Below are 144179 nucleotides of genomic sequence, written 5' to 3' on the forward strand. Positions count from 1 at the left end.
AATCCAAACAGGTAGTTGTTACCAATATTCATAGCAGCATTATTACAATAGCCAAAAGGTGGGAACAACTCAAATGCAAATGTCCATCAACAGATGAATAAATAAACAAAATGTGATATATATTATTTGATCATAACAAAGAATGAAATTCTGATACATTACATATGACATGGATGAACCTTAAAAATATTATGCTAAGTGAAAGAGGCCAGAAAAAAGAGTACTGTGTGACTCCATTTATATGAAGTACCTAGAATACTGGTTACCAGGGGCTGGGGAAAGGCAGAAATGAGGAGTTGATGTCTAATGAGTACAGAATTTCTGTTTAGAATGATGAGATTATTCTGAAAATGGATAATGGTGATGGTTGCACAATATTGAAAATATACTTAATGCTACTGAACTGTACTCTTAAAATGGTTAATATGGTAAATTTTATGATATATATAGTTTACTATGATTATTTTTAAAAGTCAGGAAGTGGAGGAGAAGAGCAAATGAGACGGAGAGGGAGCAGCCAGGGAGGTAGGACAAAATCCAGAAAAGTGTGTAGGGCCCTTGAAGCAATTGGGAAACAGAATTACCACAGTTTCCAATGCTGCTGAAATGGTGGGTAAGATGAGGGCTGAGAACTGATCATTGGGTTCAGCAATGTGGAGGTGAAGTGATCCTCTATAAGAGCAGTTCCAGTGGCACAGTGGGGACTACAGACTTAACCCTGATTCAAATGGGTTAAAGAGAGAATATGAGCTGAGGAAGTGGGGACAAATAGTATAAACTAACCTTTAGGGAAGTTTTGCTGTAAAGAGTAAAGTCCAGAGAAGTGAAGTAAAAGGCTGACCACAGGTCTAAGGACAGCTTTTGATAATAAGCCTGTTTGTCACTAAGAAGTAAATGTCAACTGAATCAGAAGTAATCTTATGTCAGATAAAGACCTAGTTTTCATAGTGAATAAAACACTGAGCACTATACACTAAAAAGCAAGCAAAACACTGAAATTATAACTAGTAAGAACTGTGAACTAATCTTTGCAGTTAGTCACAAAATTCAACTCCTTCCCAAAAGATGGGGTCCATTTCCACATTCCATACTTAAACAAACATGTAGAAAATTTAGAAGTGATCCAGGGAAAATCACAAATATGAGAAGTTTTTATAAGAAGTAGAGAAGTGAAAGGAAAAAGAAAGGAGAGAAAAATTTAATAATTTTTTTCATGTGACTACTGTATAGGGCTTCTTTACAGAGAATTTGTGAATATACTCAGAGGAATAATAAAAAATGTTATTAAAATGATATAAACAACATGATTGGCCTTGAGAAAGGCAAAACAGTACATACTACATATTACATACCAATTACAGCATAAAATTTGAAACATTGGAACAAGTTTCTGGTTACAAAACCTCTTTCCTATTGCTCGCAAAATCAGACAAGCTCTATTTAATATTGTTCTGTAACTTCTGGCTAATATAATAAGATATTAAACCAAAAAAAAGAGGTATGACTATTAGCAGACAGAAGAATCTTTATTATTTGCATACATTAGCACTGCACACCTAGTTAAGGCAAGAGAATCAATAGACAAACTATTAGAATTAATAAGCACATTCCAAAAAGTGATTGGATGCAGGGTAATTATCAAGAAATCAATAGTTTAGGTAATAAGCAACTAGAAATATAATGAAATGCACTAACACAGCCTAAAAATTACCCTAGAAGTAACATATAATAAGAAATACTTGGGATATATATACATATATACACATTTATACATATATATATATATATCTTTTATTAAGAGAAATAGAAGGAGACTTGGATACTATGCTCCTAGTTGGGCAGACTTAATCTTGTAAAGATGTCCATTCTTCCCAAATGAGGGATAATGTAGTCCCAATCATAATCTCATGAAGACTGATTTTAATTTGATAACATATTTTGAGAAACTAAAATTAATATCCATAATATATAATGAGTCCTTAAAAATTGGTAAGATAATCCTAATACATAATACAAAAATGGCCAAAGGGCAATCTAAAAAAGAAAGAATGCAAATGGCTAGAAAATAACCTCATTCGTAATTGAAAATAATCAAATTAATTAAGTATTGTAGAGCGTAATAACAATGGCTCCCAATGAATCACACCTCTCTGGGTCCATGTCCCATTGCAATGTGACTTTGATACTCCTTTCAAGAAGAAAAGCAATGTATTGTCCTACCACCTAAACCTAGGCTAGCCTTGTGACTTGCTTTGATCAATGCAATGTGGTAAAAATTAATCTGTGCTAATTCCAGAGTTTAGGCCTTATGAAGCCTTGCATTTTTCAATCTTGCTATTACATTGGAACCCTGAAACTGTGAAGAAGCTCAATCTAACATATATTTCAGGATGAGAGATCATGATGGGGAGAAAATATGTGATTCAGCCAATAGCCAGAAGTAACTTCCAGACATTTAATAGACCATCTGAACCCCTTCAGCCCCAGTTGAGCTGTCAAAAGACTACAGGTGCATAAATTATCAAGACCAGGGGAAGAACCAGATTCAAAAGTTCACTTCTGAATAGTATTTATATTGGGAGAAAGGAGAAGATGCTAAGAAAGTAGTTCTGTCCACAACCAACTAAAATATCATGTCTGGTATTTTTTGGATGCAAGTATAACTTTTCAATGAGGAATGTCCCTGACCAGGAGGACCTGCCTGGCATGTAGTAGGTATTTAATAAGTGTGTATTTGTTAAAAGTACAATACATCTTTCAATTTAATCCCTGATTCTGTAACTGAGAAAATAACCCCTACTTTAGGCTTAGTATTCCCCATGCATTCTTCAGATTTAGGCTCAAGCAATACTGAACACATTATACACTAGGCAATGTGCTAGATGTTTCCATACAACTTTATCTCATTTAGTCCTTACCCAAACCCTATGAGATGGGCACCTACTATTTGGTAGGTGAGAAAAGTAGAGGTCATAGAAGTTGAGTCTTTCAACCAAGGTCACGTAGCTAGGAAATACACAGACAAGTTTCCAAATTCAGGAAGTGGGCATTTGTTTGTTGGTTTAAAGGCCTCGAATTCTTTGACACTCCTATCAAGAAGGGGCTGCTTTAAGATTACTGGCCTTGACTCTAGTCAGGCTTATAACTGCTTGGACCACAAAGAAAGGCAAAAATGATGCCATGTGATTTCTGAGGCTATGTCATGAAAGACCATGCAGCTTACCCTGGCTCTCTTGGAGTAGCAGTCTTTTCATCCAGAGGCTCTTCTCAGAACCCAGCCATCGCCCTGTGAGAAGCCCAAGCCACATGGAGAGGCCATGTGTAGGTCCTCTGTCAATAGTTCTGCTGAACTCAGTCACTGAATCATCCCAGGCATGTGCAGGAAGAAGCCTCCAGATGATGCTACCCTCAGCCACTCTAGACACCCCAAATCAGTTGAGAACCCACACGTTGTGCACCAGAGACAAGCCATCTACACTGTGCCTTCTCTGAACTCCTGACCCCTGAAAGCTCTGAGCATAATAATATGATGGTTGTTATTTACGCCACCAATTTGGGATAGTTTGTTAAACAGCGATACTAACTTTAACGGGACCTTTCCCCAGACTTGAAATATTCAGTGCACTTGCAGTGACATAAAATCCCATGAAGTCCCACAGACTCTTGGAGACTCCATGATGCCACCGTGATCCCTCAAAGTTACAGGGCAGCAGAAAGCAGGGACTCTGGTCCAAATCTGAGCTTTGTTTCTAAAATCCTGCCCTCAGCAATTTATCACTCTTTCCTGATAGACCTTTTCAGTATCTTTTTTTACATGGTACCTTGTCTTAGTCATACAAAGCATCCTTTGCCCCTCTGACCCTACCTTGCCCTTCTGATCCTTCTTAGCACTGCGATTTCTATGTTTGTTCATAGTTCTCCCTCTGGTCCATAAAATCAGAAAAAAAGGGTAATTTTTCTTGCTGACAGTCTCAAGACCTGATCACCAAACCTATTTAAGTTGAAGTCACTATTTTCCAGAAATATCCAAGCCTCTGCACCTAGAAACCTGCCTCCCACTCTCTCAACCTAAGCATGAGGCTAGGATGGCATCTGCCCTTTTCTCATCCAGGTTCTTCTCCCCCAGAAAGAACTTAGGTGCCAGATCAAGGGCCCATAAAGACAGAAAGGGCAGAGCATCCTTAATAATCATTGAGATTTAGTAAGAATTTATTTTTAATTTAATCTTTATTGTATATTTTTCCATTACCGTTTAGTCCCCTTACACCTCCCCCGCCAGTCACCACACTGTTGTCCATGCCCATGAGTCCTTTTTCCTTTTTGCTCAATCCCTCCACCCCTGACCCCCACCCCACCCCACTTTAATGTATTAGCTCTTTAAATATATGACATTATTTTCAATTACAGTTTACATTCAATATTATTTTGTATTGGTTTCAGGTGTGCAGCATAGTGGTAAGACAGTCAGATACTTCACAAAGTGTTCCCCTCGATATTTCCAGTACCCACCTGGCAGCATACATAGTTATTATACTATTAATGACTATATTTCCTTGTGATTGTTTTGCAACTACCAATATGTACTTCTCAATCCCTTCACCTTTTCCATCAGTCCTTCAACCGCCCTCCCGTGTGGTACCCATCAGATTGTTCTCAAATATACAGCATTTTAAAAAATGAAGCAGGTATGGTATTGCGTTAGAATTTCAATCAGATAAAAACAATTAACTGACCATAGAAAACACAATTCAAAATAATAATCCTAACACCTTCTCAAAATAAAAGCAGGGATTTGGAGGATCTTTCTGTTTTAGACAGTTCAATTAGGAACAACACTTCCCTGAGCAGAGCGGGGCACACCTGAGGCTGAACCAAAGGGGACCTAAGTTTCACAGTCTGTGGTTTCTTATCTTAGCAGACTCTAACCTACACCCTGACACAGCAGGCATGTATCCTGCAGAGAGAGAGCTGAAAGGCAACAGAAATTCCTCATCTCTAGACACAAAGACTAAGTACACAGTAGCTAACATCTGAAGTTCTATTCTATTTGGCTTAAGGCTTTGTCCTCCTTTAAAATACAAATGTCTTATGAGTTACTTAAACTGAGTGTTAGTGGCAAGTCTTGCTAACTGCTTACCTAATATCAATTTTTCCTCTTATTTTTCTGATTACAGAAATCCAATTTGGGGGTCAGGGGTAGCAATGTGACCCAGCTTTGTCTTCTGAAATGTAAGTGGAAATTATTAGGAGGGGCTGCCCAGAAAGTTTATTTAAAAGGATAGACTCCTGGAAACAATAGTCCTTTCCCCTTTGCATTCTTTCTTCACAAAATATGGATACAATTCATGGAGGCTCAGCAGCCATCTTGCAAACCCAAGGACAAAAGCTACATGTTACAAATGGCATAGCGGGAAGATAAAAGAAGCCTAATTTCTTGATGGCCTCACATAGCCACTGTACTGGCACCATAATAAGCCTATCCCCTCTCAGGTTTGGGGCACCCTACTGGGTTTCCACCCCTAACAGATGCAGTGTTGCAAAGGTTTGGGAAATTATCCAACAGTGAGTTTTGAAACAAGCAAGAAGGCACAAAGAAGTTATGGGCTTTAAGAACTGTATAGAAAAGAAAGGTGTCCCTGAGGAGAAAAGAAAACTGGAATTGAAAGGTATGAGGCCCTGAAGATCAGTTTATCATGAAAAACTTTACTTAGGTTTTACCCTGCATCTAAACTAAATAAATGGAGAAATAATTGCATGACCTTCTGTACGTGGGAGAAAGAGAATTTCTTTATAGTATCTTTATGAAACAATAATTTGAATGCTCAACATGCTAACACTAAAGGATAAATTTTCTGGGACAAATCTAGGTGAATAACAATTCTAGTCAAAAGGTTTTCATAAGCAACATAGCCAAAGATTTCCCTAAATGATGGCTCCAGAGGAGCTGGTGGGGGGTATGAGGTCATTGATTAAAATGAATGTTGAATTGCTGTTGTTGTTCTCCTGAAGTGCAGTTATTATTGGCTGGACATTGGCAGTGCATAAGCTGGCGCGAACATAACCTAGGGCCACTTGAATTTTTTACTAAGAGCTTTGTTATTTAAGAGCTGAGAGGTTAAATTATCCTGAAGAGAACAATATGATCCAATCTTAACCATTAATCTAAAATATTAATGCAAATCTCGATTTCTTTCATGATTTCATGCATAAAATTAAAGACAGGCCAAGGCTCAAAATGCTGGAGTTTACTTTAATTTGGAATTAACTGCACTGTCTATTATCACCTCTCTTTCAGGAAAATGCTGCCATAAGTTGTAGGTATGTTTTGTGAAATCCCACCAACAGATCAATAGGCAGAAATCAAGTAAGTTACAGTATTTTAGTTTAACCTCACAAAGAATTTTCCAATTTTATGGCACTGGAGTAGAGCAGTGCTTCTCAAACTTTAATGTGCAATATGAATCATCTAGGCCTTTTGTTTAAAATACAGGCTCTGATTCTACAGTAAGGCCTGAGATTCTGCATTTCTAACAAGCTCCCAGGTGGTGATGATGCTGCTGATGCTGGCCAATGGACCACACTTTGACTAGCCAGGGAGTAGAGCATGGGCTAACCTGGCTGCTCATGAGGATCATTTAGGGACCTTGTTAAAACAAAAACAAAAACAAACCAAAAAACCTCACAAAGTCTTGGGTCACATCCCAGCTGTACAGAATCAGAATCTCCTGGAATGAGGTGCAGGGGGTTTGTATTATTAACCATGTCCCCAGGTGATTCCTATTCAGCCATAAGCTGCACCTGGTCTGCAATGAGTAGCTGTGCACCCCCTAAATCAGAACTGCCTGAGGAGCTTGACAATCATGCAGATAGTGCTCTGTAGATACCTCCCTTCTGCTGCCCAGGAAGGAGGCAAAGGGTGGAGGGACTAGAAAAAATAAGAAGACAGTATAAAAATGGAGATTGACGTCACTTCAACTCCCACCTGGCAGAAGTAAAGAGGGCCAATTCTCCTGGAAGTGACAGCATGGAACGTGCCTCCCGCTGCCTGACCACCTGCACTTCCTTCCTTCTCTTCCTTCCCCTGGCAAGTGTAGCAGCCAAGACGGCCCCCTCAAGGCTGCTGAGGGGCCTGATTAGAGAGGAGGGAGAGGAGTGAAGAGAAAGAAATGGGGGTGTAGCTAGAAAAATGAGAGGAGGGAGAGGAGCTGAAAGAAATGGGGGTGTAGCTAGAAAACTTAGGTGCAGGTATAGGAATTATAAACAGCCTTAGGCTTTTCTGTTCATATTGCAATTCAATTCAATGCAAATAAACTAATACCCGTTTCAATATCTGTGCTTGCTGAAGTGTTAACAATATATTATTTGGCCAAAGGAGTGTATTCCAATTGCATAAAGTTGTGTGTCTGTATGGAAAAGGGTCGGGAAGATTTTGAACAGGATTGATCTCCAAGTGGTGAAATTTAAGGTACTTATTTCCTTACTTCAGTATACTAATCTGTACTGTTTGGACATTTTTAACTGAGTGTGGATTGTTTTTATAATGAGAAATAAATAATAAAGCCATTTTAATTTGGGGAACAAAAACAAGTCACTGGGGCTGATGTACTACAGTGGACAGATAAGAAGTAGGATACAGACCCTTTCTTCAAGAAGGTCACATACTCAGTAGTCAGAATCATGGATGCTTTCTGAGTTGCAGAGATGTGAGGCTAGATGGCCCCCCATTCACCTACAAGGAATGGCATTTGGTCCAAAAGTCCAAGATGGATTCCAAATGTATGTTATTGAGTGTAGATCTGGCAAGGAGTTTAGTATATTAAAGGAGGAAAACTTATCAAGATTAATTAGTATGAATAAAGTAGCTCTGGAGGGAAATGTGTCAGAGGGATCTAGAAAAAGCGACTGTAATGCTACAGAAAGATAGCATTGTTGAGGCCATAACAATGAAATGAGCCAAGAGCTCAGCTGGAGACTAAGCAAGTAAACCTGAGACCTCATCAAAGATGGACCCACTCCTGGTTGCCCTGAGACCTACTCATGGTACTAATATAATAGAATTGCCACATGCAAATGATTAAATAGCAATTAGGCATGGAACAGTGATCTCAGTAGAAGCTTTGGGAGGCTTTGTATCTCAGAGGAAAAATGAATTCATAAGAGTAAGAATCTGGGTTAAACAGGGTGTTTCCTTGGGAATTACTTGGGTAGTGCCCACCTGTGGTATCTCCCACTGACTTTAGCTGTAGTCATGGAAAATAATAAACTAAATGTTTGTGGGTCCATATTGCCTCCATTTTCTGCTTAAAGCATGGGGAGAAAAACAGATAAAGCAGCCTGGAGGGACGGGAGGAGGTCAACGAATTAAATCACCCCATACAAATTTGAAAGGTCAGAAAATTCCCTGAAACTCCAAGTTTCTGACTTGCACTTCTGCTATGCATAACCTAAAGAGATTTTTCTCATTTAATTCCATTATGAGGCACCTTTGTAACAGTGATGAATGAGGTAGGAAAAAGGGAAGAGGTTCCACTTTGGGACTGTATGATATAATTTTGCCTCATAGAGACAACTGATTATAAGGCAATGTCATGACAAGTGGTCACAGTGGGCACCTCTGGGTCATATCCTGTCTTCTGATGTGTCCATTGCTTATATTACCTAGATATGCAGCAGGTAGGGAGTTACAAAGATAGTTACCATGCCTAAGGCTAATTTTACTGCTAGAATAAGGTAGGATTTACTAGGTTCTCTGCAGTGACTTTGAAAATATCTGTGATAAAACATCAATAACTGAAATCAAAAGAAGTATCTCAAGGAGGGAAATGAATGGTCAAAAATAGGAGATAAATTTTTATTTAAGAGTTTTAATCTCTTTGGTTAAGTATTCCTCCTGTTAATTAATTTTATTTTTGAGCTCATTGAATTGCCTTTCTGAATTTTCTTGAGTTTTTTCGTAACAGCTATTGTGCATTCTTTATACAAAGCAAAATCAGTCAAATGAAGAAAGACCGATACCATGTGATTTCACTCATAAATAAAATATAAAACAAAACAAAAGAATGAACAAAACAAAAACAAACCCATAGAGGTAGATAATGGGTTGGTGGATACCAGGCAGAAGGGAGATAGAGGGAAGGCAAAATGGGTGAAGGTCAATTGTACGGTGACAGATGGAAACTAGACTTTTGGTGGTGAGCACAATGTAGTATATACAGATGTTGAATTACAATGTTGCACACCTGAAACTTATATAATGTTAAAAACCAACGTTATCTCAATAAAAGAGGAGATGAGAAATGGTCACTGACTTGTTTGCCACCAATTCTAATTATATATGAATGCACTTGCACTTTGAAAGAATGCTGCATTTAGGAACCTTTCACTGTTGCTGATTACTTCGTTGTCTCTTGAGGTCCCAGACCTAAAACACCTGGACAAATGCCCTGAGGAAGTTACTAGTTCAGCTCTAACTCTCCAGGCAACATCAACCTGAAATATTCCTGCAGACAGAAATGTTTTCGGATCAAGTCTGAACTTCCTTCCTCTTTTTCAGAACCATCAGAAGAGTTCTCTGAGAAGATGCATAAGGAAATTTTCCAGTTGGCCATTATCAGCCTGTGCTCCAGAGTTCCACCAGATACTTTCCAAAATGAGGTACATGTAGTATAAATGCTTGTGGAAAAATCTTGGTCTTAAACCCAACCTCCCTTAGCTTCATTATTGTTCATTAAGCATGGCCTCTGACATCTACTTAAATTGTGGTTCCTAGACCAGCAGCAGCAGCATCTGGAGGCTTGTTGGAAATACAGAATCTCAGGTGCCACCCCAGGCCTACAGAATCAGAATCTGTATTTTAATGAGACCCCCGGGTAATCTGTGTAGGTTTCCAAGTTTAAGAAGTACTTCCCGAGATCTTCTCTCTTAAGGAGGTAATTTTCATCAGGTTCTTAATGGGAAACAGATTGAGAAGTAAAAAACTCAACAGGGCTACAAATACTAAGCTGGAAAATGACATTTTTAGTGAACAGGGAAAACAAGTCCGGCAACAGCAGTTTATAAAAGCTAATATACCCTGTACTGAGGTCAAAAGGCAGGTACTATAAGGAAAGTGGCTCTAATTATGAAGATGGTTATTTCAACCAACCATGGAACACCACACCCTTTCTTTTCATGCTTCCAGTCTTTCACTGAAATGTCACATGGCTCTTTTGACATAATTAACTCCCAGATTTACAGTAGGAATTAGACAGGAATATATTTTCCTTCCTTTCCTTCAAGATGCAGGGATGGGGGCTAGAGCATGCAACAGGGAGCACTTCTGAGGCTAAGAGTAAGCAAAACTGAAACTGGAAACAGGGTGCCAAAATACAAATGTCAGAGGAAACACAGGGCACAAAACTGCAACAGAGGAGAGGAGAATGATGCCTTACCAGGTACCTGGGACCAGAGGTGGTGAGATCTCAATAAGTAACTAATTAGGGAATTGTCTTGGGATGGGGTGGGTGGGTAGTCATTCTAGATTAAAAGAACTGCTTTGATTTTTATTATCCAGTGCCTGATTGGTAGGCTCAGCTAAAGAACCAGGGGGAAATCAGATAGATTTAACATGGGAGTGAAATGATAAAGAGGTTGAAAGAAGTATGGAGATAAATTAATCTAACATCTCTGGACAGGTTGGTGCATTTGAAAGGATAGAGAAATGTGATCTTGAAGAGCACAAGCAAAGGTGGATAGTACTCAGAACCCGGCCTTATCAAAACAGCGAAATAGATATTTTGCTGCCAACATCCTATCTCTGTTCCTGCCTTTTTTTCCCTTCTTCCTGTTCCTTCCTCCAACCCACATTCAAATCTCTGGTTTAATATCTGTCCAACCAATAGGTTTCTAACCCTTTTGTAAGGAAGTTGAAGTTGACTGTGTACTCTTTAAAGATCAAACCATCTTCCAGACCCACCACAAGGATGTCCCCCTAAATCCCCTCAAATCCATGTCAATACACACCAGCTAAGATGCCAAAAGAGATAGATGACCTCAAAGTTTCAACCCTGAATTCTTGGGGATAAGGGAGACGATTGATTTTTACAAAAGGTAGGATTATTTTTTAATTATTTAAAGTGCTGTAATTTAGGTATAACCTTAGATTTCTCCTTTCATATGTTTTAGTCTTTTCTTGTTAGGATACTTATAATTTTCTCTTAGATAATTACCATACCTCCTTTTGTTATCCTCAAATTTCACTCCACTCAACTACCACTTACACCCTGTGGGTTCAAATGCCTTGAATTCCAAGAAGACAGATTGGCAAGAAAAAAAAAAAAAAAAATCCCAGTGTTTGAGAGCAGAGGGTGAATGGTTTCTTAACAATGGTAATTAGAAATTGGTTTCCCTCATGAATCTTGTAACTTAACCAATTGCATTCAACTATTAATTTGAGAGGGGAGGAGGAAAAATACTACTCTGTCATTAGTTTCCTAATATCCATCATCTTCATAAGGTTTTGTTTGACACACACAGATAGTCCTAATAGCGATGCAAAAGTGAACTTCACAGCATATATTGGCCAAATGGTATACTTCCCATTTCATGTTTACTCCCAGCATTACTTGTCAGATTAGTTATGCTAGTACAATAATAATCCATAATTACATGTTGTGAGCAGTCAAGTCAAGGTGCAGTTTGAAGTACTTTAGATGCTAATCAGACTTCAGGGAAATCCCCATGAACAATGCATTCAAGGCTAGTCTCACCTCTGGTTTAGAGGCCAAGCAAATGTTCTTTTATAATGCCAACATTTTACACATAATTTCTAATTGTCCTTGATAATTTAGAATACTTCTTGAAAGAAAAAATAGCAGAAATTGAATCCCCAGGGATCTTGGAGAACCATTTTTCAGTTTTGCCAAGTTTATTTTGTGTTAATGCTATCTTTGAGGCCACACCAAACATTGGGGGTGGGGAAAAACTTTAACACCAAGGTGTTGTTACTCAAATATTTATGTGCCTTAACTTCCCATCTAGCCTTTCTGAGACTCTGCTCCACCCATGTTCCTTCCCCAACTCCAACCCTATCATTGTCCCCTCCCTTGTTCTTTTAATCTATATATATGTATTGGATGCCTGTCATGTGCATGGCACTGTACTGCAAAAATAAATGATTCATATATTCAAGGTGGTCACAGTAAAATGAAGGACATTTATACATCCAGTAATGATTTAAAACATGGAGTAACTGAAATGATGATGATATAGCCTGTATATTATAGAAGTACTGAGGAGGGGAGCCCAAACCTGCCTGAGGGATGTATGTGTGTGTGTATCCCCATGTACATACATGTGTGTTTTGGAGAGCAGGGGATATGACAAGTGCTGGTCAGTATCTGCTAGGATCCCTGTGCCATTTTTGTGCACATTAGCTTCAGGCCTTCAGGCTACTTTCATTCCCAGGAGCCAGCACTATGCCTCTTCATTGGAGGACAGCTCTCAGGCTGTAGGAGCCCACTTTGTCTGCATACATGCGCAGAGAGCTGAAGTGTCTGGGAAGTTACTTCCTCAGAGGGAGCTTTATGACTGACAGGTGTGAGGATGTAAGTACACCAGCCCCTTTGCCCCTCAACAAGATAATGTTTATGTATGTCTCCAAAAGCCCTCACGGGACGGGGCCAAAGGTACTCTCCATGGCGATATCACATCCTTGCTTGTCCTTCTTTCCCTCTCAGTCCCTCTTCCCCACTCCCGTATTAGTTTTTCCCTGGTAACTACTAATACATGATATGAATCCTCATCTCAGGGTCTATTTCTGGGGTACCCCAATTAAGACAGGGAGAGTACATCACAAGAAAAAAATTGTAACTTTGTATGGTTATGGATACTAAGTAGACTAGTGGTGATCACTTCACAACGTATACAAATACCGAATCATTATGTTGCACATTTGAAACTAATATAATGCTGTATGTAAATTATACTTCAATTACAAATTGACAGAGAAAGGACAGAATCTTTTTGGAAGGTTCAACTAAGCCAGGCCCTGAAGGGATGGAAGAATTTAGCAAAATGAAAAGGGTAATAGATTTACCCTAAGAGAGGGTGAAAAGGGAGTGCTATAGAAAGAATTTCAGACAGCATGAACAGAAGGATGCAGGTAAAAAATAGTCTGGAATATGCAGGTTGCTACAACTGCACCCTAGAGCATAAAGCCTGAGGAAAGGACTGGCCAGTGACAAGTGCACAGGCACCACATGTTCAAGGGCTTGATGCGCATGGTGTACTGGAGCCAGTGAGAAGCCACTTGTTAAATATTCAGAATTTTTATGACCTGGCTGTTAAAATGCAGTAGCTTGAAATTGGTCTTTGTGGGAGTATTTAAACTATGAAAATTTGCAAACACTACACATTAGGGCCTTCTTAAAAATAGAACTGGTTTACCAGCACACTACTTTGTCATGCAAAGGAGCATGCTCTATACCCCAAAAGAAGTAATGGGAAGGCCACTGACTTTTTAACAGTGGAGTGATATAGCCAAATTTGTAATTTTTATCCAACAATTTGATCACTGTGTAGAGTTTAGAGAAAGAAAAGGGCCTGAACCAAGGCTGCGATAGCAGGCATGAATATGTGGGATGGAAAGATTAAGGAGTTTGTCTGATTGGATGTGAGGATTGACCGACAGGCTAATTGAGCAGATAGCTGAGCCAGCCACCAACCGAGCTGGAGAGTAAAGAATGAAAAGTTAATTTGGGCAACATGTTCATTTCTGGAAACATTGAATTTCAGAATTCTGAGGGATTGGGCAGTTGTATATGTGGATGTGAAGCATAGGTATGCAGCCAAGAATAATCTGGAGAGTCTCCACAGCTCCAATCACTTAAATGAGTCTTGACCAGGCACTGCTGGCCAAATCTACTCTCTCCTCCTTGGAGTGACAGTCCCTTTTGCTGACTACCTATTCTTTCATTTTCTTCCTGCTCTCCTAACTCTTTATGCCTCAAGTAGAAGAACTCCTCCTCTGAAAGCAGGGCTACTCTGGCCAGCAAGCCCTAGGTAATTCCACCTCTTTTGAATTTATAGTTCTCTCTCTCAGGCATTTAAGCCAAGAGTCCCAAGATGTCACCTAGAATATTCTTCATGTGGCCCCACCTTGTATCCTTAGTTAATGGCCCTCCTTCCTCAAACATGCCCTAGGTCACAGAGTCACACATTTATCCTTCAACTCTTCCCTATCTCAGACAACTTCCCAGCTGCCCAGAACAGCTGGCCCAATAGATGAAAGGCAGCCTTAGCTACCCTCCCTTGAGGGAAGGAGATAATAATCCCAATGTCTGGAGAATTAACCTCAGGCTCCCAAGTACCCATTCTATTTTCTTTATAGAATCTAGGAAGTCTAAGATAAATGGTATTCTTGGAGGCAGGAATAGTTTTCTGAGGAAGTTTTGACACAGTACATTCCTTCATTTCACAACATGATTTTCACTTGCAGATGTAGATTTTAACCAAATTCCATAGGCATTTCTAAGTAATTTTTAAATTAAGTGATGAAATATACATGTTTAATTCCTGTCAGCTCTATCACTTCCAGGCCCCTACCTCAACAAAGTTAGAAATGACAAACCAGATACAGACATTTTGAGAACTGATTTTTAAGGCAAACTTTACTTCCTGCTTACTGTAAATATATTCATTAGAGGAACTCTGGAATCTCCCATAAATATATGCCTTTATACTTCATTATAAAATAGATCAATTTTCCTAAACTAATAGAGCCCATGCATATTATCATTTGTTAGGTATAACAAAAATGTGACTTTGCAAAAGTATGTAGTTGAACAGATAACTTCAGTGCTGGCTTCATTATAAAGCTTGAATTTTATCCTTAGTGCTCCTTTTCAATGTAACCCTAGTACTTAGTCACCCTACAAAAAGCATAGAGAGGAAAACACTCCAAGAAATGCTTTGTAATCTAGAAGGCTTTCATTAAGAAATCCAAAATCCCTACACTAAGAATATTTATATAGAGAATTTTTTCATTTGAATTTCCACGTTGTTTTTAAATAACTTTGGGAAATGTTTAGAAAAAATTCGACACCTAGGTAGCTTTCAAAATGGAGAGACTATTTACTTTTATCTCCATATTTAGCTCAAAAATAACTGGATTATTCTTTTGCCAACATTTCTCAATATCCTCACATGGGAGCAAGGATAACTCATGGCAGATTTAATCTCAAATGGTTCTTCTGGTGTTTAGGAGTAGAGAGGAAATTTATTTATGAGCCATTAACAACATAAATGGATATTGCTCTTGGGACATAATCATGTATTATATAAATAGGATATGGCTAAATGGCAATAAAAACACAGGATTTACTTAGATAAACAAAGAAAACTGACACATTTGGAGTTTTCTATTTAAATATTCATTATATTTCTAGATTCTTTTAAATATAAAAAGGTAACTTGGATTGGAATGATTCTCACAAACATAATAGTTGAATATTTGAACTTGAATTAAGGAAACTTATTGATCCACAAATTGGTTTTGGCTTTAGCTTAGTATTGTTTATATTAAATAAAAAATAAATTGTCATTTTTTATTTAATATAGCACTTATCTATATATACCAGCTTAATGAAGAAAAAAGCTTTCCCTTATTTAAAAATAAAATGAAAAATCACAAATCCTAAGATGAATCATTTCACAGTGAACAAATTGTATCTTATTTCTTCATATGTGGAGAATATTTGAAGAAAAGAGGTAGTTATGGTATAGTGAAAAGACCATTTGCTTCAGACCAAAAACAGCTAGGCTTGAGGGCTGGCACATTCACTTTTTAAATAAATGGAAAAATTAATATTAGTATTTAATTTTGAGCAAGTTTCTTAAACTGTCTTAAATTGTTTCTTATATGTAAAATCATGAAAATCATACTATGAAGATTAATACTTAAATTAATACATATATTTAAAGTTCCTAGCATGATGCCTAATACATAGTAGGTGCTCAATAAATAGTAGCTACCCTACTTTATTGTTTTTATTTTCAACTACAGTTAACATACAATATAATAGTTACCCTACTTTTAAAAACCAATGGTTCCCCATTGCATTCAAATTATTTAACATGGCTTCAAAAACCTTTCATTATCTGGTGCCCCTTACCTCTTATGACTTCATCTTATAACTTATGCCTCTTGTACTATGCACTGGTGGTCTCTAAATTGAGGTATGTGGACACCAGGGGAGGTATAGCAGACTCTTTTTGTGCCCTACCTATATATTTCAGGCCTTAGCACTGTAGTGTGCAGCAGCCAATTCTAAATGGCAACATCTACATCTCTTTGTCTGGGGCTTTCTCCAAAGTTGCAGAAGGTCACTCAATTTGTTTATACGGAAAGCTGGACATGTTGGAGATTTGATGCCTCCTGAGAGCAACCTTCAACCAATGACCGAGGATTGTTATATACCCCAACTTTATCATCCCTCAGGAGAGATAAGTCTGAGACATCTGTCAACGACTGTGAAGAGTCAGATTTTACCCCAGCTGCACACTAGCAGGTTAACCTGCTACAGTTCCATGGATGCTAGCAGAAGACAAGAGTCTTCTGAGTCAGAGACAAAAAACTTCATTACTGCACAACAGGCAGCATAAGCTTCATGTTCTCATTGGTTTCCCTTGACATGCAAATCCTTGGAGGTGATGTAAAGTGGTCCAAGTGGCTCTGTGTCATAGCTGAAAGACCCCAAGCTTAGAAACCACCAATCTTATAAGGGGCTGTTAGGCAAATCTACCCAACCTTTGTCCCAGAGAAAGACATTATTTTGTTATCCTGGTCAGGAAACACATTTGCCCTCTGCCCCTGCACGGAGACACTGTTTCTGTATCCCAAGGCTATTTGTTATGTGAACATCCTGGAAAACATAAAGCAGGACAAAAGCTGTCGGAAGATGTGTACAAACAGCATGGAGGATTGTCTCCCAACAGCATGCCCTCTATCACCATCACACTGAGCTCCACAGTGCTAACTCACTTGATAATGTTCCCTTGATTGGCTTTCTCCCCTTCTCTGTCTCATTTCTCTACTCTCTAACACAGTTTCTTTAGATCACCTCCCAAGTAAATGACTTGCAGATACCTGAACAAAATTAGAATGCCATTGGTAAGAAAGAAATGAGAAAATGAATGGGGATCAGTGACTGAAAAGTCTACTACCTTGCTTACATTTTTCCTGCAAGAGTTAGAAGCATTTACTTTAGGTATTGTTGTTGAGCTAACCTAGGAGAGTAAACAGAGCTTTCTATTTTGCATTAATTCAAAATACACAGCTTTAAAAATATTTTATTTACTTTTTGGGGAGAGGGGAAGGGAAGGAGAAAGAGAGAAAGAAACATCAGTGTGTGAGAAATGCATCTGGGGAACCTGTGCCACAATGCAGGCATATGACCTGATTGGGAATCGGACCCACAGTCTTTTGGTTTGCAGGCTGGGGCTCAATCCACTGAGCCACACCAGCTAGGGACAAAATGTACAGTTTTAATTGAAATACATTTTGCAGTGTTTCCTGAGCAACTGATTACATTACCTCATTGACATTGTTAAACTGCTAAGAAATTCATTGGTCCCAGTCATTACCCAATAAGATGACTCTGTCAAGGAAGAGAATAGACTTCTTGACATATTCTGATGTATATGTTCAGAACAGAATTTGGTGACCCTGTTATCACACATGAGAAAACAAGATTTATTTTCTTATTCTAAACAGTAGGATGTTCCTTACTTTTAAGCCACGATTATAGGATTCACTTTAACTGCACATACACAAAATCCAGAAACACCATATTTTCAGTGGATAGCTATAGTTTTAGGCACAAACAAAAATAAGGATGCTTTCAGTATGTTTCCCCAGGTAGCATCTAGCTTTCTCAACTTTCAACTTTCATCCCTTTTATATCCTTCTAATTTAGTTGTGATCTAAATGGCAAGGTCTGCTCTAGAAAGTGCTGCATTACTGTGTCCATAAAACTGCTCAAAGACAATGCTCTTCTAGTGCATTCTTCCTCAATGTGTGGTGTCTGGACCCGCAGTGTAAGCATCAGTGGAGTGGAGATTCTCCAGCCCCAAATCAAACCTACTGTATCAGAATCTCTGGTGGGGTAAAGCTCAAACTCTCTTTAACAAGTCTCCCAGATGATTTGGATACACACTGAAATGTTAGAACCACTGCTCTAGAGTTTACCCCAAAGTCCTAATTCCAGTAGGAAATTCCTGATGGCTTCTAAGTCAAGGAAACCAACTACCAGCAGCCTAATCATAGAAATGGAAGTAGCTTCAAAACCAGGCTTTGATTGTGCTGAGGGTGGATTGCCTCAGAGATTATATTCTTATATCTGTAAACTAGAACATGGACATTGAATTATTCCGTTTTTATCTCCTTCCTTTAATGAGTACTTTGAGTTGTTTTGTTTTTAGTTTTAGTGTTTGGCTCTTGTTTTAGAAATGTGACATTATCCTCATTTCATAAAGTGACATTCACAACTTCAAAAAGGTCTTTCCCAATTAACCCCATCCTCCTTTGATGTGGCATTTTACTTTGTGACTTGGTGTCCTGTTAACATTTGCATATTCATTTTGTATGGCATTAATCTGCATTCAAGCCATGTACTTTGAAAATACTCTGAGTAGGTTATATTCATCTGTCAGGCTGGGGCTCATGGGAACAGACCATAATTTTTTCTCATCTCCTCAGAATCTGTTTGGCCTCCATGCCTATGTACATCAATGTTGTACCAACCAAAGAGTGATATGTGTGTGTTGGCAGCACAAGTCTTTTTTAAAAAATAAATTTAAAAATGAAAAGCAACTATTCAATTGTCCTTAAGTGTGCATCCAGGATCAGGCTTCTTCAAATTCCCCACCATCTTCACAATGCCTGGCCCTCGTTATCAACAATGAACAAAAAACACTTAACTCAAGGAGGCCAGTTTTTTTCCAACTAACTAGACAGAAGGAAACACCCACTTCTCTGTGGGGACCAGACTTTAAAACCTGGGTCTCAGCTGCAAAGGTGAGGCTAGGGTGACTGACTGTTTCAGTTTGCTCAGCAATGAGGAGTTTCTTGGGATATAATACCTGCAGTGCTAAATCCAGGACAGTTCTGAGTAAACTGGGATCATTGGTCACCCTTACTGAAGCATCTAATCCAGAGAACAGTTTTAAAAAGTTGGTAGGTTCACCTTTTACATCGTATCCTGCCCACTACTTAGACCAACTAGCGAACAAGACAGTACCAAATCATCCAATGGCAACACCCTCCATGGTAATGCTGGGCAAAGTTGTATGGTGTGCAAAGTGCTCAGGTCCCCACCTTTCCCAGTTTACAGCTTTCTTCACATCCCTGCCCTTCATATGTGGCTCCAGTTTTATGAACCTTCTACCTCTTGCCTCCCCCACCCCCAACCCAAATCTTGCCTACGGGAGATTTTACCTACATGAAGTTACAAAGACTGATTAACAGAGCATTGGTTCTCAAACTTCACCACACATTAAAATCATTCAGGCTGCTTTTTAAAAGCACTAATACCTGAGATTCAGATTTAATTGATCTCAGGCAGATTCAGGCATTGATATTTTTTTAAAAGCTCCCTTGATAATTCTAATCAGCAGTTAGGGTTGAGAACCTGTGGTTTGAAGCATTTGTTCTCAAATGTGGCTACATGTTGGAAATGCCTGGGAAGCCTTAAAAAATATGTATGGCTAGGTCCCACCCCCAGAGAGTGTCATTTAATTGCTCTGGGGCACAGTCTGGACTTCTGGATTGGTAAAAACTTTCCAGGAAATTCTGACGTGCAGCCAAGTTTGAGAACCATTGATCCCGCCTTGCCACTCAAAAGTGTTGTCCACCCACCAGCAACTTTGGCTCCACCTGGAAGCTTGTTAAGATATAGACTCATGGGCCCCACCCTCTACCTACTGGAAACCAAATCTAAAGTTTAGCAAGATGTCCCAGTTGAGTCATATGCCTGTTAAAGTTTGAGAAGGTCTGGTTTAGATGCTTCCCCCTCCCAGAGCACTTAACAAGAACTAGAACCTTGACCAAAAGGAGATGGCTGTCTTGCAAGAATTTTAGGCATCAGACAGAAGGTAGGAAATTATTTTGGTAAAAGGAGGGTTTCCCCAGTCCTCTGAGTCATGTCCCCAGAAGCAGTCACCTACTCCTCCCACTCATAAGAACATTCTGGTGTTATTAAATGTCAACTGAAGATATACATCTGGCTATGAATCAGCCAAGGGGAAAATAGATACTGTGGAGGGCTGTTGCTGGTGTGTATGCTTCCTGGAAATGGTTGGCAGAGTTCAGGAATGGGAACTAGTATTAAAGTTATCCAGGGGCACTGTTATCTTTTAAAAATAAATATTTGAGAAAACTGGACCCTGTCCCACATGGAAAGCAGAGTATGATGGTGTGGGGGAATGATACAAAAAAGTAGTGTTATAGAGCTTCTTGAAATTAACCCAAATAGAAATTGTATGTTTACTGGTGGGCAAGTTAGTAAATCTATGCCTAACATATTCAGTACTACAAAAGAAGGCTTAAGCAAGAAATGGTAATGACCTTTACTTAGTTTAACGGTGATTAAACGTTATTTAGTTTAACATCTTTTTTCATTCTGAGCAGTTAGAGTTGAGGGGCTCCTGAATGTCTGAGCTGCACCTCCATTATATTGCAATCTCATTCATTCCTTCTCTTTTTAGACTTATTCGGATTTACACCCCTTTACCCAAGTGGAGCTGAGCGGTGAAAATGAAAAGCACTGCTCTGAATCACACCCCCAATGGCTTTAGTCTAAAAGACCACGTAAAGGAGTAAGTGACAGTCAGTTCTCTATGGAACCAGGAACAGGAAAAAAGATGTTTACAGAACTGAACATGCCACCCAATTTTGTCTTTGGAAGGGGTATCCTTCTAGGTCAAGAACACAAATTCTTGTATCCTAAATTCCAGTTATAAGATAGTTAAAGCATTAATTCCAGGATCTTGAGTATCTCAGTGGTACCCAAGAGGAAAAGGCCAACCCTGAAACAATCAAACAGGAAGCCAGCCTGCTGAATCCCAGCAGTGTATGCAATTCCACATGGATTCCAGGAGCAGAGGCAGAATCAACTCTACATACATAAGAATCCAAGGAACAGTGGACACCACATTGGAGCTACCAGCGATAACTTGAAGGCAGAATATTTTTTAAATTCAGGTTAGGGAGCACAAAGGATGGACGCATAACTTTAAATATATCTGAGAAAGCAATGCTCCTGACTAGATCCATCACCTAGGCACTTGGCAATGAGTATGAATTCAAGCTATATATCACCACAATAATGCAATCATTTCATATTAGCAAGCTCATTTCTTGGGAGCTTGTTAGCCCCGTCCCAGACATGCTAAAGCAAAATCTGCATCTTACAAAAATCCCTAGGTGATTTATATGCTCATGAATGTTTAAGAAACACTGATATAGAAAAATGATTTTCAATTCTGGCTGTTTATTTGAATTACCTGGAAGGTTCTCAACCTTGCAGCTATCCAGGCCTCACTCCAAACTAATTAAAGCAGTCTTTGGGAATGGGATGTATGCACCTCTGTGTTTAAAGTCTCCCTGGGTGCAATTTTGAAAGCTATTGACAGAATATGTAGGATAAAGAACAGGGCTGTTTTTCAGACAACCTCTCTCTCTCTCTCTCTCTCCCTCCCTCCCCCCCCATCTCTCTCCATCTCTCTTTCCCTCTCCATGAAATATTGACATCATAAGTAGGTTAATTAAATTTACAATAAAAATGAAAGTGCTTTTCCTTAAGCAGGCCCATGGGTATGGTATGGACCTGTGTCCCTGAATATCATGTTTTCATGCTTTCTCAATAGATAGAGCCAAAAATTATGTCCTATTTGCTCTACCCAGAATGCTGTGTGTGACATTAAATAAGTCACACTGTCTGACCCTTGATTTGATTTTCTCTCAAATAAATATTACCTCGTATACCTTTTTACCTCTCAAAGTGATTATATGATAAAAGGGAATAGGGTGACCAACTGTCCCACTTTTAGCACTGAAACTCCCCTATCCCATGACACTTCACAGTCATTGACAAAACAGAGTGGTTGGTTACCCTAGGAGAAACCTATGTGAATCACTAAGACATATCTAGAGGGCTTTACTAATCTAAGTGTATACCTGGCTCCCAAGGCAGACCTTGCTAAGGAAAGATTAAAATTGCTGAGCCAATCTGAGATGCAAAGAGTGCAAATGGGGAATCTACCAATTGCTCCTGAACCAGGCAGGAGAGCCCCTCGGAAAGAGGAAACTGTTTGGGAGTGTTGTGGAAATCTGATTAGCCATAACAGTTGTTACTAGAAGGCAAAGACTGGCTTTTAAAGGATATAAGATCCTGACAGGTAGGGATGTTATTATAAAGCATTTCCTGCGGCCTGGAGAACCATTAATAGGAAATTATAAAGTATTTTTTAAAAGCTATAGAAATTTTCCAGTTTTGCAGAAAAAGAAGTCGTAAGTTTCAAGTCTGTTTCAATCACGCCTCCAAGGTGGAGTGAAGATAATTATCTGAAAAGCATAGGTTAGCCCCTCAGCTCTCACGGGTGGTGGCAGTGGTGGTGGTGGAGGTGGGGTGGGGGTGGATGTGGGCATGAGCGTTTGTGTATAGGAGGCTGTAGATCACTGCAGCTCCAAAGAAAAGGTGTCTTTAGGTAAATTATTATTATTACAACAAACCACCCTATAGATTTCCAGTAAGACCTGTGGAAGAAATCTCTCCAAGCCAGAACTCTCATGATCCAATGGCACTGCTAAGAGCATAGTTTCTCAATGCAGCCCTAAAGCCAAACCTAGCTTTGATTTGTAAGACAAAAATCCTGGCCTTGCTTGGACAGTAGCCTCCAAACTCATATCCTGTGTTCACGCCTGCCTCCATTTTATCTATTGTCTGATCTGTAGGTCCAACTGACACATCACCACACTCTTACTTAAAACATTTCACTGGCCACCTATTGCCCTCAAGATAAAGACTCAAACTCAACAGGCTTTATCTCTTACCTCACTCCCACATACTCACAGTGCCCAGACAGACATAATAATCAGTCAGATTCATCTTCAATTGTTTAGGTAAGCTTTCCCTGCCTTTACCACCACCTCAACTTCGCAAAGGTGGATCTTTCATACATATTATTAAAACACCCTGTTCCTTCCCTTCTGGGAAATTCTTAGTCCATAATTACACATTTGTATGTATTTTATTAATATTTCTCTCCCTATGGACCACAAGTCTACATTAGCACAGAAGGGCTATATTCTCTCCCCTTTGTATCCCATATTTCTATCAGCATATTGGCACACAGTAGGCATTCCATAAATGTTTGTTGTAGGAATGAAGGAAGGAAGAAAAGAAAGGAGAGAAGGAGGAACAGAAGAAAAAAGTTAGAGACAATAGTATTTTTATATTTTGTAGAGGGAAATGTGCTTTAATGGAAAACCATTCATTGTCTAGAGAAGGAACGGAGAACATTTTTTGTAAGAGCCAAATAGTAAATATTTTCAGCTTTGCTGAGCATAAGTTTTCTGGGGCAACTACTCAACTCTGCCATTGTAGTGTGAAAGCAGCCACAGACAATACATAAATGAATGGGTTATATTCTAATAAAGCTTTGTTTATAGTTACTGAAATTTGAATTTTATACAATTTTCACATACCACAAACTATTATTCTTCGTTTGTTTTTTTTTCAACCATTTTAAGCTCACAGCCATGCAAAAATAGGTTGCAGCTTTATTTGATTCTGGGACTAAACTGCCAACCCCTGTTCTATAGTGCACTCTTCCAGGTTACCTGATTCTGATTCTATGGAGCTAGTCTACAAGTCCCCAAGTTGTGGATAACCGATAGAAACACCAACTAATTCTTGTCTATAGGCATCTATAGACATGCCACTGAATTTCATCTGGTTAGTGAGACAAGTCCCACCCCACCAAAAAAAGCCAACTTTGCAATCTTTCACAATTTGTTTCAACATTCCTGTACTCCATATAAATTTGTACTTTTATTACTTCTCCCTGGATTTCATTGTCTTCTCTCAGTTAATTAATGAATTAAAGTTAATACCTTGATTTTATTTTAACACTTTTATTTTATATATGTATTATATGAGAGTGATGTCTTCAGGTTTTTTTAAATCTCTCATAATACATTTTACTCAACTGTTCTTCCCTGACACAGTAAGACCTGTGATAGAGCATAGTAAATTCTGTGGACTCCTTTTAAATACACATTCATGCTTAGGTGAAAGCCCATGGTCTCTCTTTATAAATGCCTTGATGTGCCTATTTATTTATACTCCCTCATGTCAGAAATCAAGGGATTTCAAGAAAAAGTATATATATATATATATATATATATATATATATATATATATATATATATATATGGAAAATGAACTTAGGAAAGATAGATTGAACTCAAGAATGAGGATAGTATACAAAAATACTATGGTGAGAGGCAGGCTATAACTTAGACTCTCAATTATCTAGAAGTGGACACAGAAAAGAAATATAATCAGTTAAGCTTCCTGCCCAGTGTCCAGAAGACAAAAATAGACCCAGAGGCTCAAGGGGAAAAAGAGTTGTTCTGGATCACAGAAATGAGAAGTTTCTCCCTTGGATTCTCATGAAGCAGCAGCTTCCACAACCTGCCAGTTATTATTCGTTGAGCTCTTATGAGGTCCAGGCCCAGTTTTATTTTTAATTTATTTTTTAATTATAGTTGACATACAATATTATATTAGTTTCAGATGTTCATCACAGTGATTAGACATTGATATACCTTACGAAGTTTTAAGCAGTTAAGAAATTTGTAGGCCTATCACTCATGCTATTGTTCTAGGGAATTTCTTAGCCAAAACTGAGACCTAAATTGATTAATTGCTTCTTTGTATGAGACAGTGAAAGAAAGATTCAGAACACCAAAGAACAAATATAACAGGGTTTTTCAATCAAGTCCATATTTTCTGGTCAAAATAAAAGTAAGGGAAAATCAGATATTAACCACACTGGATTCACAGCCAACTGGTCTTTCCCTCAAATAAACTATTTGAAAAATACTAATGCTGAGGAAAAATGCTGCCTTAGGAGAAGTGGAAAAGGTGGCTTGTCCATGGGCAAACTCCCAGGGGAGTCACTAGAATTATGGGGTTAATCTTCAAAAACAGGCTTACTCTTTCTGTTCTGTACACATCTATACATGATAATCTCATCTGCCCTTGTTGTAATTTGCATAAATTCACTTGAAAATAGACCTAAATTTTGCAGTCATGGTCTCCTGGGGGAAGTTAATGAAGACTATATTTTATCAAATAAATGAAGAATTATCATTTACTAAATGGTCAAAAAACTTACCACTCCCACCTCCTGCCCTTCAACATATAATGCAGGACTTTCCAACTCACAAATATTTTCATTAAATCTTGCTTGCTTCTCTCCATAAGTATTTAAATTTGGTTTTAAAAATAGATAATACAGTCATATCATCTGAAAAGCAAGCCATGGGAGGAGATACAAATATAGAGGGTCTGTACAAAAGGGTTCCCTGGTGGTGATAAAACAATTCTGTACCTTGCAATGGCCATCAATCTATACATGGGATAAAATTGCACAGAACTACACACATACAAATGAGTTTATGTAAAAATTGATGAAAACTGAATGAGGCCCATAGTCTAGTTAACAGTAACATATCAATGTCAATTTCCTGGGTTTGATATTGTGCTACAGTTATGAATGATGTCACCACTGGGGAAGCTAGTCAAAGAGTTCATGAGACTCTGTACACATTTTTGCAACACTGTAAGTCTTGAATTACTTCAAAAAAACTTTGAAAACATTTTTATTTGCACTGTTACGGATGTCCCCCATTTGATCCCCAGCTTTCCCACTTTCACCCAGACCCCATCACCCCCAGTCTTCACCACATTGTTGTCTGTGTCCATAGGTTGTGCATATATGCATATAAGTTCTTTGGCTAATCTCCTCCAGTTCTCCCCACTCTCCTCCCCTCTGAGATCTGTCAGTCTGTTCCATAAAAGGTTTTATGGTGAAAGTCTCCATTCCATTCCCCTACCATCCCAGTTTTCAACCCACACATATCTATCCAGGAAACCAATGCTCCCACTTCCTTGCAGATCCAAACAGAATTTCTTTATATCACCAAATATGAATAGATATTTTTATTCCCCTCTTTTACACAAAATGTACACATTCTACACTGTTGTGTACCTAGCATTTTTACCTAACACTATATCTTGGTGTACTTTCTCTATGGTATCTAAAGAGTTTTCTTCATTCTTTGTACAGCCATGAAATATTCCACTGTATTAATGTTCCATAATTTATGTAACCAGTCCCCTACCAATATATCATTGCATTGTTTCCAATATTTTTGTTTTGTTTTGGTTTTGCAGCTTTATTGAGATATGATTATATTGTACCTATAAAAAATAACAACAGACTACACATATTTAAAATGTGCAATTTGATAACTTTTAACATGTGTACACACTCACAAAATTATGACCACAATCAAGTTTATGAACATATGTATCACCTCCAAGAGTTCTATTGTACCCCTTTGTAACCCCTCCTACCCATTCTTCCCTTGGCCCTCTATACTTCATATGCCCAGGCAACCACTGATCTGCTTTCTGTCGACTGTGTACTAGTTTGAATTTCTAGATACTTTATATAAATGGAGTCACACAGTAAATATTCTTTTTTGTATGGCTTCTTTCACACAGAATACAAATTTAAGATTTATTCATGCTGTTATATATATCAAAGGTTTATTCCTTTTTATTACTGAACAGTACTCTATTATATACCTTATTATAAAGCCAAAGTAATCAAGACAGTGTGGTATTTCTGCCAGGGTACACAAATGGATTATTAGAAGAAATATAGGTTGAAATAGCCCCCAAGATGTATAGACAACTGATTTTTAAATTTATTTTTAATTATAGTTGACATACAATATTATTAGTTTCAGATGTACAAGATAGTGATTCAATACTTATATACCTTACAAAGTGATCACCATAATAAGTATAGTATCCACCTGTCATTGTACAGTTATTATGATATTATGTGACTTTGTTTTCTATGCTGTACATTACATCCCTATAACTTATTTTATAAATGGAAGTCTATACTTCTTAATCCTCTTACCATTTTCTACCCACCTCCTCACCCCCCACCCCTTTGCAACCATCAGTTTGTTCTCTATATCTATGAGTTTGTTTTGTGTATTTTGTTTCTTAGATTATACAAATAAGTGAAATCATGAGGTATTTGTTTTTTCTGTCTGATTTCTTTCACCTAACATAACTCACTAGGTCCATCCATGTTGCCACTAATGGCAAAATTTCATTCTGTCTTATGGCTGAGTAATATTTCATTATATGTGCATATATATGAGGTCTGTCAAGTAGGTATCCAGCCATGTAATATAAAAAATAGGGACATTTATTGAACAAAACACAAGATACAAGAAACATTGTACATAGGAAACGAGCGCCGGGGGTCTCCTCTGACGGTGGGAGAGGTCATCGCACCTCACTGGACAGCTACCGGCTCGCCATGGCTCGCCTGCCCCACTGGGTGCGTGGGGATCAGAGAGGCGCCTCTCGAAAAGTGGGCCACAAAACACCCGCACCAGTTAATTCCAAGCAAACAACAAGAAAGAAGCCTCTGGCTCTTCGCCTCGCTAGCTGGAACATCAGGACCATGTGCCCCGGACTTACTGCAGACCTTCTGTGGATCAAGGGTGCCAGGAAAACCGCTGTTATCGATAGGGAACTGGCACGACTAAACATCGACATTGCGGCTCTACAGGAGACCCGGTTGGCCGACAACGGAACTATCAGAGAAACCAACTACACCTTCTACTGGCAAGGGAAGTCTCCGGACCAACCAAGACAGCACGGTGTTGGGTTCGCTGTGAAGAACACGCTTGTTAACTCCATAGAGCCACCCACAGGAGGCACAGAGAGATTACTTACCCTCCGATTGTCAACAACTTTCGGCCCAGTCAGCATTCTTAGCGCGTATGCCCCAACCCTCTGCGCCACCACCGAAGAGAAAGAACAGTTCTACCATGCACTGGACGAAGCGTTATCCAAAATTCCCAGAAGTAACGCTCTCTATCTCCTTGGAGACTTCAACGCAAGAGTAGGAGCCGACCACATGGCCTGGCCCACCTGCCTTGGAAACTTTGGGAGAGGAAAGATCAATGAGAATGGTCAGCGACTGCTTGAGCTTTTGTGTCACCACGGCCTGTGCGTGACAAACACATTCTTCAAGTGCAAAGAGATCCACCAGGTGTCATGGAGGCACCCCCGCTCCCGTCATTGGCACCAGCTTGACCTCGTCATCACCAGAAGAACGGATATTGGCAGCACCCTCCTCACCCGCAGCTACCACAGTGCAGACTGCGACACGGACCATGCCCTCGTGGTAAGCAAGGTGCGCATAATGCCGAAGAGGTTGCACCACTCCAAGATGAAGGGTCGCCCACGCATCAACACCAGTTGTGCCAGCAACCCAGTTAAGACCCAGCAATTCATCAACAAGATGGAAGATGCACTCGGCGAGGGAGTGGCGGCAGATGACATTATCGAATCCAATTGGCCACGTCTCCGCGACGCCATATACAACTCCGCCATTATTGCTTACGGGAAGAAAGAGCGGAAGAACGCTGACTGGTACGAGGCTCACTGGGAAGAAATGGAACCCGTGATCGAGGCTAAGAGGAAGGCCCTACTGGCTTACAAGGTCACGCCCACTCCCAGTACACTTCAAGCTCTACGGGCTGCCAGGAACAAAGTCCAGAAGACCGCCCGCCACTGTGCCAACACCTATTGGCTAAACCTGTGCAGAAGCATTCAGGAAGCCGCCGATATAGGCAACGCACGAGGAATGTATGAGGGTATCAAGAAGGCAACAGGCCCAATCCCCTCCAAGATCGCCCCCCCTTAAGTCCAAGACAGGTGAGGTCATCACTGACCAGGAACAGCAAATGCGGCGGTGGACCGAGCACTACCTCGAGCTGTACGCAACGAAGAACACCGTAACAGACACTGCTCTTAAAGCCATCCCAGACCTACCAGTCATGGAGGAGCTAGACACCCCACCTACTGCGGCAGAGCTCGGCAAAGCCATCGACCGCCTTGCTTGCGGGAAAGCACCAGGAAGCGACGGAATCCCTCCAGAAATCCTAAAGAGTGGGAAACCAGTCCTGCTACAGCCGCTCCACCATCTACTCTGTCTCTGCTGGAAGGAGGGTTACATCCCCCAGGATATGAGAGACGCCAACATTATCACCATGTACAAGAACAAAGGAGACCGCAGCGACTGCAACAACTACCGGGGCATCTCTCTCCTCAGCGTCGTCAGCAAAGTATTCGCCCGGGTCGCTCTTGCCCGCCTGCAGACCCTTGCTTCCCACGTCTACCCAGAGTCCCAGTGTGGCTTCAGAGCTGGCCGATCAACAGTGGACATGATCTTCTCCCTACGCCAGCTGCAGGAGAAGTGTCACGAGCAGCATAAACCACTCTACCTCGCCTTTATTGACCTCACGAAGGCGTTTGATCTGGTCAGTCGAAGCGGACTCTTCAGCTTGCTACGGAAGATTGGCTGTCCACCACATCTGCTTGCTGTGGTCATGTCCTTTCACAACAACATGCACAGCACGGTGTCCTACAACGGCGCAACCTCTGAGGCCTTCCCAGTCAGCAGCGGAGTAAAGCAGGGCTGCGTCCTCGCGCCTACGCTGTTCAGAATCTTCTTCTCCATGCTCCTCCAATACGCCTTTAAGGACTGCAGCAAGGGTGTCTTCATTCACACCAGATCCGATGGCAAGCTTTACAACCTGGCCCGTCTACGAGCCAAGACCAAAGTCAAAGAGGTGCTCATCCGTGAGATGCTCTTCGCCGACGACGCAGCTTTGACATCACACTCCGAAGAGGGACTCCAGCAGCTAGTCACTTGCCTTTCCCACGCATGCAAGGAGTTCGGACTAGCCATCAGCCTGACGAAGACGAATATTATGGCTCAAGGCACGGGGACTCCCCCATGCATCACCATCGACGGATACACCCTGGAGGTTGTCAACGACTTCACTTACCTCGGGTCCACCATCTCGAGCTCTCTGTCAGTTGACTTGGAGGTCAACCGGAGAATCGCCAGGGCAGCCACAGTTATGGCCAGACTGAACCGGCGAGCGTGGAACAATTCCAGCCTCACTGAGAAAACCAGACTGCGCATCTACCAAGCCTGCGTACTCAGCACTCTCCTCTATGGCAGCGAGACGTGGACCACCTACGCAAGGCACGAAAGGAAACTCAACAGCTTCCACATGAGGTGCCTGCGACGCGTCCTGCATGTCGCCTGGCAGGATAAGGTCCCCAACACCGAGGTGCTGAAGCGAGCCAATATGAGCAGTTTGCATGCAGTTCTTAGCGAGAGACGCCTCAGGTGGCTCGGCCATGTCAAAAGAATGGATGCAGGCCGTATCCCCAAAGACCTCCTCTACGGCGAGCTAGCAGAAGGCAAGAGGATGACAGGGCGCCCAAAACTGCGGTTCAAAGACATCTGCAAAAAGGACATGACACAATGCTCCATCAATCTCAACACATGGGAAGTTCAAGCAGACGACCGCCTAGCCTGGAGGCTCGCGGTCAGGCAAGGCACGTCACGTGCAGAGGCTGCGCGCAACGAGGAGGCGGTCCAGAAAAGATCGAGGCGGAAGCAGCGTCAGCAGCAGCAACAACAGCCATCTGCCTTCACCTGTACCAAGTGCGGCAGGGATTGTCACTCCCGAATCGGACTGCACAGCCATTCTCGGCGGTGCAGATAGACTCTCAGGAAGCTACGCCATCGTCTCTCGAGACGGACGGCTGCCGACGACGATGACGACGACGACGATATATGAGGTCTGTCAAGTAGGTATCCAGCCATGTAATATAAAAAATAGGGACATTTATTGAACAAAACACAAGATACAAGAAACATTGTACATAGGACAATGACGTCTCAGTCCCGTGCAAAGCAGGCACCTTGGGACCTCACACAGTTCTCCCAATCTCCATTAGCTGCCCCATCATATTTTCCTGAATCTCACTGATGGTCTGAAATCTCTCCCTTTTCAAGGGTGATTTTAGGACTTCTGGCCAAAACGGAGGCCTAGACAGACACGCTGGGTCTCCCTCCACAACTAAGAAGGAATACAAATTACCTCAAAAGTAGAGACAACCAGAAGTTCCAGAAAATCAAGCTGCAAAGAAGTCCAACTAGCAAAGATATAAAGAAGAAATACTCATCCAGACAGGTAGAAGGGGCTGAATCAGGGTGGAGAGGACATGGTGTGGCGGTGGCAGCAGTGGCAGGCTGGCGGAAAGCACAGTCACACCATTTAGAAAGTGGGGACAGACACCTGGGGAGTGTTCCCAGCTCCTGACCAGACGGTTAAGCTCAAGGTCACAGCGCCAGGGAAAATCAAGCCTCATTGCTTCTGACTGTGCAAACCAGTGGGGGTTGGGGCAGAGGAACAAACTGCTGGTCTCTCTGCAGAGTCCGCTTGTTTAAAGGGCCCCCATGGTCCAAGAATGTCTGCAGACCCACCCACTCTGGGAACGACGGACAGGGCAGCAGCTAGAGAGGCACCAGTCCCACATACAAAAGTGGGAGAATTGCCTGAAAGAGGGGCAAGTACTGAGCAAGCGGCATTGTTCCCTCTCAGACCCCTTCTCCCTGAAACAGCACCACAATGTGGTGAAACAGGTCACGCCATATTGATGAATACCTAAGGCTACACCCCTTACAATGTAACAGGAGCAACAGGTCTACCTAAGACAGAGAGGCAAACAAACACAGGAGTCTGTCAAGATGAGGAGACAGAGAAGTATGGCCCAAAAGGGGGAATGGATCAAGGTTCCAGTGGGAGAACTAAGTGAAGAGGAGGTAACCAACTGCACAGACAAGGAGATAACCAACCTAACAGATGCAGAGTTTAAAACACTGGTGATAAAGCTGCTAACAGGCCTGACAGGTATGCCTGAGTACTGCAAATGATAAAGGAATAAAGGAAGGCTATGCTAAGTAAAATGAAGAAAAACCCACGCAAAACCCATGGTGAAGGTAAGGAACCCAGGGTTCAAATAAATGATTTGGAACATAAGGAAGAAATAAACAGTCAACCAGTACAGAATGAGGAAACAATAATTGAAAAAAATGAGGAGAGGCTTAGGGACGTCTGGGACAACTTTAAACGTGCCAAAGTCCAAATCATAAGGGTGCCAGAAGGGGAAGAGGAAGAGCAAGAAACTGAAAGCTTATGTGAGAAAATAAGGAAAGAAAACTTCCCAAATTTGGCAAAGGAAATAGACATACAAGTCCAGAAAGCACAGAGAGTCCCAAAGAAGCTAGACCTAAAGAGGACCACACCAAGACACATCATCATTAAAATGCCAAAGGTTCAAGATAAAGAGAGAATCTTAAAAGCAGCAAGAGAAAAGCAGAGAGTTACCTACAAAGGGGTGCCTATAAGTCTATCAGCTGATTTCTCAAAAGAAAATTTGCAGGCAAGAAGGGGCTGGCAATAAGTATTCAAGGTGATGAAAAGCAAGGACCTACAACCAAGATTACTCTATCCAGCAAAGCTATCATTCAGAATGGAAGGGCAGATCAAGTGATTCCCAGACAAGGTAAAGCTAAAGAGTTCATCATCACCAAGCCATTATTATATAAAACGTTAAAGGGACTTATTTAAGAAAAAGAAGATCAACACTATGGATATTAAAATGACAAAAACTCACAACTATCAACAACTGAATCTAAAAAATAAAAACCAGAACAAACTAAGCAAACAATCAGAACAGGAACAGAATCATAGGTGTGGGGATCATTTGCAGGGTTATCAGCTGGGAAAGGGGAAGGGGAGAAATGGGGAAATGGTGCAAGGATTAAGAAGTGTAATTGGTTGGTACAAAATAGACATGGGGAAGTTAAGACTAATATAGGAAATGGTGAAGCCAAAGAACTTATATGCATGACTCATGGACATGAACTAAGGGGGGTGGGATTGCTGGGGGAAGGGGTGTACTGGGCAGAGGGGAACAGAGGGGGAAACAATTGGGACTACTGAAACAACATAATCAGTAAAATGTACTTTAGAAAAAAGGAAAAAAGAAACCAAAGGTGATTTTAGCTTTGAGCCAGAAGTTGCACGGCACCGAATTTGGGATGTAGGGGGGCTAAGTCACCTGAGTGATTTGATGTTTTTCAAAAAAAAACTCTGCACAAGACATGATGCATAAGCAGGCATGTTGTGACAAAGCTGCCAATCACCAGTTGCCCATAGTTGTAGCCTTCTGAATCATCTGAATAGTTTCAGTGGATGAATGTTCCAGCTTAACGCAAAATTTGATGCAGATTCCTTTCTCTACTTGCTCAATCATTTTGAATGCAACAGCCACACAGTGCACATGCTAACCCAATGGTGTCTACTGCCCCCACTGACTAGCACACTGAAGTCATCATTGTTCACACATGCACATCCTAATCCACTATCCTTGGCTGACTGGTTACATCAATGTAGCACAAGCCATTCTCATTATATTAATTGTGGCTGGACTTTTTCTTGACAGACTATATATATATATCACATTTTCTTTATCCAGTCATCTGTCAGTGGACACCTAGGTTGCTTCCATATATCGGCACTTGTAAATAACACTGCAATGAATATATAGTGCATTGCAAGATGTCGATTCAACACGGGAGGAGACAGATACCGTGTCACTCCCGAGTCGGACTGCACAGCCATTCTCGGCGGTGCAGATAGACTCTTAAGAAGCTACACCATCGTCTCTCGAGACGGACGGCTGCCGACGATATCTTTTTTAATTATTGTTTTTGTTTTTTCAGATAAATGCCCACAGTGGAATTGCCTGATCACATAGTATCTCTATTTTTAATTTTTTTGAGGAGCCTCCATACTGTTTTCCATAGTGGCTGCACTAGTTTATAATCCCAACGGTATACTAAGGTTTTCTTTTCTTATGGACAACTGATTTTAACAAAGGGGTAGAGGCTTTGTCTTCCTGGAACAACTGTATATCCAGATGCAAAAACGATGAACTTCAATCAATAATATGTTCCACATAGGAAAATTAACTCAAAATAGAGAAGAGTCCTATATGTAAAACCTAGAATTCTAAAACTTGTAAAAGAAAACACAGAAGAAAATCTTTGTGATCTTAGGATAGCCATATTTCTTTGATATAACACCAGAAATACAGTCCACAAAAGAAAAAATGATAAATTAATTTCCAATCTTTTGTATTACCAAAAAAAATGCTACAATGCATAACCTTGAACATATACCATTCCACATGTGTGCAATTATATCTAAAGAATGAATTGCTAAAATTCCAACCAAGTGTTAGATAAGTATTGAATGACAACAAGCTTGAGATTCTTCATCCAGATGGGTTCTTGGTGTTAGTATATCTTATGTTGCCAGTTGAGTATAGAACAATATGCTTTAATGATCAGCGGAGTGGATAGTAGTGATTAACCTCTTGTGAAATTTGAAGGGTTGAATAGGCCAAGGAGCTACCTATGGGCAGGGTAAGTATTCTTCTTTAAAAATAATATTGGGTTGCCACTAACTCACAGAGAGTAGACAAAAAAGATAATAAATTCTGCATAATAAATTAATCCTGAACTGGTTTCAAAATGTATGCCTAGATATCTGAGCTCATTTGCAACATGGTTTGTTACCTATAAGTTAGTTATATGAACTGCTATCATGAATGATGATTTTGTTTTGAAAAGAATCACCTACAGTTCTTTGATAGTAATTAGACAGTAAGGCCAAGATTTCAGCAGGATCCCTTTATGACACTAAATCCAGAAGAAATGCTTATATGTATGTATGTTCATGATATAAGGTTGGTGCAAAAATGATGTCCGATTTTGAGGTCCATTTTAAAAATGAAAAAGCCCATGATTATGAAAATATTCATTAACATAACCTCCTTTGCTGTCTAGAACCTCATTCCATCTGTCAACTAGCTTATAAATGCCACACTTGTAAAATTCTTTAGGTTTTGAAGCAAAATATGAAACCAACTTATTTTCAACCTCTTCCCTGATGTCAACCTAAGACCATCAAAACGGTTCTGTAGTCCCCGAAACAAGTGATAATCAGAAGGAGCAAGGTCAGGAGAATATGGAAGATGAAGCAATATTTCCCAACCAAGCTCTTTCAAGACATTTTTGGTGAGTCGAGCTGTGTGAGGACGAGCATTATCGTGATGGAAGATGACACCCTTCTGTTGACTAAGGAGGGTCCCTTTTGGTTCAAAGCTGTTTTCAAACAATGAAGTTGTCCACAGTAAAGATTAGCAGTAATTGTTCAATTGTTGTCTAACAGTTCATAATGGACGATTCTTTCCATATCCCACCATACACTCAACGTAATCTTCTTTGGTTTGAAGTCCTCCTCTTGGTTGTTGAACTCTTCTTCCTCCTCAACTGATCCACAATCAGCGGCGTTTAACGTTATGGTAAAGGATCCACGTCTCAGCACCTGTAACAAGCCTACCTAAAAATGGTACCTGAAGGTGTTCCAAAAGCAATGATTCACAACAAGCAACACACTGTTGCAGGTTCCCTGGAGACAGTTCGTGTGCAACCCATTTTCCAACTACTGAAGCCTTTCCGATCCTTTTCAGTTGGCGTAGCGTGGTTTTATGGGCTACATTAAATTGTTCTGCAAGTTCCGTTGAGGTAATGGTCGGGTTTTCTGTGACAACAGCTTCCAACACTTCAGAATCAAGTTTTTTTGGACGACCCTCTTTTGGCTCATTTTTCAAACTGAAATCCCCACTTCAGAAACAGGAAAACCACCTCCTACAACTTCTTTCAGTCACTACATCATGCCCATAAGTGCTCTGAATAGACTTTGCTGCTGTACTTGTATTGGCACCTTTATGAAACTCATAGAGTAAAACATTTCTAATGTGGTATTTAGATGGGACAAACATGGGTGCAAATATTGCAGATGATTATGAACAATACTTCAATAATATGAAAAAATAATGTATAACTTAGTCACTGTGACATCAAAAAATTAAGAGGCACAAATTTAATAAGTACTATCTAAAATTTTCTTTAAAAAAAGGTGGACATATCTTTTGCACCAACCTTAATCAGAAAAGGGGATATGCTTTTTATTTTGAAAAAGGTTTATTGATTGGTGGGGTTTTGTACAAGAATTCCATGTTAATTGTAGAAAAAATTAAAAAGGAAAAAAATCACTTGCAATCCCAGTTTTCTAAAAACTTTTCTACTGATTCTAAAATTAATCTTACTGCTACTAACACGAGGAGAAATTTTTGACTGTGTTATTATAATTTTATTTTCTTAACATTTTATCTGTGGAATTGGGTGAATTTCTGTTGTTCTTAGTGAGGGGTGCTCAAATAGAGTGGTTCTTCACACTGACTACACATTGAAATCACCTAGAGAGCTTTAAAAATTGCTGATGCCTGAATCCCATACATACTCTGATGTGTTTGGTCTGGGGTGCAATGTAGTCATCAGAATTTTTTAAGCTTCTCAATAGGTCCTAATGTACAATCAATAATGAGAACCACTTGTCTGAATATAAAGGAATGGAGTCTGTTAAAGGTTGAATTATGTCCCTCTAAAATTCATGTCATCCCTGCCTGGTGTAACTCAGTGGATTGAGTGCCAGCCTGTGAACCAAAGGGTCACTGGTTCGATTCCCAGTCAGGGCATATGCTGGGGTTGCGGGCCAGATCCCCAATTGGGAACGTGCGAGAGGCAGCCACACATTGATATTTTTCTCCCTCTCTTTCTCCCTCCCTTCCCCTCTCTCTAAAAATAACATAAAATATTTTTAAAAATTAAATTAAATTAATGTCAATGTCCTAAATCCTGTACCACAAGATGTGAACTTATTTGGAAATAAGATTGTTACAGATGTAATTAGTTAAAATGAAGTCATACTGAAGTAGGGTGGGTCTCTAATACAATATGAATAATGTCCTTATAAAAGGGAGAAACTTGGACACAGACACACACACAGGGAGAATACCATGTAAAGACTGGAGGTATACTGCCACAAGGCAAGCAACAACCAGAAGTTGGGAGAGAGGCCCTAAAACAGATCCTTTCATAGTGCCTACAAAGGGAGCATAGCCGTGCTAACATCCTTGATCTCAGATTTCTAGCCTCCAGAACTGTGAGGCAATCAATTTCTGTCACTCAATTTGTGGCAGTTTGTTATGGCAGCCCTAGCAAGCTAATACATATTTATAATCATTTTCAGTGGCCTCACTCCTGACAGGCATGTAACATTAGCTTCATAGTGTGACTAAGTAAATGGCAAGAATAGTCATGGGAGGCACCCTAACTGGAAACATTTTATCACATGTCTACACAGGAATTAAAGGATTCTATTTTTGTTAAATCATCACCTTCAAAAGGTTTATATTTCCTGGTTTGGTCACTATCTGCACACAGTATTGACTCTCTGTAAGTTTTTTTTTTTTTTAAGATTTTATTTTTTTGTTTTTAGAGAGAGGGGAACAGAGAAAGAAAAAGAGGAAGAGAAACATCAATATGAGAGCGAAACTGGTTGCCTTTCACACAATCAGGCCTACAATGCAGGCATGTGCTCTCACTGGGAATTGAACCAGTGACCTTTCGGTTCACAGACAGAGCTCAATCCACTGAGCCATGATGCCAGCCAGGGCTCTCCTGTAAGTTTTTCATAAGTTATTACTGGCTATTTGCCATGGCCATGCGCACAGCAAGTGTGAAAACCTGAAGACTCTCCCAAGTCAGGACAAGAGACCATCTGAGAATAATTCAAGACACAAGTTGCTAACAAGTAGAAATCTGAGTAAGGCCACAACAAATAATGTCCACACATTCCCCACCTTTTTGCTTTATCACATAATCATAGAATTTTAGACAATACTCCTAAGATAGTTTTATAATCGTACAAAAGCTTCAATGAATGCAGGTGCAAGGAATTTAACTGCAAATATTTTATGGTAAATTTAGTTCCCTGAAGATTTGTTTGTGGCATGTCAAAATAATATAATTTTATAGCCATTTATACCTACCTGCCAGAATCCATTCTTTCATGTGATTTAATAATAAATTTAAATTATTTTAAAAGCTATTTAAGTCACATATTTAAATGACATCTGGCTAACAATCCGGTCTAAAGACAGCACCCTTCAGATTCCCATGAAAATGTCTATGAAGATGCAAGAACACACACACCATAAAAAAATAAAATTGGCAGAACCCTTATTGTTGCAGCTAAGTACAAAACAGATGGATCGTGGGGAGAAAAATAAGAAAAAAGCAACTGGTCCCTATCCATGCTTTCCTTATAAAATAAAACAGTCCCACCTTCCAGAAAGATTTTTTAAAAGGACTCATATTCTTTTCCCCATAGTTAGATCCATTCCACCCAAGATGCAATATTGTCTGTGATTGGCTGTCTTAGCTGGGGAGTGGAAGTGGAAGTGAGGTATAGTTTCAGGGCTTCTCCACAGGTCAAGGATCCAATGTAAAGTTTGCCAAATGCTATGTATGTCCATACTGATTATACTTTCAGGTGGGTTTGTGGGCCCAGGTGGACCTGCTGTGAGCCAGGACTCCTTTTATTACCTGGCATTATACAGCTCTACACTAAATGTAGAGGCCATGATGATACTTGGGGTCCTGGAGTATTAGTGTCAACTAAGATTCTGAATCAAACAACCCTGGAAAGATCTAAGTATTCCCCTTTCCTCCGTACATGACTACTCAAGGAAATGTCTGTAAGTTTTTAGGGAAGAACTGGGAGAATTACAACTGTATAATGCCATGATGTGGTAGAATCCTTCCTCATGAAGACCCAATCTTCAGTCAATCCATTCTGGATCTAAGAACTGGCTTGGGTCTAGAAACTGGTCATAGGATTGTGACTTTCCAATATGTTGGTTGCCTGTAAAGGATGCCTCTAAAAATACCGTGTTCTATTAGCCATCTCTATAGATGCCTGCAAATCAGGGTCCCCTGGCTACCACTCTGAACTTGCTACTTATTGTGATTATTATGCCCACTTTGCCTCTTTCGGTTAAGCATTGCCATCTCGCCTCTGCTCTTCTGGGACCCTATTGGGACCCTATCATCCCCATTGCTGGAGCCAGGTCTGCAACAGTATTTCCTATCAGTTCTGGCCTACAGAGAAAAGCCAATATTAAGCTATTTGATGATGTTGGTACCTTTTTCACCTTGGAAAATAGGTCCCTTCTAAGGAACATAGTCAGCTGGTTGGGTTTTTGTGTGTTATATAATAGAGCTGGTTTAGCATGCCCCCTTCTGAAAGCCTTTTGACCCCTTCCTAAACAGTCTGTCTTGACAACCCTGACATATCTACTACTTTTAATATAGGCCATTATCTTTTTTCCAAGTTTGCGAGAGCTATCCCAGGAACATCGGGATTACATCAGGGTGGTAAAAGCTGTATCACAAGAAAGTGCTCTAATATTGATGAGGTGGGTAAAACTCTAAGATGGCCCCCAAGATTCCCATTCTCTGACTTATCAATTACACAGCTCCAGCATGCCAGGGCCTGTCAATGCTCCACCTTGCACAGTGATGAGGTCCTCATTGCCATGCAGCAAGTGAGTGATCCAACTCCAGAATCCCATCTTTAGAGTCTGCTTTCTAGGACCGTTCCTGTTACCAACTGTCTTAGATTGGGATTCCTAGAAGCAGAAGCTGTGACAAGGTTTGTTATTCACAGGGTTTATTAAGGAAGAGCCCTTAGGAGAAAGGAAGTGATAGGAGCAGGCTAGGAAAAAGGAAAAACAGTTAAGCAAGGATGTAGTCCCAGTTGGAAACTTGCTTTGGCCTGATCCCACAGGGCGCTCTGCAGCATAAATGGTACCACAGAATTAGACCCACCTTGAGGAAAGGGAATCAGCTTTTTATACCCCTGTGTTAGTTAGTCCTTGGCTGTGAGATGCCCTCATTAGGGGATGAGGAGAAGAACCTCACTAGAAAGGTGCTTAATGCTAAGAAAATTTTCTGCAAAAAGAACTGTGAATAGCTATTAGCAGGCAGCACTTGAAGCAGCTAGGAAATAGATACACCAGCTGAGAGAGGAAATCTGGGTGGAGCACTCACAGCATCTACTATATATCCCTTCCATCATCTCAGTTTTGAGTATCCTATTCTGACAACCACCTGCAAGATCTGCTCCCCTAAATCCCTTACTTCTGACACCATCTCCTATTATCCTCTTCACCTTCACCTACAACTGAAGTCTGTGCTGTTCTTCAAACTAGTCAGTGTGGTCCCACCTCCGAGCTTTTCCACTTACTGTTCCCTTTGCTTGGAATGTTATTTCCTCCACATCTTGGCACAATTAGGTCTCTCACATCACCTTCTCAGTAAAACCTAGCCTAACCATCCACTTAAATTGTAAACCACCCCCAGAATTCCCTATTCCTTTTTCTTGTTTTGTTTCTCTATTGTACTTCTTATCGCTATGATATTCTGTATATGTTTATTCTCCGACACCCACCCAACTAGGGTATCAGATCTATAAAGGCAGAGGCTATTTCTGTTTGCTACTATATATCTTAGAACAATGCCTGTTGTTACAGACAGTAAATGTTTGATTAATTAATTGATTGGTTAATTAATATTTTTAATGAAATTATAAAAGAGAGCTTCTTTTTATGAATTACTCTAAAGTTTAAAGCAGTGGTTCTCAGACTTGAGCGTGCATCAGAATTACCTGGAGGGCTTGTTAAATCATAGATCCCGAAATCCTTCCTCCAGAGTCTGATTCTAATAGATCTGGGATTGTGCCCCAAAATTTGCACCTCTAGCAAGTTCATAGGTGGTGATTCTTCTAGTTGAGGGACCAAGATGAGAACCACTTGAGTAAAGACATGTGGATGAACTACATGATGTAAAAAGGCTTTAAAATCAGTATGGACTTCTCACAACTTATAAAATTCCAACATGGGAGTAATAACTACATGCACTTTTCCATAATTTTTCTTTGGGTGATTATAATCACATTTTAAATTTTCTTTAAATTTTTAATACATGGATCATAGTAATGGGGTCAACCAATAAACTATTTACAAAGTTTTAATAATATTTTTAAATGCTTATGTTTTACTCTTGGTCTGGAAACTTCCATCCAAGATGGAGGCTTAGACTGACACACCCGGTCTCCCTCTACAACTAGAAATAAATACAACTACCTCAAAACAAAAGATAACCAGAAATTCCAGAAAATAAAACTACACGGAAGCCCAGCGTACAAAGTTATAAACCAGCAGTGCTTGTCGGACGGGTAGGAGGGGAGAGAAACCGGGCGGCACTGTTTGCAGCAGCACCAGGGATGGCGGCAGGGGGAACAATCCTGACTGTAGTCGAGCCCCGGCAGCTCGCGACCCCAACGCTGGGAAAGGCAGCCCCTGCATTGCCTCGGATGGTGAGGCCCAGAGGGCAGGAGGATGGATCCCAATCTCCCAGTGAAGAATAATGGCAGGAATCCATCTTGGACCCCTGCCCCAACACAAAGCACCACAGCACTGTGAAAAAGGTTGTAGATCACTGCCAGTTACTGGGTAGTGATGACAACGCGCCACAGTGTGGTGAAAAAGATAGTGGATCACCCCAGGTCGCCGGGTTGTGATGAGTACACAGGCTCTGCCCCCTATAGCCTGCTCAAGAAGCAAAGCAAAACACAAATCTGTCAAAATGAGGCAGACAACTAGAAATCCAGGTGACACAGCTCACAAGGCAGCAGATGAAGAATCCGACAGATGAACAAATAAGAAACTTTTCAGAGGCTCAATTCAGAGCTATAGTCATTAGGTGGCTTACAGAGTTAGCAAAAGATTTGGAACAAGACGAGAAAGGAATGAAAGCCACTCATACTGAAAAGAACGAAAACACATACGAGACCAGTGGTGAGGAAATAAAATTCAGAGATCAAATCAACAAACCAGAACATAGGGAAGGAACAAACAATTAACCAGTGCAGAAAGAGGAAACAGAAAGCAAGGAAACTGATGAGAAGATCAGAAACCTCTGGGACAGCTATAAGAGATCGAACATACAGATTATAGGATTGCCAGAGGGCAAAGAAGAAGAACTAGAAATTGAAAAATTATGTGAAAAAGTAATGAAGCAGAACTTCCCGAACTTGGAGAAGGAAATAGACTTACAGGTCCAGGAAGCACAGAGAGTTCCAGAAAAACTGGACCCAGGGACAACCACTCCAAGACACATTATAATCAAATTGTCAAAAATTACAGATAAAGAGAGAATCTTAAAAGCAGCAAGAGAGAAGAAAAGACTCATTTACAAAGTGGTCCCAACTAGACTATCAGCTGACTTCTCAAGGGAGACCCTACAGTCAAGAAGGGACTGGCAAGAAATATTCAAAGTAATGAAAATCCAAAACCTACAGCCACAAATACTCTATCCAGCAAAATTGTCATTCATAATAGAAGGGCAGAGAAAGTGCTTCCAGGACAAAGTAAAACTGAAGGAGTTCATTAGATTCAAACAACTGTTATATGAGATGTTAAAGGGACTGGTTTAGAAAAAGGAGGATCAAGACAATGAAATCTAAAATGAAAACTGCATCACAAGAACCAACAACAGAAGCTAGGGAATCGAAACAAAGGCAAACTAAATAGGCAATGAGAGTGGAAAAAGAACTATAGGTATGGGGAACATACTGGAGGGAGGTCAGCAGGGAGGGGGAAGGGGGAGAGGGACGGAGATAGTACAGGACTAAGAAAGCATAGTAGGAAGGAATGGAATAGACAGGAAGAGGTTGAGAAGAACTATATGCACAACCAATGGACATGGACTAAAAGGAGGGGGACAACTGGAGGGAGGGGGGGCACCGGGTGGAGGGGAGCAAAGGGAAGGGAAATTGGGACAACTGTAACAGTATAATCAATAAAACATTTTTAAAAAATGCTTATGTTTTAATGTTAAACAGAAAAAGAAAGTAAAGTTGAATACATGCAAATTTAATCTCATCTATGTAAAGTAAGCATAAAAAGAATTTCATAAATGAGAACTGTGATCTTCTTTGGGTAATAGAATTATTATTAGAAATTTTGTTTTTCTTTTTTATGACTTTCCATTTTTCTACAACAAGCATATAGTAATTTAATAATCATAAAAGTAAAAATGTACTTTTATTTCAAAAGTTAATTTTTCAGAAAGGATAACGAGTCAAAGATGAAAGCCAAGAAGGTAGACACAAAAATGTCTTAAAATGACAATAACAAGTATTGGTAACACCTAAACTGTCATGTTTCTCTTGTTAAAATATTCATAAATATCAAAAGACTTATACCAATGTCGTTTCATTTTTCATTGAATTATCATTGAATAACAATTTATTCCCATGCCCCCAAATAGTTTTTTTAAGAAATATTAATTCATTGCTTGTTCTCACAATTGCAAAACATAAAAGCTACATATATATTTGGTAAAAATAACAAAAACACATTAGGGCATCTTCTAGAATCTGCTCCTCAGTTCCACCTGGGTGGCTTTTCTAGCCTGTGCTGAAGTCACCATGAAGATTCTAGTGTCAATTCAGGAGCAGCCAAGGCCTTATAAGACTTTAATTGTGAAATAACTGTATGGAAGATATTAAAATAAAATCTAAATGCCTTAATTAGGATCACATTTGCAAAACTCCCTGGTTTTTCCATTTAAGAACATTGTGACAATATTTTTAGTCATGTACAAAATAAAAGGAACTAAGAGGCTAATTAGCATGAAATTCTAGTTTCTCTCTAAGTTGAATAGAAGGTGACTTATTTTAAAGCAACAAAAAAGAAAGTCCTCCAATGTTAAACAGGCTACCTTCATCTAATAATTCTATTTCATGAACATATTTTATAAAATAATCATAAAAATCTGATACCTAGGAAAATGATATTGCATCTGTTTTTAAAAACATGAAAATGAGAAAACTAATTTCAGTTAATTTAGAAAACAAATACATTGAAATTGTATTCATGTAAATATGACTTTCCAAATATGTAAATTTATACAAAACAAAATTGAATTTAAAAGCAATTCCTAAAATGTTCAAAAGTAAAATGACACAAACGAACATAACTATGTATCCAGTTGGTGTTATAACCTGGACAAAGAACAACCATGAGTATTCCATATGACTTTAAAACACAATAATTTTAATATACATCCCTTGCAAGCTATAGTCTATTTTTTAAAGTATATTTTGTTGATTATGTTGTTACAGTAGTCCCAATTTCTTTTCCATTTGCTCCCCTCTTCCCAATACCCCTGTTCCCTCTAGCAATCCCACTTCCCTTAGTTCATGTCCATTGGTCATGCATATAAGTTCTTTGGCTTCACCATTTCCTATATTAGTCTTAACTTCTCCCTGTCTATTTTGTACCAACCAATTACACTTCTTAATCCCTGCACCATTTCCCCATTTCTCCCCTTCCCCCTTCCCAGCTGATAAACCTGCAAATTATCCCCACACCTATGATTCTGTTCCTGTTCTGATTGTTTGCTTAGTTTGTTTTGGTTTTTATTTTTTAGATTCAGTTGTTGATAGTTGTGAGTTTTTGTCATTTTAATATCCATAGTGTTGATCTTCTTTTTCTTAAATAAGTCCCTTTAACGTTTTATATAATAATGGCTTGGTGATGATGAACTCCTTTAGCTTTACCTTGTCTGGGAGTCACTTGATCTGCCCTTCCATTCTAAATGATAGCTTTGCTGGATAGAGTAATCTTGGTTGTAGGTCCTTGCTTTTCATCACCTTGAATACTTATTGCCAGCCCCTTCTTGCCTGCAAATTTTCTTTTGAGAAATCAGCTGATAGACTCATAGGCACCCCTTTGTAGGTAACTCTCTGCTTTTCTCTTGCTGCTTTTAAGATTCTCTCTTTATCTTGAACCTTTGGCATTTTAATGATGATGTGTCTTGGTGTGGTCCTCTTTGGGTCTAGCTTCTTTGGGACTCTCTGTGTTTTCTGGACTTGTATGTCTATTTCCTTTACCAAATTTGGGAAGTTTTCCTTCATTATTTTTTCACATAAGCTTTCAATTTATTGCTCTTCATCTTCCCCCTCTGGTACCCCTATGATTGGGATGTTGGCATGTTTAAAGTTGTCTCAGAGGTTCCTAAGCCTCTCCTCATTTTGTTCAATTTTTGCTTCCTTATTCTGTTTTTTTCTTCCTTATATTCCAAGTCATTGATTTCAACACTGGTTTTCTTCGCTTTACCATTGGTTTTGTGTGGGTTTTCCTTTGTTTCACTTAGCATACCCTTCACTTCTTCCCTTATGTGTTTGCCATACTTAAGCATATCTGTCAAGTCTGTGAGCATCTTTATCACTAGCTAGTTGTGTTCCTTCTTAGTTGTGGAGGGAGATGCAGTGTGTCTGTCTAGGCCTCCATCTTGGCCAGAAGTCTATAGCCTATTTTTTGAAAGCCCAGTTAAATTTGAATTTCAGATAAACACCTAATTTTTTAGTAAAAAAATATACCAAATATTCAATGGAAAAAAAATATTTTTACTGGAAAAATATTCATTTTTCTCTGAGTTTCCAGTTTAACTGAGCATTCTGTTTTGTTTTTAATCTTACAGCCCTACACTGGAAACTGTGTAACGGATATGCAGGACTTCTCTGTGCATTTTTGCAACTTCCTGTGAATCTATAATAATTTCAAAATACATTTTTTTAAAAATTAGAGAATAGAGTTTGAAAAGCAGTTGTTTCATGAAATGGGAATCTAATTTATCTCAAACTACTTATAGCTGAAAAAAAAAGGTGATACCTAGAATATTTTAAAAGTAGCAAATACAAAGAGGCAGTATTTATGGGGTAAGACCTGACATGAAGTTATTTAGTATAAGGGCAGGGTAAACTGAGGACTTAACAAACTGTTTTTTACAAGTAAATGTGTTACTGCAAGCTAACCCAGAAGATGAGGAGAGAAATGAAAAGGCGTTTCTCTGTCCATGGTGCTTGACTGACAACAAATACTTTCTTTCAATTCAATACAAATACATCTTAATTTAAGTCACACCTAGCGTTATTGTAAAGAGCATGACTTGATAATTTTTTCCTTTAGAAAATTCTTCTTCAGACCTGAAATTGCATGAAAGGCAGTAACAGCAGGAAGAATTTAAAAGTGAAAGTTGTATCAAAGGAAAACTGTAATTAAAAATAAAAATTAAAAACACCTTTAAAATAAATAAATAAAAATAAAAGAGAAATTTGCGAATATAAGAAAATCTTTTCCAGATAAACATTGTTTCTTACCATTGATATAATTTTTCATCAATTTAAGGATTGTTTTTTACAGAATATCAAGCTGTTTATTCTGAATCATTTCAACATCAACCTGAAGTGGGGAAGAAAAATAGCACTGCCCTCCTTCCTAATCTCAGTCACATTTCAATTTGGGGAAAAAATTGAAGAACCAACTTTCTTTTTTCCTGGGTTTGGGGGAGGGAAGAAAGTAAGAAGGAGAGAGTACTATGAGAGTGGACAAAAATATCACAGCACTAGAACACATGGTGAGTGGGCAGAGTGGGAGAACACTACAAAAATGGATATGTATGACCTCACCATGAGCATCCCTAAAATATCCTGTAAAGATGGAAAGATTAACAGCTTATTCAACACTGTAAAGATGCAGAGAGCAGACCAAGAGCTCAATAATCATTCCTTGCCTGTCTGATTCTTCATTGAATATTCTTGCTTAAAACTCATGATAGTTTTGCTCAGAGAATTAAGAATTTGTTTTAAAAGTATATTTCCACTTAGTAACACCATGCCTTAAACAGATTTCTCCTCTTGAAACCAATATAAGCAAATTCCCCACCCAGTATATGGGTACTACTTTGCAGAAAATCACCAGAAAAGGAGAGTCAAAGGTTTTCATTGTGCAAAAATTTAGATCATAAAATTTTTCAAGGGCTTTTCTTTTTACTGAGCACTGAGATAAATACCAGGGATTTACAAAAATGAAATAAGGCGTATCTACCCCACAAAAAGCTTCTATTCAATTTAAAGAGAAGACGAAATCATACAAAGTTAGAAACTTCATTTAAGAACTTTAATGATTTGAAAATTGACATCTTCATAAACATTTTCTTCACATTTTTAAATTTACAGAGCGCTCCCACATATTCTACCATTTGACCTGTGCAGTAGCCCTGTGAGGTAAGGGACTTTGTTATGCCCTGAAACCTGCAGGATTTCAGCTTTGGAGAAGAAATAATAACATTCCTAAGTAATTTTTCAAATTATATTAATTGATTTGATCTGCTGACTTATGGGGACATGGAAAGTAATTGATCTCCTTGGGAACATATTCATACCCTCAATAATACATTGCCTGAGGCTTTCCAGCCTCCAATGCCCCGGCTCGATTAGAAACTCCCTGTCCAGCAGAGGTTTCAGGACCATGGCAGAGAAACAAATTTATCCAGGACACTGTATTCTGTCTGGAAGGATGGGAGGCGGCTAATCTCTCTAGTGGAGAAGAGCACAGAACTTCCATCTCCTATGCCTTTTATTGAGGAGGGGATTCAGGAGATACAAGGTCAAGACTTATGAATCACCAATAAGCTTTTAGACGCTTGGTTTACAGTTGACAGTTACTGATTACAGATATCAATATAGAGAACACAGTGACCAGTCTGTGTCAGGGTCTGCTAAACATCCTGACGCCATGCTGACATCAGGTGCAAGGCTTCAGACATTTTTTGCTACAGATTGTTTATAGTTAACTAAGAGATAAGAAAAGCAGAGCAAGCTCTAAAGCATAATATGCATTCTTTAAATCCAATTCCCATGGGCACCCTCTGAGTGGCATTCAGTCCTGTCTGCCTTACAGCCTTTGGTTTTCCACTGAGACTTAAAGGCCTCCCTGGGGGGGGGGGGGGGGGGGCACCTGGCTCACAGCTTCGGCTACAGTTCCCAAAACCACAAGGAGCAGTCCCCTACAATTACCCATTCTTTGGTACACAGTAGATGCTCAATAAATGCCATTGAAGACAAGCTCCATTAATGTATTAATAAATGTTAAAGCATAACCCTTAATGTAATATCCACTGTGCTAGCCCAATGTTTGACATAACTAAGAATACAGTATATAGAATTAAACTAAACTGATAAGAGACTGACTCTAGTAATATAGTGCTTACTACATGCCACATACTATTCTAAGCCCTCTGCATTTATCACCTCATCTAAACCCCATGACAATTTTATAAGGTATGGGCTGTTATCATGCCTGTTTTTCAGAAAAAGAAAAGTATCCTCAGGCAGGTTAAGTAACATATCCAAAGTAACGCAGGTATTAAGATCTTGTGGTCTTTTCATTATTCACCCAGTGAACAATAAAGCTAATGGTCACATTAGAAATTTGAAGGGAAACCTTTTAGGTTGGGCCCTCCAGAGAGATGGCTATGGTGGCAGGGGCCTGAGGTGAATGTGAATGGCAGTGAGCCAAACTGAGCAAAAATGAGCTAAAGAGACACCTGAGAGCTGAGAATAAAGCAGAGAAGAAGGCCAAGCAAGAGGAACTCAGTGAGAATCAAATAAGCCAGGCCAGTGCTGCTGCTACCAATCACATCACTAACAATGATTTGAGTGCCAGGGAGGAGAGCCTTGGCCCAAACCACTACTACAAGATCTGCAACCATGCAGCCCACCAACTAAAGTTTAACGTGGAAGACCCGTACACAAACAAGCTCCATGTAGATGTCTCACTCACTTACTTAATCCAAGAATACAGTCACTTGCAGCCTGGGGACCATCTGAATGAAATCACCTTAAAGGTGGCAAGTAGGATCCATGCCAAAAGAGCTTTTATGGGGAAAGCTCATCTTTTATGACCTTCAAGAAGAGGGGTTCAGGTTTCAAGTCATGACCAAATCCAGGAATTATAAATCAGAAAGAAGAACTTATTCATATCAATAACAAACTGTGCCAGAGAGACATAGTTGGAGTTCTGGGGAATCCTGGGAAAACCATGAAGGGTGAGCTGAGTATTATTCCCTGTGAGATGAAACTGCTGTCTCCTTGCTTGCATATGTTACCTAATTTTCACTTTGGCCCCAAAGACAAGGAAACACAATATTGTCAGAGATACTTGGACTTGATCCTGAATGACTTCATAATGCAAAAATTTATCATCTGCTCTAAGATCATCACACATATAAGAAGTTTCTTGGATGAGTTGGGATTCCTAGAGATTGAAACTATCATGAACATCATCCCAGGAGGAGCTGTGCCCAAGCCTTTTATCACCTGCCACAATGAGCTGGATATGAATTTGTATATAAAAATTGCTCCAGAACTTGACCATAAGATGCTAATGATTGATGGCATTGACCATGTTCATGAAATTGCCAGTTCTGGAATGAAGGAATTGATTTGACTCACAATCCTGAGTTCACCACCTGTGTGTTCTTCATGGCCTGTATAGACTATCACAATCTCATGGAAATCACAGAGAAGATGATTTCAGTGATGATAAAGCACATTACAGGATGTTACAAAGTTACTCAGCAGCCAGATGGCCTGGAGGGCCAAGCCTAAGAGACTGACTCCAGCCCACCCTTCCAGAGAATCAGCATGGTAGAAGAGAAAGCCCTGGGGTGAAGCTGCCAGAAACTAATATCTTCAAAACTGAAGAAACTCATAAAATTCTTGTTGTCATCTGTGTGGAAAAAGCTGTTGAATGCCTTCCACCTCAGACCACAGCCAGGCTCCTTGATAAGCTTGTTGGGGAATTCCTGGAAGTGATATACACCAATCCTACATCTGTGATCACCAGCAAATTTTGAGCCCTTTGGCAAAATTGCACTGCTCTAAAGAGGGTCTGACTAAGTGCTTTGAGCTTTTTGTCATGAAGACGAAAATATACAATGCCTACATCAAGTTGATTGACTCCATGAGGCAGTGGCAGCTTTTTGAAGAAAAGGCCAAGGCCACTGGCAATGATGAGACCATGTTCATAGATGAAAATTGCACAGCACTGGACTATGGACTGCTTCCCACAGGTGGCTGTCGGGCAGACATCAACTGAGTCACCACATTTCTCACAGACTACAATAATATCAAGGAAATACTTCTGTTCCCTGCCATGAAACCCAAAGACAAGAAGGAAAATGTAGCAACTGCTGATGTATTGGAAAAGCACAACTGTTGGCACTTCTGTCCACAAAATAATCATTGTAACTGGTATAACTCAAGCATGTTTGCATTTCTGCAAAAGATCAAGGACTGCAAGGGAAGTTCTGTATGTTGCTATCCATTTGACTATCACAGTTCAGTCACCAGACAAGAGAAAAGGAATTAAAAATTCCTTTCTTACTCCTTGTTACTGAATAAACCATTCGTATCTACTCTTGCCCATCAAAAAATTTTTTTGAAGGAGAGGTTGCCTCAGGCTGAAATGGTCCAAAAATATTTCATGCTAGAAACAAAATAGAAAACAGGTCATCAAAGTAGCTATCAAATTTGATAAATTGAGAAGAGGGACTCCAGGAGAATGAGGAGGAATGACCAAATTTATAGAGAGAAAAATCACACAAGGAATGTGTAACAGTTAAAGTTAGTAATATCAGCAACTGTAACAGACTTCCAAATCTTAATGGCTTAGTAAGTTAATTTTTTTGTTCACATAAGTCCAAAGAGTATGTTACTAGGTATAAGTATAATATAATATTGCCTTCCACATGGTCTTCAGACACTTAAACTCATTCCATCTTGTGGCTTTACCAACTCCAAAATCTTGGTATGTACTGCAGGATCCATCAGAGAAGGAAAACTCTGACTCCAAAAAACCTCCGCTGCCTTGCGGCATACCTCTTCAGGGGAAGGGCTAAGGGAGTAAACCCCGACAGAAAATCCGGAGCCAGAGTCCCTAAGGCGGTTCGACGTTGTAGTCAACACCGGCAACTCCTGCGGCGCACCTGAAGCCAAGCTGTATTGACTCCGTCTTTCCCTTGGACCCTTCAGCTGCGAAGAGAGGGGGGGTCTGCTGCATGGGCAACAGCAGACCCTCCGTATTACCCTGCCCAGGCTCTGTAGCTTCAGCTCCACTGGAGAGGACACTCCAGCGTCATCGCAAGATGTCGATTCAACACGGGAGGAGACAGATACCGTGTCACTCCCGAGTCGGACTGCACAGCCATTCTCGGCGGTGCAGATAGACTCTTAAGAAGCTACGCCATCGTCTCTCGAGACGGACGGCTGCCGACGACGACTGCAGTATCCTCTCTCTGTGCCTGGTGAAGCAAGGGAAGAAATAGCATGGAGAATCATTCTAGAAGTTTTTATAGGTCAAGCCTGGAAGATTATCGCATTACTTGTACCTTTATTACACTGGCCTAAACTCAATGCCATGGCCACATAAGCCTCCCGTGGTAAAGGAGGCTGAGAAATATAATATAGCTGTGTGCCTGGGAAGAAGACAAAGGTGTGGCAATCTCTACTACAGTATGCAAACTGGACTTTCTTCTATGTCACATAGAAAGCTCTTATTCTCCTTTTACACTTCTAGTCTAGTCTTAGGAATCATTTATCACTGACCATGACGGTAAGAATTGACTGAAGGGGTAGTAATTAAACATAATACTCTCTGTAGAGTCAGCAGCCTCCTACAATCTGTTCACGAATATCTACCTTACACTAGCATTGTGTTCTCATTTTGGAACATGTGACAGTAATCTAATGGGCATACAAAAATTACTTAACCAAAGGAACTCTGTACAAAGACCAGGAGGAAAAAGGCAGAAAAAGGAAAAGTAATGGACACATACATGGAAAATAACTACAAGAAAGAGAATTTCATTTAAGTTTACAAAAGGAGAAGAAAATGGAAGAACTAAAAGATAATCAGGAGTATTTATAATACATGCCAAATGTGTGTAGAGCACATATAGAGTGAACACACCAAAAATATTTTGTTCAAAGGATAAGTGGGAAAAATTAGAGAAGAAGAGAGGAAAAAGGGTTTAAGACAAGATTCACGTATCACCTAAAAATAAGGTAATGAGAGCTTCTAATACAAATATGATTAACAAAGATACTTGAATTCATATTATATGACAAACACTGCTCAAATAGGGGATAGAAATTCTTCCTTTCCACTATACCATTATCCATCACTCAGGTTCTCCAAGGCATCCCAACAAGCTTCAAAAAGATAACAACTCTAATGCTGTGAAAGCCAAAACTGGTGTCTATATTTGTTTACCTCATTTCTTCCTCTCCCGTTTACTCTGCCACAGTATTGTTTCTCTCCCCACCACATCACTGAAACCACTCCAATCATGTTCACCAGCAAGCTCTATCTTGCCATATGCAGGGGTCACCTCTCTGTCCTCAAACTTAATGTCCTCTCAGCTACACTCAACACAGTTGATCACTTCCTCCTTGAAATAATTTCCTTTTGTGGTTTCAGTGACATCACACTTTTTCTAGCTGGTTCCTCTTTCACCAACTGACCTCTAAATGTTTATAAGCCTCAGAGTCCTCTTCCCTGTCTTAACCTGGTGGATTTATAGTCCTATAGCTTTAGTGCTGCCAAACTGTATTTTTGCTGACATAACATCTCCTCTTGGAATTCAGGTAGGCTGTTCTAAAAGATTCTCTAAATTACTGACTTAGACCCAAAACTCATAATATCCTTCCTCTACAAAATCCATTTATCTATCTATCTTTACCTGTTTGGTAGATGACACCATCAGTCACCCAGTTGGTCAAGCCAAATCTTGGATCACCCAAGCTTCCTTTCTCTTCTTCAACTCCCACAACCAATCTGACAGATAGTCCTTCCAACTCAACCTCTAAAACATCCCAAATCTATCCATTGGTATTGTCTCCCCTGGTCCATTCTACCAGCACCTCTCACCATAAACATCTCCTAGCAGATTTCCTTGCATCCATTCTTGCCCCTTTCTCAACTGTTTCTACTTAGAAGTCAGAATGGTCTTTAAACTATAAACCAGATAATGTTATTACCCCCATTTACAACCCTCTTATAATGTCCCATTGTTCTTAAAATAAAATCCAAACTCCTAAGCATAACTGAAAAGACAGGGTCTACCTTCCTGAACTCATCTCATAAAACCCTGCCCCACCTTATCGTGTTTCAGACACACTAGCCTTCTTTCTATTCTTCAGACAAAGTCCCCACCTCTTCTAAACTACATCCTATTGCATTATACCTTGTTATCCTGGTAATTTCATTCTTAGTACTTATAATAACCTCAATTATCTAATTACTTTCATTATTTATTATTTGTCTCTTTCACAAGACTTTAAGATTCATCAGGGCAGAAGCCATATCTAGGTTGTTCACTGCTGTATATTTAGCATCTAGCACCAATAGCTTATTGAAATAGTCATCAATAAAAATGTGTTAAATGATTTAAAGGGGGTAGTGATTTGAACACAATAAAAATGGATGAAATGTGTCTCCTTTGCCACCTGACTCTTCTACCAGTACTGTCTTCTGACCAAGGTTTGAAATCTGCTGAGATCTCATGAGAAAGAACAGCACAGTAAAACTCTGAACAGTGGTAGTCCAAATAAGTTTAAATGGAGGTATATTGGTGTGGGGAAGCAGCATCAGGAAAAGTAGAAAGAAGTGGGAAAGTTGATTATGTGCCACTAGGGCTCGAAGAAGCCATACAGAGTGAAACGTAGAATCACAAAATAAAAGTTTTAGAACCACCACTCTTGGCTTTCCCTTCCCAGCCCACAATAGCCATCAACGTGTAGTCATTCTATTTCCAGGGTTCTATTTCTAGGCTGTAAGAATGGAGCAAATTTTAGATTATTGCAGACTTTCACAGGATAAAGAAAAGATTACCTAAAAATATTCTCACCTTTGCTGAGAACTGCTTCCAAACACAAACTTTAGCTTGTCACACCTGCCCCATTTCCCCCTTTTATCTTCTTTGTTGCTACCTATTCTCTCATTGCACCAGATACATCTGCTACCATAAAGTTAGCTAGCATGTCTCAAGTAATTTGAGCTCTTCCAACAGAAAAAGTTCCAGAAATAAAAATAAGGTGCTAAATAGTTACAAGCCATTTCTACCAGAATTACTGTTGAGATTTTCTATTTTTTATTTTTTCAGTCTCACCCTTATGTTTTATGGAAGGTAATGCCAACAAATTTGATATTTCACCATATGATTAGTTCTCAAATAAGGGACACAAAGCTAGTATTATCTTGGAGCCACATTTTCTGTTTTCTCTTGAAAATATGCACCAACCTAAAAGAAGAATAAAATCTTTTTCTCTGTCCAAAGAGTCTGACAAGTTGGATTTAAACTCTTGGAGATATACAGCTTTTACGTATTAGATTTAAATTTTCATTCGGGTAACACTACCTACTATGTGCCATGTATAGTGGTAAATTTTTTCATACTTACTTTAATCTTCATAGCCATCCTCTGAATGGGATGTTATTGCCTCATTTTAGAGATGGAAAATTTGAAAACTAGACTTTAAGTAACTTGACCATATTTATAAAGGCCATGGCCAGTAGATAGATACATAGATAGATACATAGATATAGAGATAAATGAATATAAAGACCATGAAAATTGTTGTGTGCTTCCACTATATGGTAGGCAGAATAATGGCCCCCCACAAAATGCCCACAATCTTGAACCCTAGAACCTACGAATGTATTGCCTGAATGGTAAAAGGGAATTCACAAATGTGACTGAAGAATATCCTGGATTATCCAGGTGAGGTGAATGTAATCATAAGGGACCTTACATAAGAGGGAGGCAGATGAATCTGTCAAAGAAGGACACATGATGATGGAGGCAGAGATCTCAGTAACACAATTGCTGGAAGGAGGCCAAAAGCCAAGCAATGCAGGCAGCCTCTAGAAGCTGGAAAGGGCAAAGAAACAGATTCTCCCCTAGAGCCTCCAGAAGGAACACAGCCCTCACAATACCTTAATTTTACTCATGGAGACCCATTTTAGACTTCTGACATCCATAACTTACTAAATATGTGTTTGAAGCCACCAGGTTTGTGGTAAGTTGTTATAGAACCAATAAGAAACAGATACATTGTACATCCTTTTAACATCTATATATGTTCTTATGTTTAACTATGGGAATTGCAGGTTCCACGTTTTCAGTATCTGTCACAGCACAACTTGCCCATTGTTCATGCTGGTGGTGGTTATTAATGATAATCCAAATCCTACAGAAAACACAACAGCAATGCAAACCATATCTGACGTCATTCATTTTCATGGTAAGAGAAGGAAATTAATTATTGTGATGTAAAACAAATTAGATGCTTTTTAGTCACCCATGTGTGTATATATATATTAGTTTTTACCAAAATCGGAGATTTGTAAGACTTTTTTTTTTTTTTTTTTTTTATGCTCACCTGAGGACATTTTTTATTGCTTTTAACAAGAGAGGAACTGGGGAGAGAGAAACATTGTCAGCTGCCTCTTGTATGTGTCCCAACTGGAAACCAAACCCACAACCTAGGCATGTGCCCTGACTGGGAGTCAAACCCGTGACCTTTCGGTTTATGGTTGATGCTCCATCCAACTAAGCCACACCACCCAGTGCAAGATTTGTAACACCTTTAATTTTTAAAGTCAGGTGATTTAGCTGTGATTAGAAACTGATATACTGTGGGGATATTAGCAGGCATTCTCCAAAGCTCCTCCCGTTCCATTCTTGGGTTAAACTAAATCATCAGAAACATACATGTTTGGCATACCTTTCCATCACTCTAGAAGTGTGTTTACAGAACAATATTTTAACACTAAACATTGGCTTCCACTGAAGCCAAGGAAAAGATAAATCAAGAAATCCTACTATTTTTGGTAAAACATTTAAACAAAAATTTCTGACGTTACTGAAAACCCCTTAACACAAAGAACCCAGTGATAAATTTCTCTCGGGTGTCCTCTTAAAGATATTAGTTTCTCTTGAAATACAGAATTGGTTCTAACTAGAGAAAATATGAGTTATAAAACCTATTGAGTTTCTCTCCTTTTTTCCCCTAGCCACCAGGAGGCAAGAGCTAAATTTGGTATGTGAAATCTATAGCTTCTTATAGCAAGGAGTTCTTGCTAGAGTTTTTCTCATTTTCTTTTTTTGAAAATTTATTTATTTTTATCTTGTGGCCATTGTTTTATATTACCTAGCCTGTTTCAAACAATTTTTGAAGGTTAGAAGAATATATATGACTTAATAAATAATATATTGAACCACATCCTAACTTTAATATTTATTACTGTCTTGATGAAAATCCAAGTTTTTCAAGAGCCATGCTGCTCATGTGCCATGAAATGATGAAGTAGCGAATCACCAGATACTTACTGGCTGAAAGAATGCAGAGGGGACAAATTTAACAACAAGATCTTGGGAATAAGCACAGAGAAAATGACTTCTACACAGTAAGAAAGAGTTTTTTAGGTAACACTCAACCTAGAAGATGTCTATCTTCTGCTGAAAAATATTTGTAAAGAACCATGGAGATCTAATGAGAACAAATTGGTTGAAACAGAAATAAAATTAATGACTTCGTACTTTAAAGTTTGGACTTTGAACAATTCAGACAGAGGCTGAAAGGTATGTTGAGTTAATATCAGGCCTGGTATAAGGCGTTGGCCTGCCTGCAATGTCCTTAGCCACAATAGACAGTGAGGAATAGTAATTAACCACTTGTATAAAAGAAGGCAATCAAGCAGACAGGAAGAAGTGAGACATTTCAATTGGCCATTCCTACACAAGGCCCTCACTAACTCCTGAGACAAGACAGTTTGGGAGGATAACGTCAGAGCCAAACCATATTTAGTACATGTTCTGTAGCCCAACTTATTCAGTCCAAAAAACATTTATGTGCTATGTCTTTGGTGCTAAATACTACACTAGGCACCAAGAAATAAAAAAGATGGATAATATATGGTCTGGGTCAAAAAAGAAATCACATTCTAGTGAGGAATACAGACATATGAACTAATAATTATAAGGTCGCATGAGAACTACAATTAGAATAGAATGTATGAAATAAGAAGCCAAACACAAAAGGAAATCTGAAGGAGATAAAATAAACATGGTCTAAAGAAGAAAAAGTCTGGTTTTGAGGTAGTAAAGGCACAGAAGAGAACTCCAAGCAGAGGACAAAATATAGGAAAAGTCATTGAAGCATAAAATAGTATGTCTGATTCAGAAAAATATGCAAAAATAAAGGCAGGAGTGGGTAGTGGGTAGAAGTTAGGATAGAAGTGGGGACCCCCCAAATTGGAACTATCTTCTAGAGGGCAGGCCCCTTGTAGTACAGGCTACCCGTTAGGTGAGTGTTCTAGGAACCCATCTGGGTCAGTGTATTAGCTACCATTGCTGTAAGAGGCTGTGTTCGGCTTCAGTGAAATTTTTTGAAGACTCAGCATGTTTGCCCACTTCATGATGGGTGATTTACAAGTACACCTGCCCACACCATGCTGAGTGTTCACCAGTTTTTAACCAAAAACAGCATGACCCTATGCCCCACCCTCCCTATTCACCTGATTTTGCCCTGAGTGACATTTTTGTTGTTGTTTCCCTGGATTAAAAAAAAAAAAAGTCCTCAAAGGGAAACACTTTGCTAATGTGGAAGAGGTGAAACAAAAACCAGCAGAAACACTACAAGGTTTCAAAATCAAGAAGTTGGAAAACTGTTTTGAGCAGTGGGAAAAGAAATATCTCAATAGGTGTATTGCATCAAATGGAAGCTGAAATTTAAATGTGTAAGAATAAATACATAATTTTTTATAAATAAATTCCATTTGGGGGATGTTCCCCCTTGTATATTTAAGGTTTCTGAGAAGGAAAGTAGCATGACACAATTTTTACTTTCAAAAGTTTCCTCTGGAGCAATAGCTGACTAGGTTGTTTCAGACCAACAATCCTGCTGAGAACAATTAGAAAAGCTGGGGAATAGAAAAGATAAAACAAAAAAACAACAAAAAACTTAGCTTGAATGAATCAAAGAACTACCAAGGCAGTGAGAATTCGCAGAGTCAAGTTCCAGAACAAAATGTAAGTTAGAAGATTTGAGACAGGCATTTGGGAATACTTTTACCAGTTAGGCAATTGCCAATTTAAAAAGTGAAAGCATCTTCTTTTTCTTAAATGAGTTCCTTTAACATTTCATGTAATAATGGCTTGGTGATGATGAATTCCTTTAGCTTTACCTTGTCTGGGAAGCACTTTATCTGCCCTTTGATTCTAAATGATAGCTTTGCTGAATAGAGTAACCCAGGTTGTAGGTCCTTGCTTTTCATCACCTTGAATACTTCTTGCCAGTCCCTTCTAGCCTGCAAAGGTTCTTTCGAGAAATCAGCGGATGGTCTTATGGGAACTCCTTTGCAGCTAACTCTCTGCTTTTCTCTTGCTACTTTTAAGATTCTCTCTTTATCTTCAAACTTTGGCATTTTAATAATGATGTGTCTTGGTGTGGTCCTCTTCGGATCCAGCTTGTTCAGGACTCTCTGCTTCCTGGACTTGTATTTCTATTTCCTTTGCCAAATTAGGGAAGTTTTTTTCATTATTTTTTCAAAACTATGAACATTAAAATGACAACAAACTCACAACTACCAACTAAATCTAAAAAAAAACAAAAACAAAACAAACTAAGTAAACATCCAGAATAGGTACAGAATCATAGGTATGGAGATCATTTGGAGGGTAATCAGCTGGGAGGGGGAAGGGGGAGAATGGGGGGGGAATACAGGGATTAAGAAGCATAATGGGAGGGTACAAACTAGACAGGGGGATGTTAAGAATAGTGTAGGAAATGGAGAAGCCAAAGAGCTTACATGCATGAACCATGGACATGAAGTAAGGGGGGGAATTGCTGGAGGGAAGGGGGGTACCTGGTGGGGGGGCCAAGGGGCAAAAATTGAGACAACTTTAATAACATAATCAATAAAATATACTTTAAAAAAAGCCAGACCAAAAATAAAAAATCACAGACTAACATACCCTACTATAACCCCTACCCTTAAGACAATATGTGACATATGATAGGTCCATGAAAAATATTTGTTGGAAAAAATGAATAAAGGAATCTGACTCAACTCATGGATATGGTTGAAAATTTACACTGTATGATAAAATAAACTATGGACTTACAGTAACAAAAAAATAAAAAATAAATATAAATAAATAAAAACGAAAGCAGTAGCTGAGAGGCCGAAAAGCTAAGCATAGCAGAGCATAAGGGGATGTAACCTGGAGTTCAGACTGCCCAGGAAAAGGGTCTCTGGTAAATATTGCAGGCTGTCAGTCACGACCACAAAGGGCTGCACTCTAGTAGGAAGGGTAAACTGGAAATAAAGCAGCCCTCGAAAAGATTAAAGCATAGCTTTAAGTCATCGCCATTCCTGAATGGGAAACAGGGATTGTTCCCAAACCTAGTTACCTGAAAAATGCAAAAATAAATCCTCCCTGAAGAAAGTTTGCATCATACAGAGCATCAAAACATCTGTAACATTTTATATCTGGCACTCAATAAAAAGTAATCAGACATTTAAGGAGATTAAAAGGTAAGTAAAAAACATTTTTAAAGGAAAATAGAAAAAGACCACAAAAAAATCAAGAAAATAGAGTTATAAGACACAGGCTTTAAAATGGCCCTGATAATGTGTTCAAGAAATTAACTTACAATCAGAAAATTTTGGCAGAGATCTGAAAACGAGAAAAAAACCTATACTACGCTACCTATTAATTGGACTATATTACAATTCTGAGCTTCTATATCATTAAAAAGGTGAAAATAAATCCACACACCAGGAGAAAATACTTTTATACATATACATGGTAAAGGATTCAAACCCAGAGTGTATTTTTAAAAGAAGGAGAAATAGAAGGGGGGAAGGGGTCAGAGGGAAAAGAAAGAGAGAAAGAAAGAAGATTTCTACAAATTCAAAGGCAAAAAATAATACAATGTAAAATGTGCCAAAAAGGCTTGAATAAGTATGTCCAAAAGGTGAATACCTAAATAAGCAACAAACATAAAAATATCCTCAATTGTATTAGTCACCAGGAAAATATCAAAACCGTCATGAGATATAACTACATACCTAATAAAAGGGCTAATTTAAAAGACTAACAATATCAAGTATTGGCAGGGATGTGAATAATCGAAATACTCATACACTGCTGGTGGGAATATAAATTGGTACAATCACTTTGGGGAGCTGTTTGAACTCTCACTCTTACATACATGTATAACCAACAGAAGTGAGCATATATGTGCACCAAAAAGCATCTCAAGAATATTTATAGAAAATTGTTTTTAATAACCCCAAACTGGAAATAACTCAAGTGTTCCTCAGTGTTAGAAGGGTAAATAAATTGTGATACACTCATACAGTAGAATTCTGTACAGCAATAAAAAATTAATGAACTATATCTATACACAGTGACATGGATGAATCAAATGTTGAATGGAAGAAACCAGACACAAAATATATATATATATGGCTTGGTTCCATTTATTTAAAGTCTAAAAACTGAAAAAAGGAAACCTATGGTTTAAAAATTTAGGATATTGGCTACCTTGACAAAGAGGAGAGAGTGACTGGAAGTTCACATGAGGGGCCCTTGAAAGGTGTCAGTAAAGCATATTTCTCCATCTAGTCGATGATTACACATGTGCTGTTTACTCTGTAAATGTATCAAGCTGTGTAGTTATAATTTCTTCACTTTTCTTTAATGTTGTATTTTAATTTAAAAAGTTAGTTTTAAAACTACATTTATTATAGAAGCACAGTAGCAATAAGACTAAAATAATCAGTAATTTTAAAATTTTTTTTAATTTAAAAAAGTATAAGATGTGTCAATATTAGCATTTAATGCATAAATAAATCACTGCTTTTATGCAATTTTTCTTTCTTTATTGATTTATGGACTTAATTTCATTTCCAGTATTAAAGCAATTTAAAGATAGCTTAGTGTTCTCAAATTTTCACCCAGGATGTTGAGCATGAGGGCATATTAAAAACCCACAAATAGTAGATCTGTCTAAACTTGTTGGAGTTCTGAGTTTAGAGCAATTTTCTCAAAAGCCAAGCTTACAATATTTAAGAAGCTATTTCAACAACTCTGGGTTTGAAATTTAGATTAGGAATGTTGAGGCACAAAATTAAAAAGTAAATAATAAATGTTTCAGACTTCAGATTCAAGATAATTGAGTGAACACAGACATTTACTTCTTACAAAAACCATTGAAGAAGAAATACAAAAATAATCATCTCACAGTCTATCAGGAGTCTGTGATGGGTGTAAGCAACAGACCAGAAAAGAAAGAAATATCTAGTATCTAAAAACTCAGTTGGATCAGTCAGACTAACATTGACGCCCATAAGAGCTTCCAAGTGCAGGAAATCCTAGTCTTTTACAGTACAGGCAAAAGCAAAGAGCTTTCAAGGAGACTTTTACCAGTAAAAACTTCACATAACCACAAAGTCAGAGACAGTGGGGCTGAGAGAAGTAGGCAGTGGGCAGTCATTTGGCTAAGGACATTGGTTGTGGGGAGGACTCAGTTGATTATATTTCTTTTTGTGGCATGCTGTCATCATTGTTCTGTGCACATTCCAGCCCTTGTATTTTATTTTATTTATTCCTGTAGTTTCGTTCCTCACTTCATTTTCATGTCCTCAATTTTTTTCCCCACTCAGCCCTATGTTTTTTAAGATATCTGTGTGACTATGTACAACTGGTCAGATGTTTCAATTGCTCTACAGTATTCCTTGAGTTACATCCTTGACATTTTATTAACCCACTTCTCCAGTGGTACACATCTGGATTACCCCCTACTCCCCATACAAATAACACTGTGATGAGCATCTTTGAATGTGGCCACCTTACAAGCTCTAAGAGATTTCTCTGGGATATATAACCAAAAGTGGAATTCCTGGGTTATAATATATACAGATTTTTAATTTGGGTAAGAGCTGTCATATTGCTCTAGAATGGCTGCAACAGTTTACAGCCCACACTCCTATTTCCCCACAGGCTTAGTGTTATCCATCTTTCTAATGTTTGCACACCTGATAGGTGCAAAATGATATCCCTTGTTTTAATTTGCATTTCTCTAATTACAAATTACTAGTGATTTAGAACATATCTTCATATACCTGATGTAGTCATTTGCTTTCCTCTTTTCCTTTTTTTCCTCTGAAAATTGCTACCTCTTCCTTTTGCTTAGTTTGCTACTATGCTATCATTTTCTTATTTCTTTGCAGGAGTTTCTTATTAATTTGACAAGCAAATATTTTCTCCCAATCTATCACATATCTGACTGTTTAATTGTCCATATTTTCTTCATTGGACAGAAATCTTTAATTTCTATATAATTAAATTCAACTTTATAGCTTTATCTTTTGCATTTAGTTATTTCATATATTTAGATTTCACTTTTGAACATGGTATTAAATACAGTCTCAGTTCTCTTTTTCTCCGTAAAATTTTGAGCTGTTTTTCCCAATATCATCTGCTAAACATTCCATCTGTTTCCCATTGATTTCCAATGACACTTTCATCATGTATTAAATTCCTGTTGTCTATACAATGTCTCTCTGAGTTCTCTGCTGCATTCTGTTGACCTATTTGTTCTTACACCAATACCACATATATTTTTCTTGCTATGGCTTTGTAGTATGTCTTAATATCTGAATAAGTAACTCTCTTCTTTATTCTTTTTCAAAATTGATTTAGGTATTTGCAGAACTTTATTCTTCTATATTAATTTTAGAGTAATTATTGAATATCTCAAAATTTCAGACTTATTCTGGATTTGGGCTATATTACATAATTAAGGAATATAAACAATTATTTCACATCCATTACATAATTGAATTTTAATTATTTAAAGGTAACAGATATTTTAGTAAAATTTGGTCATTCAACATAAGAGCAAGAAATGTCTTTTCTTTTATTCTGATATTCTTTTCTGTCCTTTAATAAACCTTAAAATTTTTCCCATAGAGGTGTTGTATATTTTTGGTTATGTTAATTCTTGGATACATTAAAGTAGAGGTCAGCAGAATTTTTCTGCAAAGGGCCAGATAAATATTTTAGACTTTGTGGGCCATATACATAGTCTCTGTTAAAACTACTTAACTCTGCTATTGCTGCATGAAAGCAGCCATATACGATATTTAACATGTGTGTCTAGTACACCAACAAATTTTTTTTTACAAAAACAGGTGGTTGGCTCAATTAGCCCATGGGCCATAGTTTGTCAACCACAACTTTATGGGGATTTTTGGCTTGTTAATTGGTTTGTTGTGTGTAGTTGGTATTGTTTTTGAGGGTTTTTTTCTGTTGTTGTTGTTGTTATTATTATAAGTGGTATCTTTTTAAAAAATCATTTCTGCACAGTTATTGCTAGTATAGAGAAATGCTATTGATTTCATGAGTTGATCCTGTGTTTGGCCAGCTTGTTTCCTGATTCTATTGGTTTTTCTAAGTAAATATTTATATAATCTATAGATAATGATAGCTTTATTGCTTACCTTCCAATTTTTATTAACTTGTTTTGCTTTACTTATAACTTAGCAGGTTCCAGTAGTATGTTCAACAGTAGCTATGATGCAGGCATCTTTTCTCTGTTCCTGATCTTAACAGTTTCTCTAATATTTTTCAATTAAATATAATATTTTCTTTAGGGATTTGGTATATAAACTCTACCACAATAAATAAAGTTATATTTTATTCCTATTTTGTGAAGACATATATTATAAAAAAGATTTTGAATTATCAAATGCATTTTCTGCATCAACTTCCTCCATTAGGATTTTGGCCTCGACAATCGTAAGTGAGATAGGCCCGTAAGTAATTTTGTTTTCTGTATTGTCCATCTTCTCACTTTTAGAAACCAGAGTTCATTAGCCTCATAATATAAAATGGATATATTTTCTATCTTCCAAAACAACACATATAAGATAAAAATTAACTAGTCCTTTAGGATTTAGTAGAAAATACCTATAAAAATATGTGATTCTTCAAAGGGAATGGAAGTTTTTAATTGCCATTTTTTAATGCTTCTTGCTCTGTTTCACCAACTCCTTAGGTGAGTTTTAGCATTTAAAACATTTTTTTCCAGAAAATAACCAATTCTTCTAGTTTTCAAATTTAATTGCTTAGAGTTATTCATTATGCCCTTTTATTATATTTAGTCCCTATTTTAGCGTTTTAAAAATCCTCTTGACTTAAAAGTGTAGTTCATTTTATTTCAACATTTCTAGTTTCTTGATAAATGCATTAAAAGCTATAAATTTCCCTGTGGTGAGGACATTTCTCTGCATCCCACAAAATTTGACACGTAGTGTTTTCATTGTAATTCACTTGAATTTCATTTTAATGTTTTACTTATTAACCAAAATGGGTTTTAGAGTGTTATTCAGTTTCTAGTCCCACAGGAATTTGTAGCAATTCTTTTATTTTATGTTCTCATTTTATTATATTATTGTAGGGAAACATAGACTTTTAATACTGATACTTCGGAGTTTGTTGAGACTTCCCTTGTGACCTATTACATTGTCAAGTTTTGAGAATGTGCTAAAAAATGTATTAAGTTGAATTTAATTAATATTTAATGGTTGAAGATTATTAATTTGTATATTCAAACCTCCCATGTCTCGGCTTGTTTTTGATGGCTTTATCTATCAATTTTAGAAAGAAGCGTATTCAAGCATCTAGAATTATTGCTGAATAACTTATTAATATTATGAGTAGTTGCTTTATACATTTTGAGGTTATACAAGTATTGTTAGATAGTATATGTTCATAATTCCTATTTCCTTCTGATTCCATTGTAACTTCTGCATGCATACAAAGGCCTTTTTGTCTTTTACAAGACTTTTTGCTTTAATTCTGTTTTATCAGCTATCAAGACTGCTGCCCCAGATTCTGTTGGCTCATATTCATTCGGTATATCTTTTAATCCCTTTTATTTTCAGTGTTTCTGTGCCCTTTTGTTTTAAGTAGGTAATATATTATTAATTTATTTTTAAATTCATCTTAATGTTCTCTGGCTTTTAATAGTGAGTTTAGAATGCTTACATTTATTACAGTTACTCTAGTATTAAGGATTTCTGCTCTCGTATTTTATGTTATTCGTCTATTGCCTTTCTTTTCTTTTTTCCTGTTTTATCTTTCCCTACTTACCAATGATAAGTCAAGTTTTCTGTAGGAGGAGGAATTAATGTAACTGTTACACATCCCTTAATTAATTATTTGGCCAAACACGTCTTGAAGAGTATATAAAAGAGAGCTTCAGATAGTTTTTGATTATTGGCAAAGTGGAGAACTAAAACAGGCTGCTATCTCCTCTCCCCCAAAAATTAACCATGGAGAAACTTCACAAGTGAAATGAAGGGATGGAACTAATGAATTAACAGAAAAAAAAAACTATTTGGACTGCCTTGGGAGGCCATAGGCAATCGTGAATTTGTACCTCTGTGAATGATTGCAGCCTGGGGAAGTGGATAGGCAAACATAGCAGGAATTAGATTAGGTAAAGACTTTAATTCTCTTTATACTCTCTCTCCACATTCTCTCAATACGATCATGTCCCTTCACACAGAAAGGTGAAAATAGGACTTCCGGCCAAGATGGAGGCATAGGCAGACATGCTGCATCTCCCTCCACAACTAAGAAGGAATACAACTACCTCAAAACTAGAAACAACCAGAAGTTCCAGAAAATCAAACTGCATGGAAGTCCAGCAAACAAAGATATAAAGAAGAAATACAGACAGGTAGGAGGGGCAGAGCTGGGCAGCAGACTGGCAGAAAGCCCAGTCACATGTTTTAAAGTCAGGAGGGACACCTGGGGAGGGTTCCCAGCTCCTCACTGGACTTAGCAGGTCATGGTCCCAGCACCAGGGAAATTCAAGCGTCATTGCTTCTGACTGTGCACACCAGTGGGGGTTGAGGTGGAAGCATAAACTGCTGGTCTCCAACAGAGTCTGCTTGTTTAAAGGACCCCCATGGTCCTAGAACATCCGCAGACCCACCCACTCTGGGAACAACGGCCAGGGCAGCAGCTAGAGGGGAGCCAGTTTGGTGCGGAAGTGGGCGAGTGCTGAGCAGGTGGCATTGTTCCCTCTCAGACCCCTCCCCCACATACAGCGCCACAACGTGGTAAAACAGCACTGTACAGACGACTTCGTAAGGCTCCACCCCTTGCAATGTAACAGAAGCAATAGCTCTACCTGGGACACAGAAGCAAACAAACACAGGAGCCTGTCAGAATGAGGAGACAGAGAAGTATGCCCCAAAAGGAGGAACAGATCAAGGTTCCAGTGGGAGAACTAAGTGACGAGGAGATAGAGAACTTAACAGATGAGGAGATAGACAACCTAACAGACACAAAATTCAAAACACTGGTGATAAAGATGCTCACAGGCTTGACAGATATGCTTGAATATGGCAAACGTATAAGAGAAGAAGTGAAGGCTATGCTAAGTGAAAGGAAGGAAAAGCCACACCAAACCAATGGTGAAGGGAAGGAAACCGGGGTTCAAATCAATGATTTGGAACATAAGGAAGAAAAAAATAGTCAACCAGTGCAGAATGAAGAAGCAAGAATTGAAAAAAATGAGGAAAACTTCCCAAATTTTGTGAAAGAGATGAACATACAGATCTGGGAAGCACGGAGGGTCCCAGGCGAGCTGGACCCAGAGGGGACCACACCAGAACACATCATTACTGAGATGCCAAAGGTGAAAGATAAAGAGAGAGTCCTGGGGGCAGCAAGAGAGAGGGGGAGAGTTGCCTACAGGGGGGGTGCCTATAGGACTATCAGCTGATTTCTCAGAAACACTTTGCAGGCAGGAAGGGACTGGCAAGCAGTATTCAGTGTGATGAAAGGCAACCTGCAACCAGGATTACTCTATCCAGCAAAGCTGTCATTTGGAAAAAAAGAGCAGAGGACATGCTTCCCAGACAAGGTAAAGCTAAAGGAGTTCATCATCACCAAGCCATTATTATATGAAATGTCAAAGGGACTTACTTAAGAAAAAGATCAAAACTATGAACACTAAAATGACAACAAACTCACAACTATCAACAACTGAATCTAAAAAATAACAACAAACTCCAACTAAGCAAACCAGAATAGGAACACAATCATAGGTATGGGGATCATTTGGTGGGTTATCAGCTGGGAGGTGGGACAGGGAGAAATGGGGAAATGGTGCAGGGACTAAGAAGCATAATCAGTTGGTACAAAATAGAAGAGAAATTAAGAATAATATAGGAATGGGTGAAGCCAAAGAACTTATATGCATGACCCATGGACATGAACTAAGGGGGTGAGTTTGCTGGCGGGAAGGGGGGTACTGGGCAGAGGGGATCAAAGGGGAAAAATGGGAACTACTGTAACAACATAATAAAACATACTTTAAAAAAGTCATATAGCCTAAAAGCCTAAAATATTTACTATCTGGGCCTTTACTGAAAAGTTTGCTGATCCCTGCTCTAACATACTGAGGAATGAGAAGAATGTGACAGGATAGCCATAGTAGACATTACTATTCAGAAAGAGGAAGAATGACAAACACATGGTATTCCCTGGTTCATAGCAATTCCGAAATCCCTTGGACTATGAGGGTCACCTGTTTTAGACATCTTAATGGCAGGAAATGGGTGTCAACCTCATCTAAATCTTAAGATAGCATGGAAAAGCCATCTAACCTAGTAGATAGTTATTTTAGGAAGCGTTTCTTTGGCATCTGATTTTATAATCAAGAAAACTAGATGGTAAAGCTATCTAAATGACTGAAGCTACTGTCTGCTTGAATACTCTATCAGGATAATGTGGGTGAAGTAGGTAAGTTTGAGAAGAAATACAGACTGGGAAGAAAGAAGATGGGACTATGGAAGAGAAGGATGGTAGAAGTGAAAAAAGAGAGCACACAAGGGAACCTGGGTTGGATAGGTCCCTTCTCATGGTATGGCATAGGGAGTTGAAGACAGACATGGCACTGGGAGACTGTTCCATATAGGCCTCTGTAGAACAGAGTTCCCTCCCTTGATAATTATAGGAACCTTCTGTCCCAACATCCCAACTCAAAATCCCCTGAACATAAAGAAAAATCTGCCACCACCTCCACCCTAAAATGTCTTAGTTGTTTCCCCTACTAAGAAACCAACAAAACCAGTTCATTATTAACTGCTGCACATTCAGAGTCCTAAGCTGTGTAAACTGGCGAATTTGTATGTTTTTGCTTTATATACACAATGCTTTTTAAATAACTATTCATCAGAATACATGTCTGACCTGTTCATTATCATTTGGGACTACAGAGGTGACAATAGTCTTGAAAGATGACTTTCAAAATTAACTATATGGTTCTAACAATAAAATCCAAAGCTATACATTAAGGCACAAGTCTGGTAAGCTCTGGAAGTTTCAAGAAAGTCAAGAATCAATTAAAATATCTCCTACTTGACCAAAAGAAAGAAAGAACGAAAGAACGAAAGAACGAAAGAAAGAAAGAAAGAAAATTTGACTTCATAAGTGTTTTCAAATCAGCTGAAGTTTCCCTTTTTCTGAAGGGAGAAGCAGTTAGTCATTTTCACTCAGTATGGAGACTTTGGCCTAGCAACTGTCAAACTCACATTTTCAGGATGTGAAAGAATAAGCAACGAGAAGGCAATGTCAACCAATGCACAGTTACTCATTAACTCTTGTTGCATTTTCAGGGCCCCTCTGCCTTCTCTAATGGCTTCCAGAATTTTCCAGACTCCTAGAAATTTGTTCAGGATTTTGGCACTCTAGGAATTCTCCCCAGATCCCAGATAAAGGCAGCGAAAGTTCAACTGAATTTTTGCCAAGACTAATTCTGCCTTGAGGGGGAGGGAGGGAGGGAGGGAGAGAGAGAGAGAGAGAGAGAGAGAGAGAGAGAGAGTTCAAGAAAGGGACAAGGAATAGTAAATTGTGAAGAAAGCTCCATGCCCTCCAAAAGTAATGTTCATAAAACTAAGAAATCCGTGCAGCATTCCAGAAAATCACTCAGGACACCATTCTTTTTCCTTCTGCTGCTCCTACAAGCTGACTACAAAAGCCGACAGAGTTAGCTCTGAGTTTCCAAGTGGAAAAATATACTAGAGAATTGCAATAGCATCTTATATTTGAATCAGTTAAAGCATTACAGATTTCAGAAAAATCTGTGTTTGTCTACATTTTTTTCAGCATAAATATTTATTCTGAAATATGAAAAGATTCTTTTACTTATCGCTTTAGAAAGAATCAACCAGCCCTGACTGGGTAGCTCAGTTGGTTAGAGCATTGTCCTGATATGCCAACATTGCGTGTTCAACCACCTGTCACAGCAAATACAGGAATCAACCAATGAATACATAAATAGGTGGAACAACAAACCGATATCTCTCTCTGTCTCTTTCTCTCTCTCCCCTCTCCCTCTTGTTCTTCCTTCTTTCTAAAATCAATACATTTTTAAAGTAAAAATAAAAAAAATAAATAAACCATTTTGGTTATAGTCAAAAAATAGATTTAAAAAAGTGTTCTACCTGTAGGTCCTCACAGTTTTACAAGTATAAATAACTTCATGTGTATTATTTTGGGGATATAATTTTCCCACCAAGGGCTATTTTTACTTTAAGGGGAAGAATAAGTGCTTGCTCTCAATTTAATGTCAATTTTCTCTCCTATTACAGCTCACTGATGGAGATCTTGTCTTACGGGTGAGCTGACATGCTGACTCATTTCACCAACAGGGTCATAAGGCAGCACCATTTCCTGCTGTGACTATGCCCTGGAGTGGCTCCTCAACCTGCCTTCTCTCTCTCTCTCTCTCTCTCTCTCTCTCTCTCTCTCTCTCTCTCTCCCTCCCTCTCCCTCTCCATCCCCTCCTGCTCCTCCCTCTCCCTTTTCTTCTCTCCCACCTCTCTCCCTCCCTCCCTCTATCTCTCCCTCTCCCACACTTCTCCCTCTCTAAGCCCTGGGGAATCACAGAGAATTAATCCATGGCACAGTAACTTCATGAGGTTGTCAACCAAAGTTCAGAGCAAGTTTTCCCACCCCCAGCTGGCAGTCAGCCACTCCATTCTGCCAACATTCAAAGTTGGCTTCACAGAAAGTCTATTCCAAAGCTGGCACTTTACCTCAGGAGAATTTAGTCAAAGCATTTGGCACATCAGATTGTCTAAAACACAAGGTTAAGAGCTCAAAATAGCCACTCTATTCCAAGGCTGTCTTAAATTAAAGAACACAATTATTAAAAAGATTCTGCTACAATCGGACATGAAAACCATACAAGGTAGCTAGGCAAGACTGCTTTTCCTCCTGACAAATTAACAAATATTTAATGAGCATGCACACTGTTCCTTCACTGTAGGAACACAAAGAAAAACAAGACACAGTTATCCCTACAAAGAGCTTAAAATTTAATTAGAAAAAACAAGATATAAACACATAAAAACAAAATCATTTACAAAATTAGAATACAAGGTGTAGATTGTAGCAGCATTAATAACTCCAGATGCTCAATGTCCACTTTGCAGAATGTGAAAAAATTATCTGTGTTCCCTCCTTAAAATATTTGTTGAAATCTAATATACATACAGAAAAGTGTGCATAGCATAGGTATAAAGCTCTGGGAATTTTCATAAACTGAACATACCCAGGTAACCAACACCCAGAGCAAAAATAAGAACATTGCCAGCATCCTGGAAGCCCCTCCTTTCACACCTTCCAGCCCTTCATCTGATGTTAACACTTACACTTTATGTAAGTGGAAACATACAATGTGTATTGTTTTATGTCTGGCTTCTTTTGCTCAACATAATGTTTGAGAAAGTTACACGTGTTGTTGAGCAGAGTTAGAGTTCATTCTCATTTCTGTGTAGTATTATATTGTGTAAATATTACAAAATGCATTTATCTATTTCCTGATTGATGAACATCTTGATATAGTAAGTGATATTGTTATGAACATTCAAGTTCATGACCTTTGGTGAACACGTGTATATTTCTGTTGGGGATATAGCCATGGGTAGAGTTATTGGGTTATAGGGTAGGCATATACTCAATTTTAGAAAATACTGCCAAACAGATTTCCAAAGCAGTTGTGCCATTTGACCCTCCCATCAGCAGTATAGGAATACTCAACCACCCCACATCCTTACCAATGCTCAGTATCTTCCACAGGATGAGCTTTTGACAACACACTGACAGAGCATATCTTTGAGCAGAGGCTAATCAGGATTTAAGGCTAAGAGATCTATCTCTTCCTTCAAAGAGAGCATCCCATATATGGGGGGGGGCTCAAGTCTGACCGCAGAAGAACAATTCCCCTCCTTATACCGCATACTCCATCTTGCATTGTTATCATCCACAAAAGTAGTTACTTTAGTTCTCCTAAAGCAAGCAAGCAAGCAAAGAAACAAACAAACATATATATCTTTTAATACAGAGACTAGGTAGCAGAACTACAATTTCTTCCTGGGTAAGGCCAACTATATCAAGGAAAGATACAGGTTTAGCTATCTCCATCTAATACATAAGTTTTTACTATGAAATAGGCCCTGTTCTAAGCCCCTTAAAATATTAATTCATTCAATTCTTACAACAACAGGTGAGTTAAACATTATTTTTATTCTTATTTTATAGATGAGGAAACTGGGACATGGAGAAGCTGAGTAATTTACTCAATTTCATAGAGCTGGTAATGACACATTATGTTGTCTTTATTTTTCTGGAATACTCAGACCCTGAGTAACTCCTCATCTTAACTAGCCTAATGTGTTCCTCTCTGTTGTCCCCATAGTTTATCAAGAAATTTGCTTATTTCATATGGCCAACTCTAAAGCTACACCTATGTTTTCCAAAGAGAAAATTCTGCCCCCCAAAAATCAGAGTTAATTAAAATAATAAACTTGTAGAGTCACATATTAAGTAGTCAAATGTCTTCTTATAATATCATACTTTTTAAATTTTACACACATATATAATATTACAGATTAAATAAAATGATGTATTGTTAAAATATTGCTTTTTTCCAAACTCATGTGTCAGGAAATAAGTTATTCATCTTGGACAGGTTTATATAGTTATGCCTCAGTGTTGTCATTGTCACTACAGTTATTTTTGATCACATCAGCTTCAACTCATTCTGAGCAATTGACATACAGCATCTTTTGATTTCATATATTGGGAATTTTATCTCAAAGTACCCATTTACACATCTTTTAAAAAACGTATTTTTTCCTGTGGTATTACAATCACAATCTCTTCCGTGGAGCATCTGAATATATTGCTCTATAAAGGGATAATAAAAAGATTTGTTTACTCTAATATGAAATGATTGTGTTAGAGTCATGACCCCAGATATAATTACTAAATCTATTATATTTCTTTTCTTTCATTTTACCTAATCTGTAAAGAGATCTGTATAAACCTCCCAAATTAATATTGGTTTAGGTTGTTTTAATGTTCCTCCTCCAAACAGTGCTTTAGCATCTAAACTAAATTAATTCAGACTTTATAAAGACTCAAATAGAGGGTGGCAATTTCTACTTTCTAAGGAACAATCTTGAAGGAAGGGAGGGAACTTCACCTGTGGATTCCCTCTCCCTGATTAAAGCAGAATCCACAGTATTACTGAACCACAGCTTTTTTTTTTTAATTAACCTTTCTATTAAATATTTTTCATCCTTTTTCACTTAAACTTACCCTGACCCTGTCCTTTATCGCCAGACCTGACACCGGATATTTGGCTCTTTGCACAGAGAACATTTCAACCTTAAAGTCATTGACCAGAAGCCAAAGAAATAACAAACATAGTAGTAAAGAGTAATTCTAAAACCAACAAGGACAACCATTTATTGAGTTCATACTGTGTGTTAGGCACAATGCCATGCCCTTTAATCCACACAACTATACTTCACTAGGTTATCTTCATTTGTCAGATAAAATGGCTAGACCTCAGAAAAGTTAAATAATTTTCCCAAAACCATAAAACTATTAAGTTGTACATATTAACCAGACCTGCCTAATTCCAAAGCCCACATTCTGAACCCTGTACTGTCACATTTTCAGATGAGATAATTCTAATGATAACATATTAGTTTCACTTTATAAACATTAGTGTGCAAAATATGCAGATGATGGACAAGCTTCCACAAGGGAAGTCCTCTGTACCCAGTTAAATACAGCAGATTTCCAAAGCTCAGTCACAGTGAGAAAACAGCAAACTAACAGGTTTCTCTTGAGCAGTGAGCCATACACTGGGCCAAAGATATGTCTGAAAATTCACATCCAAATTATGAGCTATGTGTGCATAATGGCGAAGCACCATACAAAGCTTCTGGGGGCTCCTGTCCAAAGAGCCAGGGTCCCTATTGAAATAGCATTTGGAGAACTTACAAATCAGATAAAGCAGAAAAATTAGAGTAACAGTGACTTTCTAAACCTGTTGGGTTGTCTTCATCAGAACTCCTAAGATATAGAAAAGAAAATCTAAGAGGCCATTGGTGTTGCAGTAAAGAGGAAAGTCTTCTAAGTTAGAAAGATCCGGGTTGCCCTGGCTGGTGTAGCTCAGTTGGTTGGAGTGTTGTCCTGTAACCAAAGGGCTGTGGGTTTGATTCCAAGTCAGGGCACATGCCTAGGTTGCAGATTTGATCCTTATTGTAGGCATGTGCAGTCCCCAGTCTGGGCATGGAAGGCAGCCAATTGATGCTTCTTTCTTGCATCGATGCTTCTCTCTCCTTTCTTCTCTCCCTGCCTCTCTCTCTAAAGGTAATACAAAAGAATATCCTCAGGTAAGGATAAAAAAATTAAAAAGAAAAAGAAAGAAAGGTCCAGGTTAAATCTTAACTTTGCTTCTAGCTGTATGGCCCTGCAGAGAACACTTATCTCCTTCAAGTCTGTAAGACATAAATAATAATAACTGTAATAATAGTCAATTCATAGAGTTCTTGTGAGGCATGAACTAGGGTATGCTTGTTAAAGATTTAGCACATTCTAGCATGTGGGAATCACTTAATAAATGATCATCATTACTATTATTGATATTTTATTCTATATTATAAACATCTTCAACCCAAGATTAAGTGACCGGAATGTTCCTTCTCAGTGTATTGAAAAGCTCTAAAGGTCTTCTGGAAAAATGAAGGGGAAAGAAATCTGAGTAATGTGAGGGCAGAGTATCCCCCTCTTTTCTTCATACTCCGTGTTTATGAGTTTGTTTTGCCACATAGTAACACTGCTCTCGACCCACTCGATGCCAAAATTCACATCTCCATCTGAAGTAACATCTTCAAGATGAAGAGAAAAACAGAGGAAAGGATGCCAGTGATGTCTCAATCCAAGACATGGAGAACGTAGCTATATGCGTCATTCTTCCCAACCCATGTGAACAAAAGTGCCTTGTACCTGCCACATAGTAGCTCTATAACTAGTACACTAATTGGGGAAAATAGCTAAATTTAATCATTTTCAATGACACTAGACCTCTTTGCCAATTAAAAAATTATTATGGAAATTTTTAAACAAAAGTTGAAAGAAGGACCCCTATGTACCCATCACCCAATTAAAAAAGTTATCATCTCATGGCCAAATATGTTTCTTAGGTACGCCTACCTACTCCCCCCTCTTTTTAGATTATTTTTAAGCAAATCCAGACATCATATTATTTTATCCTTATGTATTTCAGCAAATGACTCAAAATGATAATTTTTAAAAAACATAACCATAATGTTATTATTCCCACTAAAAAATAACTATTCTTCCTTAATGTCACTTTTAAAATATTTTATTTATTTATTTTTAGCCAGAGGGGAAAGGAGGGAGAAAGAGAAGGAGAGAAACATCAATGTGTGGTTGCCTCTTGTGTACCCCCAACTGGGGACCTGGCCTGCAACCCAGGCTTATGCCCTGGCTGGAATCAAACCCACAACCTTTGGTTCACAGGCCAGCGCTCAATCCACTGACCCACACCAGAGAGGGCTATATCTTAATATTATTAAATACCCAGTGAATATTCAAATTGCCTCTAATCTTGTATTTATTGCGATTTATTTGAGTTAGAATCAAAATAAGGTTCATACTATGCAATTAGTAAATATGTCTTTTAAGACTTTCTCGGTCTCTAGCTTCTAATTTATTCTCTCTCTCTCTATCTATCTCTATCTGTTTCTCTCTGTCTCTATCTCTGTCTCTGTCTCTGCCCCTGTCTTATTTTTTCAATACAAGTTTGTTGTTGAAGAAATCATGTTGTTTGTCCTTAGTGTTTTGATAGTCTCTATTTTGCTAATTGCATCACTTAGAATTGTTTAACGCATTCCACTATTTCCTATAAATTGATAGTTAAATCTAAAGGCTTGGTCAGATTCTGGTTGGACATTTTGACAAGAAAATTTTATAGATGATATTTTGTACTCCCATTAGGAAGCTTTTAATATCTGGTTGGCTCCTCTTTTTGATATGGTAGCTATTGATGATCATTGTAGAGATTTGATTTGTTAAGACAAGATGTTAGTATAGTTTATCCCAATACTTTTTAAGAAACTAGATTTGACTTGATTAGGAGCTAGACAATAGGGCAGGGATCTCAACACTTTAGGGAAGAAATCGTACTTCATTTTTATTTGTGTCCCCAATGCAAAGAGAATATGGTGCCAGTGACATCACAGGCACTCCAAAATCATTGGTCAAATTAAATTGGAAAATCCATATTTTCTATAAAAGTAATTTATCCAAAGAAGTGTATGTATTTCTACTCTCATAATTAGCTCTTATAAAGTCAAGGATTTCACCGCTACCCCAACACCTAGGCTGCCTATTTGTTTTAACTTAGTCATCAAACTCTCCTTATATTCATAAAAGAAGAAATTGCTATGCCTGGAATTGAGTGGCTGCAAAGGCTAACATTAGTTTTAATTCTTCCATCACATCTGTTTACATTTCCTCATTAAGACTTCAGGCCCAATTTTCCCAATAGCATTTATCTGTGCTGCTGTGTGTGAAAATTATATTTCTGCTTACACAATTGAGAATTTAGGGCATGATTATATTTTCCTCCCCTCTGTGTTGAGGAACAAAAGGAAATTTGGTTCACACAACATAGCAGATACCTTTGAATTCTCTTGTTCTACTTTTTCAACAATTTATTGTAACAGTACCTGGGAGGACTCATTGCCCTAGGAGTTCTTAATCCTGTTTTGCCACACTCCATCCTTTCTCTTGATCTTGACAGACTTACATAATAGGACCAAATGAGCATTTAGCAGAGGTCAATATAGAAGCTGGTTCTGCACATAGAAACGACCCAAATTTGTCATTTCTAGCTTTCGTTTAGCTTTGACCCTTCACTGTTAAAGTCCCCTGAGAAGTTATTTAGCTCCATTCTCTCTCCTCTGATCTCATACCCTCTTCAGCCTCCTGTAATCTGATATCTATGCCTACCTCTACCTAGCGACTTGTGTTAGTCACCAACATATTTAATCAACTAAGCTTTCCTCCATTCTCATCTCATATGATGGTTTTGCACTTTTCATGCTGTTCATCAGCCCCTTCCTTTTGAAACCTCTCTCTCAACACCTGAGGCCACACACTCCTGATTCTCCTTTTGCTTCTCAGACTACTTGTCATTCCCATTTGCTGTTTTCTCTTCCCTCATCAGCCTTTTAAATATGGCATTTTCCTATTGCTTTTGCCAAAGACCGCTTCTTTTCTCACTCACTCTTTTCCTCAATAATTTCATTACCAAGTTTTGGGAGAACATTACCAAGTCAACATCGCTTCTTCTGTCCTTACCTGGGATTTCAGACTCACATCTCTGGTTGCACACTGAGTAGCTACAAATGAGTGGCCAAGCAGTATGCATACAAATAAAATTCTTACCTCTTCCACCTTCACTCCTTGTCTTCTATCACTTCCCTACACAAATCTGTGGAAATCTGAAGTCCCATCTACAGTAACCCTTCCCCTCTCTCATCTTCCCATTCCTCACATCCAATTGGTCACCAAGTTCTTTCAAATTTGTAATCTAGAGGTCTCTCAAAGGCATCCCTTCCACCTCTTCAGTCCTACACTTTGCCTAGCTTATGTCCTGACTTCCTTGCACTTGAGCCATCACAGTAGCCTCCTGACTTTGTGCCAGTGTCTTCCTCTCTAAATCCGTTGTTCACACTGTCACAGTTATTACTATCTGCCCAGGATACACAGTGGGTAATGTAACAGCTAAATATGACAGCATCCAAAGCCCTTCATGTCATGGACCCAAATTCTCTTTATGGCATTGTAAGTCAAAGTAAAGAGTCTCCGTGGCTGCAAGTAGTAGAAGAAATTTAAAGGTAGAATTTCTATGGGAAGAAAATAAGCAGAAATGCATGCTTAAGTAGGAAAGCAACAAGAACGAAAGCACTAAAGTTGAAAATATTATATTTTTTAGGAAAGACAAAGAAGAGATAAGCTAAAAGGCAATGAAGGCTGCTATTGTCATGTGAGGACAGGTATGGTTCAATGCATAGGATGAAGAAAAATCATTAGGAAGAGTCTTAAAACAAAATCAAACATGAATTAAGTAAGAGCTCTAAGTTAATTTTATTGTATATTACTTATCTCTGCATACAGCTTCTCCAAACCTAATATTCTACAGCATACCCCCCAAAATACTCCCAAGTTGGCTAAATGTTCTTATATTTGAGGCTTTAAATCCCGATTGTTAATAACTTCATTAAATATAAAACTTCCTTTCAGAGCTACTTGAAAATGTGTTACATAAATGCTGAATCTTTCCACTCTTCTTCCCCAGCATTTCTCAAGCTTCTAAAAATAACACCTCAGATGCTGGCTTTGTTCACTGTTCTAGCTCCCGCTTGCACACCTATCATGTTCAGAGCCCAACTGGGACAGATCACTTTCACTGACATTTCTTTTTTGTGTCTCCATTTCTTCCTGCTCATATAGCAATTTTTTAAAATGAAGCTTAATGCTCCTGCGGAAATTATGTTCTGCCACAGGAATGAAAAGGCTACAAATCATCATTTTTCTCCTCTGATTTACACAGTAGCCCAGGAGACATCTTTTAGAGCCAATATAAGAGCTCTCCTATCTACATTAGGAGAGGGAATAAGAACAGTAATAGACAGTGATTGCCAATATTTATCTGAAAGCTGACTAATATGAGCAGAGACTCCTAGGCACTTCACATTCAGAATCATATTCAATCATCACATTAATCTGACCACTAGATATTATTACTCTTCTCATTTTTTCAAACAAGCAAATCGAAACTTGGAGGGGTTAAAGAACTTGGTCCAAGGTCTCAAAACTAATAAGTAGCAGTACCTACTTTCAGACCTAGATCTGCATAGCATCATAACTCATATTCTGTATGCAGAAAATCATATAAAATTTTTGAAATGGAAGAAGCCTATACCTGGTATCCTAGGTCAGATCCCCCCAGAAGCAGACCCAGAAATAAGGATTAGAGTTCCAGCGCTCTACATACATCAAGAATGGAGGGAAAATATGGTACAGGGAAGGGAAGGAAGCCCCAAAGGTGTGCAACCCCCTGAGGAACTCTCAGGGCAGCCTAGAGCACACCTCAGAGTTAACTCAACCAGTTGGCAAGGAAACTGACATATATCTCCAACAACTCCCATGTCCAGCATTGGTTGAGAGTTGGAGGCACTTGTAACTGGCTTTGATGATGTGACTGAGCGTACTCCCTGGTCACAAAAAAATGACCTCAGAGAGTCACAGATGTTCAACAGAAAGCAACTGCATCAAGTAGATGTGAGTACTGAGGGATGTGAGCAGGGCACCAAGAACAGCTCATATACATGCATATGGCCCTGGGAACTAAAAAAATAGAGAGAGAGAAACCCCAATGCCCTGGAAACACACATTCAATTACACTGCTTCACACGCCATCCTCAAATTCAGCTTAACCATTTGGGATTTCTCAGTACTAGCTTTCACCGTTTTTGTTTTGTTTTGTTTTGTTTGTTTTCTGTTTTTTTGTTTTTCATTAATTCCCTCTTTTCTGTCTCCATCTGAGCCATGCGAACTTTCAAGGAGACACAGGAATGATGGTGGGGCTGCTACCACCAGAGAGGGTGTTGGACCCCCATCCACCCTCCCACCATTGTACACCAGAACTTTCTAGCAACAGCACTACCTTATACTGTGGAAATTTGTACCCTCCCCATAATATAATATTTCTCACACTGTCTCCTTAGGCTGCAAAGGCTAGACACTTTAACAGTCCCTAAGTTTCACCTTCTGCAGACCAAGATGAGGTCATTTTCAAAGACAGGATACTATTGCTGAAAAAAGCTCCTTAACTTTCTTTAGATTTTGCAATTCTGAAGGTCCTAAGTTAGTCAGTATAACTGAGAGAGCTAGATATTGCATGGTCTTTGGGGTTCAATAACTCTAAATAATTTATAGGTTGGACATTGTAGTAGTAATGATAAATATTAATAATACGAAAGAGTTCCCTAATGTTGATGGCTCACAGTGTGCCCAGCCATCCAGTTTGCTCATTATTTCTCCCTATAACCTTAAGAGATTCAAGCAGTTTAAAAATCAAAAGCCTATGGACAGAGGCAGATGAAGTGAGGCCCCAGGTGCAGAAGAAAATATTGGACCCCTTAAAAAAGAGAGAGACAGGGAAAATAAAAATACATGTTAACCATATTTTAAATAAATAAAATATATGTACTATTAATGTTTTATTTTCAATAAAATTTGAATATTATATATAATATATGTATAACTAATAATAGCATAATAATAATCACAAAGTTTTGATGCCGTTTCATTTTTCTAGCTACCAGTGAAAAGAGAAATACAAACTTTAATAGTCTGAATGATTAGAATACTAGAGATTTTTCATTATAGTGCAAAAAATTCAAAAATTATTCATAAACTTATGAAAATCCAGGCACTGATGTAACAACAGGAATTAATTTTATGTTAATATAATTAATATAATTTCAACTTACCTGAATATTTATTTATATGTGTAGAAAACTATTTTTAAAACCGTAACTGAAACAAGGACATACCCACAAACTAATTTACATCCATGCATATTTGCGTATATGGTAAGTCTGCGCTGCAGGAGAACCTTTGTAAGTACAAAGTAGCAAATATGATTCTATTGCTCTGATGAGCGGCAGCGCAGCCGCGCAGAGCCTATGCAGCGCAGTATGTGTATAGTATGCAGCGCAGTAATGAAATGATGAAAATAAGTGAATATAAACATACTATCAGGTTTTACCGCCGATTGTAAACTTGTACATAATTAAAATTGCACGTATGAAACCAAACTTGGTGTCATTAGAAAAAAGTGTAAAGCTGGGGTTTTGCGGGGCCCTTCAGAAGTTGGGGCCCACGGCGCGCGGCGCACCTGGTGCGCCTGCCCTTAAATCCGCCTCTGTCCGTGGATATGTCCAGGGCCCTTCCAAAGCTCCTATTTCTATCTACCCCAAGTTTTGTAACCTGCAGACACCAGTCAGAGAGATGCAATGGAAAGTATCTTGGAGTTAAATTGATAATAGCCAGGTTTGCAAGAGAGTTCTAGGCTGGCCCAGACAGTTGGAGAGATTAAAATTAGTCTTCTCTTTTCTGTGATTGCCACGTTTTTGTCACATCTCCTTTCATGACTTTCCTCACACTTTACTCTCATCATTTTTCCTCCTTCCATTACTTTTCACCAAAGAAGAAATAAATCAAAAGCATGGATACTTAAGTAATTTGTCCAAGGTCATACAGAAAATAAAAGTCAGATCCAGGATCCAAACCCAAGCATGTTTTTTTTTCCTACCATACCACAGTTACTTTGTAGCATTCTGTGAAGTAAAATGCCACGGGGCCCATTGCCATTAAAATAGTAAAGAAATTATTGCTAAATAATTGGCTGTATTCTTAAATATGAAACATACCGTACTTCAGAAAGTTTGAGATAATATCCTGCAAAGTGGTTGATTTTATTAATGGGTGTTGCTGTGTCCTCCACAAGAAGTCAAATTAATAAGGTCATCTGCATTTGTTCTTGGATGAAGGATAACTTGCTAGAATGAAGAAATTCTGAGATCACTAATTGCCAGCTTGCAGAACTGAAGCCGGAGAAGTTAAGTAACTAACTTCAGGACACTCAGCTAGCTAGTTAGCAGTCAGCTAGGATTAGATCTGGCTTTCCCAGACTTCAGGTCTGTGGCTTTTCCATTCACCCCACCAGATTGTGTCTTCTCATTCAAACTGCACCCCCTGGGCAATTGCAGATGATCACAGTTTTTTAACACTTATGAAAATTTTGATCAGTTCCACGGCCTTACGTTTCTAACAATTCTAAGAAATATTTTTTTTTATAGGCATTTAGGTTAGTGCTATAATAACAGTTTTTAATGTCTTTTCTCCGAAAGAAATAACAAGGCAAAGCTCCAGGCTTCTGCTTCATCGTTACATAACACTTGTCTGGGATTGCAAATCACTTGCAAAAGGACAAGGCCTGGGGGAGGCGAGGGTGGGTGTGAATCTTTTGTGGTTTTTTGTGTAACGTGAGGTAATTTGTCATTTTAGAGAAGCTGCAGCCTGAGTTCTCAGATTCATACTAGATCAGGCTCATTTTGATTACCTTTGAAAACTGAAAACTGTTTGAGGCCATCCCGGAATTGGTATGGAACATAATGGTTGCAGACAGACCTGTTTTTCTTGCTTCCCTTCCACCCAAGTAAGAGAACAGTCTAATAATAAACCAAAGTTCTAGAACTTGAATTTGAACTGAAAATATCTCCGAATAAAACCTGTTTCTTCCATCGTGCCAATGGGAGGGGAAGCTATCAGCCAGAGCAGGGAACTGGTACATTTTCTGTGAAAGTGCGCCCTCTGCTGGTGAATATCAGTAACGATTGACCCTCGGGAGGCGTAAACAAAATTATACCGAAAAGAAATTTGGAGAGGGGTGGGAAGGGAGGAAAGATCTATAGAGAACTCATTAATGTTCAACTTTATAGTCATAAGTTACCGGTTGTGGAAGACCTGCTGGAAGTTGTGTCAGTTCTCATGGAGATTTGCACAAGAGAAATTCAAAATATTTCCGTTACTTGGGGAGCTCTCGCAATACTTTATTGCTGGGCACATTCACTGAGATGTGAAAATAAAGCAACGCCAAAGGGGCGGCAGTGATAAGATTTGGGCAATTTATGTTAAACTCTTGCCAAAACAGTCAAAACCAGTGTGAAGTCTCTTCAATTTGGGAAGATAGACAAGAATTGGGGAGCAAATAGATACTTCTTAAAACTATTTTGACTAAAAATTAATGAGGATCTTTTAAAATACAATACAATAAGCTATGGCTTCAGTTGCAAATCTTTCGTTGTCGAGTCTCAACTATGGGTTTGTTGTTGTTTTGTTTTTGTTTTGTTTTGTTTTGACTCCTTGTAAAGTCCTGCAATCTGCTGCATATGTTTACTTAAGTATTTAGATTAAAAGGGCAGTGAGAGAAAAACAACTCCTTTACTGGGCATTCCACTCAACCATTTTCTGGTCCCTGGTTATATTTGATAAGGAAAGAATTTCCATAAGCTATGGTTTGCTGTTTTCCCTCACAATTCCCTTCCCTGCTTATCCGGTTTCGGTCTCCCCACCCACCCACTCCTAATTAAGACCACCTAAACTGCTTCCATTATTCATCCAAGTCATTCCTCGCCACCCTGTGCACGAGCACCCACATTGATTTCCTTAGCAATGCTCAGTTTAACCTCTTGGTGCAGAAGAAATACAAAATCAAAGCTGCCTGAGTCTGGCACTCACAGGGACCGCGCGCACGTTTTGCAGTTCCCACCCTCGAGCCAATCAAGCAGGAGCCCATCAGCAAACAGAGCACATTACATAAGGCAGCAGGGATGCCAGCAATGAGACCCGCAAGGAAGATCACACCGCCACAGCCTCGCCCACGTGCTTGGAGAATCTCCAGCAGCCCGTCGTGAGAGGCAACCCGACGTCTGTAGCTGTGCATACATTTTGTGCCAGGCAGCGAGCACACGGTATAGGAACAGACACTCTGTCTCTCTCTCCATTTGTGTATTCCGAATTCGAAATACTTAGCAGAATTCACGTTGCCCCAGGGGCATACAGAAATATGCTTTCCTTCTTTGAAATTCCTTCAAGCCCTTATTAAGGATAACACTGCACTGGGGTTGGCTTTAGCTCATTTGTTTTACTACCCAGTCAGCACGTGTTAGGTGACTAGGGCAAGCATGAGCAGCTGTGATCACAGGAGGGTAACCCAAATTCGTCCTTCCTGCTCCTTGCCTGAGCCTTCTCAGCTGGCCTCTGTGCGGGAAGGAAAGAGGGCATGGCGAGAAATTGAATTCCTCTGCCATCACCTGAATCACAGATTCTGAGGGTCCGGACTACATTTAAAGAAATCTAAATCTCAGATGGAGATTTGGTTTGAGAAATGAGCAGACGAGTAAAACCTCTCTCTGCTTGGGAAGAGATTGTGATAAGGAGGGGAAAAAGAGAGAGAGAGAGAGAAACTGGAATCGAAGTCATTTTTCATGCGCGTGATTTGAGTTATCCTAAGTAGGTCGCTGCACTTTGTCTCGCTGTGCATCCAGTCGAGGCTCATTCGGTTTGGGGAGGCTGACAGCAGTTACTGACCTTTGCTTTTTGGTGCAAATGTTTCTCTACTAAGGTATCATACACATACTTAGTATGCAAGAAAACTCCCTTCACTTTTGAAACCAAATTTACATTATGTGGATGTTCTTTTGTTGTTGTGCTTGAGATAACATTACATTGTAGAAAGGAGACCATTAGAATGCTAAAGTGGATGTGAAAAGAGGGAGATGGAGACGGCGGGGGTGGGTTGAGAGAAAAGAGAGAGGGGAAAAGGAAAAGGAAAAAAGTGGAAGTCCAAGAATACTGTATTCCAATTCTGTCCAGCCCCCTCCCCATTGAGAATTTGCTGGTAATAATGTAATAATAATAATGACCATGATGTAGTGGGAGATGTCACCGATGTAAGGATCTCATACATGAGAACATTTGGGGAAAGGAAAGGCTGGGGACCCATGAAAATAAGGGAGAGAGAAATGAATCCCTTCACTGCAAATGAAAGACACCAAATACATATTTGAAAATGAGATATAGAAACTCTCAGAGAGGAAAATAAACAAATTAATCAGTCATCAAATACCTATAATACCTCTATCTCAAACAATATAGGAAAACAACAATTCTTTGTTAATAAGAAAAGGGGTGTGTCATTCTCAGGGACAACTGGTCATTATGTGTCAGTCACTCAGTATAGAGCTGGGGGTCTATATATTTCCCCTAACAAGCCTTCAGAGATTCTTGTTATGTAAATATGAGTGGGTAGCAGCTGGCTTCTGGTTCAGTGATTATATTTTCAGCATTTATTCACTAATAATTTCTAAATTCTGCAGCAAAGGTTGTCCGAAACTTTATCCTATATTAATATTCTATATTTGTTTAATATACAAAGTTCTGGACCTCTTTATGAGCTGTCTTTGTTGTAGCTGTTGTTGTTGTTCTTGATGATGATGATAATGTTATTTTGTTATTGACAACAATGAGGTGGTACAAATACAGGAGACAAAAGGGATAAATCTTTGTACATTGTATGTAGTACTTTCTGGTAGGAATTGATTTTATAAAGGGTTTTGCTTCCATCTAGTGGCTATCGTGTAGAACTGTTGTAGTCTGACAAGTGACATTCATTGAACTAGATTTTGAATGCCCATATACTGTGCATAGAGCTAGTAATTAAAGTACTAATGCTGCCATTTAAAAATGCTGTTAACAATGATATTAACCTGTCATTGATAAGTTCTCAGTATATTGGAGGATTCAGCCACTTACATAGCTGTAAACAAAACCAATCGTAATAATAGTTAATATTTATGTAATGCCCACTACGTGCCACACATTGATCTAAGTGCTTCCCATGTTTTAACTCACGTAATGTTCTCAATAACTCTATGAGGTACTATTTTAGCCTTATTTTACAGATGAAGGAGTTGAGGCTCAGAGAGGTTATATAAACTCCCAGAGTCACACAGAGTAAGTGCTGAAGCTAAGTTTGAACCAAACTGACTGGCTTGAGCTTGCTTGTTCTCTTACCACCATATATTCATGTGACAAGTATAATACAATAGAAGGAATGGGGAGTATAATAACTATAGGAATTGAGCCATGGCATGAGGACGGGAGCAATAATTTAGAATAGGGGAGACATCTAAAATATATTTAGGGATAGAATTAATAGGAATTGGTGGACAATTGGATGGAGAAGGAAGGAGGAAGGTACCTGGTACAGTTTCTGGCTAAGCAAAATGGGAGACGGTCATTAATCAAGACAGTGAGTTTTGAGGTAGACATTAGCAGGAGCAGAATGGATGAAGGTAAGACTATAGTTTAGAGGGTTAGAAGTGATGAGAAGTAAACATATTTCAATGAAAATATGGTCCTGGCTGGTGTGGCTCAGTGGATTGAGTGCTGATCTGCAAACCAAGAGGTCACCAGTTCAATTCCCAGTCAGGGCACATGTCTAGGTTGCAGGCCAGGTCCCCAGTTGGGGGCACATGAGAGGCAACCACACATGGATGTTTCTCTCCCTCTGTTTCTCCCTCCCTTCCCCTCTCTCTAAAAAATAAATATTTTTAAAAGAAAATGTGAATATTAGAAAAATATCTATGCATGATTAGAAAAACTATTCCTTCATATTGTGAAGCATTGACTCAAAGATATATGAGAATATATTCATCCAATATAACTTTGTAAAACTTTTGGTATTTCTGAAATGGAATCTGTCTATGGTGAACTATACCTACATGTAATGTGCAAATGTTTTTCTATAGAGTATACAAAAAGTGCTTGATGTGGGGCCCCATCAAACATCATGGAGGAATCTTAGAGTCCAAGTATTCTAAACCCCTCATTTCACAAATAAAGAAAGTTCTATTAGAGGAAATTAATATTTCTGAGCACGTACACTGACGTGGTCAGTGTGTGAGATAAGTGTAATACAGAGCTGTCGTTGTTAAGAAGTTTACACTTCAGCTACAGAGATAACAATACAATGTATAAAATAGTTACTCTTCTGGTCTGCTCAGAATCTATTCCCCTTCTTTTGGTCACAGAACCCTGAATTTCTTTGGGGAAACCAGTCCTCCTCCACTCTTAGTGATTTCTGTGGAGCTGACCCCACCCCTGGCCCCAGCTGATACAGCCTAGCCACTAAGAGTAGTTGCCTGTTTCCATGACGATGATAATTTGAGCCCGGGGTGGATTCATTGTATAGCCCAGCCAATAAAAGCAAATGAGCATCAGACCAAGAGGCTCTCTGAAATACTTTTAAGAAAAAGTGCCCTTTTTCCACAGCCATAGCCAAGCTGGTAGAGGTCAGTCTAGAGCTGCTAGGGGCCACCATGTGAAGAAGGTGTCCTGAGAATGATGCTACCAGTGGAAGGTAACCAAGAGAGGACAAGGCTTGGAAAACTGATGTGTGAGCCTCTGCATCAAACTTCCCTAAAGCTTGCTAGATTCAGTACCCTTTCTGCCAAGGTTTCTCTGTTCCTGAGCTCTTTATTTAACTCACCCACATGGTTAACAGAACTTCCTCACTGAGAAGTTATACTCCTTATTTCTCTCATGTCTGCCTGTGGCATTTTTAATCGAAAGATCAGTTAGCTGAGTACAATATTTGAGTTCCAGTTACTTTTGCACAGAACTTTGTGGACTTGTTCTACGGCTGTTTGACATTAAATGTGGCAAGGACTGCCAGATAAAACACAGGATGCCCAGTTCAATTTGAATTTCAGATGAACCAATGAATTCTTTAATAAGTCTGTTCCAAATGTTGCATCTAAATTTTAAAATTTAACTGGGCATCCTGTATTTTAATTTGCTGCATTGGGCAACCCTTATGAAGCTGTGAAAAAGTTGAAAAAAAGTCTTGAGTATCTACCCCCTCCTCACCTTGTAGATGACTTGCTTTTAAAAAATCACCTCTATACATCAATTTTTATTTTATTTTTATTTTTAAGAGAGAGGGGGAGGGCGAGAGAAAGAAAGGGAGAGGAACATCAATTGGCTGCCTTCTGCATGAACCCCTACTGGGAACAGAATCTGCAACCCAGGCATGTGTCCTGATTAGGGATCAAACCAATGACCTCTGGTTTGTGGGACAATGACCAACCAACTCAGCCACACTGGCCAGGCTGAATTTTATTTTTAATTTGAACTTCGATATTGGATGTCAGTTTTTCTGTATCTTTTTTCCCCTGATAAAAAGGGTACCTTTTTAATATTAATATTTCCTTTTACCTTCATTTCAAGGAAATTTTCCTGTATTCTAACTCTATCCTTCTGCATTTCAGGAACATAATTGTCTAGTGTGTTGGATTGCCTTGTCTGTCTTCCATATCTATCATTTGCTCTCCTATTCATCTTTTCACTTCTGCATATACTAAAACTATCTGAAATACTTTTCATGCCTATTTTCAACCCTAAATATTATTCTCCTTGCTGTATTGAATCAATTTTTAAAGTGTAATTGTAAGCAAATTTTTTAACATCTGCAATTTCTCTTTTCTTCTCATTCTGTTGTATTATTATCTAATCTACTACTTCTTGTTTTATTGAATGGCTATTATTATAGTCTTCTATAATTTGTAGTACACATAAGGAATATCTTCCTTTTTCTTCCAGATTTAGGGGGTCTTCTGCCTTTTATTCATTCATCCATTCATTCATTATTGTTTTCCTGTCTTTCTAACTACTTTCTATTATTGATTTCTCTATTATCTACCCTTTTATTTATCTGTTGTTGTGTGGTTTCCCTGCCATTTTATTTTATCTTGCTAATGCTGAATGTTAGCAGCTTTGTGCCAATCTGTCTGCGCAGAAATTGTTTGGGTAAATTTAAATTGACATCCTTCCCAGTTTGTCCAGAGTGAGTCTGCCCTCCTTCCTGTTGGAGTGCTGGGTGTTACGTTCTTTTGTACAGGCGAAAACCATGAGAATAAGGCAAGGGAAATAATTCACCTGGAACTGAATTAACCCCTTGCTAAAAAATCTGAAATCTGCTTTTTTTCTCTCTCTGAGGCTTTATTAAATTTCCAGTACTGGGATCCATTTTCTATCACATCTGGAAGGAATTTAGAGATAACCCAATCTTCTATGTTTTGGAGAATTAATTTGAGAACAGTCCTAGCTGGTGTAGCTCAGTGGATTGAGTACCGCCATCCTGTGAACCTAAAAGGTCGCTGGTTCGATTCCTAGTCAGGGCACATGCCTGGGTAGCGGGCCAGGTCCCCATCTGGGAGAATGCGAGAAGCAACCAGTTGATGTTTTTCTCCTTCTCTTTCCCTCTCTCTAAAAGTAAGTAAAATCTTAAAGGACAAAACATAAAGCTTTATTTAAAACAGAAAAGGTGTTATAAACTGTTTAACACCATTCTGAGCCTGGCATAACTACAAGTTCCATGGAGTCTGTTTCTTTTTTCATGCAGATTTCAACCTGAAAGCTTTTGAGATGTACTTCTGTGGGGTGAGAAGGAAGGCAAGGAGAAAAGTAACTTCAAGAGCCCTCCATTTTAAGTAGGTATGCACAGGGCATTCTCAGTGGAGAGAGGCTAGCCAAGTTTTAGTGTTGAATGTCAAAAGAGCCACAATGTCAGCATAGCAGACACTGTCTCCTTTATTTTTAAACAAATTAATTTTATGTGATTAAAGAACTCCATATGTAGCTTTAGGTGTAAGCCATAATCTTCACAGTCAGCCCGTATCTCTCTCTACTTCCCTACGCAAATTGTTTCAGTCAAAGTGGCCAATTCTCTGTGACCTAAATAAGCTTTAACCTTAGTCTCATGTCACACCACTTCACTGAAACACCTTCTTTTACCCATTCTTACACAGCCTTTAAGATTCAACTAAAATTCCAGGTCCTTCATGATTCTTCTTCTGTGCCAATCTAAACTGATTGCTCCCACGCTGCCAGAATGTATTATATTCTGAGTAAATTCTTCCATTATCTTCCATTTATCTTCCATTTTACTACTTCACCCTTTAGCTCTGTCTGATCTGAGGTGAAATTATCTGCTGAGTTTATATCTTAATGATTACACTTTTTTCATTTCAAAGCAAAGCAATTGGTTCTTTTTAAAACCTGCCTGGTCTTTTGGGTAGTACCATGATATTCTTTCATAATTTTCTTCCTCTTTAAAATGTTTAGTCATGCTTCATAATACATACATATTGGATAATCTTATCATCTGAAGGATTTAAAGGTCTATTCTAACCGTTGGTCATATTGGCTAATGTAACTTAATGCTTTTTGGTGGGAGACAGGGATGGTGAGTTCATATTTAGTGGGGCTTTATCTCCAGGAATTCTTTGTGGTCTGCTTTGAGGGTGTGACTCTTAAGACAAGACTGGCATTTACTTCTACCAGGGAAATCACTGGATGGGGAGCACTGGACTGTAAAGGGAGTATATATTTGAACCAGAAATTCAACTGAGAGCAGAACTAAAGTCCCAACTTTCCAGGGACCTGGAGAACAGAGTGGTTATCTTCCTGGCAGTAGGTAGATTTAATTGTGTTCCACCTTTTCACTGTGGCATAGCCCTTTGAGACTTGTAGCATCATATAGTCATTCCTACGTGCTTTGCTCTGGGCTGAAATGAAGTGCTTGTTCCCATTTGGGAGTTAAAACCTAACTTCCTTGGTTACAGAAGCCCTGAGCAGCAAGAGATTCAACTACCCCCTTACAACACACTTTTTTCAGTTTTCCTATTTGAAACTAAGGGAATTCCCTTAGTTTCCTGTTATCTCTGTTTATATAAAAAGGATATTTATTATGTTTAATCCATTATTTCTTGGTGTTTTGTATTGAAATGATTAACATTACCTAATATACCACTTTATAAGAAATGAAGTTTATAATTGATTCAATAATTAATCATAGCCTTGTGACAGACTTCCTATTGTTTTTTGACCTATTTCTTTACATAAAAAAGGTATGATATTTAATGATATTAAAACGGTATTGTCTATAGGGACAAAGGAAAAAGCAATCTGAATGTCAATAGGAAAATGATTGAATACATTACAGTATATTATGTATTTTGAACTATTATTTAAATCTGAAGAAATTTTGTACACATTTTCTCCTCAAGTTTCCAAAAAGAAAAAAAAAAGAAGAAAAAAGGAGGAGAAGAAGAAGCCAGGAATTGTATCTCATGATTCTTTTTATCTATGATAGTGTTTTGCCTAGCATGGCTACAGGTTAATTGATATAAAGTAAATGGTTGAAAAAAGTTTGAGTTGAACACAATTAGAGAAACATATTGATTGAAAGTTAAACTGATAATTCCAAGTTTGTTCTTTCAAATATTGATAATGATGCAATATTAATAATTAAAGAAATATTAATAGAATGGTGATAGAATGTTAAACAAGACCATTATGGTGTCTTCCCATCTAGAGATTACAGTATGGGTGGGTTTATGATCCTTAAGTGTTATAAAGCATATTTATGCATTTCCTCTCCATAAGTTTGAGTCTACACACACACACACACATACACACACACACACACTACTTTTTATTTATAATTCATTCTCATCCATTTATTTGTGCTATGCTAGGTTGCAAGTGTTTTAACAAATTGTTACATTTGCCTTTAGCTCTAAATGAATTGCCTGAAAGTAAATTTGTGTAAAAGTTAACATTTACAATATCCAGTTCATTTTTATCATTTCTGTGCAACCTAGAATAATTATACAAATTTTAAACACACTTATGAAAGTAATTTTGTCTACCTTCTCATTTGCCCTTTCATCTTTTCAATTTTCAGCCATCAATGTTCATTTAATTTGCTTAATTTGTTTTTACTATATTTGCATAAATATTTATTTTATATGTAAACTTTTGTTAGCTGTATTTGACATTATGTGGTCAGAATTCAAACAATATTTGCTGTCAGGATTGAAGCTGTAATACAAAGCATGTGCAACCACAGTATGAATGCAAGGACAAGCTTAGGGTTGCTTACACTGCTGGCCTGAAGGCAGATTGATCTGGCATTTGCCTTGCTGCTGAACAGGAGACAGAAATCTCTTCCTGGATTTTAAGAAAGGTAGAAAACTATCTAAACATTTATTCTCATATGATTTCCATGAGCTTTGGGCTATCAGTAATCAATGTAGCTAGTGTTTGTTCAAGTTCAGTGAAACATAGACCTCAATATTTTCTCTGATGGAAGGCCACTTTTGCAGCTGACAGCTGATACCTCCACACACAGTTAAGCCCTCAAAGAATTAGCAATTTTAAAATTAGAGTAAAAATCACTCTAGTTTTGAAAAAACGAACAAAAATGCTTAAAGGTACATAAGTTTACAAAAATCACCCTATAGTCATTTAAAATGTTCAATAAATGAAAATTAATCATTGGGAATATTTTAATAAAATTTTCTAGGACTGTCTAATAATAACAGCTAATGTTTATGAGCTGCAACAGTATTACCCATCTCACATAGTCCTTTTATGATGTGCCTTTGACACGCCGCCCATTGAAAGGTGGGAAATCTATGTTCCCTTCCTTTAAATCTAGGTAGGCTTACAACGGAATTGATGCTGTATGACCTCTGAGGCTCAGTAATAAAAGGTGATACAACTTCTACCTGGTTCTTTTGAGTTGCTCATGCCATAAGGAAATGCAGACTAGCTTACTTAGAGAGGCCATGTGTAGCTGGTGTAGCTGATAGCTTGGATGAGGTCCCACCAATAGCCAGCAGTAACCATCAGACACATAACTGAAGGTGCCCTCAAAGGATTTCAGACCACAGCTGTGGGGTCAACCCTAGCCTTTGAGTGTACTAGCTGAGGCCCCAGATGTTGTGGTGCCATCTGTGCTCTGCTCCATCTAATTCCTGACCCACAAAATCTGTAAGCATAGTAAAACAGTTGTTTTACAGCATTGTGTTTGGAGTAGTTTACTACACACTAGTAATTACCTAGAACATAGCATCAGTCAAGTATGGCCCAAAAGGCTGGTGAAGAAGAGAAATCTTCTCACAACAGACTTTCAAGCAGCACATCTCTGTATACTTTGCCTGTTAAGGGAGGTGGCGTGAGGTTAGCATCTATACATATTCCTCGGCAATGGCTAAAGATCTGAATAGGTAAACATAGCCTAAAGAAAACAAAATTGGGAGATTTATGACAAAGTTTGGGGAAAAAATATGAATGAATTTCTCTGAGTGGTCTAAGAGACTGAGAGTATTTCTATCCAGTGTGAATGGCCACGAGGACCTCCCCCCATGCCTCCACACTGAGCATTACTTAGTCATTTTTATCAGCTAGACTTCATTCCCTGCCCAGAGCTTGCTTAGAGGGCCCATTGTGGTGAGGATGGAAACTATGCATAGGGACAAGAACAAGAGTGATCTGTCTTCACCGAGGCTAAGTGCCCTATTTTTCAAAAAACTTTTTTTTGCAACCCACAAGTCTCACTTCTTTTTTAAGGAATTGATTGTTCTCTGAAGGGAAGAAGAAACTCTCCTAATTACATTTAGTTTGAACCATATGAAATGTGTAAAAATGGTTGAATATTGGCAATTTCATATGGTTCAACCTAATATTTAAGAGTTTTTTTGAGCATGGACAAGTAGAATATCCAATAAAAATTCAAGAGAATTTATGACCTTTGTGCACCATGCCCAAGATCAATTCAAGAGCTAAATCAGTACAGAAGTTAGTTTATGTCAGTATCCTGGGGGATATAATCTTGGTTATGTAAAAATGATGGCTGTAATGTCAGTCAAACAATGCCTGGTTAAAGCTTAGTAATGTAGGAGGATTGAGAAAAATGAAGGGAGGAGGAGGATAAAGTGACTGGTAGGCTTAAAAGGGAATCAACTTCTGCCATCATAAAAGACACACCTAACTGCTTTACTAAATTTAAAGACAATGAAGCACGGAAGCACTTACCTGTCTGAGTCATGGGTAAGATGGAAGAAAGCAATTGAAAACAGTTTTTTTAATTTCTTTCCTGAAATTTGTCTCAAAGATAATGGCAAGTTTATTAGAAGATAACATTTTATTCCAGGTCATCTGGAAGTAAAGGGAAACATGAAAGCTCTCAAGCACAATGTGCTTTGCTGCATCTTGACACACACACAAAAAAAAAACCTTTGGAAGGTGCCAAGCAGTATCTTATATCAATATGCCAAGCATCAAGCAAAATGCACTTGGGGGAAATATACTCCATGGAGGACTTGCAGTCATGCCAAATTGTCTTAATGTCTCCTCACTCATCCACCACATTCAAATTCAAAATTCAAATAGTATTTGTTGGCAGATGTTGTAGACTAGACCCTTGGGGAGCATCAGTGAACACAACATACAAAGAGGGAGCCCTTTGTGGAACTAGGCTTTGTGGAACTAGGGAGAAGATAGATAACAGAATAATGAATACAGTACATAAGTAAATTTATAAAGTTTGTTACAGTCATAAGAGCTGTGCAAAACAGACCAACAAAAAACAAAGAACACGAGAGCAAGATAAACAGTTTCAGGTGTGCTGAACCCAGAGTTGGGATCAGCTGAGGGCAGATTGTGATATTAAATCAGGTGGTCAGGGTGAAGGTCACTGAAAAGGTGTGATTTAAGCAAAGATGTTGAAGAAAGTGTGTTAGCCAAGTGGATATGTGGGGCAAGAGCATTCCAGGAAAAAGGAATCACTAGGGCACAGGCCCAGGGCAAAAGAACATTTCTGCTGTGTTGTTCTGAACAGCAGGGCAGCTGGTAAAGCTGGAGTGGGAAAAACAAGTTGAATAAGACCAGGGATCAGAGAGGTAATGGGAAGGCAGGTCAAGGAAAACCTTACTACTCAGAGAGGGGTCCGAGGACCAGCAGGATCAGTTTCACCTGAGGGTTAGTTAGAAATGCAGAATCTAAGGCCCCACTGCAGACCTACTGGGTCATACATAGTCTGCATTTTAATGAAATGCCCAGGTAATTCGTATGCATGTGAAAGTTTGAGAAGCACTGATATTAAGTCTTAAAGGCCCGTGTTAGCACCTGGATTTTGACTGCAAGGGAGATGGGAGTCATGGCAGGATTTTGAGCAGAGAAACCCATGTTGTCTGCCTTATATTTAAAAGGATCATTGGCCCCTGTGTGTGGGGAAAAGTTTGTAGGCTAGAAGCAGGAGGAGCAGTCAGGAGGTTATTACCATAAGTTAGGGGTAAGATGATGAGGCTGGGACCAGAGCGCAGGAGGCAGAGATGGTAACCCTTGAGCAAATCACCTGATCCTGCTACTTCTCCAGTCCATCTCCTCCTCTCCAGTTCCCCTTCTTTAGCTTTGATTCAGGCACATGGGTCAATTATACATCAGGGAATTACAAAATGCTTCAGAAGGAAGTGACCTTTCAAATCAACTAACTGAAAAGAAGCCCTTGGGTGCTGGGGAACAAATGAGGGCAAGCTAACACATTCCCCATTGTAGCCAGAAAAGTCTTCAAGAAAGAGGAGATGCTTGAGCTGAGTTTAGGAGGATTAGGACTTAAGCTGGGGGCGGGGGGATGTAAAGGACACTCTAGGAAGAAACAGCAACATATGTGAAGACACAGATGCCGTGTGACACATTTTGCCTGAACAAAGTACGGGGGTAGGGGCACTGGCAGGAAATGAGATGAGACGACTAACCAGATCCTGGAAGCTCTGAAGTCATAATGCCAGCTTTCAAGATAGAATTAAGATAGACACATTTTAGAGAGGGAATTTAGGAAACAATGAGGAGGATAGATTAGAAGGGGGTGAGCCTGTTAACAGGGAAAGAAGACCCAAGTCAATAAAAGATGAGAGGAACTTATTCGAAGGCCCAGAACCCAGGATTGCCAGTCAGAAATGCCTGAGTCCAGATTTGCCTGGAACCTACGAGCAAGTTACCAAATTTCTTGAACCTCAATATTTCCTCCATGAGATCTGATATTCCTCATTTTCTTAATATTTCATGCTGCTATTGAGAGAATCAAATAAGATGCCATGTATAAAGAGCTTAGCATACAGTAAGTATTCAACAAATAACTTTATAAAATCATTCCAAAAGATCTTAATTTGCAGCCAAGGTTGCAAACCACTGATCTAGTCCAACTACTTCATTTCTGTATAAAAAGACAGACACACAAAAGAGAATTGATTTGTTCAAGGACACATTTCTAGTTAATAAGATAATGGGACTCGATTAGAGCATGTTTTGACATTGTTGTGTAATGGGGAAGGGCTTGTACTCTGGAGATAGATGCTGGTATTGCCATTTACCAGCTGTGAGACTGAACAGGTTTCTCAGCATCTCTCCACTGTATCTTCAAGATGGGGCTGACAGCAGCACCTACATCATAGGGTTGTTGGAAGGGTAAATTGGTTAAGGCACACACAGCACTCAGCAGAATTCCAGGCACCATCATAAGCACTAAATGCTAACTATTGTTATTAGCTATGTTCTGACTCTCAGTCCAGCATTCTTTCCATTTCTCCACCAGGTTGTATGATCCTCTGGTAAATTTTAATTATGTTTGCCTCATTTCTCATGAACACACTCATGAGAATAGATCTTTACATATTGAACTGGAAAAAAATGAAAAAGCTGACTAGTTTTAATTCTCCCTGCTGGCTGATGGAACCAGGAGTTTTAATCAAATGAACCAATATAACTGTGTACCAAACGTCCCTGCTCATACATAGGCCCTGGCCAGGCGCTGTTTGTGCTGTCACTGGGTTTTTGATGTCACCGTTTCCTGCATGTAATCAGTAATTGACACCAATGCTCTAACAAAATGGCCATTTTTAGAGTGCCATTAGCTATCTCCCTGAGTATGGCTGTACATGTAACATAAGTAGGATCTTTAGTACATCAATTTCTTATTGCAGTCATGTACATCTTTCTGAAGTAAAGCGCTTTGGGGAGAGCTGAGTGGGTGAGTATTTTGGCTTGTTTTTCTGTTAAAGGATGACATCGATGTTCTTTTACTATTACCTGAAATTTGTGTGCTATTGCAAGAAAGCATCCTTCTCAAGGGAGGAACATGGGTACTGCTGGAGCGAAAATACTCTTTTCGTTATGTGTACAAATGAGGCAAGAGATTTATAAACTTGCTTCTTATGGAAAAGTTGTCCTGGTAACTTGTTTTGTAGCATTTCTAACTATCTTAACCCCTAATTAATCACCATAGGCCATCTTTCACTTGTTTCATATGGAGCGCAGAGCTTTCAAATTTGAGCACTGGGAGAAAAATGTCCTTGGGTATATTTAAAAATTCTAATTGCCACAAGAAGCAAGGTAGCTACGTAATTGCCAAAGCCAACACAAGCTGTTTTTGAAGGTACTTTAATTAGAGTTTGTTTCACATTCCATCTTATTATGAAATTGAAAATACCAGCCATGAAAACTCACTGTGGATAAGCTTTCTTTGTGTTTTGCTACATGCTTTAGTAAAGATTCTTATATTTAAGAATTGTAGATTCAGTAGAATTGTAGGTTGAGAAAACATAAATGTGTATTGTTAATTTGGAAGACCATGAGGGAAATTGACCTAATTAAACTAGGAAAAGATCAATAAAAACATGCCAAAGATTTGGTTATCATGGAGTTGTAAGACGGGGCTAACAGCAGAACCTACATCATAGGGTTGTTGGAAGGGTAAATAGGTTAAGGCACGCACAGCACTCAGCAGAATTCCAGGCACCATCATAAGCACTAAATGCTAACTATTGTTATTAGATATATTCTGACTCTCAGACCAGCATTCTTTCCATTTCTCCACCACGTTGTATGATCCTCTTGTAAATTATGCTTAAGATTTAATTATTTTTAAAAATTTAAATAAAATGTGAAGTCTACAGAAAAGCCACTATAGTTAATTTACCAGTTGGAACTTGTAGGAGGTGTAGGATTTCAAGCTAAACCCATCTCTCTGGACAAGTAAGCTAATTTCTTCTGTAATATCTTTTTCATGGGGGTGGGGAGAGAGGAAATGAAATATAAAACCAGGTACCTTATTACTCTCTTCCAAGACACATTTACTTGAACACAGCAAATTTTAGTTTCAACCATTGTCACCCTTCTGGAAGTAGTGATAACTTAATGAATAATCATTTGGAGGAAATAAGTGCCTTGCAATTGATATCATCTAAAACTCATTCTCATTTTATCATCAAGAAAGTACTCCTCGGTAGTCAAATTTCCCATTTTCTCAGAAATTGTAATTGTGATAAAGTGCGTTATTAGCTCTCATTTTTCACTGCTCCTAGTATCATACTTTTTGTCATTAGACATTTGAGTTCCTTCATGAAGATAGAGTGTAGTCTTTGAGTTAGGCCATGTGACATTCTTACGAATGTGGGCAGAATGGTCAGGGTGCCATCAAAGCCTCAACCTTAGGAGGCCTGCATGCTTTTGCTTGCCCACTTGTGGTTCTGCCATTCCATAAGAAGAACATGCCTGAAGATGAGACATGGGGAGCTGAGCATCCCAAGGAGTGCCCAGACTAGATCAGCCAACCGCAGGTAGTTGCAGACTGGTTAGCAATAATAAATAATTTTTCTTTAAACCACCAATGTCTAGAGTGGTTTGTGATGCAGCAGTAGTTAACTTACACAATACTATAACATATTCTCTAAGGTGTGATCTGTAAATACATGTAATATAGAGCTGGATTGCTTTCAATAATGGGGAAGTTATCCACCTATCATCTCAATGATAAATTATTTCTCTATAATACATCAAAAATAATTTACCAACTACAGTGTTCTGATGGGTGCTGGTACAGAGAATTGAATACATAGAAGTAGTCTCCAAAGGCCCAGGGATTGGTACATGTCCTCTAGTAACTGAAAAATTAGAACCACAACTGCAAAGGTCATTCAAACCGGAGGCTGTAAAACTTTCTCTTTGGGGGGGTTCAGTTTCCTATAGGCATATATTATAATATCTTGAGCTTTGTTTGAACATGAAATTCACTGTGTCAAGCACTCTCTGTTGCCTGATTTAGTAGAGGTTCAGGAAATGCTTCTTCTCCTGCTTTCTATGGAGGTGACTGGTTTAATCTAGGTTTATGACCCATGGAGGGATGGGAAATTCTCATAATCCATAAGCTTTTTAGTATTTACAGCTATGAGAGAGAGATTGGCCTATTGTGTAATCAGATCATGGGCTAAGAGTAAAACTTGGAAGCACTCACCATTAGATTAGACAGAGATATGATCCTAGAAAACAGGGCCACTGGGCAGAGGTAGGAGGGCTAGAGTGCGATGAAGAGAAAATCAAGGAGGAAGGAAGATGAACAGTGAAATGCCAAGCTGGGATATGAAACAACTGAAATCTTTCTCAGAGTTTGTTTGCTCATTTGGATATGTTCTAGCACCAAGTGGGTTATATTACCTTGTGGGCACTTTGAGCTATGGTTTCTTGAGTGTTCTTTGCTCTGCTGTTTTCTTTCTCTGACATCAGGGACCCGGACCATTTGAGGAGATTGTTCCTCTAGGTTGGAAATGGTATCTTTTTCTACCCATAAAGCCTCCACATTTGTCAAAGAACTCATGCATACTTTGGGCAGGTGAAAGTCTCATTCAGAGGACAATTGGAAATTGATTTCTCTAAGAACCAAGGACATTGCTTGTCAGGTCCTTCTCCTAGGTCCTGGAACTTTGATCCTGGTCCCTGGGTTCTGCCTCCACACCAAAGAAAGCCCTTGGCCTTTCTGCCTCCTTCTCAACCCACGCATGGTGTTCTGACCCACCCAGATATCAGCAGAGGATGACTCATCAGTGGGCTGTGTCTGAATCATGGCTTGATCTTGATGTTGAAAGGCAGAGTGAATGAAGCACTTGAAAATTAATTTAATGTGACTTGAATCAATGTTAGCCCTCCTTTGGGTATAAACTCTGGAGGATTCTATTTAATAACTAAATGTAGAAATAAATAAATAAAAACAACAATGTCAAGACATTCGAAGTCACTCTGATGACTTCATTCCTGGTTCAGAATCAGCTGGAATGTCCATCACTTTTTATGTTGTACCTTAATTTTGAATTTCCTGCTGATCGCAAGTAATGAATTGAGGAGATTCCATAATCCTTGTTGCCCAAACAACTTCAAAATTCGTACAATTGACCATTTTTTAAAATTTTTTATCCTCATTTTAGGACATTTTTCGTTGCTTTTAGAGAGAGGAAGGGAGAGAAAGCTCTATCAATCTGAGAGAAAAGCATCAATTGGTTGCCTCCCATTCACACCTGGACTGGGAATCATACATTTCAGGACCAGGGGCCAAACCCACAACCTTTGGATTGTGAGATGATACTCCAACCAACTGAGCTATGCCAGTCAGGGCATGAATGACCATTTTCTTTTGACGAGAAGAGAAGATCTTCTTATGGGATCAGCCTCTAGTAACTGTTGCTAGTTTTTATGTGTTAGTTGTTCTGATTGATCTCTCCTGCTAGTTCATTAGCTACTTACCTACTCCCCAGCTTGTTCCATAATTATTTAAGATGAGAAAATAATAGATTTATCCTTTGAACAAGTAAGTAGCCAACTCTTTAAAGTAATTTGTTCTAGCTCTTTCTTTCCTGGATTATGTCCCTTCATAAGGATCTGAAGTCACATCATCTAAGTTATTTTTATTTAATTCTCCCAACAACCTCCTATTGCCATACATATTTCTCATATGAGGAAGTTGAGTTGGCTTCTCACAGAGATCTGATAACTGGACAACAGTTATACAATTATAAAGTTGTAGTGCTAGGATATGAACCCAAGCAGACTGGCTCCAAAGTCCTTGCTCTTAACCTTTATGCTATTAATTACACAAGATGCCTAAATTCATATTATCCAGTCCTATGTCCCAGTCAACATTTGCAAATAATACTTAATAGATAGAGAGTTTGGAGACAGAAGATTTCTTTTGGTTACATTCCAGATGGGTAAGTGTTTTTTGTTTGTTTGTTTTACTTTTTCTTTCTTTTTCCTTTTTGTCCATTGAGGCACTTTATTTGCACATATGTAGTACATTCCTTGAAAAAGGATCCCAGGATATTTCCTCCTGTGTGGTTCATGATGCCCATAGAGGTTGTCAGTACAGTGAAACCAAACTGACAAGACAAAAGCAGGTTATTCTGCCATTTTTCCAGACCTTTCAGTTACACATCAAATCTGGGGCTGATTACTCCACACTTGTCTAACTTGGCTGTGAGGTTCACAACAATTTTCCCAGCTCTATGGTTATCAATAATTTCCAATTCACCAATGTAACCATCCTTCATGATCACAGAAACTGAATGATGACTTGGGAGCACAGCTTAATAAGAACCTGGCATTTGCCTCTCTTCTCAGCATTGTTCATACTCTTGAGAGCATGAGCCAGGACATTCATGCACACCATTATGGCAGCACAAAAAGATGGCAGAAAGAGGGGGATGTTTTAAAACACCTTTTAATCAACTTGTTTTCCCCAATATTGATCTTTATTGTCAATATTTACTATAACTTACATTGTTGTTGCAGTAAGTACAATTTATATCTTAGTGAATTGAGGATCTTGTGTTCATACTACATTTATTTTGGTGAATTGAGGTTGCTATATTAATACTACAATTTAAAAAGCAGCATTTTTCTGTTTTATAAACAAGCTTCAACATTTCCTTTCTAATCTGTCTGCCTTGTGGTTATATCTAGTAACCATCAATTAACAGAAATGTCAATAAAACAAGCGTAGCAAAGTGGGTGTGGGGGAAACAGAGTGAAGAACGTTATGCCAGGAAATACTTTAATGTAGGTGGAGCCCTGCCAACTTTTATTATCATAAGAAAACAAAGCAAATTTATTAACCCAACAGATGTTATACTCTGGCTTTTATTTTTATTTTGTTTTATTTTTGAGCATGCAATAAAATTCTTTGTACCCAGATTTTCCTTATTGTTGTCTACTACTTGCTTTATATAAAAGGAAGCTTAGCCCTGGCTGGTGTTGCTCAGTGGACTGAGCACCGGCCTATGAACCAAAGGGTTGCTGGTTCCATTCCCAGTCAGGGCACATGCCTGGGTTGTGGGTCAGGTCCATAGTTGGCGGGCACATGAGAGGCAATCAACACGCATTGCTGTTTCTCTCCCTCTCTTTCTCCCTCCCTTCCCCTCTCTAAAAATAAATGAATAAAATCTTATTTTAAAAAAAAGAAGCTTATTTTAGGGCAAGATATGTATGCCTTTCAATTTGTATTTACTCATTTTCATATATCTACAAAATTATTTTATCTATGGCGTTTGAGAACAAAAAGTGTTACCAAAGTAGAACCTTGCTTCCTTTGGTTAGGACAAAATTTGTTGCAGGAGAAATTATGTTTGCTTCCTGCACTGCCCCAGGAGCAATTAAATCCCCTAGAAGGATTATAAATAATAATAGTTTTATGCATGTATTTGCTGCATTAGTAGCATCTATTACCAGAAAAATCCAAAACAAAACACAAACGAAGCTCAAAGCAATAATAAATTTTGTCCTTGAGGCGGCAGATTGACTCTTAATAGCACACATAATGCTGACAATAGGAACCTGGACCTAATACATTTGGCCTCTCAGGGCCCCTTGCCTATCCCCAGACCCTCTTCACTCTCCCTTCTTTTGCAGATGCTCACAGGTGGATTGCCAGAATTTGGTGACTATCTGAATATCTAAAAAGCAAAAAAATTTACATACAATAGATATATGTATGCAGCTTTGTGATCAATTTCTCTCTATAGGAAAGAATAAAGTATAGCAACGTCTTTATACTGACATGCTTTAAATGCATCCTTAAAACCTTCATTTGCTGTAAAGTCAGATTCCATATGCCTTTCTCTCCAATGGAATATTGCAAACTAGGTCTCATCTAAGAATAAAAAAAAAAAAAAAAAAACAAGAAAAATTGGTTGTTCTATTTTAACATTCTATTATAGAAACTTTCAATTGTTCACACAATCAAGAGAATAGTATAATAAACCCTCACATCTATACCCTTGATTCAATTTAGGTTCAATCGTTTAGGTTCTATCAGTGGGATGGAAGGTGAGAAAAAAGTATAGGGGGAAAGATAGATGAAACAAGATTATCAAAATGTTGGCTGCTTCAGTTATCAACGTTTTGATAATTTTGTTTCATCTATTCCCCACATCACACTTCTTTCTTGCCTTCCATTCCACTGCCCAACTCTCCAATGTAGTAGCTTTAAAACAATCCTAGACATATTTTATCAATAAATACTTCAGTATTTATCTCTTAAGTGGTAAGACTTCTTTTTTCACATCATCACTATGCTGTTATCACACCTCATAAAATAAACAATAATTTATAAATAGCTTTTAATGTTTACTTCACTTTCAAAATTTCTCTGCTGTGTCATAGGACAATTGATCTGGTTCCATGAGGATCTATATCAGTCCCATCAGGAAACAGCACTCTCCCATTAGGATAATTCAAGGAGGGTTTTAAAAAGCACTGTCAGGGGAATCACAGAGGATAGTGCAGTTATCTTTGGCATGCAACAGCAGAGCTGTTACCACCACTAGGTGTGAAGGAGTAAGGAAGACAAGGTCAAGGTTATTGAACTTAGAATGTAAGAGTCTGTAGAGAAAGCCAGCCTGGGTGACCTCACAGAGAGGAGACCACAGGAATGAATCCCCACACTGCCCTTTCTTCTCCTCTGATTTCCTGTTAAGGCTTCCCACTGACCAAACCCAACCAAAAGCCAGAGCATAAGGGAGCCTAAAGGCACCGTCCATACAGGTTAACTTTCCAGATCAGAGAGAAGGGCAGAGAGAATATCTGGAGGAGAAAAGATCTCTGACATAGGCGCCAACAAAGCCTACACATTAGATTTGGTTGTTATGTTTCCTAAGGCTCTTTGGTTCTATAAAAGCCCCCACCTTCCTTTCATTTATTTTAACATGCCGTTAATGGAGAAACTGAGTTTTTCGTCTTATAGATTGTTCTACATTTAGGATGTGGTTGATCACCTTGTTTTGGTTCTATTTAAGTTGTTCATTTATCCCCTATATAATTTCTGTATAACAATGATTCATATATCTACAGATGCATTTAAATGTTATTTATGATTTCTATCAGACAACTATTTCTTATAAACTAGGAGTTATACCTAGAGACTTCATTAGATTTAGGTTCAATCATTTTTAGGCAAGGTGACTTCCTAAGTGATACTGGGAGCATCCCATAGCTTTACCCAGGCATTTAATGTCTGGTTTCCATGAACCCTTTACCTAACCTTGGCTACATATTAGAATCACCTGTGGAGATTCTTAAACTCCCAAAGCTAGGGCCACACCCATTATCATTTAAGTCAGAATTACTGGCAGTGGGAAGTCATGGGCATTAGCATTTTTAAAATGCTAATGTGATACTAATGAGCAGCCAAAGTTGATAATCTTAGACCTAATGATTTTAGCATCCTTTGACTATTATTTTTTATAGATTTATTATTTCATTAGAATTTTGAATATTGGTAATTTTCTAATTCTATCACTTTCTGCATTTATTAGTTATAAAACAGTGTCAAGCATTAGCTTGCACTTAATAAAAAGGTATAAGTTGATTTGATCTGAAGTTCATGTTTAATGACTTCTTCACAAAAAATTTTTATAGAATTTCTCTATTTAAAAGATTTAAGTATTTACAAATGGATTTAAATAGGATTTTACTTATTTTTATCAGATTGGTGTTTATTTTTATAGATGATAGCTCCCTGGATCATGTCTAAAATTAAAATTTTCCCTCAAAAGCATTCTCCCTCTAAAATCTCAACTCTGTGTGTGTTATGTATTATTCATGATGTGTTATATTTTTCAATCCCACACATACTAGGACCATGTGACTTAAATATAAGATAAAGTATTTTGAAGAAAAACTTACATCAGAGATGTGGAGAGTGCACACCATTCCTAAAGCTCTCGTGGTCTCATAGAGAGGTATAGCTTAGGCTGGCCATGGCTGGGCTGAACAGGCAGGATTCCAAAAGAGAGATCCCATCTCCCATCATACCCTACATATTTTAAAGAATGGGGAGTGGGAAACTATGTAACAATACAATGTTGATGTTTGAGGAAGTGGCCTGGTTAGAAAGAAGGAGCCTCTGGAACACAGCAACTGGCATTTGTTGAGTTAACTCAGACCTGCTAGGCAAGCTCTCTGCTAAATCACAAAAGGGGTGAAGTGTATTCCAGATTTGTCTCTTTTCAATATCATAAATACATAAATATCATAGATATATAATATAAATATATAAGATATTTATAAATCTACAGGATAAATCTATAAGATATATATCATAAATAATAGGATTAGACTATATAAATATATGTGATTACACTCACTGAGCACTTACTAGGTGCCAGTCAATTCAATCAGTGATGCTATTATTTTCCTCACTTAACCACACTTGTAGACCCTCAGTTCTTGGATTTGTTTTTCCTCCAAGATCCACTTGGTAGTTCATCTCTTATAACATTTATTCATTTGACATGCACTCATTTATTCATGTGTTACTTTATTTACTCAGCTATTCAGAAATATTTATGTTATAGGCCTTTTTGAGGCATGATATAAGCTCCAGTTATAACCAACACATAGGACAAGAAGCTTGTATTCTAAAAGATGAAACAGTATCCAAAATATGAAGGGTCCCTCCTCTATCCTTTCCTTCCATTCTCCTCTATCCTAGTGCAAGCTTGAGTGTCCTCCCTATTTGCCAAACCTCCCTGCCTTTGTTCTATTTTCCAAACAATGCTGCACACCTTTTTCAAAATACTTTCTCCAAAATACTGATTTTCACACTGTTCACAAACTCTTAAGTGGCTCCTTTTTTGCCTACTAAATTAAGTCCAAGTTTTAAAATTTAGTTAAATGTTCGAACCCCTTCCTATCTGTTACTAACTTCTGCCTCTCTTATATTTCCCCATTTGAACCCTTCTTCTCAGTGAGATTTTCTGTCAAATCATCTATACCTGAAACTCATGAAGCTATCCCCGCCTTCTCTATCTTCCTTTGAACTGCTAAAGTAATTATTAACTGTGCCTCTCATTTTGTCATCTAAATTTTCGATAACCTCTTAAATTTTCAAATGTTGATATCTCACTTCCCCATACTAGAGTATAACCTTCATGGAGTCCCCTTTGTTTTCTCAACACTTATCAGTGCTTTTGCAAACAGTATGTGCTTAATAAAATATTGATGAAAATGAGAATATTGGGAAACTTTTGGAATATGGTAGTGGTTAAAGCATTATATCAAGAATAATATGTTTTTAAGCACATTTCAACTGTTTTTTCTCTCATCCTCAAACTAGAATATACCATCTTTTCATCTTCAAGGTGAATAAAAGATTTCCACATACGCTTCTATTCATTTCTCTCTCTCTCTCTCTCTCTCTCTCTCTCTCTCTGTCTCTCTCTCTCTCTCTCTCTCTCTCTCGCAGACTTCCTAAATGAATAGCCTATACTTGCTGCCTCCACTTTTGCACCTCCCACTCACTTCCTCAACCCACTGCCATCTGGCTTCTTCCACCACTATGTATCAAAAATCTGCTGGCAGAGGTCACCTAGCACTTCATAGATGCCAACTCAAATGGACAGTTTCCAGTTCTTTTTGCATCTCATCTCCATAGCATTTGATACTGTTTCCTCCTACCTCATTTGGGAAACTCTCCTTTACTTTGGGTTTTTAGACCATGCTTTCCACTGTTTCTCAGTACCTCTCTTTATCCATTCCTTCTCTAGTTCCATCATGAGCTTCTCTTCCCCCAAACATCTGTCAAAAGTTATTGTAGACCAGGTTTCATCCTTGGCTGTCTCAATTTTGGTTGTCCCAGAAACAGATGCTGAGACAAGGATTTACAGGCAAACCATTTGTTGGGGGAGGTTATCTTAGCAGGGGAATGGAGGAGTGAGACAGGTAAGGGAAGGCAACCAATAATGAGTGTGATGTCCAGCCATTTACAACTGTGGGTACCTGGAGCATAATCCCACATAGAACATATGCCTCAGAATTATCCTGCTTGTGGAGTGAGAGAGCTAAAGTATTTCTCCACCAATCCCATCAGATATTGAAGGCTCTATCAATCCCCTGATATTTCTCACCTGCTCTCAAGCAAGGACTTGCAGGTGCCAATTAATAGTTGGAAGTCGGGCTGATGTGTGCAGAATATAAGGGCTGAGGGATATGGGCAGGGCACCAACAACATCTTCCACCTTCTTTTCTCACCGTAACCATCATCCCTGGGTCACTGTCATCAACGATAATAAAATTAACAATGATGACAGCTAACATTTGTATGTTAGGTATTTTACCTATATTAGCTCATTTAATCCTTACAACAGCTCTGTGAGGTATTATCATCATCCCCATTTTATTGAGGAAACTGAGAATCAGAGGGACTAAATCATCCAAGGTTACACTCCTCGTGACTTTAGCTAACACGTATATGCTGATGTCTCTGCATTTATTTACAACCCATATTGCTCCTTCAAGGTCTAACTAATACAATATTTCCACTTGCCAACAAGGTGTCCTCACCAGTTATCTAATGGCATCTCAAATGCACACATTCAAAATTAACCTATCAAAAATTCTGAAGAAATCTTGATATATTGTTATTCTCATCTTTTTCTTTTTAGACAGCTTTTGGGGCCTTTACCTAAATAATTTTTATTTTTAAATAATTTTCTGATAATAAGAGAAATACTCATAGAAATTTTGGAAAATATGAGGAAGTATAAAGATTGCAATAAAATTCTTCATAATTCTGCCACACAAAATTGACACTATGGGCATCTTCTTTACCCAACTGTTTGTATATTTTTAAGATGTTTGAGAACATACTCTACATGTGTATATGTACATTTGCATCTTGTTTTTTTACATTATAAGCATTTCCCCATGCAATTAAAAATCTTTTAAAATGTTCAATTACAGTGACATTCAATATTACATTAGATTCAGCATACAGCATGGTGGTTAGACAGTTATATAACTTACAAAGTGATCCCCCCAATAAGTCTAGTACCCACCTGTAATAACGATACATAATTATTACACTCTTACTGATTGTATTCCCTATACTGTACTTTATATCCCCGTGACCATTTATAACTGCTAATTTGTACGTCTCAGTCCCTTCACCTTTTTCACCCAGCGCCTCAACCCCCTCCTATCTGGAAACCATCAGTTTGTTCTCTGTATCTGGGAGTTTGTTTTTATTTTGTTCACTCACTTACTTTGTTTTCAGATTCTACATAAAAATCTTTATAAACACATTTTAAAGGTTACATAATGTTCCTGACATATGTCGTCGTCGTCGGCAGCCGTCCGTCTCGAGAGACGATGGTGTAGCTTCTTAAGAGTCTATCTGCACCGCCGAGAATGGCTGTGCAGTCCGACTCGGGAGTGACATGGTATCTGTCTCCTCCCGTGTTGAATCGACATCTTGCGATGACGCTGAAGCTACAGAGCCTGGGCAGGGTAATATGGAGGGTCTGCTGTTGCCCATGCAGCAGACCCCCCCCTCTCTTCGCAGCTGAAGGGTCCAAGGGAAAGACGGAGTCAATACAGCTTGGCTTCAGGTGCGCCGCAGGAGTTGCCGGTGTTGACTACAACGTCAAACCGCCTTAGGGACTCCGGCTCCGGATTTTCTGTCGGGGTTTACTCCCTTAGCCTTTCCCCTGAAGAGGTATGCCGCAAGGCAGCGGAGGTTTTTTGGAATCAGAGTTTTCCTTCTCTGATGTACCCTGACTGGAAGATCGAACCAGCGACACTTAGCTCGCAGGCCGACGCTCAATCCACTGAGCTAAACCAGCCAGGGCTCCTGACATATGTACATACCAAAATTTGCTTAATTCTTCCCTTCTTATTGAATATTTGTATTCCTTCCTTTCTTTACTTCTATACCAGATGATAACATCAATATTTCTGAATCTAAGTCTTTATCTACATTTTGAGTGATTTCCAGAAGAGAAATCACTTTTTTAAAGGGCGATAACATTTTTAGGATTTTAATGTATCTTGCTTTCCAAAAAGGCTGTACCAATTCACAGTCATACCAAGAGAATGCAACAGTCCCTTATACCACACCCTTGCCCCAAGGAGGATTTTTATTTTAGAAACTCGTTAAATCTGTAAAAGAAAATTGCACTATTGGTTTCACTTTCATTACCTAAGTTTCCAATGAGGTTAATTTTTTTTACCTGTTTCCTGGCCATTTATCTTTCCTTTTGTAAATGGCCCATATCATTTGCCAATTTTTCTACTGGTTATTACAGTATTTCTAATCACTTTTTACATATTAATGATGTCTTTATTTATTTATGCATGAAATTCATATTACCATTTGTCCTTTCAGTTTTTGGTGTAAAACAGTTTAAATGACATAGCAGAGCAGCTCCCTTGATGTGATCTATTGAAAGTCGGCCCTTGACACAAGCACTTTTAAAAAACAAAGAAAAAACAGTTTAACTATTTCTCAAAATCAAACGTAACCTTTCTCTCTTTGAGATTATTCCTATTACATATGAACTTTGAAAGTTTTTTTTCCCATCCAGAGATTAGCTAAATAGTCACCTGTATTTTCTTGTTATGTGTTATGGTTTGTATTTCTGCATTACATTTCTTTTACATCCAGTAAAGTATGACATGAAGCTGATTTCCCCACTCCACCAAATGCAGTACATGCTTTTCAACGTTTTTATTGCGTCCTTGTGCCCATGGTATTATATATCTTCTTTGTAATGGATCACAATGTTTTAATTAGTGAAGCTTTGTAATAGGTTTTAGTATCTGTCCTACAAACAGTACTGTAATCCCCTCCCAATATTTTCTCAGCTATTCTTATCTATTTATTTTTTCATATAAACTCTAGAATCATTGTATCAGTTACCCAAAAACTCCAATGTTTTATTATGTTAATTATATCAAATTTAAATATTAATTAGAGAAGAATGGATATAGTTAAGAGATTTTAGTGCATCCATTAAGAAAATGGTCTCTCAAATCATAAATCTCTTATTTTTAAAAATATATTTATTTATTATTATTTTACTATTGTCCCAATTTTCCCCCTTACCCCCTCTGCATGGTACCCCCATTCCCTCCAGCAGTCCCCCCTTAGTTCATGTCCATGGGTCACACATATAAGTTCTTTGGATATCCCAATTTCTATATTGTTCTTAACATCCCCTGTCTATTCTGTACCAACCAGTTATGCTTCTAATTCCTGCACAATTTCCTCATTTCTCCCCCTCCCCCCTCCCAGCTGATAACCCTCCAAATGATCTCCATATCTATGATTCTGCTCCTGTTCTGCTTGTTTGCTTACTTTGTTTTTTAGATTCAGTTGTTAATAGTTGTGAAGTTCTTGCCATTTTCATGTTTATATTTTTTATCTTCTTTTTCTTACATAATTCCCTTTGACATTTTGTATAATAATGGCTTGGTGATGATGAACTCCTTTAGCTTTACCTTGTCTGGGAAGCACTTTATCTACCCTTCCATTCTAAATGACAGCTTTGCTGGGTAAGTAATCTAGGTAGTAGGTCCTTGCTTTTCATCACTTTAAATACTTCTTGTCAGTCCCTTCTAGCCTGTGAAGTTTCCTTTGAGAAATCAGCTGACAGTCTTATGGGATCTCCTTTGTAGGTAACTCTCTGCTTTTCTCTTGCTGCTTTTAAGATTCTTTCTTAACCTTTTACCTTTGGCATTTTAGTTATGATGTGTCTTGGTGTGGTCCTCTCTGAGTCCAACTTGTTTAGGTCTCTCTGTGCTTTCTGGACTTGTATGTCTATTTCCTTCACCAAATTAGAGATGTTTCTTTCATTATTTTTTCATGTAAGTTTTCAATTTCTTGCTCTTCATCTTCTCCTTCTGGCACCCCTATGATTCAGATGTTGCTACATTTGGAGATTTCCCAGAGGCTTTTTAGTCTGTTCTTCTTGCTGTTCTGATTGAGTGCTTTTTTCTTCCTTGTGTTCTAAATCGTTGTTTTGATTCTCAGCTTCATCCCCTCTACCATTGGTTCCCTGTAGGTGTTTCTTTATTTCACTTAATGTAACCTTCATTTCTGCCTGGGTCTTTTTTATGCTGTTGCCGTACCCAGTGAGTTCTCTAAGTATCCTGATAACCAGTGTTTTGAACTCTGCATTTGATAGGTTGCTTATCTCATTTTGTTTAGTTCTTTTTCTAGAGTTTTGTTCTGTTCATTCAGTTGGGCCATATTTCTTTTTCTCCTCAATGTGGCAGCCTTCTTGTGTTTGTTTCTGTGTAGTTGGTAGAGCTGCTTCGACTCCTTTTCTTAGTATTGTAGAAAAGCACACCTGTAAATTATATGGGGTGGGGCCTCTGGTTAATCGCCAGGGTGGGGCTACCCATTTCACTGCTTTGTGGCTCTGTGTGGGAGGGCTTGGAGAGGGGACAATGCCACTGCCTGGCCTCTGAAGTTTTGCCCTGGAGAAAGCTGTCTCCAGGCACGCTCCCTGTTGCCAGTCACTTCACTTTCTCCTTGTATGCCACTGTGCCCACTAGTATCCCGGGGTAGGGTGTAGGTCCTAAGACTTTTGTGGGACCTTTAAGAGGAGTCTCCTGAGAATCCTGCAGTTTCTTCCACTGCCCCAACCTCCATTAGTTTTTATAGCTAGAAGTTATGGGGCTTTATCTTCCTGGCACTGGAATCTTGGACTGGGCAGTCTGATCTGGGGCTGGGATCCCTCACTCCCGAGGTATCCCTCCCAGTTTTTATCCACCACGTGTGAATGTGGAACGCCCATTCTGCCACCTCTCCACTCCTCTCCTCCTCTCCTCCTCTCCGCACCTCTCCACATATCTCCCCATCTCCACCCCTTCTACCTGCCTGAATTAATGTGGCTTCTTTAAATCCTTGGTTGTCAGAATTCTATACAGATCAAATTTCTGATGAATCAGAATGATCTTTGTTTTGTAGTCTAGTTGTAAGTTTTGCCATGGTTGTGCAAGGAGGCGAGCCATATTTACCTATGCCTCCATCTTGACTGGACTCTTCTTTTATATCTCACGCAAACTCCTATACTTTTCTTATTAAGTTTATGCTAGTAATGATGTTCTTGTTCCTATTTCAAAAGGATTGTTTTGTCCCATAATCTCTCTCACTTATTATTTTTGATGTAGAGTACATCAGTCCTGAATAACTAACATCTCGGCCCCTTTCCTCCATATGTACTTTAGTTTGTGTTATTTCAGAATTCTACCCAATACATGTGCTCTGAGAAAAACAGAGTAGAGAACAGTACTTTTTGATTCAGGTATTACATTTGTTAAATGCAGTCCCAAATCAGCTTGGTTTTTTGATGGTATGATTGTCAACTGACATTGAAGCAATTATCCACTGAAAACCTCAAGTTCTTTACACATATGCTCCTAAGTCATATTTATTTTACTCTGAACTTGAATAGTTTTTGTACTCATACCTGATACCTCCCATTTATCGCTGTCAAATTTAAGTTTAGTTGATTAAAAGCATTACTTAATCACCTTAGGATTTTTATGAGTCCTGGATCTGCTACTGATTAGCTAATCCTTCTAGCTTCAAAGAATGTATAAATTTTGTGATTCTGGCCCCACAAGTCATGATGAGAATACAAGATATAAGACTACTGAGGCCCTGGCTGGGTGGCTCAGTTGGTTGGAGCATTATCTTGTTCACCAGAAGGCTGTGGTTTCTATCCCTGGTCAGGGCACATACTTAGGTTGTACGTTTGGTCCCTGGTCAAAAAGTGTATGGGAGGCAACCAATAGATGTTTCTCTCTGACATGGATGTCTCTCTCTTTCTCTCCCTTCCTCTCTCTCTAAAATGAGTGGATATATACTCGGGTAAGGATTAAAAAAAGAATACTGAGGACATATCTCTGTGACATATCAACAGAAACCTCTTTCATCATGTTGGCATTGATCTATTAATTAGCACCCCCTAGTATAATCACTGACATAATTACTTTATTATATACACACATACATATATACACATAAACAATTTTTTGCACTTGACTCACACATCATCAGAGCTTTGAAGTGCTTTTGGCATTGAGACTATTGCTTACCAAGAGAAATTAAAACATACATTCACATAAAACTTATAGATGAATGTTTATAGAGCTTTATTCATTATACCTCAAAATGGAAAACAAGCTCCAATTCCATCAGCAGTTGAATAAACAATATATGGTATATTCACACAATGGAGTCGTCGGCGGTGGCGGCGGCAGCCGTCCGTCTCGAGAGACGATGGTGTAGCTTCTTAAGAGTCTATCTGAACTGCCGAGAATGGCTGTGCAGTCCGACTCGGAAGTGACACGGTATCTGTCTCCTCCCGTGTTGAATCGACAGCTTGCGATGACGCTGGAGTGTCCTCTCCAGTGGAGCTGAAGCTACAGAGCCTGGGCAGGGTGATATGCAGGGTCTGCTGTTGCCCATGCAGCAGACCCCCCCCTCTCTTCGCAGCTGAAGGGTCCAAGGGAAAGACGGAGTCAATACAGCTTGGCTTCAGGTGCGCCGCAGGAGTTGCCGGTGTTGACTACAACGTCAAACCGCCTTAGGGACTCCGGCTCCGGATTTTCTGTCGGGGTTTACTCCCTTAGCCTTTCCCCTGAAGAGGTATGCCGCAAGGCAGCGGAGGTTTTTTGGAATCAGAGTTTTCCTTCTCTGATGTGCCCTGACTGGAAGATCGAACCAGCGACACTTAGCTCGCAGGCCGACGCTCAATCCACTGAGCCAAACCAGCCAGGGGTCACAATGGAGTATGACTTACAATAAAAGTAACATCCAAGAGCATGGAGGAATTTCACAAAAATTTACATACGGAATTCTAGAAAATTTAAACTAATCTATAGTAACAAAAAGAGATTAGTGCTCACGTAGGACCAAGAGTTGAGGGAAGTTTGACTGCAAAGGGGCATGAAGGAAACTTTGGGGGTGATGGAGTGTTCAATATCTTGATCAGTGGCTACATGGGTGTACAGATTTGTCAAAACTCATTGGAGTATACAATTTAAGTGGGTGCAGTTTATTTTACATAAATTACACCTCAATAAAGGTGATTATTTTAAAAAATAATATTGCTTATCACATTCCCTGCTTTATCATAATGATCTAATAACTTAATTAAAGAAAAAATTTAGTCTAACTTGACTTTTTCATAGACCCCTGCTGAGTCCAAAAAATGTTCCATCACTTTCTAAGGCCATGTAAATTATTCTTTTAACAATTTGTTCTAGAATGTTTCTGAAAATCAATATCAAGCTCACCAAGCCATACTTTAAAAATGGAAATTTTACTTAAGTGTCTCAGTTTTCTGTTACTTTTTATGTTGCCAGTTCCCCCAAAGAAATAAACAATGATTTTCATCTCATTTACATGCTCTCTCCCTTGGTTCCCTGGGATGTAATTCTCCCAAATCAGGAGATTTAAAACTTGTTTGGGAATATTTCGTGTTCTTTCATCTTGGACTTCCTTTGCAAAGGGGCTTCTGAGTTGGAGATATTGTGGGAGAATTGACACTGCAATTTGAGGAGCCGTTCACCGCTTATGAGCCATTATATAGCCTCTGTCAGGATGTCTGGCTCCGAGTCTCGTGTGGGCGATGTCTGAGGAGCTTTGAGTGTGAGAGCACCGCAATTTCCTGCCTGAGAGTTCAGTATTGATCTGACTCAAACCACTAAAGGATTTTTACTCTCCTTCACTTCTTTGGTGGCAGGAGACAAGGTTACTTATTCCTTTTATATTGTGCTGATTTTAAACTCACATGCAATAAATGCATATATAATGTATGTCTTGCTTGGCATTTTATGTTAACATTACTGAGAATATGTATCCTCTCTGTGTCTGCAAAAACATTTTGAGCCTGGAGGAAAAGGGAGAGTGAGATGACAGTCTGAGTTCTGAGCTGACAGTCTCTAGCCTCTATTTCATCCAGCCCTTCCTGGTCTGTTATAGGTCATCATCAATCAGAAGAAAATGCCATACATCTGTGACACTGAGCTACAGACCAAGGGGTCAGGTGTGGGAATCCTGGTGAGGTACCCACTGCTCTATCTCTTCAGAGCACAGGGTAACAGACAGAAAAGTGGACATGGAAAAGTTAGCAGTAGATGGAATAGATCCTTTGTTCTTTGATAGACAAGCCTTTGGAACTGTGACTTTGACCTTGATGTCTATAATTCACATAATAAAAAGGAGCATTTACAAAAAAAAAAAAAACAGAAGAGCCCTTCTTAAATGGCTCTGGGGACTTCTATAAAAGAGCTTATTTATGTCACTAGAATACAATAACCCTAACAATAATTCTCATAAATCCTCAAAGCCTAAGTATACTAAAAACAAAGGAAGATCACTGTGGCTCCTATCTCAGATTTATAAATGTTTTCTTTCAGAATTTGGAAAGTCAGAATCACCAAGCACTGTGAGTGTTAGAAACAACTCCAGGTTGGAAGAGATGCTTAGATTAATCTATCCTCCTACCAAATGAAATCTCCTTGACAAATGATCACCACACTTCTCAATGGCTGTTTAATGCACAGAAACTCAATTCTTGTAAGGTTGTTCATTTCCTTGTTGGAAGCATGCTTTCTTACCCTGAACTGAAAGCCCACCCTGGGTAACTTGTATTCACGGGTCTTAATCTTTGAAGCAATATAGGAAAAATCTTATTCTTTTGAGTGTGAGAGCCATTTAAATATCTGAAGACAGTGGTTATATTTCCTATTAGTTTCCACTTCCCTAGTTAATCATCCCTAGTTTCTTCAATCATTGCTCCTTGATACAGTTTTCAGATCCTTCCCTGGATATATTTAAGATGATTAATTAAATCCTTAAAGTTTAATCCAATCCTTAAACACAGTGTTATTTATTAGCATGAGAGACAGACAGAACACACACTAAACAGCAGGCACTTCCATTGGAGAAACTTAACAGTGTTTAGCCTATGGCTGACACTAATAGCTGCTCCAGCACAATTGTTCTTTACTATGGAAGGACTATGGAGTGCATGACCCAGAAACTCAATTCTTTAGCCCTGGGAAAGTTTATCAAGACTATTCAAAATTATAAATACATTTTAATGATTTAATAATGATGATGTCAAAGAATGCTTGTTCCTTTAAATGTACAGAGAACAATCTCCGGGCCTGTGATGTAGAATAAGATTACTTTAATAGAAATATAAAAATACAAGGAACTTAGAAATAGTAGGATTATATCTAACTAAGCAGTCTAAGTAAGATTTCACATGTATTTGAATACAGAACATGTCACTGAGGAGCAAAGCTCATCTGAATTTTTTGGTTTCCATGGATAATGTTTCTCTGTCAATTGATTCATTGTCATTCTCAAAAATTTCATGGACGCTGATGAGGAACATTTGTTCCCTTAAGTTGGTTACTACATTATATCATAATATTTGTAAGAAACAGTTTTGTTAGAAATTAAGGAAATCTTATTTGCTATAAAGTTCTGGACTTTCAAGTATCTGAGCCTACTATATAGGCATCATTATATTCATCATCTTCAGGTAAAAATATGTTCTGCATGGAATCAAAACACATAGAGACCAGACATTGTAGAGTAGATGCTGTTGTCCTGTCATTATGTCTTCATTACTTAATTGACTTTACATTACCTAAGACAGTAACCTAAGGGTGAATTACTTCACTTTATCTAAATCTTCTCTTGTTTATGGGCTGTTGATAATTTTGTTTTCCTCTTTGAAATCATAAGAGTGTGCCTTCTGGGATTAGTAAACTAGAGGAATGGAGGAAAGGGTACTATGAAACATGATTTCATGTAATCCTTAAATAGCCCTCTCCTGTAAGCATAAGAAATGTGCTCCTGAGAGAACAGAAACAAAGTGATCTATTCAAGGTCACAGTTGATAACAAGTAAAGCTGAGACTCAAATACACATGGTCTGAAGTCTAAAATCTTAGTTCTAGACACTATGCATTAGATTGCTCTGCATGTTTCCCAAAAGTTGTAGAGAATGGGTCCAATGCCTCTCTTTTGGCCCTCTAAATTTGTAGACATAAGGACAGACATTGTCTTAGCTTTTTCACCAGATACTGATAGCTGCCTACCAATTTTCCATACTTTTCTACTGACAGGAGCCTGTTATTGTTCAGGGCTGCAATGTGTCCTGTTAAAAATACCTCACCAGATTCCCTTACAGCTAGTGTACATGAAACCCAGTTTTGTACAGTGAAATGTAAGGAGTTGTCAACTGGATGAGGCTTCTCCAAGAGCTATTGTTCTCCTGATGGAAGGTAGCAAACCAGAAGGGGACAAACTCAGTGCCTTTCCTTCCACCCTCCACCTTCTTCCTTTCTGGATTATAGGCATGGCATCTGGAGATGAAGCAGTTATCTTGCAACCTTCCAAATGACAGACACAGGCCAAGGATGGCAGAGTGGAAAGCTGGAAGAAACCTGTGTCCCTGAGGGTATCTCGTACCCATACATCAAGAATTCTTATTTCTCTTACATTATAAGAAGTTACTATTACATACAGTCCAATGTAGTGTTAGCTGACACACTATTTTCTCCTTCTTTTCAATTGGTCTACAAGCTTCAGACTATGGTTTAAAAGAGTAGATTCAAAGCCTTAATTTCAGAATGTACAATGGTTGTTCATAGGATACTGTAAATGAATATGCTTGTCAGGGTCCTGTGCTTTTCTTTTCCCCTCTCAACCCAAAATCTAAATATGAATGGGATGAGGGGTGAAAGGAGAGGTGGGTTCCTATACTCTTAATTATCAAGAAAAAGTGGTGTTTTCAGAACCTGGAACAAAATGCCCTTATGTCTTCTATATTTTATTTGTATTGAATTTTGGTAGCAAAGGGTATGTAGTGTGAATTGCTTCAAAATCTTGTTCCTATGGTGCTATCCCCAGATACCTTGGTACATTTCTTTTCAGGTGAAACTATTTAAGTCAAATTTATTTTAGTGTCCCTCAATTCTAGGAAGAATAAGCATGTCCTATTTTAAACTACAGGGGAATCATCACATTAAAACAAATATAGAATATGTAGAATAAATCCACAAAAATAGATCAGAATAAAGCCTCCTGAGTGACTCTTATCCAGTGTGACCCGTCTGTGAGAAGGAATATTTATTCAGCATATTTATATACCCAGAAGGGGATATTTACATGACTTGTAAAGAAAATGGTATAAGAAATGAGTAATAAAGTAGCATCTGAAAATAAAGTTATTCATTATGGCCTTTTAAAATATTCCCTTGCTTTAGGACTGAAGATGAGCAAATGAAACAGAAGCATGTCTTCTTTGAAAAGTAAAATAGAAATTGCTGCATCATCTTCTGTCACTCTTATATCACAATGACAAAGGACATTAATGAAACTGTCTGTGTGAAGATGGAGAAAAGGAAATTGCAGAGTTGGCCTGTTCTTTTATTTATCTATCTATCTATCTACTAATCTATCTACTTATTTTTCTGTTTTTAAATATTGTTTAGAAGATAACTGTGAGTAATAAACAATTCAGTGGCATAAAGTTGGGCTTCCAAGTGTCACCCACTTGGGCATAATGTGGCTAAATAAACTCACCCGTGAGCTAAAATGTCGAGGGTGGAAGATAGAAAACAGAAATGGTGAAGCTAGCACACCACACGTATTATCCCATCCATATTGCTATCCAGTAGGGATCCATTTATACCACACCAATCAGGAAATCTCTGTCCCCTCCCTTCCCCTCCAAAAAAAGGTAAAATAAAATACCTCTCTCTTCTCTGCTATTTGAGCAGAACATGTGAGAATACACAATAGCAGGAAACAGTGAGCTGGCCTAGGGGACTCGGTCCCCTCTGTTGCCTTTCATTACTTCCTGTCATCATTTCAACTTGCTCAAGTCTCACCCACCTTTGAATTAATTAACAGACCCATTCCCATGACTTCACATTCATTCCCAGCTGCCCCCTTGTTTCTTTTCTCCCCTTAGCAATGAAACAAAATTTCACTTACTGTAAAAGTAAATAGAGAAAAAAGGAAATCCTGCCATTTGTGACAACATGGATGGACCTTGACGGCATTATGCTACGTAAAATAAGCCATGCAAAGACAGATACTGCACAGTTCCTTATATGTGAAATCTTAAGAAAAGTCAAACTCATAGAAAGAGTAGAAAAGTGGTTGCCAGGGATTGGTGGTGAGGGAAAAAAGGAGAGGTTGGTAAAAGGTTACAAAATGTCAGCTCTAAGATGAATAAGGTCTGAGGGTCTAAAGTACAGCTTGGTGACCATAGTTGACAACAATGTATGGCATAATTAAAATTCACTAAGAGAACAGAACTTAAATATTTCACCAAAAAGGAAAAAAGATAAATATATGAAGTGATCGATCTGATAATTAACTAGATATATGTAGACAATGTATACACATATCAAATTACCACAATGTACACTTTCAATATCTTATAATTTTTTGTCAATTATACCTCAATAAAGCTGAACAATTTTTTTAAAGAAAAAAATGTTTTTAAGTAAATGGTACCATCAGGGGAAACTAGCTAAAGGGCACAAGGGAATTTCCTACTTACAATGCACGTAAATTTACACTCATCTCAAAATGACAAGTTTAACTTTAGAAAAAATAGTTTAGGGATGAGGAATCTCACTTGCACATTTATGGGATGATCTGATTTCCTGGCAGCTAACAGAGAGGTCATTCTGTGCATCTGGCATTGGTAAGGGCTTCAAAGAAAATAATTTCATCTTTTCATGGATTCTCCGTAACGTTTTGAGGATTCATCTGAGGAGCACACAAGCTGGGCTCTCTAAGTCTGCCCATAGCCTTCCTCCAGCACTTGCATCAAAGGTTGGCCCATTCTGCATCATTGTCCACAATAGAATCTCTTACTCAGCATAGAAGAGCAGGCTAGGGATCATTTTGGAATTGGGAATAAGAATTGAATTGCAGCTAGACTCCACCATGCATTCATCAAGAGACTTGGCTTTGTTTCTCCGCCTCTAAAAGTATTGTGTTGTTGTGAGAGTTGAATGATAACATAATAATGGGCGAAGTACCTTACAAGTGCTATGTGCTGCTTCTGCTCTTGTATGTGCATTCAGTATGAGAGAGAAAAATACACATGGCCAACTTCTACTTATTCTTCCCACAGGGAAGTTGTAAAGTTAACATAGCTCCTACCTCTTTAATGCAGACCCCATAATGAGATCTATATTATTGATTACAAAGAGCTTTCAGTAGCTGTTTTAAACCCCAGCTGAAGAGGATCTTACCTTTCTTTTTTTTTTTTTTTTTTTTTTTTTTGCTGAAACACCATGCATTATTTTTTTTAAGGAAGCAAAAAAGCCTGCTTCTTCATGCCTTAAGACAGACCTTTTACCCTGAAGCAAGAGTTAGCATCAGAGGCACCAGCTGGATCTCTGGGCTCTGTTGGCAGAGCTGACAAAATGTCAGCGCCCATCATTTCTTCTGGAAGCTATTGAGAGCTGACTAAGCAGATAGCTCAGTCTTTTCCAGAAACAGTTCTCCTCTACTGCTTCATTGATCTCTGCCAGGTACCTCATTTTTGATCCTTTAGCTTGATGTGGCCAATTTTCTGTTGAGTTACAGTGATCTGTGGTGTTAAATTAGCCAGCTGGAAATACTCCCAGTCCCACTCCCATCACCTCCCCATTTTGATTAGAGCTGGCTTTGAATCAGGTCTCAAAAATAAAGAATTGTCTGTGTTGTATAGATAACACTTCTTTAATTCCTGGTACATCAAGATTAAATTAGCTATTTGATGGCCTTGTATTCTGAGAACACTGTTTTTGAAAACTAACCTTTTATCATGCTGGGAGCCATTTGAAAGCTTTGTGTGAATCTTTGCCAGGCCTAAGTATTGATCTTTGTGGCAAGGGCAAGAGATAGAGAAAGAAATGTAGCAGACAGACCAAACAAATAAGAATCAGGAGGTTACAGAACACCATTGAGTTCCTCTATGTAAGGAGCAAAATGGGCCATGGGAGAGATATGGAAGCAACCGGGGCCTGGACAATTTTCTCAAGAGCAGCCCTAATGATTGACTTTCAGTGACCAGCATGGAGGGAATCTTATAAACACCAGAAAAAATTTCTCTCTGTCAGCATCAATTGAGAGTAATCCACACTCTGAACTGAGCCTTTTGTCTTCCAAGGTTGATTTAATTTAAAGTGAACAGCTTATTTGATACTTTCATCATTGATGTCACAATTTGCATTGGATTATTGAGGCATCTTAATAATAATTACTCCAGTAACAGTTAACAATGATATTAGTCTAGGATAAGGCAAACAATGACCCACCACCTGCTTTTGTACAGTGCTATGAGCTAAAAATGGTTTTACACTTTCAGATGGTTGGGGGGAAAAAATCAAAAGAAGAATAATACATTTTGTGACATTTTATGAAATTTAAATCACAATTTCTGTAAAGCTTTATTGGGACACAGCCATGCTTATTCATTTACATGTTATCTGTGGCTACTTTCACATTAGAAAAGCAGAGCTGAGTAGTTGTATCAGACATCATATGGCCCACGAAGTCTAAAATATTTACTATCTGGCCCTTTACAGAAAAAAATTTTCTTACCCTAGCTCCACACCATCACAGGGCTTTCTGCAATGATAAAAGTGTTCTGTAATATGTACCATCCAATCTGCTATCACCAGCCATTATGGCTATTTAAATTTAAACTAGTTAAACTTAAATAAAATTTAAAATTTATCTCTTCAGTTGCTCTAGCCACAATTCAAGTGTTCAGTGACCACAGGCTAGTGGCTACTGTATCAGACATCACAAGTCTGGAAAACTAAATAACCTCTATCAAGGAGTTCCATTGTTTATTCTATAGAACATACAGGGTTGGGGGGAGTATGTTTACAGTTGTTCATAATAAATAATACAATAATAAATAAATAATAATACAACAATAAACTGTATTCACAACTATAAACCTACTTTTGGCCACCCTGTATAACCTCTCTCACTGCTCTTTCGTTCTATCATTAACTTACTATTTCTCTGCTTAATTTTACAATCAGAAGAGAACAGGTTTCTTAGCTTGGGTACCTTTGTAAGCAGACCCTGAGACAAGGATTTGGGTGTGAGTGGTTTATTTGGAGGGTGAACCCGGGAAACATCAGCAGGGGAGTGAGGAAGTGAGACAGAGAAGGAAAAAAAGTCAATTAATAATGTGTTAGCAAGCCAGTCACCACTCTAGGCAACTGGAGCTCAGTCCCACTGGGAAACTCTTAGACCATGGGGAACATACGTCAGAGTTATTCCACCTGAGGGTTAATGAAACTGGGGCACTTCTCTACCACCTACCAGTAAGTTGTTTGTTGAGGGCTACTTTTGGGGACATGAACTCTTCAGTACTTTGCAGCCATAAAACACGCCCTCAGGCAGAGTCACAGGTGTTCACACTAAGCAGCCAACAGAAAATAGCAGTAATATTAAGGAGATATGGTCAGGGAGCCAATAGCATCTGCTGCAGTAAGGCATGGAAAGGCATAACACAGAAAACTCAAATTATGGCTCTACTCCTCTGTAATAGCATTGGTAAAAGGATAGTGATAGCTGTCAGAGAGAGTTAGTGGCTAAAATTGAGGCTGAGGCACTTCTATAAATGACTAGTGTCCTTTACACTGAAATGTGCCCGAGGTAGCACAGCCTGACTGTGTTCTTTGAGCTCATTATAACCAGCAGTGCTGCCACATGTCATGCTGTGACCACATGGTAATACCTCCACTGGCCAGCCCATGTTCTGGCTTTGACAACTGAACATTGGTTGACAACTGAGCATTGTTTTAGGATTGCACCAGAGGCCAGTACAGTAGTGGATGTACAGTATTAGATAACAAATGCAAGAGGGCTGGACAGAAAGTGGAAACTGAGAAGTAAAATTTAAAAAGTGGTCAAGAAACCAAGAAAACTGATGAGAGTGGACAGACTAATCTAGGTGATCAGGGAGAAGTTCCAAAGGCGCTGCAGATACTTTCTGGTGTAGTTCTTATGGGCTGGCTTTGACATGCTGGCAACCTGAAGCAGGATAAACAAATGAATCTGAGAATATGACAATTCAGAACAGCAGAACCAAGCTTGTAATTGATGGTGTGAAACAGAAATAAATGTGCTATATACCAAAAAGTTTCTGGGAATTCAATATCTCAATCCTAAATATCAGCCTAATTTTGGAGATTAGTTAAGATCATATGTTTCTAATTATGTAGGGTTTCTTTTTATCCTTTAAAAATATATGCTTTTCACTAAATGTAGGCTGTTTCAATTGGGAATACAGTATTCCCTCACTTATCACGGGTATTATGTTCTAGATCCCCCCCACGATAGGTGAAAATCCGCGAAGTAGGAACCTTACATTTATTTTAGTATTTATATCTATTTTAAGGCTTTCTAAACCCTTCCCACAACTTATAAACCATTCCCAGTCCTTTAGTAACCTTTCCCACTCCCTTACTAACGTCTTCCACACTTTTATAAACACTACTTATGTTCTTAAACATATTCTATACTCTTAAACTTACGTAACTTTAACAACATACGTATACAGTATAGCAAAATCCCGCAATAGAGTGAAAAATCCGTGATAAATAATTAAATAATATTTTTAAAAATCCCGCGATACAGTGAGGCCACAATAAGTGAACCATGATATAGAGAGGGACTAGTGTAATCTGTTTTTTCTTAATTTAAGGGATTGCCACCCTTTCTTCCTGCATCTCTGTAATCAGGAGAAATGGGGTTCACCTTTGGTCCTCTTTCTTTCTGCCATGTTTCTGTGTTCAGAGGAACTCTACCCGTTCTCCAGGCACTTAGGCTTTGGGCCTAGCCTGTGTCTGAAGTTCCTTCCTTCTGGAGAATCATAAGTTTTAAAAATGTCATCACGGTAGAAAACTAGAAAAGAAAACATCTAAACAGTTCTTCAAGTATATGTGAGTAATTTCAACAGCCATACAAAACTGTTCCTTCTATTATATTGACTTCTGTGCTGGTTAAGGTAAAGCCAGCTGTTATAATAAGCCCTATAATCTTGGTTTAACAAAACAGAAGTTTGTTTCTTCGTCATAAAATAGTACAGTTGGTGCAGGGAGTCTCTCAGTCATTTGGGACCTCAGGCAGAAAAAGGCCTCAAATCTTCAAAGCATGGCTTCCAAGACTACTCTAAGCATCAATTCAATCAGCAGATGGTGGGGAGGGGTGAGATAGTGGGAGAGAGAAAGAGTTTAAGAGAAATTGCTTACACAGGAGATTGAAAAGGCCCAGGCCTGGAAGTAGCATATGTGGCTTTTCTGCCCATATTGCATTGGCCAGAACTCAGTCATATGGCATTACTCAATCACAGAGGAGGCTGGGAAATGTAGTCTTGAAAGGTGCCCCTAGGGAAGAGAAAAAGGTTTGTTAAATACTTAGTCAATTGCTGCACAAATGCTATGTGAGATCCATCTCTTCCTCTTCCTCACTGACCTTTCTCTACCACAGCTGAGGTATGGAGAAGCCCTTATGACCCTCATGGTTCAGGCAATGTGTTCCCAGTAGATCTCTTTGAGACCCAAATTGTAATCTCTATGGCTTTTTGCGTGTTTTTTAATGTTTTAAACTCTCTGGTTTCTGAGAAGAGCATGAGGACAAACCAATGGTGAGGAACAGAAGGCAAAAGCTGTGGATCCTAATCATGATACTGCCACCAGAACCATTGCTGGATCCTTAGCATTATACCCAAAAGATTCTTGTGAGTGCAAGACCTAAAACTTGTAATAATGTGTACTTTCTGCTCCCAAAGTTCTTGACAGCACTGGAGGTTTTGTCTGAAATTGCCCACTCCATTGATAATGCACCTGCTCTTCCAGGGATGGGAAGAAGATTCATTCTTCAGAGAGCACAAACAGCAACTTCTTTTTCCATCTCCTATGATACAGAGTAGGAGTGATGTAAATGCCAAGCAGTATGGATTTTTAGAATGATGAGTCATTACTTCTGTTTTTTTCAAAGCAATTATTCATCAAGTCTGAATTTCTTCCAGATGAGCCAGTAAGTCTGTTCTACAGACAAAGAGAATGGCTGAGATCCCCAAAAGCCAAAAGATTGATTTAGGTCAATTCTAAAGCTGGGACAAATGAATTTTAGAAATAGTGCATCCGTTTTGAGAAAAGAATTGAAATTCAAAACTCAAGAGCTGAGACTGCTTACCAATGTAACCCTTGGCTTTGAGGATCCTCTGATACCAAAGGCCTGAGTTATTTTTGTGAGAGAAGGAGTCTAGCTTGTGTTTCACTTTCTTCAGGCAGGTACCAAAGTCCTGGAAAATGCCTTTGCAGCTCAAAGCTACAGAGAGAGAGTTAATTAACAAACAACAGTATTATAAACATTAAGTCGGCAAGTTATCTAAGGAAACAGATTGCCTCACCCTCAGTCTTGTAAATACCTCCACTTCCTACAGTTTCCTCCTTTGTAGTGCACCCCTTCACCTCCACCCCTAGTCCCACCCTTCTTTTCTGCTTACAATTCTCCTCTGCATTGAACCACCATCTTTGGCTCCAAACTTATGATTCCAAGTTTAAGCCATTTCCTCAGCTTCTTTAGGTTCCCAGAAAATAGCTGCTTATTGCCCTTTGCACACCCTTAAGTCTTGGTGGGAAAAAATCTCTGTTGCTTTTAAAAACTGGGATTGCTTCCATTTTCCAACTTAATTTGTTAAGGAAGAGATGATAAACCATGGCTTGCTGCTGGAAGAAAACAAAATTTCCCCATCCTAACCCCTCCTGACGTAGTCCTTTTCCCAAGATTATGCACAGGTGCTGCCAAGCCAACCAGCAAAAAATATAGCTATCACTGCCTTGCATGGATCTATGAAACCAGAAACCTCCCCTATTTCATGAAGAATTGCTGTGTGCTCACTTGGGTGTTAGGAAAGTCCAAGATACTTTACATTTCTGTGCCTACTACATGCCAGGTGGCACAATCCTGCATTCTGCTCCCTGTGTGTACTATGGGAGACACTATTCTTGCTCAGATAGTTTGGATCACTGATGTCTCTGCTTTTGAGTGATCAAGAAGAAAATGTGTTACAACTAAGGGATTATAGAAAATGTCAACTTTAAATCTTCAACATCATCTTTTGAAGACTTCAGAAACATTAAATGTTCCATTTTGCAAGGATGAACTAATTCAGAAAATGAGTTCAGGAAAGACAAAACAGTTACACAGATGTTGAAGTTTTCAGCTACATACTTAACACTTTGCCAAATGGGCTTACCAATTTAAGCTTTAACCCTGAGTTTGGCATGATATGTCCAGTTGAGCACACATAGTGCAGAAGGGGCTGAGAGAAGATGACATCCTAATGTCATGCCATCAAGTTCTGGCCCATCCTACAGTTCAGTGGGTGAAGTGTCAATTCACCAGGACTGGGCTGTTGAGTCCAGGAGGAATCAGTCCAGTTATTCACTCCAGCAGGACGTAACAAGTTATCTGTCAATAAATATCTTGCTGTAAAATTTCATGCTGTGAAGCAACTTTTCTAAGTCATGAATTGTTTCTCATTCTGCCAAAGACAGATTTTGCCTTTTAGTATACTGAAAATGGGCAGAAATTCTTAGTCTATAAAGTATTTGGAACAATCTGGATTTTGGAGGAACAAAGCATCTTAGAAGGCTATATTATTCCTATTCTAACACCCAGGGAATGCTGCTTTCCCTCTAATTTGTCAGCAAACTTTCTGTCTGTAGAAGTAAGCAAAAGCATTAAAGTCAAGAACATCATTGGCCTTGGATATCAAAACAATAATTTCTGTTTTGCTTTATTGTGCCTATCTAAAACCCTGTGGGTTAGTCTGTGTTTTGCTGTTAAAAAAACCAAAACACCTTTGATAAATGTGGTGATAAGGGCACCCAACTGTAAATTCTAACGTTACCTTTGTATAAGAAATTTTTTCCTATTTTTCCCCTCTCCTCATATTTAAAACAGGATTAATCTTCACCTAGATATTTATTGACAGATAACAAACTTGCTAAGTCCTGTTGGAACAAAGAATTAGTCTGATTCCATGCCTCCTAGACTCACTTCAATGTTCTCGGTGTCTAGCATCCTTCCTGAATCTGAAATACTAATCAAATTTTGGGGGGTAGATAAAGTACCATTGAAAATAGAGATTTCATATTGCACAGGATTTTTTAAACACATTTATTGAAGGGTAGTATATAGAAAACTACTCAAAACTATAACTCAAGAAATAGAACAGTATCATCCCTCCCCAGAATACCCCCATTATAACCCCTTTCAGGCGTTACTGTCCCAAGATGAACAGCACTATCTCAACACTAAAAATTAGTTTTGCCTGTTTTTTTTTTTTTTTTTTTTTTTTTTACTTTTAAATGAATAGAGGCATACAATATGTTCTCTTTTGTGTCTGGCTTCTTTCACTCAATGTTTTGTTTATCAGATCCAACTATGTTGCGTCTGGTTATAGTTTGTTCAGTCTCAGTTCTATATAGTATTCCATTGTATAAATATACCACAGTATATTTATCCAACCTACTATATATAGTCAGGCGGTATTTGGATTGTTTCCAGTTTGGGGCTTTTACAAAGGGCTGTGATGTGCTTTTGCATTAGAGTAACATTTATTTATTTTTTTGTAAAATCACTTTCCCCAAGGAATGTCTTCAGTTACATCCTTAATTCCAAGCTAATTTGCACATTCTATTTTAATTGTTGAGTTAATTAGAGCTGAATCAGTAAAGTCAAAAATGGCAGATCAATTATCAAAGAGATCATGAGTAAATCAACCTCCTGGGACAAACATAGTTTACAAGTTCAAGCAAATGAATGCAATTTTCTACACCCAAACAGTCTAACATGCAGTTTCTTTCATAAACATTTATAGCCCCAGGGTTACAAGTCAACAGTCTTTAGAGTTACTAAAACAAACCTTGCAATATTATAGATATGTTCTTTGCCCTTTTTTTAGCAAATAGTCTTAGAAGTTCAACTTTATAATGATGATATAGAGAAGAAGTAAAAATTGAGATTAAATGTTGTGAGAACTGGTATGTAAATAAATACTCGGTAAAAACTTTTTCCTTATTCGTCCAATAAAAGGGTAATGGTTAATCCAGTGTTTTTATATTGTCAAGAACATTTGTCAATATCTTAAACTTTCTCCCCATGTTTTCTCAAATGCTGCTATTTGAAACTTTTAGCCTCCAGTTTGAACATTTATCTTAATTGAGGCTGAATCAAGAATACTTGGGACTTGATTTTTTATTGCCCTCTGTGTGTGTGTGTGTGTGTGTGTGTAAATTCATCTGATAATAGTTACTAAAAGTTTCACTGAATTGAACTAAAATAATGTTTTAGAAAATAGTTAAGACATGACGACACCACTCATTAAGTATTCTGATAGCTTTGTTTGCATTCCCTCTTTTACATTTCTGTATTTTAGAGATGTCAACTAGAAAAAGATGTGTCAACTAGAAAAAGATGGTATGATAAATAATGATTTCACAATGGAATACTATGCAGCAGAGAGAAAGAAGGAACTCCTGCCATTTGCGACAACATGGATGGAACTAGAGAGAATTATGCTTAATGAAATAAGCCAGGGAAAGAAAGAAAAATACCATATGATATCACCTAATACAGGAAACTAAAGAACAACATAAACAAACGAACTAACTAGGACAAGGAGCAGAATAGCAGTCAATAGGGGGGAGGGGGCGGGAGAGAAGGAGGATAAGTAAGGGAAAGGTTTAATCAAGGAATGGGTATAAATGACTCGTGGACATGAGCAATGGGGAGGGATATGATCGTGGGAGAAGGGGTGGGCTGGGTGGGGGGAGCAATGGGGGAAAATGGGACAATTGTAATTGAAAAATCAAAAAATAAAATTAAAAAAATAATGATTTCACTGTTAAATTAAGGTAAAACTAAGTATGACCTTGAGATATCTTGAGAAAGCACCTAATATTGAAAAGATAGAGAGGAAAAAGGTATGGAAAGTAAGAGGGTGAAATATAAGGAATGTTTCTTTAACATGCTGAATTAGTGAGGGTGGCTAGACAAGCCATAAATAATAAGCATAATGGGAAAATTAGCAGCATATCTGAGAAACAATGAAAGGATATCAACTTGAAACAGTACATGGGAAAGAACTCTAAGGATAGGAGCATATTGAAAGCAAATAAGTAAATATTTCTGCAGTGCATATGTGTGGAGGGGAGACAGAAATCTGTGAAAAGATACATACTCTCAAAAGAAACTTATAACAAATAGGTGGAGAGCTAAGCACCCAAATGGAACTTGAAGGTTGGGTTTCCCAGATGCAGACCCTGAAATGAGAATTCACCTGAAAGTGATTTAGCTGTAGGCATTCCAAAGTAAGGGAGTGGGAAGGGGTCCTGGGAAGGAAAGGAGGCCAAGCAGGAGTGCAGCAACCAGCAAAGCCCACGGAGGCAGGGGGCAACTTAGACTTGGTTCTGAGGGAGTTCTGAGGACAGTGGTGGTCACACCTCATAGTTGTCCCCATCTGGAGCACAGGGAATAGAGTGTTGCTGCTCCTGGACTTTAAGTCACTGGTCAAGCACTACCCACGGGGGCACCTCCACTCTCTCTTTGCACAGGCATAGCAGGTGTAGAGTGAGAATGAATTCATGGAGCAAGTGTGTGCAAAAATGCCAACGGGATCAAAGGGGATAAGGCAGAGCTCTAATGGCATCTGTTACAAAGCTTGAAAGCATCATTATTAAAATGGGCAATAACTCCAAAATCAATATAGTAAGCAGGTTTAGAGAGTGAGAAATGAGATACTGCAGCTTTGTCCTGGCCCCTTTTGATTTCTCTGGGAGGAAGGACAATCAGAACACTTCCCAGATATGTTGTGGAGTTGTGATAAGGTAAGTCTGGTGCTTCAAAGGCAGCCAATATGTGGCTCATTGAGAAAATGAAGGGGATACCAGATAGAATGGCAGACTAACAATGAAAGTGATCCTTGAGTGTGTTCAGCTTCTAGTTCTTGTTATTTCAACATTTTACTATAGTTTTGATTCAGATGCGAAATCAATTCGCCTCTTTATACCAAGCACTGCTCCAGGGCTGAGGCTATGATTGTTCATAGAAAAGACAAAGCCCTCTGCCCTCATGGAGCTTACAGTCTAGTGGGGAAGAGTACCAATTATGCTTATGAATTATTTGTCTCCCCAACTGGACTGTAAATTCATAGATAGATAGATAGATAGATAGATAGATAGATAGATAGATAGATAGGTAGATGATAAGCAAGGTCCCATAAAGACAAGTTCTATGAAGGAAAAATGCAAATCAGAGTAAGTGAAAATAAGGAGGAAGTTATTTGGAACAGGACTGACAAAGGGAGGCTGTTCTGCAAAGGGACATGAGAGCAGAAATCTGAATGAAGGGAGAGTGTGGGCTAGGCGAGGACTTAGGCAAGAGTTGAATTCCTGTCAGCCACAACCAAAAGAGTCTTGAAAATTGTCATGACTATTTTAAAAACATCATGTTTCATGGGATTGTATTTGAGCAGACGTACAGTGACCTCCTTGGCTAAGGGAAGCATTCTTTCTGTGTGTCATCTTGCCACAAAGGCTCTAAGAGAGGGCCCTCACTTTGTGCTTTGCCTAGCTTGTGAAGGCTGAGTGTGCAAAAGGGTGTGGTTGATATGACAAGCTGAAATGTACTGGTCTAGTAGGTTTTCCTTTATGTAAATTTGGATTATAACACTGGATCTTTTCTTTCCTAGTTCAGTCAGAAAACACAGTGCTTATGTGCCCTTTTACAACATCAGATTTTATGTTCCAAGAGTGTGTTCTTTCTTTGTTTTTTGTTTAAATTAGATGACTGTAGCCCCAGCTCACACCTTGACTGCAGCCTCATAAGATACCCTGAGCCAGACCACCTAATTAATATAATATACACTTCTGAGTGCCTGACTCTCAGGAACTGAGATAACAGATGTTTATTGTTTTAAGCTACTACATTTCAGGGTAAATAATTAATACATTTTCACTCATTTCATTGGCTAGAAATCAGCCACATTGCCACACATAATTGCAAAGGAGGATGGGAAATATAATCTATCACAGAAACAAGAGAACATGGATTTTGCTAAGCAGTCAACAGACTTCGACAGGAGTAGATGGAATAATATCAAGAATAAAATCAAGCAGAAATGTAATTGAGAACCTGAGTTCAAACCATAGACACATTTCGCCTCTATCTTTGCAAAGTCTATCCACTCTAAAGGGCCATCTTCCAGTTCCTGCCTCCTTCCTGAAATTCTCTGTGTACTTCAAGCCATGTTCTTCTCTCTCTCCTCTCTGAACTCCTGCAGCACTTTTTGGCTTGATCTCTTCTGTATACAGTAATACAAGTCACTGGTTCAGAGACAGGAAGCATCATTTGATATTCAATCATGTCTTTCTTTGTGATAGCTGTTATATCACTGTCTAGGACAATTATTTAACTTTTCATGTCTGTATATCTGGTCTTCCCAATTATATTTAAGATACTGGAGGGCAGAGACCAGTGGAGGTGGGTGATATATGATTTCTGACCACATTAGCTGGATAATCTATAAAGTGATTTATTGAAACCACCAAATCTAATCTTAATGAGGGTTGAATTTTAATAGTAATTCAGTCCCTTCCCTAGATCACTAAACATGATCACAACCATGTATTTAAAATTCTGTTCACTAAGCATTAGATCATATCCTAGTGGTACCTAGCACAGGGGTAATCAATGATATTATTTGAATGTCATTTTAACAGCACCTACAAATGAGAAACTTGATTAAATTTTGTATAAAAGATATATAGTGATATTTAGAAAAATGCACTGAAAATAGTTTTAAATCTAGATTTACTTTGACATCTCTTGCTCACCTGTGGTTTAGCAGTTCCTAATCCACTTTAATTTTTAACGACTTCTTGGTTTTATGAAAGCACCCATCATATTGCCAGCAAATGTTTATTTCATTTAATCTCATTAATGACCCCTCCCTATGATATATGTTAGTCATTATAAATCATTGCAGAGGCTTTATGTTCACCTTCCATTGTAGTTTGATGTTGGAAGTAATGACTCAAGGACTGGCAAGGAGATGTTGCTTTATAATAAATTTATGAAGAGTTTATCAAGCATGTGCTCTGTTCTTTGTCAAGCATCTTGTAGCTAAACATAGTAAGCAGACCATTTAAAGTAACAATGCTCACAGTAGAAGATTTTCAAAAGGATCACAGAATGCAGCTCCTTGAAAAAGCCAAGATTTTTAAAAAATCACTCTGTGATCAATTACTTCTACCAACAAATACTATGGTGACAACTTTGATATTTTCTGTTCCTAAAAGAAGCCTAATTTTCATATATGTTGAGTTTTTAAGACCTCTGAAATATTAGAATAATGCAAATTGGTTGAATTCATCAAATCTGTAGTCTAACTGGCTGTGTAAATCCTTGAAATCAATTATCCACACTGTGTAACTTTTGCTCAAGGAAAATCTAGAATTTATATTTTAAAATGCTGGGCCTTTCAATGTGAAAAAAAAAAAGGAATATGACTCTGAGCCTTTCCCCAAAGACAAATGTTCTAATCTGGCTTGAATCACTACATATTAAACACATGCGTTTCCTTTTTGCTGAATTAAATTATGGAATTGGTCTGTGTTGCAGATGCCATAAAAATTGCTATGGCTTTGAGCACCAGGTAAACTTGCTGAGAGTACAAAGATCATTGATTAAAAGAGAAGGCTCTTTGTGTTATGTCTTCATGTGTTCAGATCCTAGAGTCCCTGAAGTAATATTATCAGTTAAGTATACCACACTCTGCTCTTGTAAATAAAACATGACAATCTGAAGGTCAGAAAGAGTTTTACCAGGGTGCTCTGACTGCTAAAAGTTGGACGTATGATTGACACACATCTTCTGTACAATTGTGTCCTTTAATAAGTCATGACAGTTTGATATATGATCACATTTCACATGCTCCCTTCCAAAGAATTTTTTAAAATATGCCCATTTGGCTCTTAGCAGTTACAGCTGTTTATAAAGTACTATAAGTACTACCACGATATTAATTAATTTGCCCATATCCTGTAATTTTACCATGATAACATCATTGAAAGGCTAATAGAGATAGAAAACTGGTAAGAAATGACTACTATGAAAACATGCACCATGAAAAGTTAAATTAAAAATACCGTTATCACTCACAAGAAATGAAAAATAGTGGACTACTTTTAGAAAAATATATACCTATTTTGAAATAATGCTCTTATCATGGATCAAAATTGATTCAACATCAATCAAACATCAAATTACTCTTAGTTAGACTTCCGGCCAAGATGGAGGCGTAGACAGACACGCTGCATCTCCCTCCACAACTAAGAAGGAATACAACTACCTCAAAACTAGAAACAACCAGAAGTTCCAGAAAATCAAACTACATGGAAGTCCACCAAACAAAGATATAAAGAAGAAATACTCATCCAGACAGGTAGGAGGGGCAAAGCCGGGGCGAAGAGGACACAGTGTGGCGGCAGTGGCAGCAGCAGCAGCAGCAACAGGCCAGCAGAAAGCACAGTCACACATTATGATAAATCAGGAGGGACACCTGACGACTGTTCCCAGCTCCTCACCGGACCTCGCAGCCCACAGTCCCAGCACAGGGGAAAATCAAGCCTCATTGCTTCTGACTGTGCAGATCCGTGGGGGTTGAGGTGGAGGCCAAAACTGCCGGTCTCGCATCAGAGTCCACTTGTATAAAGGGTCCCCAGAGTCCTAGAACGTCCGCAGACCCATTCACACTGGGAACGATGGTCAGGGAAGCAGCTAGAGGGGCTCCAGTCCAGTGCAGAAGTGGGAGAGTTGCCTGGAAAAGGGGCAAGTGCTGGTCAGGTGGCATTGTTCCCTCTCGGACCCCTCCCCCACATGCAGCACCACAACGTGGTGAAACAGGTTGCTCTGTAGTGATGAATCCCTAAGGCTCCACCCCTTACAACGTAACAGGAACAACAGTCCTACCTGGGACATGGTGGCACACACACACAGGAGCCTGTCAGAATGAGGAGACAGAGAAGTATGGCCCAAAAGGGGGAAGGATCAAGGTTCCAGTGGGAGAACTAAGTGACAAGGAGATAGAGAACTTAACAGATGAGTAGATAGACAACCTAACAGATGCAGAATTCAGAATTCAGAACACTGGTGATAAAGATGCTCACAGGCTTGGCATATATGCTTGACTATGGCAAACGCATAAGAGAAGTGAAGGCTATGCTAAGTGAAACGAAGGAAAATCCACACCAAACCAATGGTGAAGGGAGGGAAACAGGGGTTCAAATCAATGATTTGGAATATAAGAAAGAAAAAAACAGTCAACCAGTGCAGAATGAGGAAGCAAGAATTGAAAAAAATGAGGAAAACTTCCCAAATTTTGCAAAGGATATGGACATACAGGTTCAGGAAGCACAGAGGGTCTGGGGCAAGCTGGACCCAGAGGAGACCACACCAGGACGCATCATGATTGAGATGCCAAAGGTGAAAGATAAAGACAGAGTCCTGGGGGCAGCAAGAGAGAGGTGGAGATTTGCCTGGGGGGGGGGTGCCTATAGGACTATCAGCTGATTTCTCAGAGGACACTTTGCAGGCAGGAAGGGACTGGCAAGCAGTATTCAATGTGATGAAAATCAACATACAACCAAGATTTACTCTATTCAGCAAAGCTATCATTTGGAGTGGAAGGGCAGATGACGTGCTTCCCAGACAAGGTGAAGCTAAAGGAGTTCATCATCACCAAGCCATTATTATATGAAATGTCAAAAGGACTTACTTAAGAAAAAGAAGATCAAAACGATGAACACTAAAATGATAACAAACTCACAACTATCAACAACTGAATCTAAAAAATAAGAACAAAATCCAACTAAGCAAACCAAAATGGGAACAGAATCATAGGTATGAGGATCCTTTGGAAGATTATCAGCTGGGAGGGGGAAGGGGGAGAAATGGGGAAGTGGTGCAGGGACTAAGAAGCATAATCTGTTGGTACAAAATAGACAGGGGGAAGTTAAGAATAATATAGGAAAGGGTGAAGCCAAAGAACTTATATGCACGACCCATGGGCATAACTAAGGGAGGTGGGACTGCTGGAGAGAAGGGGGGTACTGGGCAGAGGGGAGCAGGGGGGAAGAAAATTGGAACTATTGTAACAACATAATCAATAAAATATACTTTAAAAAATTACTCTTAGTTAGAAAACATGCAAATCAAAGGCACTAATAAAAGGTTTACAGAAGAAAGGATCCCCCCAAACCAGCAGGGGACAAGTACTGAAGGTGAGCAGTGATCTATGAAGGGTTGGCTGCAGCTTCTGAGTAATGCTCTGCAATGGGTACTGGGGCAAGAAAGACCCTTTAAGTGCAAAGAACGAGACTTCTTGCTTTCAGTGATAATAACAAGTGGCAGCTAAGGAAACCCCATCCAATCCCTCAACCAGTTTGGGAGATACTCCTGAACATGCTAGCTTTATAAAAGAAAGGAAGGCCTTAAGAAAAAGAAGAAAAGGGTGATACATCATGTCCCTTAGAAGTGGCCCACAGGTAGATCGAGCTGTTGATCATGACCTTGCTGTGTGTCTTCATAAAAGAAAAAATACTGTCACAGAGCTTGCTATGACCCAATGACGTGTGGGTGACCCATCATCCTCTGCCCCCGCCTTGGATCAGCCCTCTCACTGCCAGAACAGCGCAGCAGCCAAGAACTCTAGAAATTCATGAAAAGATAATCGGTTGATGCTAGGCCATTCAATGGTGTAGACATATTTAAGAAAAACTTCTGACACTTTCAAATATAATGAGGGAGCACTTAGCTATGGGCTGAAGTAATCATTTGAAATTACCAAATTCTGTATTTACAGTTGAACAGCAAAGGGCTTTATTTATGGATACTGAAATCATTCATTTGTATATAAGAAATTAGATAAGTAAATATGTTGTATACATTCTAGCCAGACCCACAATAAAAATAAAACTCCATTTAAAAATTTAGGGGAAATACAATAACACTTTCAAGGCATTTAACAGAGACCTGTTTAAGAGTCAGAATATTCAAGTGTTGTTATATTTTTTAAGTTAAGGCTATGATAATTGTATCTGTTAGCATATACTTAGAGCTGTTACTTCTCTATTCTGAAATATACTGAAACTCCCATAGAGAACCAATTTGCCCATCATATTTGCTTATTATGTCAGCATGGGTGTCCTTTGTATTTTCACATCTGAGACTGAATTAGTCAACAAAAAGTAGTCTTAATATGTGTCTAACAGCACTAATTTTTCTTTAAAGAATAAAATAAATATAATGATAACAATAAAAGTAGAGTTAGAGACAGAGCCATGCATCTTTATATGGTTTACTATGCACTGGGATAGAACTTAATATCTTTTAATTTACATGTCACATGTATCAGTGCTTCTCAAGCTATTATTGTCATAGACCAATGACTTTATAAAATACAATGAAAAGCAATTATTAGAAAAATATTTCAAAGCATACTAAATGCAAGCCTACTGATCACACAATATTATAGTAATGTCAAATTTTAATAGACATTTCTACATGCTTATTCTCAACCCCTGTACTTACCACAGACCAGTAACACTTTGTAGACTGGGACTGGTCCAGGAACCACATTGTGAGTTACCCTAGTTAGTATAAGTTACATTCACCACAAGTTTTGTAAGTCAAAATTATTTTTTATTTAAACTTCATGTCAAATATTCCTTGAAATAGAAGAGCCACTGACAGTTATTGTCACCCCTTTTCTATTAACCTATACAATGTAACTTAATGTGTGTTTAAAATATAACACATTATTCTGCAGTAAATAACTTCTGTGAAATGAAAGCTGCCTTCTGCCATTTGCCTGAGTATTTGCTTACACACACCCCATATTTTTTCTTAAGTAATTTAAGAAAAAAATACTAAAAAGTATTGAATGTCCTGTGTAACTTTTCTTTCAGCCTTATTTGCAGAAGTTGCATCTAATTCTTGGTGCAAATTTAGTTCTGCAGATGTGTTCAGTTTAACCTCAACAGTATCTTTAAAACATTAGATTTTAAATGCTTTTAGGTGAGGTGTTATCAAATTCCCAGCCCCATATACCTGAGTTACCTGGCTCTTCACCTTCAGTTTCTTACCCAGATCATCCTGCTGTCGTGGAAGAGAATGTGCTGGAGACCAGAGGCACCTGGATTAGAATTTTAGATCTGCAGCACATTATTATGATGCTCCCTGGACAACCTACACAAGTTACTTAAATGCTCTAAGCCCCATTTTCCTCATTTGTCAAATGGAGATAACACTTAGGTCAGGGTTCTTGGGGAGATTAAATGAGGCAAAGTAAATATAATGCCTGGCACATGTAATTGAGCACACAGGAATATTACTTTTCTTCCATATCCACTTACCCATGCCTCATTTCCTCTCACCTGGCCTTGCCCTTACATCCCTGGTATTTTGCCTATGGTGTTTACTCTGCTAAAATACAAGTTTAGCCCTGACTGGTGTGGCTCAGTAGATTGAGTGCCAGCCTGCAAACCAAAGGGTCATTGGTTCGATTCCCAGTCAGGGCACATGCCTGGGTTGCAGGCCAGGTCCCCAGTTGGGGGTGCATGAGAGGCAACCACACATTGATGTTTCGCTCCCTCTCTTTCTCCCTCCCTTCCCCTCTCTCTGAAAATAAATCAGTAAAATCTTTTTAAAAATTAAAAAAACATACACCTTTACTAAGTACAGAGAAAACGCTATGCTAATACTTGCAGCTTTTCCAACTGGAAAAAAAAGATGACTCAGGGCACTAAGTGAAAAGGGAAAGAGCTGTTGAAAGCAGCTCTCTCAAAATATTTCTTCAATGCAGAAAAAAAAAGTGAGTGCTCATCCCTTTAATGGAGCCATTTGCCTCTTTCCTCCTCATCTTACTGACAAGCATCATTGCCTAGACAGCACTGTACTTTCTGGGGAGCATTTGATCTCCATGGTATTTCTCATTCTTAACTGAAAAGTATTTGCTTTTCTATTAAATATGAAGATTTCCATGATTTTTAGGAACTTACTCTATGTTTTCCTGGACTTTTTGTTTCTTGTAAAAACTGATCTCTAAGATAACTCAGTACAAAACTGACACCATGCATAATCATTTAATTTAAATGTGTGTTTGAGAGAATATATTCGACAAATCAAATCACATGTACTCATAATGCTTTATTGCCCATTGTAAGACATTATTTGTGCTTTCTGATCAATTGGCTAAGCTGATGCTGTCATGCTAAACTTAGTGTAATGATTCTGTCTTGGTTTGGTGCATTCACAAGATAATGTATATTTTTCACTGAGTTTAATTCAATATGACTACTAAGTGTTTGGTTAACTTTAATTATAAAATTAATGCATATAATTACTAAAAGTTTCAAACAATTTAGAAGTAAATGAAATTAAAGACTGCTTCTTGGTATTTATCCAAAGGAGTTGAAAACTTATTTCCACAGCAAAACCTGCACAAATGTTTATAGCAGTTTTATTAATAATTGCCAAAACTTGGAAGCAACTAACATGTAGGTCAATAGATAAATTAATAGTGATATATCCAGAAAATAAAATATTACTCAGCACTAAAAAGAAATGATCCATCAAACCATGAAAAGACACAGAAGAACATTTCATGTATACTACCAAGTGAAAGAAACCAATCTGAAAAGGCTGCATATGATATGATGTCAACTATATGATATTCTGGAAAGGCAAAACTTATGGAGACAGTAAAAAGATTAGTGGTTGCCAGGGGCTGCAGAGAGGGGACAGGATGGGGTGGGGAGGGATGGATAGGCAGAGCACAGAAGATTTTTAAGGCAGTGATAATACTCCATATGATACCATAGTGATGGATACATGTCACTGTAATTGTGTCCAAACCCATAGAATATACATTGGCAAGAGTGAACCCAAATGTAAACTATGAAGCTCAGGTGATAATGATGTGTCAGTATAGGTTCATCAATTGTAACAACCATACACTCTGGTGAGGTTGTTTATAATGGGGGAGGCTCTGCAGGTTTCGGGGCAGGGGTATATAGAAACCTCTGTACCTTCCCCTCAATTTTGCTATAAACTTAAAACTACTCTTAAAAGGTAAAGTCTTAATAAAACTTTAAAGTTAACCCCACCTCAAACAGCACCCACAAACACAACACCCTCCTACATCCCCACCAGTGTCTTTCCATCCCTAAGATCCTGTATGTCTCTGCCTTGCTACTCAACTCAACCTCAAACTTTAGCCATAATCTATTCATCAGTCTGCTCCATTCTGCTTTTCTCAATAAAAGTCTTGCTCTTTCTCTTTCACTTCGACTCCATGGCCCGCTCAGATGCTAGAAACTGCTTGTACAAGCATTACAATTCAGCAATTTAAAAAAATGGATTGCTGATTTTATAGAGGTATGATTTTACATATTACATTATCTTCAGGTGTACCAGATAATAATTCCATATTTGTATGTATTGCAAAATGATCATCATATAAGTCTACTTAACATCTGTCACCACACATAGTTACAAATTGTTTTTCTTGTAATGAGAACTTTGAAGATCTACTCTCAGAAATTTTTCAAATATGCAATACAGTATTATTAACTTTAGTCACCTTTCTGTACATTACAATCCCAGGACTTATTTTTTATAACTGGAAGCTTGTACCTTTTTCTCCATTTGCTCATTTAACCTACCCCCACTGCCCGGCCTCTGGCAACCAGCAATCTGTTCTCTGTATCTATGAGCTTGATTTTGTTTTTAAATTCCACATACAAGTGAGATCATAACAATATTTGTCTGTCTGACTTATTTCACTTACGATAGGCCCTCAAGGTCATCTATGTTGTCACAAATGAAATGATTTCCTTCTTTTTATGGCTGAATAATATTCCATTATATATGTAGACCACATCTTATTTATCCATTCATCCATCAACGGACATTTAGGTTTTTCCCTATTGTGGCTATTGTAAATAATGCTGCAATGAGCATGGATGTGCTTATAGTTACTTATTAAGTTAGTGTCTTTGCTTTTCTTTGGATAAATACCTAGAAGTGGAATTGCTGGATCATATGGTAGTTCTATTTTTAATTTTTAAGTGTATTTTATGTTGTTACAGTAGTCCCATTTTGTTCCCTTTGCTCCCCTCTGCCCAGTACCCCCCTTCCCTCCAGCAATTCCACCCCCCTTAGTTCATGCCCATGGGTAGTGCATATAAGCTCTTTGGCTTCACCCTTTCCTATATTATTCTTTTTTTGACATTTATTTATTTATTTATTTATTTATTTGGGGGGGGGTAACCTTGCTCTGTAACAATTCCCTCCTCTCAGTCTTAAGACCCTTTATAATCTTATAAAAGACAGTGGGCAAAGGTCTCGTGCTCCTCTAGCTGCTTCAAGCTGGACATGGTCATCATTCTACCTACCCTTGGGTCCAGAAATCCCTAATAAGTGTGCGGGTGTGGAGGGGAGGGTGGCCTTCCCACATCGGGGAGGATCGTGCAGATTCCAGGTCAGTTGGCTATCTCCAGGCAATGACGTGCTTGGTTTAACAGGCTGGCATCCTTGTTGTGTTCTGGGGGCAACAGATTTGGCAACGGTTAAAAGGCATCATTAAAACCATAACCACTAGATGAAAAAAGGCAGGGATTAATTTTTCAATGTCCCACATTAGGGGAAAAAAAGGCTCTTTGGAGGAAGGTATGCAAGGCATGTCACACCTGTCCAAAGCCCTTTTGCCCACTATATTTAGTTTGGGCTGAGGAGAATGTTTTATGTTTCCCCCCTCTCAGACCTCTGGGCCCTTTCTGTCCAAGCCATTAAGATAGAAAAGAGAAACCAGTTTTAAAGTGTAGCCCACAGACCACCCCATACTTCACCAACCCAACCACTTAGTTCAGCCAAACCATTGAGTCTCAGGAGGTAGCGATGCAGACAGGATTAAGTGAGGCCTATAGGTACAGACAATCACTCAGGTAATGAAATGAGGTCATAGGCTTATGCCCTATGAGAAAGAATATACATGTTAATTTATGCAAAATAACTCACAAACCAGTCTCTAGATCTGTGAGACTGTTTTATTGGAAAGACATCCAGTTGCAAGGCATTTGACATTCTTCTTGCCTGTAAATTAAATATCTTTGATGATATCACAGACCTAGTTTAACTTTAAAATGAAAACAAACTTTAAATGAAAATAAACTTTAAAGGCAGTTAGCTGCACTAGTTTATAGTCTACAACTGAGCATTGTGATTTTCCTTGAATCGTGATTTTTCTCCTTAAAATTACTCTCCTTCTCATTAAAGGGACTGCATTAAGTCCAGTTTTAATTTATCCTATTCATTTGCATAAACACAACAAGAGCATCAAATGATCACATATGATCTTTAAGTCTGCTTTGCTGGGATTTACACAAGGAAACTTTAGGGTGACCTTCAGTCTGCCCTTCAGGACACAGAAGCTGAGCCACATAATGGCCATTCAGCCTTGCCTGTAAACACCTGTCTTTTCCAAGTCCTTCAGGTTTTCCATTGTGCCTTAAGGTACCTTCTCGCCATCTTTCAGGAAAGCAACCTTCATTCCTTCCCTGGAAAGATTGCTGTGGACCGCACAACCAACCAAGATACCAGGCCTTTTTTGTCATGGGCTTTTATTACCTTTGACAGTCAATCGCAGTTCCTCAGGGCTTTTTGGTAACAACCAGAGCCCAGGCTATGCCTCCTTTAGGCATGACATTCCAGTCAAAGTCTTGGTTAACAAAACCTCTATTAACAACTGATCTTATTAATTTTATGCGAAGAACCTTATGTCATTACTTACTTCTGAATGCCAAATTCCGGAGGATCAGGTTGGGAGAAAAATATACAGTGTGAAGGAAAATCTTTGTCCTTTTAATATTCACTAAAATTGCATTTTTGTACTTTACATTTTCTTTTGTTCACTTTCCTACATGTGAAGTTTTGGGGTTTTTGTTTGTTTGTTTGTTTGTCTGGGTGGGGGGATTTGTTGGCTCATTTATTTATTTTGCTTTCATTTTTTTTACACTAAAAACTTTTGTTTGTTTTTCTATTACAGTTGTCCCACTTCTTTCCCCATTGTTCCCCCCACCCTGCCCACCCCTTCTCCCACAGTCAATTCTCACCCCATTACCCATGTCCAGGGGTCATTTATACATTGTTCTTTGAATAGACCCTCCCCTTCCTCCCTCCCCTACTTTTCTCCCCTCCCCCCTTGTCATTGTAGGTCTGCTCCTTGTTTACATGCCTCTGGTTCAGTTTTGCCTGTTTGTTTGTGTTGTTCCTTAGTTTCCTATATTAGGTGATATCATATGGTATTTGGCTTTCATTGCCTGGCTTATTTCGTTAAGCCTAATTCTCTCTAGTTTCATGCATGTTGTCACAAATGGTAGGAGTTCCTTTTTTCTTTCTGCTCTATAGTACTCCATTGCATAGACGTACCACAGGTTTTTGATCCACTCATCTACAGATAAGCGCTTAGACGGTTTCCAGCACTTGGCTATTGTAAATAGTGCTGCTATGAACATAGGGGTGCATAAGTTCTTTTGTTATTATTAATAGGTACTCATTCATTGTCATTTCCCCCTTTGTACTCGTGTTCCTCTCTGTCTCTCTCTGTTCCTTCATCTTCTTAAAGCAGACCCTTTAGCATCTCTTGTAATGCTGGTTTGACGGAGATGTATTCTTTTAGCCTTCTTTTGTCTTGGAAACTCCTTATTTCACCTTCCATTTTGAACGAGATCCTTGCTGGGTAGAGTAGTCTTGGTTATAGGCCTTTGTTTTTCATTGCTTGGAATATTTTTTGCCATTCCCTTCTGGCTTGTAGTGTTTCTGTTAAGAAATCTGATGATAGCCTTATTGGAGCTCCCTTGTATGTTATTAGTTGTTTCTCTCTTGCTGCCTTTAGGATTCTCTCTTTGTCTTTGAATGTTGCCACTTTAATTATGATGTGTCTTAGAGTGGGCCTGTTTGGGTTCATCTTCATTGGGATTCTCTGTGCTTCCTGGACTGGGGTGACTTTTTCTCTCCTCAAGTTAGGGAAGTTTTCTGTCATTACTTTTTCAAACAGGTTTTCTATCCCTTGCTCTTCTTCTCCTTCTGGAATTCCTATGATAGAGATATTATTACATTTTATGTTGTCCTGCAGGTCTCTTAAAACCTCTTCATTCTTTTTCGGTCTTTTTTTGTTTTGTTGCACTGTCTGGGAATTTTTTTCTATGTTGTCCTCCAGCTCGCTGATCTGATTTTCTGCTTCCTCTAGCCTGCTTTTAATTCCTCCTACTGTGTTCTTCAATTCAAAAATTGTATTCCTCATTTCCTCCTGGCTCTTACTGATAGCTTCTATGTCTTTTTTCATACTGGTGTAATTCTCAGTAAGTTCCTTGTAGTGTCCCTTGAGTTCTTTGTAGTTTTCTTTGAGCTCGCTGAGCTCATTGAGTTTCCCTGTAATCCATGTTTTGAATTCCATGTCTGATAGTTTGCTTTCCTCTATTTCATTTAGCACTCTTTCTGGGTACTCCTCCTTTCCTTTCGATGAGGGGTTGTTTCCCCATCTCCCCAGTTTTTGTGACTCTTCTTGTTTGTTGCTGCTTCTTAGAATGATCTGCACTTCCTGGATCTGCCCCTGGTGGCGTCAGATCCTGTACCAGTCTGGGCCTAGGCAGCCTGTTGGAGACTTCCAGGGATCTACTGCCTTTGTCTGTCTCCTTTAGTTGTTAACCTATTCAATCTGTGATTAGCCATCAGGCTTAAGGACCGAGGGTGTGGCAGCTTAATTTCTGTAGGCAGGGCTTTTGCTTCCCCTCGGGCTGACGCCACTCAGAGGGGAATGGTCTGCCTGCAGTGTGGGGATGAGTCAGCACTGGGACCCAGCCGGCTGCTCCCTCAGTTCTCCCCTCAAAGCCACCAGCCCAAATTCTCCCCAAGCATCTCTAATCCCCTCTGCCCTCCCTCTGCTTGAGCCCAGGGTAAGTGGGTGCCAAAATATTTTTGTATGTGATCCGTTTAAGAGCTCTTTGTCTCTAGCTGTTTCTTTCAGGCCAGCAAAAAACCCTGTGGCTTTTCGCTTTTCACAGCTGGTTGCTATTTTACTTTCTGCTCTGTTGCTGTAGGCTGGGAAGCCCAGCTGGGGGTTTAGACCCTGCCCTTCTCAGGGGGAACACCAGGCTGATGAGTTGTTTCTCAGTCCCTTCAGCTGCCACTCGTGGGAGCCCAGCCAGCCATTTCGCGTCTCCACACTTCCTACCAGTCATGTTGTGATGAAGTGGCCTTTTCTGTCTCTCCGTGGTTATAAGACTTCTCTCCAGCTGGTGTTCAGTTGGTTATTCATGATTATTTCTCCACAATTTAGTTGTAATTCCAGATTGGTCCTGAGTGGAGGTTAGTGTAACTTCCACTTACTCCTCCACCATCTTGGATGCTCTATTTTTAATTTTTAAAGGAACTTTCATACTGTTTTCCATAGTGGCTGCACCAATTTAAATTCCCATCAGCAGTGCACAATACTTGTTATTTCTTGTCTTTTTGATAATAGCCATTCCAACAGGTGTGAGTTGATATCTCATGATAATTTTTATTTGCATTTCCCTAACAATTTGTGATGTTAAACAGTTTTTCATGTGTTGTTGGCCATCTGTATGTCATCGTTGGAAAAATGTCTACTCAGATATGCCCATTTTTAA

The 144179-nt window shown here is 38.7% G+C and overlaps 2 pseudogenes; one reads left to right on the forward strand and one right to left on the reverse strand.

Annotated features, from left to right (window-relative positions):
* Window positions 1-5599: 5599 nt before the first annotated feature.
* Window positions 5600-56276, forward strand: LOC149991786 (lysine--tRNA ligase-like; annotated as a pseudogene).
* Window positions 56277-56482: 206 nt separating this feature from the next.
* LOC149991787 (small ribosomal subunit protein uS8 pseudogene) lies at window positions 56483-100702 on the reverse strand (annotated as a pseudogene).
* Between the last annotated feature and the right edge of the window lie 43477 nt (window positions 100703-144179).

The sequence above is a fragment of the Furipterus horrens genome, unplaced genomic scaffold, assembly GCF_987537825.1.
Source record: "Furipterus horrens unplaced genomic scaffold, mFurHor1.1.pri manual_scaffold_17, whole genome shotgun sequence".
Taxonomy (NCBI): Eukaryota; Metazoa; Chordata; class Mammalia; order Chiroptera; family Furipteridae; genus Furipterus; species Furipterus horrens.